The sequence below is a fragment of the Gavia stellata genome, chromosome 29, assembly GCF_030936135.1.
Source record: "Gavia stellata isolate bGavSte3 chromosome 29, bGavSte3.hap2, whole genome shotgun sequence".
In the NCBI taxonomy this organism is placed as follows: Eukaryota; Metazoa; Chordata; class Aves; order Gaviiformes; family Gaviidae; genus Gavia; species Gavia stellata.
The window spans coordinates 4,714,169-4,851,801 of NC_082622.1; the positions used below are offsets into that span (position 1 = coordinate 4,714,169).

The 137,633-nt window shown below is 55.6% G+C and overlaps 7 protein-coding genes across 8 annotated transcripts; 4 read left to right on the forward strand and 3 right to left on the reverse strand.

The window, feature by feature from the left end:
* Positions 1-5,263: 5,263 nt before the first annotated feature.
* On the forward strand, positions 5,264-32,921 carry WDTC1 (WD and tetratricopeptide repeats 1). The gene is made up of 16 exons (XM_059830639.1): positions 5,264-5,341; positions 12,833-12,980; positions 15,143-15,226; positions 16,165-16,211; positions 17,412-17,523; positions 17,948-18,135; positions 18,807-18,989; positions 19,309-19,403; positions 20,472-20,587; positions 21,718-21,793; positions 23,538-23,634; positions 24,829-25,002; positions 28,242-28,477; positions 28,853-29,021; positions 29,444-29,636; positions 29,790-32,921. Exons 2-16 carry the CDS (start codon positions 12,873-12,875, stop codon positions 29,985-29,987), a joined length of 2,076 nt encoding a protein of 691 aa, XP_059686622.1. The 5' UTR covers positions 5,264-5,341; positions 12,833-12,872; the 3' UTR covers positions 29,988-32,921.
* A 5,385-nt stretch (positions 32,922-38,306) lies between these two features.
* On the forward strand, positions 38,307-47,161 carry TMEM222 (transmembrane protein 222). 2 transcript variants are annotated; one of them, XM_059830806.1, is made up of 6 exons: positions 38,307-38,425; positions 40,909-40,993; positions 41,761-41,792; positions 42,446-42,542; positions 42,709-42,839; positions 43,842-47,161. In XM_059830806.1, the coding sequence occupies exons 1-6, from the start codon at positions 38,307-38,309 to the stop codon at positions 43,927-43,929; spliced, it is 552 nt and encodes a 183-aa protein (XP_059686789.1). In that variant the 3' UTR covers positions 43,930-47,161. The 2 variants fall into 2 exon arrangements, with proteins under 2 accessions (XP_059686789.1, XP_059686790.1); XM_059830807.1 differs by having other exon boundaries at positions 38,323-38,425; positions 42,709-42,767.
* On the forward strand, positions 46,518-58,488 carry SYTL1 (synaptotagmin like 1). The gene is given in 20 exon segments (XM_059830666.1): positions 46,518-46,582; positions 47,961-48,108; positions 51,020-51,112; positions 51,115-51,210; positions 53,017-53,082; positions 53,084-53,133; positions 54,342-54,608; positions 54,955-55,100; positions 55,180-55,288; positions 55,629-55,668; positions 56,041-56,140; positions 56,326-56,420; positions 56,814-56,936; positions 57,013-57,179; positions 57,255-57,357; positions 57,466-57,627; positions 57,698-57,776; positions 57,854-57,953; positions 58,041-58,246; positions 58,349-58,488. Coding segments are annotated over 20 exon segments (2,355 nt in total).
* Positions 58,489-58,821: 333 nt separating this feature from the next.
* Positions 58,822-67,930, reverse strand: MAP3K6 (mitogen-activated protein kinase kinase kinase 6). The gene is made up of 28 exons (XM_059830667.1): positions 67,651-67,930; positions 67,023-67,162; positions 66,333-66,356; positions 65,721-65,908; positions 65,435-65,603; positions 65,134-65,240; positions 64,862-65,032; positions 64,447-64,559; positions 64,136-64,295; positions 63,842-63,992; positions 63,521-63,628; positions 63,404-63,453; positions 63,179-63,274; positions 62,775-62,859; positions 62,560-62,693; positions 62,354-62,481; positions 62,116-62,252; positions 61,830-61,935; positions 61,513-61,670; positions 61,225-61,429; positions 60,980-61,142; positions 60,544-60,709; positions 60,261-60,446; positions 60,065-60,174; positions 59,574-59,657; positions 59,218-59,461; positions 59,020-59,096; positions 58,822-58,897 (listed from the first exon to the last, which is right to left on the reverse strand). The coding sequence occupies exons 1-28, from the start codon at positions 67,928-67,930 to the stop codon at positions 58,822-58,824; spliced, it is 3,816 nt and encodes a 1,271-aa protein (XP_059686650.1).
* Positions 67,931-72,657: 4,727 nt separating this feature from the next.
* Positions 72,658-76,515, reverse strand: CD164L2 (CD164 molecule like 2). Its single transcript, XM_059830668.1, has 5 exons — positions 76,416-76,515; positions 74,505-74,606; positions 73,809-73,886; positions 73,529-73,594; positions 72,658-72,827 (listed from the first exon to the last, which is right to left on the reverse strand). Exons 1-5 carry the CDS (start codon positions 76,513-76,515, stop codon positions 72,658-72,660), a joined length of 516 nt encoding a protein of 171 aa, XP_059686651.1.
* A 2,931-nt stretch (positions 76,516-79,446) lies between these two features.
* GPR3 (G protein-coupled receptor 3) lies at positions 79,447-80,433 on the forward strand. Its single transcript, XM_059830891.1, has one exon. It carries the CDS (start codon positions 79,447-79,449, stop codon positions 80,431-80,433), a length of 987 nt encoding a protein of 328 aa, XP_059686874.1.
* Positions 80,434-90,564: 10,131 nt separating this feature from the next.
* On the reverse strand, positions 90,565-105,129 carry WASF2 (WASP family member 2). Its single transcript, XM_059830824.1, has 9 exons — positions 105,042-105,129; positions 103,309-103,462; positions 99,267-99,401; positions 98,588-98,741; positions 97,358-97,475; positions 96,077-96,207; positions 94,373-94,528; positions 92,097-92,617; positions 90,565-91,608 (listed from the first exon to the last, which is right to left on the reverse strand). The coding sequence occupies exons 2-9, from the start codon at positions 103,436-103,438 to the stop codon at positions 91,451-91,453; spliced, it is 1,503 nt and encodes a 500-aa protein (XP_059686807.1). The 5' UTR covers positions 103,439-103,462; positions 105,042-105,129; the 3' UTR covers positions 90,565-91,450.
* Between the last annotated feature and the right edge of the window lie 32,504 nt (positions 105,130-137,633).

Below are 137,633 nucleotides of genomic sequence, written 5' to 3' on the forward strand. Positions count from 1 at the left end.
AGCAATGGACGAGGGTGCAAGCCCCAGAGGGAGATGCAATGCAAGGCGGGGTGCCAGGAGACAAGGGGGTGCAATGCGAAGAGGACATGCATGGAGGCAGAGGGTGCTAATGCAAGGTTGGATGCAAAGAGGTATGGGGGCGAAAATGCAAGGAGGGGTGCACAGAGATGAAGGGGGTGCAAGGAGTCAAAGGGGCCCTAATGCAGGGGCCGGGGGGTGCAAAAGAAAGGACGGAAACGGGATCTGCGGGCCGGCCTGGCGGGTGCCCGCTGTGGAGGGGTGCAGTGGGGTGACGCAGCACTACACCATGCCCAGCAGCGTGGGGTGGCAGGGAGACCGAGGGTGCACGGCCCAGGCACCCTGCAGCGGGGCAGCCAGGGCTTGCGGGGCTGGCAGAGCACCCTGGGCCCATCGGGGAGAGCAGAGCAGCCACCTGCCTCCTCCATGTTTGCTGCTTGGAGAGGGACAGCCATGGTCTGCTTAGCCTCAGCATGGAGGCACTGCTCTGGGGCGGTGGGATTTGCAGAGCGATGACTTCCAGGGGGACAGGTCTGGTGGGTATTGGCTGCTATTCTGGACCAACATGGTGCTGTAAGCCCATCTGTGCTTGTTGGTACCGTCGTCGTGCCCTTTGCCCCGGTCACCAGCGTAGTCTGAGTCACGAGGAAATCTGATAACGCTCTAATAAAACCACGGGAGTAGCGTGGGGGGGTTGCTCGGCACCGTGCAACTGGGCTCAGCCGCCCTGATTTCTTGGCTCTGCTACCGACTTCCTGAGTGTCACGTGCGTGTGACCGGAGCTACCAAAACCGGCGGGAGTTTTGAACCGATTTATTAGCTAAACTTTAGGGGCAAATGAGCCTTTTGGTAAAGATGCAGCCCCTAATCTTCGGTGCTGCTCAGTGTGAGGAAGGCATGGGCCCTTGGCATGACACATGGCAGCTAGAGCTTGAGCTTTGAAGGTTACACTTGCTGTTTTGTGTCGGTTATGTTCTTGTTTTGAGATGGCATCAGCTCCCAAGCGCTGGCGGTCGGACGCACTGGGGAAGGCTGCAAGGAACGCTGCCCTTCGTCCTCCTGGCAGAGAGGAGGGCAGCACAGCAGTGTTGCTGCAGCTACTTGGTGGAAATAATCAACAACAAATGTGACCCATCAATTAAAGTGAATCATCAGCCTGAGCAGGAACCAGCTAGGTGTGTCAATTCCTCTCTTCCGCTTGGTTATGTTCTGGATAGTCAAATTAATCTGTTTTAGCAATTAAGCAAGGAATCCTGAGCGTTTCTCGTTTTGAAAGGGCTTAGTCATATCTGGGTGAGAAGCCTGATCCTAGACGACAGCAGTTGGTACGCGTTTCGGTTGAAGGACGACCGTGCGCTGGCAGCATGCAGACAACTAGAGACTTGTTCAGGAGAAAACACTGGTGCTGGTTTTCTTTCAGAAACTGTTTTTGAGAAGCTAAAATAGGTACAATGTTCCCGTGAAATAACTGGGTCAGATTTTTCCACCTCCTCATGCCTGGATCAATCGGCAGCCGTGGTGGGTAGGTCTGAACTGTCTGGTACCTGGCTATTGTACATTTGCTGGTGGGGGATGCAGCATCAAATTAACTTCTTGCTACTTTGGTAGCGTACGTTCCCAAGCGGCTTGGCTGAACGATACCAGCTGGACAAGGGCCTTTCAACCTATTGAAATCCGCGAAGGATTTTGGTTGGTGCAAATTCTTGACAAAGTGGAAAGATATTCCTGCCTCCTCTGGATTGGGACATGAAGACCTGGAGACATCCAATTAAAACTGCATTCCCGAGTTAATCCATCAGCACTGCAGCGCTCTGACAGTGGCAAATATCCCCATCAGGGCCTTGGGGGCTGCCTCAGGGCTTTTTTCAGTTATTTGTGTCTCCTGTGTTAGGAAAGCAGTCCAGTCTTCTCCAGCCTTGCCTGCCGTGATTCTTGGAACTTGCACCACCCTCGCACCGGGAGGGAGCGTAATTAGGATTAAGCTTCTTAGCCTGCAAAGGGAGAGCAATACAACCTCATGAACGGGCAGATGGAGCTTTAAAAATATCCCATCAAGCAAATTACTGCAGTTATAATATACCAGAGCTTATCCTGTTGTATCTTGGAGAGCAAAATCAGACACTGTGTGTATACCTAAGTTCATAATTGTCTTCCTTGGCCCCTGGAAATAACTTCACACCTCCTGCTTGTGAGCAGCCGTGCAGCTGGGCACCTTCTCTGACCCAGACACCGGCATTCCCCCGGCTCCTCCAGGCCACGCAAGCGCACGGAGCTTCATAATCCGGCACACGCTAATACAGCACCCAGCAAATGCCCAGAGTTGTGTTCACTTGTAAATCATGCAGAATCCTCCGCGAAGCTTTGCTATTCCGTAGTAGCTTTGATCAGAGGGTCTAAATATTTTCCAGCAGATGTTAATCATCAAAAGGTAAACATCATTTACATTGCACAGGGGGGTAAACCCAGGTAGACACCAAAAGGGAAGTGTTTTCTGAAATCATGCAAGGAATTGGCAGCAGATTTGCTCAAAGAAACCAGCAGTGCAGACCTTGCTGTACAGAGTAGCCGCAGCCCATGCTGGCTAGAAGAATGTTTCCATACATTTATAGTCCATTTCTATAGTAGATCCAGCTCTTTCTTTCTCATCCTCTGTGCATTTGTTTGATAAAGATGAACTTGGCACCGCTACCTCTCTCTCTGTTTACACTTTGCCCCTGTTCCCCCATCCCCGCTTGCAACTCAGAATTGCCTGAGCAACGCGGGTGCAGGTCAGGCTTTCTCTCTCAGTCAAATGATTTTCCTTTTCTCTGGTCTGCCCCAATAAACAGCACGGCGAAGTGGAAAGTAAAACATGCATGACTCTAAGTTTTATTTCAGCTGCTCTAGCCTAACCATTTCCACCTGCAAACAAATCCTAGTCCAGCTCCAGAGCTCGCTGGCCAGGTGTCTGCAGGACAAACCACGTTGCCTCTCTCTCACAGAATAAGATCTATGTCTATGAACCTGTGTACGTGTGCACGGTGACTTCCTGACTATGGCACGGGGTGTAAAATCTAACAACTTTTGTGTGCACGTTGTGTTTTTTTCACACTGAATTGGCTTTTTTTTCGTGCGTAGCATAGGTTGAGGACAGAATAGGAGACAGTATTTACTGAAAGCATTAAAAAATGCCTTCTGTCTGAGTTAAATTGTTTTCTCTCAAATGTTGTAAGAAGGGCAAGTCCAACTCTCAGGCAGTTTTATTCCTTGCTCCCTGTACTTTTCTTTGGACTGAAAACCCCACAGCCTTGTTTCACGAGGATACTCTCCAAGGTGGTGTTTATCCTGCAGAGGACGGGCGCTGGCAGGAGAATGCCTTGTTTACATTCCCCAATGCCTCCAGTTCCCTTTGAGACTGCAGCGGGAAACTTCAGCTCTGACAGTCAGAACCACCAAGGACCCCCAGTCCTCCTTGGCTTCAGCCACTGCTGGGTCTGTCTGTCACCAGCGTGGAAAAAAATCAAGCTCCCGTGCCCCAATTTTCTCTCCGTCAGCAAGTAAAACTTACGTGTCAAGGGCATCTGAAGCCTGCCCGATTTCTGTGTAGAGCTTTAGATCCCCATGAGGACGGCATCTGAGAAAAGACGATAAAACCCTGTTGTAAGGATGATAGTGATGGATCCTGATTATTATTTGTTTAATTAAAAGAGTCTGGACAGATACAGAGGCAACAATTAACAATTATCTTCTGTAAAGAACTTTGACAACAGCTGAATAAGTTAATGGGTTATGAGATGAAGACAAATCATTACAGCTAATGGTTGGTCTGTTGTTTATAAGTCTGAACGTGTATGGGAGAGTCTTCACGCTTCCGTGTAATGTCTGATTTAAGGGGCTTTTTGCTCCTTCTGTTAACACAGAATAGGCAAGTAGCAATTTTCTTCTGTTGTGCAGCTGGGATTATCTAGGAGCCATGGAATTAAGTTCTAAATGAAAATTTAAACTATTCATTACACTTTATTAATAGACTTCAGAATGTTTAATTGTGGAAATAAATTATAGCGAGATGAATTCGTAACTTTTGATTTATTTTACACACACACACACCCCCCTTTGTCAGGGGGGTGCGTTAAGATAATTAGGACTAGGAGAGATCCCAGCTTTGCCTTCGCCCCAGGGTCTGGTGGCAGTGTCCCCAGGGCCAGCAGCCCGGTGTGCGGGCAGCTGGAAGGACAAGGCGAATGGAAGGTTTGTGCAAACACTGCCACCCCCTGGCTCTTTCCACAGAGTTTGGTTTTTTTTTCCCCCCCAAAAATCCCTAACTTTGTGCTGCCTGGGGGAGCTGTGCATTTCACTTCTACGCATACCTGGTGGAAAGACCAAACGTTGGCGGGCAAGGATTAGTTTTTCTGCTGTGGGCAGTTCCCGCCATGAGCTGCCTGCAGAGGCACCGGCCTGGCGGCTTCCCCTGCAGCGGGGTGATCCGTGTGGGATGGCTCCTGGCTGCAGCGATGGGAGGACCCTCGAGGTCATGGGCTGTGAAGCCCAAGCCCCCCACCGAGGCCGTGTTTGAGGCCCGGTGCGACGCAGCCCGGGCACCCTCTGGGGCGAGTGCGTGAGGCAGCTGGGGCCCAGGCCCCGCTGCGGCCTGCGAGCTGAGGGGATCCAGGCCCAGCGAGGGCTGGCTTTAAGCAGCCCCTGGGTTTGGTGAAGGGGGAAGGAGGAAAGGGAGCCGCGGAAAGGCCCGGCGGGAGGGGCAGAGGGATGTGGCCTGGCCCTGAGGCTCCAGCGCCGCGGGCGGAGGCCCCCAGAAAGGCGGCCATCCCTCCCTCCGCCGACTACAACTCCCAGCAGCCCCCTCGCGGCACCACACTTCCCGCCCCCCTCCGAGCCGATTGGCCGAGCCCGCACGCAGCGCTCTGCCCTTCCCGTTGGCTCGGGGAGTTGTCAATCACTGGGTGGCGGCGGCCGGGAGGGCAGGACGGGGAAGTATTCTCGAAAGCGACTTACGCCGTTTGCGCGGAGTCGGGGTTGCTGCGGGTGCGAGGGGGGTGGTGGCGCAGTTGGCGTGGCGCATGCGCAGAGCTGCGCGGGGTGAGCGGCGGCGGGGGGTGCTGCTGAGCCCCGGACAGCTGGAGGGGGTAAACAGGGGAGGGGGCGGGGGGGCACGGCCGGGGCCTAGGCCGGGCCGCGCCTGAGGGCCCTCCCCGCGCCCCGGGGACGGCGCCCGGCGCCTGCGGGGCCCTTCTGGCTCTCGCCTCCGCTCAGTCCCGCTCTCCCCCCGCATGGATGGAGCCTCGCAACTTCCAGTGCCCGCTGCGCCCGCACCCGGGAGGCCTGACAGGTAACGGTCCCACAGGCCGGCCGGGCCCCGCCCGCCCCCGCTGCCCCTCCTCCCTGTCAGCTATCCCCCCCCGTACCCTCTTCCCTCTCAGCTTTCCCCGCCCCTCACCTCCCTTTCTTGTCAGTTTTTCTCCCCGCACCCCCTGCTAGCCCCCTCTTCCCTGTCAGTTACCCCCACCTCAGGCCCTGTCAGGTGCCCCCCCCTTATCTCCCTGCCAGGCTTCGCCCCCCCAATATGCCAGGAGCCTGACCCCATCCCTCTTACCAAGCTCTCCTTTATCCAGCCTTCCCCCCGGCCCCAGCCCCTGATTCCCATTTTCCCCATCTCTTTTGCCTGCCCTCCCCCTCCAACCAAGCACCTCTTTCCCCCCGGCCCTGTCAATACCTGCATCCTCTGGCTGGTACCTACCCCCCTGCCAGCTTCAGCCCCTGCCTTTTGGCTTCTCTTTTCCCCCTCCCACAGCTGTCCTCACTTTCTTCTACCCTTTCCTAAGGGCTGACTGTGCCCTGCTCCCTCCCCTGCTCCCCTTTCCCTTGCTAAAGCCTTCATGTGAAACTTTCCCCTGCCCCGGTGGGTGTCCTGTAGCCCCCTTCCTTGGAGAGGAGATCAGCCTTTCCTCCTCTGCCAGCGTCTGCTGGCTGAACTCCTTCCTGGAGCTACTGGGCCATGTGGGTCTTGGCATCGGGCTGTTGCTTGTGCTGGGCTGAGATGTTGTCTTGCATCTTCCCTTTCTTCTCGTGGATGGTGGTGTCAGCTGGAGGATGAAGTGTAGAGGTAGGATGCCAGCTTAGAGGGCTGCTGCCTGGGCTACGACCATTGTGTGGGCCAGCGTCTCTGGGCGTATCGAAGTTTCCCTGACACTACTGTCTTCTTGTGCTGGGTCTCAGATCCTGCCTCTTCTCCTGTCCACCTCTTGTGAGCAAGTCCTTCCTCTGTTGTTGGCTGGCTCCGTGTTCTGAGCCATCTGTCCTGGGGAGCGACTGCTGCTCCTGGCAACACCTTCAGCTGTAGCAAAACCTTCTCTTTACGAGGTGTCTGCTGCTAACCGGGTCGTTTCCTCTTGTTTCTCTAGGTTTGTTTAAAAAAAATCTGTCTATCTACATGTATATATTTTAATTTGATCCATGACCTCTTGGAAAGTCAAGGTAAAGAGGATAGGGAAAATAAGTTGTGAGGCTAAAGAAGCCTGCTGAGTTGGGTCCTTGCTGGTATTTGGATGGGTGCAGTAATTTATAGATGCTTAAGGGAAGGGTCATAGGAATCTTCCTGCGGGGTGAGTCGCGTATCCGCAAGGCTTGTAGTGTGCAGAGTGCTGCTTTTTTCAATGACCTTGAGTTTGGAGACTGAGAAACTTGGGCGCATCCAAACAGTTAGGAATTGGATTGCTTATTTAAGATTGCTAATATAAGAATGAGTCCTGCTGCTTTGTGGAGTTCCTTAGTGTTGATGGAGCTTTTCTGAAGGGCAGCGGTGCCCAGGTTTGAACTTTGAAGCCCACGTCTGCAGGGCACTTCTCTGTGTTAGTGCGTTGCGGTGTGAAGTGTGTGTGGGGGTGTAGGTGGTTCTACGAGGGGAAAATACATTAAAGCAAAGGAGTAACCCCCCAAATCCTAGCTGCGTTGGGACCATTCAATATTAAAACGACTGAATTGTTTGCATTATCAATGTTGAGGCTTTGTTTCCAGACTTGGAGCAAGTGTTTCAGGAAAATTAGAAGAATCAGCTGGGGAAAGCCAGAGAATCTTGTCACTCCCCTTCCTCCCCATACCCCGAAGCACCCTTTCAAAATATACTTTTCCAGGAGCTTAAGGGGCTCTTAAGTTACTGTCAGTGTAAATACAGCCTAGCAGATTTTGAGCCCACAGCCTGCAGAAATCTGTGGCTTGTTAATTTTTGACTGCAGATTTAAAGGCCAAGTGTTGCGACAGTTCTTTTTCTGCCTCTGGAGCCTTGCATTACAGGAGCAGAAGAGCCCATGAGTGAACTGCTGCCAACTGCAGGTGGGATGGTCCTCTTTACTCTTCGGGGTGTAGCTTGAGAAGAGGCTGCTACGGTGGATGAGGTGACAGCCGTAAGTAGATCCCAGGTTTTTAGTCCTGTCTGGGGTGTTATAGGCACGTTTGGAACAGTGAGGGATGAGGGAAGATTATCCTTGCTTGGAATTGAGCGCAGAGATGTTCTTGAAGGTTGATGGAGAAACGTGCTCCAGTGTCATCTAATAAATGACCAAAAAAGGTCATGATAGTCTCTTACGTGTAGCCAAAGTGAAGCTGCTTGTGGGGTCGTCACTGGTAGCCATAGTGCAGATTTATCCTAAATTGGTCCTGTTGCTGGGACTTCCTCCTCTCGTTTCATCATGAGTTGGTTGTGCAGGTTTAGTTAAAAGTCAGAGAACTGCATGAATGGTTTAGAAAACAGTGTATCTAAAAGTGAACAGAATTTGCACAGCGGTTTTGCGGAAACAAAACGCGGAGGTTTTGCTGAAAGAGGAACATCCTACACCAATTTACATGCCTTTAGTGGTGACAAATGAACAGGCTGTTTGAAGGGGCTTCATGATTGGAAGCCTTTATGTGTCTAAGAAAGCAGAGGTGCAGTTTATTCTTCTCTGATTATTTCTATATTTTTCTTCCAGGAGACCTACAGAACTTAGGCGATTTCATGCTTTATGCGGGGTCAGTTTCTAATGTAGTTAGAGATTGTTGATCTATATGTACAATGGTGTGGTCAATATAGTCTTTAGCGTTAAGAGCACTTAATGCTTCTTTCATAGTAGGAGCTCTACATGTATTAACTGCTAACTTGTGAGCTAGGTAAGTGTCATACTCCTGGTGTATGTGAGTCCAGGATTGTGACCAGTTGTGGCTAATGGACGAAGTTTGACCTGGAATGAGAATTTGGGACTTCTTAATTCTTTGTCTGTGATTCCACGGTAATTGAAGGTTGCCAAAGCCTTGCAGCTGTGGTTTCTTACTGCTGAATACCTGTTCAGCGACAAAAAATAGCATCGTGAAAGCAAGGAAGGCTCTTGGAGTCATCTTGGCCAAGCATATACGTATATTTCGGGAGGTCTTTAAGCATTTTATAACATTCAGTTGCCAAACCAAGCCCTGTCTAGGCTCGTGCATTCCTGCTTGACTCTTTTTGTTTTCCAGGCCTCTCCTTTTTTTTTTTTTTAATGGTCAAATGCTAAAAAGCATGCATCAGCATCTCAGGTATACTAGACACGGAACGATTTGCTAGCATAGCCTTGGATACTGGTATTTGTATGTTTAAAGTCAGTTTTGCATCAAATGTTTTGTTTTAAACTCTGGCTTAGTCTGCTTTGTCAACCAAAGGGCTGATTTCATGGCTGATTTTTTTGACCTGTATCTTTTAAGAAATAACGTTAAGATGTGTTGATCTCTTGTTGAGAGCTGCTGAATGATGATCTGTTGAGGACACATCTGAGTTACTGCAGCTGACAATGACCTGTCCACAGAGCTGAGAAGCTCCACAACACATTTGTAATCTTAAAAACACTCACAGAGATAGCAAGCTCCTGCGCTCCCCGGCCAGTGTGTGTTTCAGAGTTCTGGAAGGTGTAAAATGCTGTGGCAGAGGAGACTTTGTTGGAGAGCGAGAGAATTTGAGTCTCTCTTAAGGAGTGGTGGGTTTTGGGGGAGTTTGGATGTTCGTTCCCTCTCAGCATCCTGTTCATACAAAGAGTGGATTTATAGCGTATTAGTGGTTTTGCAGTAACTTATTTAGCAGTAAACGGACTTCTTAGTATGGGTTATTTCTGTCTGTAGAGTATGGGAGATCTATCTTCCCATGAACATGCATTTCTCCATGTGTGTCCTTCAGATTATTTGGTGCCCTTTCTTGCTAGATAGGAGTTGAATACAAAGGAGTTGTTTAGAAATTAGCCATGACTAGAGGTAGGAAATCAAAGACAAAAATCCTTCCAGGGGTCTTAAGAGAGCAATGGGGCATTTGTTGGTCAGGAGGTGACTACCTGCTTGGCTCTGGCATGGTATTAGGCCTCTTTGGGGTCCTAAGATCAAAAGAAAACTAAATTGCTCTTAAGGAGGAAGACAAGCAATCCTTGCCTAGCAGGGAAGAGGAAGGGTTAGCCGGATGCCCGCTTGGAAAGGGGGGACTGGGGAACATTGTAGGGAAGCACTGAGAGGAGTGGAAGGCTGCAGATGAGACTGAGGCGCTGAGATCTGCTGGAATATTGCCCCTCGTGTCTCTTGACGATATAGCGTGGGTTAATGGATCACTCACTTCCCTGGAAAAAGTTGTTTAACTGTCATCAGTCACTGGTCACAGGTTCCTGCAGAAAAGTATTGTGTGAGGTTGGGTGGCTGGTGTGTTTAATAGGGCTGTGCGGAGGAGGAGGGGAGCCTTGGGATATAATCTTGGAGGTAAGAAGATGTTGGGTTTTATACAGTGAGTACCAGAGTCCCTTGCCTGAGGGGTGAGCTGCTGAGGCGTCGCAGAACGATGGAGGGTCTCTCTGCCCTGTTGCAGCTATGGGTGGAGAAAACACTTGCATATCCTGGAGGGTTTGTTTCAGGAGGCCAGTCCGTGGAGATCCAGCCTAGGAGAAGGGCAGGTGGAGGCTTGTTAGCTGGAAAGGGTGTCTGGAGAAACTGGAGGAGAGAGATCACAGATACCATTCATCCCTGCATGTTTAGTCTATCCAAACTTGAAGGTGCTTTTTGAGTTAGCGGTCCTCTTCTCTCTCGCAGAACTTAGCAGAAAAGTGTGTCTGGAAACTACATCCTCATGGATGTCTCCAGCAATGTAGCTTATTTAGCCCAGCTGGCACGTTTCTTTAGAGCTGGCCTTGGGCACAAGTAGCCATGGGTCTGTTGTGGTTTCCCCTGTTTACCTCTTGAGTTGCAGAGTCAGCAGGATCCACCTGCCCTTGTGCCAAGGTGCTTTGCTGCAGGTGCCTGCTTCCTCTCCTTCCCGTGCTTGTGAGCTGTTCTTAAGGGCAGTTGTTGTTGTCCCCTTATAGATGCTGTCTCCATAAACAGGCAAAACAATGCTTACGCTAAGCTCACGTGGAAAGCCAGAGGATAGGTATCAAAATCTGATAGCTTAATCATCCTACCACAACAATTAGTGTGAAATATTGATGATCAAACGCAGTCACAGTGCTGCCTCTTGCTATTAAGCCTGGGAGTGAAACAACTGTTACTTAACATGAGAGTGAGTGAGGTTAAAGAGGCTTAAAACGTGAGGTGTCTTCCTGGGCGTGCATGCTAGCTTTCCTGGTGCTACTTTGGGAGTAAAAGGAACATGGATTAAATACATACATGATGGACAAATACATACACACTGGCTCGGTTTCAGGCTGGGCAGTGGATTCTAGAGGAGCCCAAATTTATGCACTGAAACAGATGATGGAGTCCAAAAAAGTCTCAACTGATTGCTCCAACATCTAGGGGTGCGAATTGAGCTGCTTCTGCCATGGTGAACTCGAGATGTGTGGCAGAGGCTGTTGGCTTACTGGACATGTCTGCTGCAGGAACTAGACTTGGATGGTGGTGAGTTTGGGCTGCTGTGTTTCAGTCTGGGGTTTCACAGAATCACTAAGGTTGGAAAAGACCTGTAAGATCATCAAGTCCAACCACCAACCCAACCCCCCCATGCCCACTAAACCATGTCCCCCAGTGCCACGTCCACACATTCCTTGAACACCTCCAGTGATGGTGACTCCACCATCACTGAATGGGTTTGAATGAGTCCTGGTGGAAGTACGGCCCCGTTAGCCCTCGCTGGGCCTGGACTGGGAGCAGGCTTGCCGTGCAAAGTCCTCCCATCCTCCTGACTCGCCTTCCGTTCAAGGTCTGTGCTCTCGATGTGGAAATGTTATCAATTTTGTTCTCGTCATACATACAAATTAGGACTGGAATACAACCCTGAGGGCTGCTTGTCTTCTGCTGTCTGCGGTAGGGACATTCATCCTCAGAGACCCACTGTGCCTTTTCTCTGTGTGTTACATTGGAGAGATCCTATGGCTACCCTAAAAATCCTGCTTAGGAGCCCACTGCAAGAAAATCCAATCTTCAATTTGTTTGTATGGCTTTTCTGGCTCTCTGTAGGTCTAATGACGTTTCTGTGCTCGCTGCAGAGCTGCATAGAGGAATCCAGCTGTGTTAGGAGAGCGATCAGAACTTCCACTTTGGACAAACTCTGCTTTCCGTGAGGAAACGGGAATTCTTAGTACTTCCTACCCATGGGGAAATGCTTGCATATGCATGCTAACAGTTTTTTGGAAGCAAATTCAAGCTGAAGCCCAGGGCTTTGGGGATCCTGGGGTGCAGGAGCCGCATGGTTTTGCTGTGTGGTATGGCTGTGTGGCCCTGAAGTTGCTAACAGTGGAAGCCCCTCGCTTTGCAGCGACCTGACAGATGAACCGGTAGAGAATCAGGCAGGGTTTGTCAAAACTTCTGCCTGACCTCAGCGGAGTTATTTGTTGCTGTGTTTCTGTGAAATGTTCTTTTTTTCAATGAATCAGCATTTCCTCATTCAAAAGAGGAGTCATTCGAAAATTTTGGCTTATTCTGCTTGTGAATGCTTTTAAAGAGAATTTAAAACGAATGGGTTACATGGGACAAAATGGGTGTTTAAAATGTTGGGTTTTTTTTAAAGAGAAACGTACAAATATCAAAAACAAGACAGCATAGGGCCTGTGGTATGTAAATGAGGTGAATTACATCATTTCTCATAGACTAAACGGTCTTTTGCTATGCAGCCTGTCTGGAGCAGGGGTGTGACAATCACTCTGCAATTTGAATGTTTTCTAGCAAGTGTAGTTAATTTTATGGGGTTTAAATTATTTAGGTCAGTGCATTAAATATGGAACTCTATTAAGAGTGTGGAAAACTCTAATTTCTCCGGGAAATACAACTTTAAATGATCGTCCCTTTTCTGTTGCTAATATAATTGGGTGTTCAGATGATAGTGTCACCTGATGGTTGGCTGTTGTGATTTGTAAGGAACACTTATGCTCTTTTGGTTATTTTTTTTTTGGCTGATAATCAAATGTAGTAAATTAGAGAGAAGAGCTGGCCAAAAATATCGATGCCTTGTTTATTCACAATAGAGTAAGTCTTGTTGGTTGTAGAGTTTGCGAAAAGTGAAGTTGGACATGAGTGGACATGTAACGGTGGGAGGCAGGCTGTGAAGCAGGATGCTACCCTGGACTTGCAGGGTCTTTGCTGGCACAGAAACATGGCTTTTCTACGCTGATTTAGTGCAGGAGTTCTGCGTGTTATGAATTTCTTCGCAAACTGGGGATGGTCTCTTAAGTCAGGTGTTCTTCGGTCTTACGTTGTTCCTTCCCATCCTTGAGTTTCTTCAAGGAGCCTTTATACAAAACTTTTCAGTTCTTAGCCATCACTATTTTTTGAAAATCAAGTACTTGGCATTATATATGAATGGCCTAATATGTTTGTATGCCCGCCTTTGTTCCCTCCCTGTTCTGTCCTGCAGGTAATTAAATGCCCTTAGTGTGGATCTTTGCTCTGTTGGCATGCTTGGATGCACAGCAGCTCTTCCGATAGCTTCTTTTCGTCTGCCCCATTGCAAGAAGATGGCAAAAGCAAACATTACGAGAGACATCATCCACAGACAGATCAAGGTATGTGTTAGCCAAGTGTTGGCTTATGTTGGGTGGGGAGCAGATGGAGAATCAGTGTTCATGCTGGATTGGGAAATACTCATGTATTGAAAAGCTGTATAAGAAGCTTAAGAGAACAAACCCATAGGACCTATCATTGTCCTTAATGAAGAGCCGGGATGAAGTATGGCATAACAGGAATACAGTTCTCCCTAGCAGGAGCGCACCGTGCTCGTTTGACATCAGCAGGTCTGTTCCTTTTGAGTACAATGCTGAAGAGAGAAATCTGGCTACTTGTGTTTGGGCACCATAAAGGACCCTTAGCTAGCTTCCCTCGTGAGTTTTCTGTCTGCTTCTTTATGTGTTCTCTTTGTGTGATCTTGCTGTCAAAGGTATTTTCTGACTGTAGTAAAGCTAATGATCTCTGTCTCAGTCTCTTTCTGTCTCTTTTTCTTTAAAGAGTGGTGTGTTGCTTCCTTTGTGTAGGGAAAAACTTCTGCGGTGGTTGGATCAGTCATCTGACGGCTGCATTTGTGAAATATCTCTTAACGTGAAAGGACTAGCTACAGCAGACATAATAGGCAATTATTACTTGGACTCAGAGGCCTTAAATCATTTGCAGCTTTGCTGGTAATCAGCATTCACGAAATTGGTCTGTTGGTGTCCAGAATAAGGAACTAGGAGCTTGAATGCTCACTTCACTTTGCAGTTTGGTACCAAACTTTGTATTATAAGCTTGTCATTTAATCCATGTGCAAAGATTGATTTTGCTGCTCTAGCAAGGAAGGGATGGTTCTGTGGTTAGAGCGTTAGCCTGGGACTTTTTCACATTGTCTGCTCTGTTAGACTTTCATGTGTGACCTTGGGAAGGTTGCTAAGTCTGACAGTTCCTTGTAGGAAAAGCAATATCCTACTGCACAGACCTCACAAAGCCACTGAGGTTGCAATAGCAAGGCAATTATAACTGCAGCACCTTGCACTGGGCCCAGCAGTGTTTTGGGAATGCGATCGCTAAAAATATGTCAAGGGGTTTGAAGTTGGTAATGAAAGTTACTACAAAAAGCCTGTTTTGTTTGGTTTTTCCTCCAATCCCCTTCTATCTGTCTCCATTTTGTTTTCAAATAGCTTTTGTTGTGTGGAGTTCATTCCTTAACATTGGTCTGCAGAGCCTTAACGTAGTACACTAGTTCTTTGTGTCTGCTCCGTGGCTACTAACATGTTCCTAGTACCATAAGTATAATTTTTGACATTAGTGTTCTCATCTAGAAATGGTGATAACGAAGGCTTAAGTTGTCTTGCCTGACTATAGCGTGGCATGGGGCGGGACCGAGGCTGGATCAGGTCCTAGGAAGGAATCTCCTCGGACATTAGATGTTCCATCCAAAATAGGACTTGCATTCCCTTTTCTTTTTGCCTGCCTCTGCAGTTGGCCTTCTTTCATCGAAGCCATCTGCTAACGCATCTGTGAACCCTGTGAGATCACAGGGGAAACAACTGTCCTGCTTTTCTTCACCTTCATTTGTACTGACGCAGTTGTGTGGCAGCTGTTCTCTTCCCTGTAGAACAGGCTGTGCTGTGGTACTGCAGCTACATGCTCCTACTCCATTTCTGATGAAATAAGCCATCTCTAAAGGATGCTGTCCAGTTGCGTTCCCAAACGCTTTGCCCCGTGGTGGTGGTGCTGCAGGGCAGATTCATAGAATCATTTAGGTTGGAAAAAACCTCTAAGATCATCGAGTCCAACTGATTCTGTGTAATGGCAGACTTCTGAGCAGCTGTGGTCTAGTACTGCAGTCCTCAGGAGTGAGTTGCTTCTGAAATCCTTGCCAAGGGATAGCAACAGGCATTCCCAAGCACTTTTGTATCTTCCATTTCTGGCCCAAAGTAGGCAACTTATTCTGTCCTAGTGTGGGCCTCTCAAACCTTGTCTTGGCTACCCAGCTGGAGCCTGGCAATTAAGACACATAATGTTAAACCAGTTCAGGGGTAAGGATTGCAAACTGCCTACCTGGAGATGATGCAAATGATGTCTCCCTACTACAGGACAGGTACCTGATGCTATAGATGCCCCAATACCTGGCAGAGTCCCTGCTTGATTTTTTAAGTTCTTGAATCTTCTCTTAAAGGGAAAAAGGAGTGTTTTGTTTGCTGTAGTCAGTGTGGCGCTTGTTTGCTTCGTGCAGGAGAGGGGTGCGCTGGGCTTCGAACGACACTATCACGTCACCGATCCATTCATTCGACGCCTGGGCCTAGAAGCAGAATTGCAGGTAAGTGGACAGTGTTTAAAGAGCAAACCGATCAGTTTGTTGCGCAACTTCCTGCAGAAAGGACAGCATCTGAGAGCATATGGAATTCTCTCTCGTATGGAATAGTATGGAATAGAGACTGATTACTTAGTCCCCTAAGCTCCATTAGAGCCAGGCATAGCTCAGTGAGATCTTGTGTGAGCTTTCTGCATTACCTAATGCACCTACAAGAGAGCCTTTAACGGGTGTGTATCAGCTCATCCTAACAGTGGTGTCTGAAGAAGGCAACTGTCAACTGTTCAAGATACTCAGCTCTAATGCTGAAGAGTGTAATGTGTTGCCTAAAGAATAGGTTGTTGTATTGCAGTCTGATACAGCTTAAAAAAGATCTTAAGATTGTCTTGGTTTGGGGGAGGAAAGGATTCTTTTGTCCCCCTTTTCAATCGCATCTCCCTTATCAAACGCTACTCAATGCTCTCTGTCTTTCCTGGTACAGTTGTTAGTTAATTTGGGTGAAGATGTATGATACAGTCACCCAGCAGCAAGGTGCTTCTAAAAGAGTTACCGAAAGTGCATTTTCCCTGCGTTCCCAGAGAACCTGTACATGTAATTTGTCAGCCTAGCCAAGGGCTTTTGAAGCAAAGTCACCTTCCACATGTACAGCAGGATTTCATCTGTAGCCTCTGAGACCAAACTGCCATTTTATTCAACACTACATTTTGTTTTTATTTGTTTCATTTTGCCTTTTCTACCGCAGCTACTATAGCATGTCTGTCTTTTCTGGAGGTGCTTATCTGCCATGTGGGTGTTTTTTTTCAGGGTTGGAATAAAAAAAAAAAACCTGCTTGTATTGGAACAAGTTGTTATGTGTGGGGAGCTCGCTATGTCCTTGTCTCAGAACAGCTCTGTTTGATAAGTCTGAAGTTTGTGTAATACCGTCTTCCCTTTTTTTTCCTCAGGGTCACTCTGGGTGTGTCAACTGTCTAGAGTGGAATGAAAAAGGAGAGTAAGTATGTGGCTTGATTCAGGGGATCAACAAACTGATAACCCCAGGTTCTCCCATGAGTAGAATGTAGGTCATCTTATCATAAGCAGGTGCTTCCCATTCCTAGTAAAGTGGAGCTCAAGCTCCAAGTTTTGAACTGTAGTAGAGCTCACCCTTCAAAAGAAGCTTTATTTTGCTAAATATATCGGGATATTATTAGAAATGCCCCTTTAGTGAGTTCAGAAGGGAAATGGTCAGACTAAGAAGTGGAGATTGAAGGCTGCTTCTCTTCTCTTAAGTGGTATTATGGATTATACTGGATCTTCAGGATTTGCCCAGCTGGTAGTGACATTCCCCCACCCCCTTCACCATGCTGTTAAAAGCTTCTGCTGGGGGACAAATATATAAGGGAGGGAGGTAGAATGTTTACCTCTCTGCAATTTTAGAGGGAAACTAAATGTAAAAGCATTTCTGTTAACCAAGTGGAATAAAGAGCATCTGCATGAGAAATTACTGGATGGAAGGAAGAGCATATATTTCTTGACATGCCTATTAAAAGATCCAAAGTCTGCTGTCTGAAACTCTTCAAAATTGTTTACCAGTGAAAATTTCATGTATTTGAAAGAGATCTGGCTACAAGGAAATAAGTTTAAAACAGCTGATGGTTGCAGATGTCAAAATCTTTTGCTTCAAATGAAGATAGATGTACGAGGCAAACAGCGCTTTGCAACACCGCTGCCACACCCTGCACTTAAAAAGCAGTCTGTGAATCACTAAATGAGGCCTGGCTTGGGACTGCTTGGGCACATCCAAAGTCCAGGAATGAATGCCTTGGCTTGGGTTCGGGGATGATGTGGAGCAGTTAATGCAGCCAGGCTAATAAGGAAAATGGAGGCCCTGCATTTTGTTGTTGACCAAATGCTTCTATTGTTTTCCCCTGTGCCATCTGAAGCTGTGGTGAGCTGGTTCAATGAGCTAAAGCAACGAAAAACACTTGCGTTATTTTCTATGGAGTTGATGTTTGGTTTAGCTCCCTGAACTGGCTGAATGGATTGGCGGGTGGGGAGCAGCAAGAACACATAGCTGAGAAAGGAGAGAGGAAGTGGGCTTCTTAGAGCTGAATTAACTTAATGGCTGTCTGTGGTCAAACCACTCTAAGAAATTGGTCACAGCTTAGAACGGAAGAATACATGATGCATGCTTCTCTTCTGTTTCTTTTAGCTTGTTGGCCTCTGGCTCTGATGACCAGCATACCATTGTCTGGGATCCTCTGCACCACAAGAAACTCCTTTCTATGCACACAGGACATACTGCAAACATCTTTTCTGTCAAGGTATATGATTGGAAGGAATAAATGGCTAACAAAATCAGCAACCAAAGCAGCAAGAGAATAGATCCTTGCTGGGAAACATTTTCCTGCAAACAATTCCCCTCCCCAAATAACTTAAGATTTCTAATGTTGAGAAAAAACTGCATTAAATCTAATACTTGCTCCCAGGCTTATCTCATTCTCTCTGTAAAGTCAAAGGAAATGGTTGTAGCAAATCGGGATGTGTGATGAAGAGACTGTTTTGTGTGCTACTGTAGTTTGTGACTCTTGAGTGTGCACACTGGCATATGTGTAATGTAGGTAGTAATGCGGGTCATCCTGTGTTCCTAAAGCAAGCTGCTCTGTGACCTGCCAGGACAGCTCAGCGATGTCTATGTGAACAGCCTCAGCACTTTTCAAGTTTGAATGTCAAATCTGTCTCCCACAGTTCTTGCCGCATTCAGGGGATCGGATCCTCATCACGGGAGCTGCAGATTCCAAGGTGCATGTCCATGACTTGACAGTCAAGGAGACCATCCACATGTTTGGAGATCACACCAACAGAGTTAAGCGGATTGCCACGGCTCCGATGTGGCCTAACACCTTCTGGAGTGCAGCAGAAGACGGGCTAATCAGGTACAGAACTCCAGTCGTTCTGCCCCAAAATTAATTGGATTAGGATCCGTTGCAGTATGTACTATGCACAGATCTGAAGAGAGACTGTCTCTATACTGAAGAGCTTAAGCTAAGTACTCCTGAAACCGGAAGGATTCATCTTGAAATGTAGACTCCTCTGATAAATACTCTCCTCAGCTCCTTTGTTTTCCTCCACCGAGAAGGGAGGACAAGAAAGGAACACCCATGTCAAATGGAAGGGAGATACAACACTGAGCAATGTTTCCCTCCAGAGTCATTGAGACTCTTAAATGAGTAACGTTACTATGAGAGACTGTTGTACTTCTCATGTGAGCTACTGTTTATGAGGTCATGACTTGGAGTTTAATTTGGAACTTGAATAAATCTGTGCACATTACAGAGCTGGTTTTAATGGTTATCCTGATACTGAGGCCTAGAGTATATTAAACTGAGATGCTTCCAGTAACCTGTGGCACAAATGACTGTTAATGTCGTTAGTGTCGTCTCTTCATGCACAAGCCAGATGATTAAGCATAGGTCACTACTGAGCAGTATAAATGTGCTGGTTTGAGTGGTCCTCAGTTTGGTCACCATGGAAAGCTAACCTCTCTCTTACTGCTGCTTCCGTTATCTAGTGACACGGAATGCCTGACTCTCTCTTCCCTTTGCAGACAGTACGATCTGCGAGAGAACAGCAAACGTTCAGAAGTCCTGATAGACCTGACAGAGTACTGCGGGCAGCTGGTGGAGGCCAAATGCCTGACGGTCAACCCCCAAGATAACAACTACTTAGCAGTAGGGGCAAGTGGACCCTTTGTGCGGCTCTACGACATACGCATGATCCACAACCACAGGTAACAGCAACTGGCTTTTCTGGGCCTTCTGGGCAGAGATGAGTGGTATGGAAATGTATTCAAGGCTCTGGTGGGAAGAGGAGTTGCAATGGTCTGGCACTCGCTGGTCTCGCTGTGAAGTTTTACCCAGTCTTTTCTATCACCCACAGTCTTTTTGATCTGTGCAAGTACACTGGGGTGCTGTGAGGCAGGCTTGTGGCTGCACAGCTGTATAGGCATGAGGCCTTGCCCTCGTGTGTGTGAACAAGAAGTGGCAGCGTAGATCAGGCTTCCAGCAGTTGAATGCTGTGATTATAAGACTATCCTTCTTTCTGGCTAGAAAAAGCATGAAGCAGAGTCCTTCAGCTGGAGTACACACGTTCTGCGACCGACAGAAACCCCTCCCGGACGGTGCGGCACAGTACTACGTGGCAGGTATTGGGACCTGTGCTGGGGGTGACTGACGGGACTTTAAGTTAATGCCTGAAGAAGCGGAGTTCTACCCATCACACAAGAAACCACTGCTTGCAAGAGCATTTCTCTGATACAGGGATGTTCCATGGAATTGCAGATTATTTCACTTCTATGCTGTGAATTCTTGCTTATGTTACCTGCCCGCTTTCCCTGATTTGGCAGTGGTGTGTGTTGGTGAGCTGGCATTACTTCTTCTTGTCTAGCACAAATGTCTTTTTGTCACTTTCATTGGAAAGTCGAGGATTGGATAACCTGGGTGCTATAGGCTTTCTCCTGGAACTGGTCCCAGCAAGGCTGCTGTTCAAAATCTTTTTGGCACAGAAGTGGCTTGTCCTCATCCTGCAGATGAAGAATCAGCGATGCAGTATCTGGACAATCTAGATGACATTCTTCTCCAGTGGTCATTATTTACTATTTTTTTCCCCCCAAGTGTTTGGTTTTTTAAAAGTATCTTAGACCAGTATGTTCAGCAGACCAGTTTTGACAGTCTTGCTTCTGATGAGTCCCGCTAGAGGATTTCTTAGGTCCCCTGAATTGGTCATGCAACACATCTGCTGTCTGAAGCAAAAGAACCCGTGTGTGAGCTGAATATTTAGGAGCCTTGCTTTGGTTGTGCTAAGGGCTTTATTAAGGAAACCTGATTAGAGGGTTGAAGATGGAGGTATTTGTTTGCAGATGGCCACAAATCACAGAAGCCAAATCCGTAGTGAATTCCTAAAACTGAGATTTGCTGGGTTCCGCAGACTTCATTGTTAGCAAGCTAGTTATAATCCAGTCTTCTCTTCATACGGAGATGGCCTGGCAGAACTGATACCTAGAACTTGTGAAAAGGCAGCTATGCACATCTGCGTGTTTTGGTGGCTGATGGAAGGATTCAATAAACAACAGTAGGAAAGGGAAAATCACTTAGGTGCATGAGCTTCGTGACATTGCTCTCCTAACAACCTCTTGTAAAAGGAAGCAGCTGGGGTAGGACAAAGACAATGGTTACTAGTTATGCTAGTATGTGTGGACCTCTTCTCTCCCCAGGGCACCTTCCAGTGAAGCTTCCAGACTACAACAACCGGCTGAGAGTTCTGGTGGCCACATACGTCACCTTCAGTCCTGATGGCACTGAGCTCTTAGTCAACATGGGAGGGGAGCAGGTAAGAAGGCAGCTAAACTTTGGCAGAAAGCTTCACGTTCAGTTGTGTTCCTTGGGCCACCGTACATTGTTGTGGATTCATCAAAACGGGTATAGCAGCTTCTCTGTGGGTAATGTGATTGATTTTAAACTGCTTTCTGATTCATTCAGACTAAATGCTTGGTATTAGGGATTTATTTGTTATGCTACCACTTGAATGACATTCTGTTCTGGTTTTCCAATTCACATTTCACTCTCTGGAAGAGGAAGAAAAACAAGAGTTCTGGAACTGACCTTTGTTGACCTGGAAAAGATTTCATAACTCATTCTTGAAACATCAAACTGCTTCTGTAATAGAATGTAGTGAATAAGGAACTTACAGAAGCAAAGGCCTTCACCTGGAATATTGATTGCTTTAATTTTAAGCGCTAGGGGATATTCATAGATCTTTTGTAAAGCCTATCAGTGAAATGAAAATCCTCCTGACAGCATTAATCAGCATGGATTAAGCAGGAACTTTGCTTGTGGGCAGGTTACTCTGTGGTTGTCCCCTACAGATCTCTTTCTCATATGTGCACTCATTCCCTTTAAGAGAAGGTGCTGAGTTAGATGAATTGTAGGTCTGATCTGGGCTGTCAATTCCTATCCCAGTATAGTTTTAAATTAGGGCTTTGCAGGGCTGCTTTCGAAGTTTCTCAGGAAATCCTGGTTTCATCTTAGAGAGACTTTTGCCATGGTTTAGTGTACCACCTCTTTTCTATCAATAAATGTTCGATTTCTTCATGAGTACTGTGTTAATTAAATAGTTAAAATATCTTATCGGAGTTGAAGCTTTTTGAGGAGGTGGGTTTGTAGTCAGGTCATCTTTTAAGTTCTGTAGGTGTGGAGAGGGCTTTCTTACCTCTTGAGTAAGACAAGGCTCCTGTTTCTCAGCATTATTCTTTCTGAGCCCAGTGCTGGAATGGAACACGCTGCTGGTACTGCTGTCATCCTGTGTGTACCCATCTAGAAACAAGACTCCCAGTTAGAAAATTGGAAATAGCAAAACAGAACCGTGGAACCATATACCCCTCTAGCTCTGGTTTATTTCTGTGACTTGAGCATCTATGTTTCACTGGCTTTTTTGTCTCATTTTCTTTCTTCATTCCTCAGGTCTATTTGTTTGATCTAACGTACAAACAACGACCATACACTTTTCTCCTCCCAAAGAAGTGCCATACTTCAGGGGGTAAGTATGATGCTGTCATGAAAGTGAGAGGAAGGCAGAGTGACATCACATACTACACAACTCTTTTTCAGGGTGCAGCCCAATCTGGGCAGGAACTAGGAAAATGAAGTAGGGCATGGCTATTACTGGGCTGTTTCCACAGTACGGTTCATACCCCGAGTTCTAAAATTCTTCTACAGAGTGACAAAACGTGTGTCTTGAGGGGAGAAGTGAGCTGTTGAGAGGTGTGTGCCTGTGTGAGCTAAGGAGAATGTTTAAAGCTGTGCACAAACGTGGTTGAGGTCTTGGTATCCTGCCTTCAACTAAGGGAGAAAACTTTGTGAACAGGCATGGAAATGGTACATTGTTTTTACTTTTTTAAACTTCTTAGTAAAATGTAGAATACATCTGTTATCCCCTTATACACCCATTAGGAAGGGGACAGAACAATCTCTTCCTTAGTCCAAGAATCTGTCCTGGCACTAATATCCCTCCTGGTGGTGAGATAGTTGAATCAAAAAGTCATTTATTTGATGAGTAAGTAAATCCAAAAGCCCTTTCATTCCTGGCCTTGTTTCTTACAGGGCCTGTTCGTACACAGATATCGCAGGCAGTACGCAGTGAATGGCTATAACGCTGTTCCCCAGGCAGAGGCTGACTCTTATCAGGGAGTGTTCCCTGCTCAGCCCCTTGCCTGTTCTCAGAGCACTCTGGCAGAGTTTGATCTGTGTACTCAGCTCACCTTAGGCCTTAATCGAACACTCACATCCTGGTAGCAAATACATGCCCTGCCTGCCTTTCTCTTCTGTGTTGGATGCGTGTGGGTGATCCATACTGTGGTATCTGGTGAGGTCATGCTTTAAATGGCAGGACAGCGTTTCAGCGGGCTCACAGTGGTGCGGTTGCAGCAAATGCTTCACCCTGTTGGGCACAGAAAGTTCAGGCGAAGGCTGTGAAAAGGCAGTATCCGTACAAAGGCTGAACTTCATGTGCACTCATGTCTCTGCACATTGAAATCTCTGAGCAGTTTGATAGGCTGGTTGGACAATGTTCCCAGTTTCCCAACCTGTGAACTGGCCGCAGGAGCACTCCCAGCTGCAACGTAAATGCAGTTTGTAAAAGTTTAAGCCGAATATTTTCTGTAGAAGTGGCAGATGATGTGGCTGCATGACCTTCAGAGGATTTCTTCAGCTTGTAACTGCTCCTTGAGCAGTAGGGTAAGGAAAGAAAGAAAGGAAAAAAGCTTCTGGAGTTCCTTTACTGGATTCCTCCAGTGGTTCCCCTCATCCTCCTTGTTCTATTAAATGTTTAACAACTTAGCTCTGTGATTCTTTATCTGAGTGAATCTAAAATACAAAGTTACTGATGTTACTAAACTCTTCTGCAGTTTTAAATGTCAGGCTTCTGGTGACCAGTCAGGTACTCTGATTATGGCCTAGACTCAGTCTGAAGGCAGTTCAATTCCAGCTGCCCTCTCTTTGTGTGTGTATGCTTAGTTCTATGTGTATCTAGTTTTCTGTTATAGAGTTGTATTGCGAAGGATACTGCAGAGATTTTGTAGTAAATGTAAGAAGGCAAATGAAATCCGGGGGGTGGGGGCATGTGGAATCACAGAAGGTTTTATTTCTGCTCTGAACAGGGCTGTGGTGTTGGCTTGGCTCTGCTGTCAAATAAACCCCTGAAGCTTCAGGTGTTAGTTTGTATAATCTACATTGATACTTAGCATGGCTCTATATTTATTTCCCCACACCCCCCCAACCTTCAGAAGTGCAGAATGGAAAAACCTCTACCAATGGAGTGTCAAATGGCATCCATCTCCACAGCAATGGCTTCCGCTTGTCAGAAGGAAGAGCACATGTGAGGTAAGGGGACGGATCTACCTACATGAAAGCCCTATGGCTTTGTTCTTGTCCTCTTCCTCTTGCCAGGGTTTGGTGCTGCTAAACAAGTCGTGAAGTGCAAATCCACTTGGCGCGTTGACTTTATTGCCAAGTAGCCTCTGTCCTAGGAGCTGTATTTGCTCCTGGTATGTGGGCTATGAACAAAAGTCAGATCAGGCAAGAGTGTCCTGGGAGAAAGGTTGTCTGCGAGGATTTTTCCCCTCTTACAATGAATTACTGCAGACAAAACTAAAAAATTACTTTTCAGGCCTGGAAGCAAGGTGTTCTTGGTTGTCTTGAGCGGTTGTTACTTCCTGGCCTGCAGGAACTGTGTCTTGGTAGATGGGAGAGGCTGTCAGGTCGAAAGAGCCTTGCTTCCCTGTGTCATTTTTCTGAGCACCTGCCTGCTGCAAACTGAACTGAAGCAGCCAAAATTGCTTTATGCCAATGACACTGGAGTCATCACTCCTGCAGTCTGCATGTGAGCTGGGAACAGATGGAGAGCCCTCTTCCATTGTTCCTTCTGCTTTTTTTCTTTAAGAGCAAAATGCAGTTGGGGCGAAGCAGAAGCAGACTTGAAACACATCTTGCTGACTGTTTTTCCTCCAGCTGATGAGACATGGTTAAAAGTCAAGGCAGTGTTGCTTAATACCATATATGGGTAGTCTGGGTTCCACCAAAGTCACTTTGTTGAATGTTTTCAGCTTGTTTCCTCTAGATGGCCCCTCCACCACAGCAGCAGAGATGTGGCTGGAATTTTGGGTTGCTGAGCACGGGCCTTGTGCAGCCCTGTGAACTCCGATGCTTGGTTTCCTTCTGAATTTGCATTCTGTTGCACATTGCTAAAAGAGGATTGGAAATGTTGCTTATGCCGTCAATGCAAAGATGTATTAGTGAAGTCTGAGGCATTAGATAGTTAAAATACACACTGCTCAATTTTGAGTGGGTGTCTGTATATAAGGAAAAATGGAAACAGTCAAATGATGGTCAAAAAGAAACCTTCCTCCTAAATTCAGATTATTCAGATAGAGGGTCTCTTCTGCCTTTTTCTGAAACTTTTGGTATTAGCTAATGCTTGCTGGGACTTGCTAAGCTAGAACAAACCACTGCAGACATTTAACTGGAGTTAACAGAACATGTGAGACTTATCTGTGCTCTTTTCTTCTTTCCCTTCAGTCCCCAAGTAGAGTTACCTCCATATCTGGAGAGAATCAAGCAGCAAGCCAACGAGGCCTTTGCTTGCCAGCTGTGGACTCAAGCCATCCAGCTATACAGCAAAGCAGTCCAGAAAGCCCCCAACAATGCCATGCTGTATGGAAACAGAGCTGCTGCCTACATGAAGCGCAAATGGTAAGGAAGCAGGAAATATCAGAGAGTTCAGTGTTATAGGCAGTGTTGGTGCCTGTCTTCTGAGTACCACAGATACCTTGCTGCCCACTGCGAAACAGTGGGTTCCCTACGTGTGGAGCAGGGTTGGGGTTATTGGATCAAGCCGTAAGTGGGTCACCTCTGGCACAGAACAAGGGGATTGCACAGCAGCATGTGCTGGAGAAATTACAGCCACAGATACTGCACAGGCAAGCACAGCTGGTAGTATCTCATCATTTTGCCTACTGGCGTGCTGAGTAATGTTCTGTTCCTTTCCTGTTTAAAAAGGGACCAAAAATCCACTTCTGAGTAACAGCATTATGAGTGTCTCCAAGGGTATTTGTGTTTCTTTGGGTAGTTCTGATCTGCATTAGAGTATGGCTCTAAATCTGCTGTCAACAGATGAGGTAATGGTTACTGTGCTTTGTAACTTCCTATCTCATGATACAAGATTGTTGTAGGACTGCCGGGAGTTGCTTTGGTTGCTGCCTTCTCCAAGTGACTAGTACTGCAGACAGACGTGACCTGCTGGCTCTCGTGCTACCCCAGCTAACCCACAATCCCCTTGACTGGAAACAAACCTCTCTGAGGGACCTGGGGAGGTGGCAACTGGTGCCTCAGAGTCTGGGGAAGGTTCTGGCTTCATAGTTGCAAAATATGCTGTTAGACTCTGCCGTAGGTAATGTCTTCTCTGACCAATAGCCAGAGCTGCATCTGCAGGATACAGCTGAGTTATTTTAGTGTCTGTCCCCTTGAGCAGAGTAAGACTGAGTAGCCTGACTTGCCACTAACATATTTAAAATAGCTGTGGTCCTTCATCTACATTTGCTTTGTGAGGATATCCTTCTCCTCTCCCTGCTGAAATCCCCAGTATGAATTCTCCCATCTTCTTGCCAAGATAAAGAGCAGCCAGCAGTTGTTGTGACTGTTGGTAACTGGCCTACTGGCTGTTTTGCAATAGGAGAGATTTGGGAGCTGCCTCAAAAAAACCTCAGTGTTCAGAGGGAGAAGAACAATAGGTTGGGATTAAGGAATGGAAGACAGAAGCTGAGTGCTGATCTCATGAATGACATTTTCCTTATAGGAGTCATTTTTCCCGAAGGATGTTGGCAGATCTGAACCTTTTCTGTGTGTCAGCTAGCGCTTTGCTACAGTTTTCGGTAGCAGGAAGATGTGAAAATACATGCACAATGGGTTTCTGTGGCATGCAATGATTAGAATTTAAATAGTACTGAGCTGATATCTTCTCAGGTGCAGAAAAGATGGGGCACTTTTCTGCTAGAAACAGCTACTGGTATATGGCAGAAGGTGGCTGGGATGTCACTGAGAAGGAGGGTGAAGCGGTTGGACGGTGACCCACGCAGAACCGCCGTGCGTCTCTAAGGTGTCCTGCATGTTCTGAGCAGGATCAGCTGTAGGCCACCCTGCAGAACACTGCAGGTCTTGTTTTGGCCTCGGCTCTCTGAATAACAGAGAGATCTAGAAAAAGGGAAGGTCTATAATTTCCTAACCTCTCCCTGCTCATCTCCCTTAAGGTGCTACTCATACTCTGCAGTGCTTCTAAGGCTGTCCTTTTAAAATTTTCTTGTAAGAGCCAACTGCATCACTCTCCAGATTGCTTTTAGCAGTCTATGTTGACAGTACTTAGCTGATTTCTAGTCAGAGCATTTTTGCACAAGCTGACTGAAACCTGTAACAATGGGAGAAGTCAGTGCCTGCTTTGCATCTCAACGTGTACATTTTCACACCAGTCTGTTGGGCTGTCTGACACTGGTAGTTGAGGTTGAAGGATATTTGAGGGTGGAAAAGCGGCTAATAGCCCAATCAGCTCTGAAAATGCGAGACACCCGCCTGTCATCATAACAGGCAGCTTGCATTCCCTCTTTCTTTGAGTAAAAGTGGCCTGAATGCTGTGCATCGAGCCTCCTGGATTAACACAGACACAGTGCTGCAAAGACAGCCCTCAAGAACCATGCTTCTGCTCTGCTGCAGATCTCATGGACAAGGCACTCCACCTTCTGTACTGTGCTAGCAAGCTGTAATATGTGGCCAATATCCACCTAGATGGGAGGGAGCAATAGGATGATTGGTTTGCAAAACATGCTTGTGGTGCTGCGTAAGTGCTGCTTAGCATGTAACCCAAAGATTTGGAGCTTTAATGAGTAAAGACACAGGAGCACCTCTTCCCTGACAAAGGCACCACGTGATCTAAAATTGTCGCCCTGTGGGAGGTACAGGACAATTCACCCCCTTCCCCTTGGGACTGTTTCAGACTTCAGTAGGTGCAGCGCACACAGGTTACAGGTGTGAAAGATCATTATCATTAGTATTATTAGCCATCATATGGAGACTTGGCACTCTCTTAAGACAGATTGTGGTGCCTCTGGACAGTTGGGGCTCGATGCTAGTACACCAGGCGTGTCAGCCCTGGCTGACTTCTCAGCCTCTGTCAGTCTGAACTGAATATCAGCATGCAAAGCTCATCAAGTCTCGCCTGCTTCCAGAGCACAAGCAGAGGCATTCTTATTCCCGCAGCCATGGAGCTTAGGGAAATCAAGTGTAGTCTCCAGTAATTGTAAATAGGATATAAATATCCATTATGATACCAGTCTTCTATAACGCTTATTTCTAAAACTTTAAGGTTTTTCCTATAGAGGTGGGAAAAGACTGCTGCTTTTAGACATGTGTCCATCAGGGCTATGGAGTGTGGTGGTTCTGTAGCTCCTTCTTGAGGGCTACAAGTGGCTGTGACTGTGGGCAGGGAAACATGCTGCCACACTGTGCGTCCACAAAGGGGCACGCGTGAGCTGCCGTGCTCTGACGAGGCCCTGCTCGCCTTGCAGGAGAGGCCTTGTGTCTGCTTGGCCAGAGGGCTTGTGCATCCTCCATCTTCAAAGGACTTCCCTAAATGTGTTCTATCAGTGAGCTCTGCTCTGTCGGATTTAAAATGGCAGGTCAAGACTTGCTGGGCTTCCCTGTGTGTTCACATTACCAGGGCTGCCTGTATACGTGTGGAGGTGCATTCAAGAAGCTGGGCTTGGTCAGATGGTGCCCCTGGGAAACAGCAAATGCTATTAGTACGTGAGCTTGTGGGGTGTCTGCTTGCATGAAGAGAGCTGGAAACAGCAAGCTTTGGAGTGAAACGAAGGCTGGGAAATGGCAGTGGAAAATGTACGCTGTTTCTGTTTGGGCCGTCTAATCCAACCCTCCCTTTTCTTCAGGGATGGGGACCATTATGATGCTTTAAGAGACTGCTTGAAGGCCATATCCTTGAATCCATGCCACCTGAAAGCCCATTTCCGTCTTGCCCGCTGTCTCTTTGAACTCAAGTACGTGGCAGAAGCACTGGAGTGTCTGGATGACTTTAAAGGGAAGTTCCCAGAACAAGCACATAGCAGTGCCTGCGATGCACTAGACAGAGACATCAATGCAGCCCTCTTCTCCAAGAGTGATAATGGTGAGTGCCAGTGTTCAGCATGGTTCTTCAGGGTTATACTAAAATCTAATGAACGGACAAGGAATTCTCTCCTTAAACTGCCCCTCCGAAGTAAAGCTCCAACTTCTGAGAGAGATTGATTGTTACTGTGCACAAAAATTGACCTGAACCTGCTCTTCCCTTGTGCCTGGTCCTGGTTTGCTCTTGAGCGAGAGTATTATAAAAGGGGCCTGATGTACCTAGGAGATAATCTGGAAGGAAGCTTGTGGTCTAAGCCCTGCTCCCTGCTGGAATTGTCCTTAACTCTTCTCTAAAGCTGTTAGGGTCTACTAGAGTGCTGTTTGCTTAGAACATGTTCCTCTCCAAATTGTGACGAGGGAAATCTTGTCTTTCCAGCTGAAGACAAGAAAGGGGGTGGCCCCATCCGGCTGCGAGCCACAGGCCGCAAGGATTCCATCTCAGAGGATGAGATGGTGCTGAGGGAGCGCAGCTACGACTACAAATTCCGATATTGTGGCCACTGTAACACTACTACAGACATCAAAGAGGCCAATTTCTTTGGCAGGTATGTTGGCAGAGCGTAATAGGGATGCAGGACAGGAGTGTGAGCAGCAGCAGAATGCTCTCTTCCGTCGGATAAAGCCTCATGCGTAGCCCTGTGTGACTGTTCGTAAAATGACGCTGACACTGGTTTGCAGGGTTGAAAAAGATGACAGAAACCCTCCTCCTTGTGTGGCTGCATGAATAGCTGGTTCAGTAGCAGATCCACAGAGGACCCGGTTGGGCTAGCGTTTCAGAAAAGCCATTTAGGATTGAAAACATGAATCCTGGGGATGGAGGGAAGCAACACAGAAAGCTTTATCTGGATCTGTAAGCGTGAGGGGTGGCAGCCTGGTTATTACAGAAGCCAGCTGAGATTCTCATGCCTGCTAGAGACTAGCTTTGGCTCTGAGCTGTGATCTCCAGTCTCTGCTCCTCTCACCCTAGCAATGCACAGTACATAGTCAGTGGGTCAGATGACGGCTCCTTCTTCATCTGGGAGAAAGAAACCACCAACCTTGTTAGAGTGCTGCAGGGAGACGAGTCGATTGTGAATTGTCTCCAGCCTCATCCCAGTTACTGCTTCCTGGCCACCAGCGGCATTGACCCAGTTGTACGACTGTGGAACCCTAGGCCAGAGGTAAGAGCCGCGGTAAAAGACTGTCTTGTTGTCGTGAGATGTAACACGCACTACTTTTTCCTACTGGGATCTCTTGAGAGTTGCAGCAGCAGTAACAGCTCCTCTTTGGTCCTAGTGCTGCCTTGCTGAGTTCTCTCCCTTCTTGTCTTGCAGAGTGAAACCCTTAATGGCCGTGTGGTAGTAGACATGGAAGGTGCTTCCCAAGCTAACCAGAGACGAATGAATGCAGACCCGCTGGAGGTGATGTTGCTGAACATGGGGTACCGGATTACAGGACTGACCAGTGGTGGGGCTGGAGGCTCAGATGATGAAGACAGCTCAGAGGGGCAAGTCCAGTGCCGCCCCAGCTAAAGCAGAACTGCGTCTCCTTCCTCTAATTGTTTGGTTGAAAGGGAACCTAGTTTCCTTGGTCCTGAACTTTCTCTGATGAATGACTGCACTGTTTCGCACTATGCACAGAGTAGGACAAGCTGGCAGGGGCAGGAGTGGACGTCTCTTTAAACCATCGCCACCACCTCCTCCTTCTCCCGTCACGCTACTGAGCAGCATGGCAGTGCAGTCCGGGGTTTGCCTTTAGTGGAATTTAGTCCCAACAGGGGTCTTTGAGTTGTCTGTAAGCAGTGTAAGCTGGTGATTTTTTTTCCAGAGCTGCTGTATGATCTGGTACAGGGGGATGTTGCCTGCATTCATGCATTTGCAGATGGGATGTTAAATTCCTGAATAAAATACAAACCTAGGGCAGGGGTTATGGAATGAATTTACTGCAGTGATCTTGGTCTTGAAAGCTTGACTCTGCTTTTGTGCTACCAGCCTGTCTAGAGGCCCCTGGTTTAGGGTTGTAGACCATGAAACACCTATTTTGTCCCATAACGTCTTTCTTCTGGCTTCCATCTCCAACCCATTGTCACCAGATGTAGCTGTGTTGTATTAAGGACTTGATATTGCCTGTCTCGTCCCTGGGCATCTGCCTTAGTTGATGAATCGGTGAAGGCACTGAGTATGTGTAGCTCAACAGGGCAGGATGTGCTTGCCCAGCTCTGATACTTTCTTCTGTGGTTTATGAACCCGTGGAGAAAGGTGACAACAATGGGAGCAGGTTTGATCAGAGGCCAGTTGCTAAAGCTGCTGAGGAAAGGGGCTGGTAACAGCACTCTTCCAGAGCTTCTCTCTCCATTGCCCAGAATATGTGTAGCTGTATTCACCTTCTCCTCTCCATGCCACCTGTGCTGGAGCTGAGAAAGTTGACACCGTGTATATGTTGCAAGTAAAGTTTCGAGCTTTTAGCCAGCAGCATTTTTGTGCAGTCAGCTGCTCTGTCTCGGTCAAGGTGGGCCTTCTCTGCTTCATAGTTGGTGTAACATCTGATGGATTAGTGGTCCTCTCAGGAACCCTCCTTCCTCTTCCCGCTCTCCACTCACTGACTCTGGCTGCAAAGCCAAGAGGACACCTAGAAATGCAGCACTGTACTTCCATTCCTCCCCCTCTCATGTAACATGCAGCCCCGTTTTTCCCTCTTGCAGCTGCCAAACACTAAATATCAAATAGATCTTACACAGCTGTGCTACAACCGAATCCGAAGAGGTTGTTTTTTCTAGGACTATCAACTAAGACCAAAGAGCCCCTGGAGATCTTAACTGCTCTGCGCTGTCTCGTATCTCTTACTGCTGAAGGTCTGAACATGCTAGCCTTGGTCCCAGGGGTGTGAGATGTGTGTCTGAGAGTGTGTGCGCATGTGTGTATGCTGCATTAGGGCTGTTCTTCCATGCGGTGCAATCCCTGGTCTTCCTGTTCCTGCTGTGGAAAGATGAGAGGCCTCCCTTCCCTTCTCTGGCTGCTTCTGGCTGCCAGGCATTGATGAGAGAGACTGTGCAGTGCTGGCTGATCAAGGTAACTGGCTTCCTCTCCCTTCCAGAACAGTCTTTACAAGATGAGTGAGCCTTGTGCAGGCGGGAGAGAGGTCACAGAGGCTCAGAGCTGGCAGCGTCTCTCCAAGGACACTGTTCCCTGCATAGAGAGGCCCCCGCGCCCCCCTTGTAATCGCAGTGGAGCTATCTGGGAGCTGATCTCTGCCCCTCAGGCAAAGATGTCCATCTGCTCTTTCACATGTGGGTGAAACGGAGCCTTAGTGAACCCCGGTCTTGCGGGAGCATGCCCCTCACCGCCCAGCAACGACTGGCTGCCCTTGTGCTCTGCTGAGCTGCCATGGCAGACTCGCCCTCCATCTTCTCCTGCTGAAGCAGAGCTCTCCTGGGACAGATTGTCACTTGGCTGCTGAGGGCACGTTTGCTTGTTTTCACGCACTACCAGCGCGGCAGACGTGACTGCTTGCTCAGTTTACCTGTTTGGTTGTGTACAAGCTCCCCCGCCCCAAGTGTACCCCAGCACTCAATGCTCTTCAAAACCCAGAGGCAACAGAAAATTCTTCTCGCTTGGGTGGCTTTTTGACATGGTCTGGCCTTTTCTTCTTTTGCTTAAGGCTTTCCTACTAGACGCATCCTCTTTTTTTCCCCCCCTTCTCCTCCCACTCAAACTTTTTTTTCAGCTTTCAGTAGACAATGTCTGCAGACTTTGATTTTTAAACTGAGAGACTGAGATGGAAAGCTCTGAAAAGAACAGACCTCTCCCTCCCCATTCACCTTTTGCTGTGGCAGCTATTTTTTGTTGTTTTTACCCTTGTGAGACAGTGCAGCTCTTTTACCTGCCAGTTGCAGTGTGAAAGCTACAAGATTCCCTGCCTCTGCAGTGGATTGCTTTTTTCAGTGGCTGCTTTGGTTAAAAAAGATAAATAATAATGGGAGAGAAGGGGAGAGGAAGAGCTAATCTTTCTGCCTCTAGCCCCTTTTCCCCTTGTCGTGGGCAGATTACCTGCTTTGTCGCTTGTTAATGAGGAATTTATATTTATTGGTGAAGGAAAAAACATGCTGGGGAAGTAGGGAGATGTTGCTTTATTGACCTCTGCTGTTTACTTCAACCCCCTCTTTGGGAAAGCTTCTTCCTGCTCTTTCTGGTTAACTCTTTGTAGCCTGGGATATGCAGGGATGCCTCCTTTATTTTTGTATTCTGGCAATGGGCTCTCTGTTAGGAGACTTTAGGATTCTCTTAGTGTTGCAATGACCATTGCTTCTCACTTTTTCAAGTACTAAAGATGATCATCTCGTAAACTTTGCCCCTGCAATTGTAGAGGTAACACACAAGCCTTACTGCCCTCATTAGAAGGAGCAGAAAACTTGTTTCTCTGGTCCCTGGAAGAGAAAGGGTTACACAATTAAACAATTCTTTGTTCTTTCTTGGTGTCATTTTGTTTGGGGGATTGTTCTGGCTTTGTTCAACCTTTCTCCTCTATGGAGGTGGACAAGGGTGGGTGGAGGGTGGCCTGGTTGGGCTGGGTGTTGTCTATTCAACAGTGTTGCTTCACGGAGAAGGGTGGCCCCAGTAAACTTGAGTGGGAAGGGGGCCGGGGAGCCCAAAACATGGCTTGTAAGCTGTGATAGCTGCTGAGTTAGTGCCGATGTTAGTTTATCCAGGTGTGGGAGCTCAGATCTGTCAGTGGAGCAAGGCCCAGGGCTGTGTTCGGGAGCAGAGTCCACCTCCAGCGTGGTTTAGAGCTAAAGCTGTAATTGTTGGGGTGAGGATGAGAACGGCTGCCTGGGGCTTGCTGGGGAAGAGAGAAGCGATGCACACATCTTTCTGTAAGATGAATGGTGCTGTGGTGGAGTTAGTTTCTCTGAATCATGTTTCATCAGGATGGGGGGTAAAATTGATAAAATCCTCTTTGAGCCCCTGCTGAATTCAAGAGTTCAAGGTCAGCGGGGGGCAAAAAGCTGAGTAGGGAAAATGCGCCCATTTTGCCTTTTAGCTCTTCTCACGTAGCCTTTTGCCCTGAGAAGCAGAGCCCCGGTGGCTTAGGCTGTGGGGCAGACCCAAGCTCACCTGCCTGAGTCACCGTGTTGCTGACTGATCTGAGATGTTTCTGCTGTCAGAAACAAAGCACTTATTGCCTTAAAGTGTCTTGCACTCAGCGTGGTGTGTAGGACATCAACGTATAGACCCAGAGATGATCCCTTGCTAAAGGATATCACAAACTCGCTTTCTCCTCTGGGCTCCTGCTGCAAAACCTTCCAAATATTTTCCTGCCCTCCAAGCTGCAGAATGCCAGGCCTTAAGGAAGAGTTAGAAACCCAGTCTGCTATTTTCAGAATCCATTTGAACTCTTCTCAAAAATTCCCGTTGGACACCTTTCAGTTGAAGGCCTTTTGAGGCCTCTTCGTTTCAAATCCCATTTGATTATTGCTTTAAAAGACAGTTCTGCTCTAACAAAGCAGTGTGCATCCACAGCTGGAATTGGCAATCAACTAATTAGGTCAGATCTTGGACTGAATGGTTGGACAAAGGAAGCATGGAAGGGGAAGCCGAGTGGTTGAATCGTGGGTGGAAATGGCTAGAAGGACCCAGAAAACGAGTTTTATGTGTAATTTGGGTAAGGAAATTGGGTTGAGGAGGGAGAGGAGCGATATGCTCTGGGATGTGGGGAGAGGAATGATCGCAGCCCTACTGATGAGTTCACTTTTCTCCGATGTAACTGTTCGCAGTGCCAGGAACAAGTCTGCAAAGGGCTCAAGATGGCTCCTGTCTCTGAGCGAAATGGGAGCAGGATGTCAGAAAACTGCCTGCTGTTGTTGCAGTGAGGAATTCGGTCCTCTGCCTGTTACGTTCCTCGTAGCTTGTTCAGGCCTTGCTGCTGCAGGAGGTGAGACTGATCGGGAGCCCCGCCGGGGCTGGCAAGGAGAGAAGGTGGGCCTTTTTGTGGATTTCATAGCTGAGAAATCATCCTGACCTGCACTTGTCTCTCTGAGCGCTTCCACCTTGTCCCTGAGAAACTGGTGGCTTTCCCTTTAAACATAAAAGTTGCCCTGTGGATTGGCTGTGTCAATTGGAGAGGGAGAGAGAAAGAAATGCAGCTTTCAAGTGACGGGGAAGCAGAAAAGACCCGAAGGTTAAAGCTGAGGGGTGAGATGGCTTAGGGGCATTGCTTTTGGGGTGGGTGGCTGAGCCTGCGTATGTTCTTGCGCTTGTGAGTAGCACCATCATCAATACAGATGCGAGTGACGTTTCTGGTTCACGCTGAGCGATTAGAGCCTGTCAGATTGCAGCAGGCACAGACCACAGGAAAGGAACAACAAAAACGCAAAGCAACCCACCCCAGCATCACCTCAAGGGCCGGGGGAAGGACGCCTTGGTGTCCTCCATCAGCCTGTGCCTCGGTGACATTTTAAATAGACTCCTGCACGCGGTGTTGCCTGCTGTTGCCTCGGTTGTCAATGTCAGAAGGGGGAGGGGATCTCTTCCTTGAGTGGTTTGGTTCTGGCAGTCCCTGTAATGTTTGAGCTGTCACAACAGGGAAGGTTCCCAAGGAAGCCGCTTACTGAACAAGAGCTGGCTGGGTGCCTGCTTCTTTCAGGCTCAGAGATGAGCCGGGGTAGAAAGGGGAGGTAACCGAATCCCTTCCAGGCCAAGCTCCAGCTATAGCCATGGTGGCGTGCGCTTGGACAAACCCAAACCGGTTGCGCGGTCTGGGCTGTTCATTCCCGGAGCGGACAGGCCCTCCCCTCGGAAGGGCTCCATGTCTCCAGGGTGCGAGTGATGCGCTGGCACCTGCAGCGAGTAGGTAAACATCCTCCTTGGCCTGAGGATGTTTTGGGCAAGGACGGGAGGTAGAGCAGCTTCCTTGCTGAGGACGAGAGAGAGGAGCCATCGGTGGCAAGGCGCTGGCAGAAGTGGGAGTGAAACCTTTTGTTTCTCATCAAATGAGAGATTGCAAAAACAATGACGGCAGTATTCCTGCTCTGTACATTGATCCAGTATTGTAGTCAGGCAAGATAGCTGCAATAAAAAGCCCGGCCTTTAATTTTATGCATGGAGAACTTCTTACCTGCTCTCCCCGCCCCGGTTCCCCCCCCCTGCAGTTTCTTTTCCAACTGCAGCTATTTTTCCCTGCTGACTTCAGGTGTTTTGTATTCTGCTTAGATCAATAGCAGTAGAACAGCAGCAGCTTTCCAGTTGTCACTAGGAAGACCCTGCTGTCAGCTACAGCTCACCCGTTTTCTGCCAGTGCGGTACTGGGGATGGAGAGCCCTTCTGCTTGCCTGACAAACACAAAAGAAAGCTGTGCAGTACAGGAGTGCTGTATTGATTTATTTTATTTTTTTTTTTAATCCAGCCTGGGGAAAACGGTGTTCTTCCCGTGCTCCAGCAGCTGGGTTTGCCTTCCTGTGCTTGATTGAAGAGGGAATAAACTGGGCTGTCTGAAATGCCCCCTGCCCACGCGGGAGGGGGGGGGTGAGGTGGCACTGCAGGGAATTGCGTCCTGCTGAGGCTGTCGGCGTCGTCCTTGCTGCGTGGCTTTGCCAAGGGAGCTGGTCCCTGGTGATATGCTGCTTAGCAGCCTCCGAGAGACAAGCAGGAAGAGCAAATCCGTTGCCTAATCCGACAAACGCGCCAGGACCACATTAGCTGATGTGAACATTGGCCCCTATTCATAGATTTTAACAATCTCTGAAATTTGTGTTAGCCTGGAGCAAATCAATGCAAGTATTTTTCTTCATCGAACAAAAAGTGTTCACTGAAACACATACAACCTTTGTGTGCATCTTCCATCCGAAGTGCCAAAATAGGAAGCATCTGTTGGAAACCAAAGCACCAGGCATGGCTTTGCTCTCAAGGGTGTCTGTATTTCCTCGGCTTTCTTTTGGAACTGGACTATTTTGTGAATTCCCTCACCATCAGATCCCGAGGAGCACAGTCTCAGGCTCTTGATCAACTCTTGATGCAGTGACAGGTCATGCTGAGGTGATGCCCACGCTACAGCTGGACGTGAGCGCCTCAGTGGGTGGCTCTGCTTCCATCCAGATGCCTCTGAAGCAGCCCTCCCTCTCGGAGGGGCTGTCCTAAAACATGAGCTAGACTAGGAAATAAGCTGGGATGTTAGATGATCTCTTGAGGGCTCGGTAGAGGCGAGGAAATGTAGTCTGCAGTGCATTACTAAGCTAGTTGTGTTGAAGCCTGAGTACTCATTTGACAAGTTAGCGTGTATCGAGGGCGGGTAGGCCACCTCTACACTAGACTGTTAGCCAATGTTTTCCACTGCCATACCGGCAACTCCGAATTGGTGTCCCCACTGGCGTGCCTCTGCTGTGGGTAGAGGTTACCGATCTCCTGGGCTTTCAAGCTGGAAGCTTCACTAGTCTAAAATTTAGTGAGTGTGTATGTGCTGTTCTGTCCCCCAGAAGAGAGAGTACGTTGATAAATGTGGAAGGTTGGACTTGACTTAATTGTTGAGCAAAGTCAGGTAATGGAAAGCAGAACACATGAAGTAGAGATAAGAAAAGTCTTTGATGGGGGAGAGAAATTTCAGTAAAAAGTGGCGCCGTTATGTGGAAGCTCTAAGTTTGTGACGACCGTTGGGAACATGGCTCTGGCAATTAACAGGGTTTGTTAACAACAAAAGCCAGCACCTTCTGTGAGCAGAGTGCTTGCTCTGCATTGCCTCTGCTCCGCGTGCTGGAGCTATGAGGGAGGAGGAACCCAACCACGTGCAGGAAGGGGCCGAGACTGTTCTATGAGCAAAACCCCTTGGCATCCTGCTGTGTGACACCACAAACTGTGCTGGAGAGCTCTGGTGACCACGGGCCTTGAAGGGAAATGCAACTCAAGGTCTCTGCGTGAGGAGGAAATGAGCGGCTTCCAAGGAAGGCACGGAAGGATGCGAAGAGGAGAGTAGGGGCCGGGCGCTGGGCAGCTCTCCTGCACCCGCTGGGCAGAACATCCCCGTCCTGGGGCTGCTGGGCTGGGGCAAGCGCCGTCCTCCCTGTTCTTCCCACTAGTTCAGTGAGTTGTCACTCTGTATTTTGCCGAGTGTGTTGTGGTGGGTGGAAATCTGGAATAAACATCTTTCTTCTTCAGCTTTCTCGTGTAGTTTGAATTAAACTTCCTAATAAAGCACTTGTTATTTTTCTAATCCGATTCTCCATTTGTAAATGCTGTTCCACCCCTTGCAGTACCTTGACCACCTCCTCTCTCTCACGGGAGGCTTGCTGTGAGGCTTATTTCTGCTTTTGCGCTTTCCTGAGGGGGGTCTTCTGCCTGGCGGCCCCTGGGGCGGACCCTTCCAGCTCCTGATCTTTGGAAGGGCAACAGGGAGAAGCTCGCCGCTGAGGTTGGCGTGGCGGATCTGCGCAAGGTAGGCGCGAGGGGTGAAGGTACCTGCCTGGAGGAGCTTCCCCAGAGCAGAAGGCCCCGCTGCAAAACAAACTCAGGCCCTTCTGCCCCACGCGAAGCCGCTGAAGTCCTGGGGGGAAGTGCGAAGCGAAGCTCTCCGTGGCCGTGGAGAGCAGTGAGCCAACGCTTGACCAAGAAGCAGCCGCGGGGCTCTTGCCCCTCCGCCCGGGCTGGCCTGCCAGGTGGGTGAGCCCCGGGGCCCGGACCCCCCACCCCAAAACGGGGAGGGCCCGGAGGAGGGGGCGCTGGGCCCGGCGGGCCCGGGGCGGTGCTGCCCCCCCACCCCGCCCGGGGCCCGCCGGCCCTCCCGCTTCCTAGTTACCGGCCGTGCCCGGAAGCGGCCGCGGTCTCCAGGAAGTGACGCAATCGCGCCGGGCGAAGGGGCGGGCCCCGGTGATGGCGGAAGCGGAGGCCAAGATGAAGCAGTTCAATGGCGGCGGTGGTGGGACCGGGCTGGACGCCGAGCGCGGCCGTTTCCCTTACTGCGTGGTGTGGACCCCTATCCCCGTCCTGACGTGAGTGCGGGCCCTGCGCTCCCCACCGGCCCCGGGGGCGGGCGGCCCGGCTGAGGCCTGTGCCCGCGCTTCGCTACCGGGGAAGGTCCCGGGCCGGGGCCCTCCTCGCCTCTCCCGGGGCCGGCTGCCCGGCCTGCTTCGGGGTGCCTGGGCGCTCAGCCTGCTCCGGAGCGGGCAGGGAGCCCGGCCTGCTTGGGGGTAACCGGGTGCTGGCCCGCTTTGGGGCAGGCAGAGCGGGGTACGTGACTGCCTGGCCTGCTCCGGGGCGGGCAGGGCGCCCGGCCCGCTTTGGGGTGCCCGGCCCGCTTTGGGGTGCCCGGCCCGCTTTGGGGTGCCGGGGTGCCAGGCCGCTGCAGGACCGGTGTAGGATTCTCTCCTTGGGTTAGGGCTCTCCTCTCCCCGCAGCAAGGGCGTGTGTGGGGAAAGCTTTGCGGTGAGCGGGCTTGTCTCTACAGGAGCGGGAGTGGAGGGGATCCAGTGAAACGTGGGAAGCCTTTCATGTTTTTGTAGCAAGGGTTTGGCTACGGGGATCTTGGACCACCTCCTGCCTTGAGGAGAGCCTCTGCGCTTCACTTTTAATGAGTTAGAAGGCGATTTGCCTTCCCAATCTTGCCAGCCAAGCATAAGCAGGCTCCAAGGAGAACTTCTGAGTTTTTCCTCTGGTCGTGGGAAAATGAAAAGCCGTAAAATGTGGCTTTGGGGGTAGTCTGGGAACACAAAGGCTTATTTTTATGCCTTCCTCTTCCCCTCCGGTGCAAATCAGGTGATAATGTTTACTGAGCCAGGGCAGAAAGTCAGGTAGAAGACGTGGTGTGGTCCGTGCCAGGATTGGGAACGGCACCGTAACTCTCCTCGGTGAGGAGAAGCTGCAGCTCTCCTGTTGCTGTCTTGCATACAGCTACAAACCAGCATTGTTTTTTACCTCCTTTCTTTTTTGATTGCTTAAAATTTCCACCTTAGTCTTTTTCTGGAGGATTTTCCAAAGCTTTTAACCATCTTATCTCCTGCTGGGACTGTCGAAGAGAGCTGTCCTGCTGCCAAAGTCACTGGGCACCCATATTTGTTTGTGGGTTCGTTCCCTGATGAACCGTGGCATCTTCCTGTTGATTTTGTTTTGCAGCAGAAATTTCAGTGTTATTATTTGGCAAAATCTCTCGTTAGATTGCATAATAGCTCCATTTTCTCCCTCTGACGTTTCCTGTCATCCCTGGATTTGGAGGCTTGAAAGCTAGTCAGTGCTGAGAGGAGAATTAAAAAAAAGGAGGAAGCGTCTAGACCTTTGAAGGTGGCAACGCTGTGACAGCGTTATATTCAGCCGTACCTTCTGGCTGATAAAACATTGCACAGATAGCCAAACTGTCTGGCTGCTCTGCCTCGCACCAGATAGGAACGTGCAGAGGGTACGTGATGCAAGCGCAGAACGTCAAACTTTGCAGAGTCCTTTCTCTGCGTCGTAGGGTTATGTTATCAACAGGAGCTACATGCTATTTATAACCTCAGCTGCGCTTATCGGCGTGTATGGCTTGTCTTTCCTCCTAACATCCAACCGCCTCAGTCCCTTTTTATTTTGATAGTTTTAGGATCTCTCTAATTGAGCCGTGGCTTGTGAGTCTGTTTCTGTTTAACGTTGCTGTCATCTCTTCTGAAATATTAGTCGCTGTGCGCAGTCCCTCAGGGAAAGAGGAGTGAGAACTCGGAGAGAGGTCAGAAAACCTGAGATTGCCGGAGGATGTGGGAGAGAGCTGTAACTTGGCCTGAAGTATTTACTTCTAAGTGATGATGATGGAAGGGGCTTGGGATATAGATCTGCTGCTCCCTGGGGCTGTCAGTATCCAGTGGGGAGGAGAAGGTCTTTGAAACAATGGGATCATTTAGGGGAGGGAATGCTCTTCCTGGAGCCAGGAGCCCCATTGTCTGTCTGGGGTGCTTAAATCTAATTTGCTGTGAAAAGCTGCAGTGTGGATGGGTGGATGGGCAGGGTGACCTTATTTTCAGTTGTTGAAGTGGAAAGTCTGGTTTTATCTCAAGGCAGTTTCTCCTGGGTCTAACCTTTTTACTTGGGTACACAAATGGCTTTATTCTGGGAGACTGCAGCTTGCCCTTCCCTGCCAGGGATGTGTCTAGTGCAGGCCTTCGGCATCTTGCGCTCTCCCTGACTGCAGCCGCTCACGGTAAAACCCTGGAGCCTGGCTGCCCCACAGACAAGCTGACTCTAGACCTACTTGTCAGCACAGCTTTGGGTATTCCCTGCGTGTTTTTCTTTTGCTTGTACCTCTTCTGCGTCTTTACCGGTCTTTGCCTGGCTTTGGCTCACCTGCTTTCGTCTCTTGGCTGCGTATAACACGTTAACTGTGCCTGTCTATCCCATGCTATGCAGCTGGTTGTATGGCCGCTCCAGCAGTCTTCTGGCAGCATGTTGCACGCACTTGGTGTGATCGGGGGGCAAATATCTCAGCCTGACGGTTCGCTTGTTGCCTCGGTAGATGGCTCTTCCCGATCATTGGCCACATGGGTATCTGCACGTCAACTGGAGTCATTCGGGACTTCGCGGGACCGTACTTTGTCTCGGTAAGTAGACGATGGATCCGGGTGCTTAAGCAGAATCTGTGCTTGGTCTGCTTCTTACCTTCGTTGGTGACTTTTGAGCCATCCCCTGTCTTTTGCAGCTCAAAGTTCTGCAAAGTAATGGCTTTAGATGCTTCTGAAGATCACGGATCTTTGCTATTACTCTGGGCTGCTGTCCAGTGGAGGTCGTTTGGGGGATATGATAGATAGTGGTTAGTTTGGTTTGGTGAGCAGAAGGGAAAAAATCTTGTAGTCCAGGCTCTTAATTGGGAATTTTGGACCTAAATTCTCTTAATTCTGAGTAACAGAAGCTGCCTTCCAACTTCCTCAGCATGCCTGTTGCTATCACGCTGCTTAGCATCGGGTATGTGCCAGTCTTCTAAACTGCTTTATAGTCTGGTGGATTTTGAAAGTAAGGGAGTTTTAAGTTGGGGTAGTTAATATTCTTAATAGACTGGGACACTTACAACTTTGAGGTAACAAAATATTAACCGTTAAAAAAAAAAGGCGTGGGGAACAAGGTACTTATACCACATAGCTAGATGATGTCACCGTGTATAGAGTATAAATATACTCGTGCCCGGAACAGGAGTACGAAAACAATTGAAATCTAAATCCAGACACACAAATAAGATCGGTGTCTTGAGACTGCTGAGGCGGTGTGACAGTTTTATCACCAAGCGATCGTGGGCTGTGAGGCCTTCCAGCAAGAGGCATGTCATGAATATTGCGGGGGGTTATCCTCTTGAGACGTTTTTCCTTTTTTGTAGGAAGACAACATGGCATTTGGGAAGCCAGTGAAGTAAGTGCTCTTGTTAGTTTTTATTAAACTAACCAACTGACCTGCAGATGTCCTTTAATTCACGGAGGCAGACATGCTATAATATTGCTTTTCTTGTTGTTCAGATGCCCTAATTCAAGTGGATGGCTACTGTGTCTCTGCTTCTCAAGAAACCACATTAAATTAAATCTTTTTAGAAGCGTGACAGCAATGTAATGGTATTAATAACTAGAGCTGTATGGAGCCTTTCTTAAAAAAAAAAAAGAAAGAAAAAGAAAAGGCTAAAACATTTTAAGATAATGTTAACAACAAGCACTGCAAGTAAATACTGCCTGTGCCGTGCTAATGAACTGTCATCACTCACATGCCGTTAATGATTTTCTGGGGGGAGGAGGAGAGGTGCCTGGGTTTTGTGTCTCTGTCAGATAAGGTTTACGTTTTGAATGCTGGAAGATTTCACATTACGGGATGCGAAAGCAGTTCAGAGTTTTGTCTGTGCCCCTGAGGTCTGCAGTTTCTCTTTCGGGGGTGCTGTTGGGCTGAGGGTGCTGAGCATTAGTTTCTGCTGCACTCCGCAGCATACACTTGTCTTAAAGAGCATCTTCCTGCTGGGAAGAGCAAGAAGTTGTAAAGGTGCAGCAGTAATGCGAAGGGATCTGTTCTCATCCTTCTAGGTACTGGAAACTGGATCCCAGCAAAGTATACTCCACCGGTCCCAATGCTTGGGACACGGCCGTACACGATGCCTCGGAGGAGTACAAGCACCGAATGGTATGGCTCCGACGCTGATGTCCTGTCTGTGTGTGGAGGAATATCTCCCCAGTGTTTGGGTACTTGCTGCAGGAGCGGGGCCTGTGGGTCCGCACCAGCACAGGGCGCAGAACTGGGGAGCTTCAAGGACAGGATTTCTAATCCCGTGCCCCTTTTTCTGTTCCAGCACAACCTTTGCTGTGATAACTGCCATTCTCATGTGGCTCTGGCCTTAAACTTGATGAGGTACGATAACAGCACCTCCTGGAACATGGTGAAACTCTGCTTCTTCTCACTCCTGTATGGGAAGTACGTAAGGTGAGCTGAGGAGCAGTCTAGATTCAGCAGGCAAAGGGGGTGTGTTTCTTCCATTCTTCCTAGCCCTCCAAAGCTTCACTGTCCTGTGGAGAAGGGAGAAACATCTCTCCCCCACAAAATCTGGGTGCATGTTGCTGGTAGGTGGTACTGTCGCTGCCTGCTGCCTCTTCTTAGGAAAAAGAACCAAGAGTGTTTGGTGGGTTGCACTGGATGCTCCTACTGAAATACTGTATCTGGCAGCTAATTTAGGGTGCCTGGAATTTGGGAAATGCTAGCTAAAGCAAATCTCACTCTGTGTTGTCTTTTGGCTGGGTTAGGTCAGAACATAAGGTCAGAGAATGGCTTGTCTCCAAGGATTACTGGTGTCTCTTCCCTCCCTTGAATCTTGTTTACATAAAAAACTAGTCAGATTTCCAACTGGCAGGGAGCCTCCAACTTGGGTGGAGAGGGAAAGCCCGAGCTTTCCTTACTAGGAAGGGCACTTAATCTCCGTTTCAGCTCCTTGTGCCTGAAGAGGAGATTCTGCGACGACTGCCTTGCGTAAAGCTTTTGAGTGGCTCCACTTCTGTTGGGTCTTCCCTGTTCTGGAAGAGCTCCTCTACCAGCTTTTAGGCAAATGTAGTCCCTGCTGCCGTGGTTAAATACACCAGCAGTATGAATAACGAGGCTTGTGGTAATGGGGTTTCATTTTTTGTGGTCTGCCACCACTCCTGTCTGTGCAGATATGAAGCGTGCTAGTCTTTGACCTGAATCCAAGCTGGAAGGAGAGTCCAGCCGTATTGTTTATGATACAGTTATTTGTAGACCAGATTTAGCCTCCCTTTTTAATACAGTCTTAATCTCCAGGACGTGTTGTATGGCAGTGCCACCAATGGATAAGGAAGTCAGAAGGGTGTCTGTCTCCCTCTGATTTCACCAGTTATTCTCACATCCTTCTCTCCCTCTCATCTTTCTCTGCTGATTTCTTATGTTTAAACCCTCCCCCTTTTTTCCGTCTTGCAGCATAGGGGGATTTGTGAAGACCTGGCTTCCCTTTGTCCTCTTCTTGGGGGTGATCGTGACCATTGTTATGACACTTCATTTGCGGTGATGGCAGCTGTGAACTCCCCATTCCGTGGGCACAGGAAGGAAGAAACTGTGACTGATCCAGTGAGATGGAGGCGTGGGACTCTGGGAGGAGTTTTCCGGGGAAGGTGGCAGCTCCACTCCGTTGTAACAGCTCATCTTTGTTTCCTGGAACTGGCTTCTTTTCCTTCAGTTTTTGTTCTGTCGATGGTGTCTCCCAGTGTCGGGGGTCCTGAAGCCTCCTGCTCTCTCCCTGAATATGCTCCCTTTCTGCAATTTGGTAGGTAGAACCGCAATCAGGAAAGGAGAAGCGTGGGCACCTTTGCTTTCAGTGCCAAGTAAAAAGCCGCAAGGCAAACCCTACCTCCTGGTTCAGGAGCACAAGCAGATACACCTTGTAAGGTTCTCTCTGATCACCTGGTTTCTTCCTCCTGGCAGACTTCATCAAATGCTTCCTCAGATTTCCCGAGTCTCCAGGAAGGAGTTGTTGTTTTCCTGTTGCACGACTCTCCTGTAGCACGTGTTTCGAAGTGGAGGTATGGGGTTCCTCCTGGGGATGTGGAGTGCCACAGCACTCACTGACGGTCTCCCCAGTAGTGACAAAAAGGTGTTGATGGCGGGACGCTCCTCTGAGGAGACATGCAGAGGAACGCTCTGTGGCAGGGCAAATTCATCCGGTCCTGCTGGTGAGCCCAGAAAGGCAGGAAGGTCGATCGACTGGCTTGGATATGGCTCGTGGCAGTCTGCACACTTTCAATAGTCTGTTGCAGAGTTAAGAGTCTACTGCTAAGTCCCTTTTAGCTTGTGCCAGAGAAAATACAGCTTCCCTGCTTCTCCTTGTGCTCTGAATATCTAAAATTGTCGTTACGCTTCTCACGAGCTACTTGTTTTCCTTTGATCCCTAGTACTTTGTGTGTCGCAGCATATCTGAGCCTGCGGCGGTGGCAGCAGCAGCAGGTACATGTTTCTGGGGCAGAAGACTTAGCATAGGGTTTTGAAAGCATCCATGAGAGCAGCACCTGAGACCTGAGCTTAGGGGAGCCATCAGAGATTAAAAGAAGAGGTGAAGGGACTGGAAGATACCCATGTTCTGGTTGGGTTTTGCGGCAGCAAACTGGGGCAGTGGCTTTCTTGCGGCTGGTTCCAGGATGGAGAACGGGAAGGTCTCTTTACTTCCCTGGTGTGCTTCGAAGAGCGCACGGGGGGTAAAAGCACTTTGCAGGTCTGGCTTTGATGTGAGAAGTGCTGGTCTGGCAGCGTTGCGGGGGCTGATGGCCCTTTTGAGCCCTGTGTTGGGCAGGACGGGTAGCAGGGGGATAGGTTGTTCTTGAGTGCTAGGCAGGAGGTGAATTTGGACGTGACCCAGAGCCTCTTCCAGGGCGAGAGGTCCAGGTCGCTCTGGCCTGCAGATGCTGCTTTCTGTGGGGCTCTGAGCCAGGTGGCTTTTTACAAAAAAGTGTGGCTGAAGGGTTACGTGCAGTTGAGCAGATCCCCTCCGACTGCAGAGGAAGGAGGACAGCTTTTTCACTCATGCCGTGAAAGTCCAGCTCTTTACTCCACTACCTAATGGATTTCAACCTCAAGGAGTGCTCGTGGCCAGCAAGAAAGCTCTTCTCGATTGCCTGCCACCTCTGTGGCTTCCTCTTGACTGGGAAGCCCATTCACTGTCACTCTGCTGGCCCTCAGACCTGTCCCCGCGTGCCTCATCATCTGCTTCCATCTCTCCCACTCCTCTAGCCGTATTGGGAGGGTTTGGGACTCGGGCTTCTCGGTTTCTGCATTTCCTCATTTTCCCACAGTCAGATTTAAATAGTCCCTTAAACTTCTCCCTCGCATCCAGTTGTCTCTCTGTCATCTGGTGCTGGCCTTTCTGGGGTGGGTGGAGGTGTGCAGACCTCGGTGCCCTTCCCTGTCTACCTGGAACTGAAATAGTCGTCGGTGTCTGCTCCATACAGTCATTTCAAGCCTGCGTGGAGAGCGGGCTGGAGGGTGCTGGGCCTGGGGCTGATCAGAAAGCCAAGATCTTGATCAAAGAGAACCTTACGATGAAAGGATGGTGTCTTACCGAGCTACCCTGTGTCGCTGCGGTCTCCACCCAGCGAGCCTGCTGGCTAATGTGCCCTGGGACAAGCCAGTTGAACAGGAGAGATTAGTCCTTTGCCTCTGTTTTTAATTTAAGTATGATTTCTCAGAGTGACCTGCCAAGGATGCGCTCGGAGTCCCTGGCCCCAGGGCTGAAGCCAACCTGTCTTACGCAGCAGCAATAACCTAGAGACTCTTAGGCCTGTCTCACACGTTGATTCAGTGTTTTATCGATAAGCTATACAAGCGTTGCCAAAGCTGAGACTTTGAGTTGTCGGGAGAGGCCGGGAGCGGGGCTGCTGGCCACAGTCCCCACTCCTGGGACTTCTGAAAACATGTTGAGTGCCATTCCCCACCGTGGAAATCCTTGTCGTTTGCTCCTAACGCTTTTTACCAGATCTGGGTTTCAAATGGAGACATGGTGAGCAGCGAACGGGCCTCGTGGTCGGTTGGAGAGCTGGCTGCCGGGGAAGGAACGCAGCACTTCGCCTGAGTCCTGGCTGAACGGCCGAGCCGCTTCCACCAACGGAGATGGAGGATGGCTCCAGGCTTCCGAAGGAAACACGGCTAACGGGAGAACAAGGCCCAAAGCTGAGGTACCGCAGAGCCAGCCCGCACGCCCGTGCTGGACAGGCAAAGCTGTCTGTACTCACACAATGAAGGATGGTGCCCGTGGAGGTCGGATGCTGGGAGAGGCGGGTGTGGTGGTCGGATTGACGGTGTCCTACGCTGCGGCGGTGTCAGCCCAGCGCTGTGGGAGCGCGGAGGAACCCCGGCGGTGCTCGGCATGGTTTCCCACCAGCGCTGCAGCCAGCGGCTGTGCGGGGAGCGGGCTGCTTCCTCTTGTCGTGGGAGATGGCAGAAGGGGGGGTGGTAAGGAGTGTCCTCGCAGCTTCCTTCATCTCAGTACTGGCTTCTTGGGGGTGCCCCCTTTGACCAGCCACGTTAAAGGTTCACCCTGTCCTTCACCTTCCAGATGCCAGGTTTATGCTCCTCTCCTTTCCCCTTTGCACGTGCTTGTGCTGCAGAGCTCCGTGGCGTTGCCGTTGCTCTCCGGCGAGGGTGAGCCCTCCGTACCCTCATCCTTTGTTCTCTTGATCTCTGTGGGGCGCTGGATTACTTTGTAAATATTTAAACTCTGCTTCTGTGGTTTCATAATTCTGACAGTAGGGGAAATAAACTTATTTCTGTGGATGTCTCTAAGTGCCGCATCTCTTCTTGTCCAGGCTCTTTCCTCCTTCCAGCCGGGAGCGGGGTTGGTAAGGTTGGTGTTCCCCCCTGCCCCACTGAGCTCCAGCCCCTCTCCTGCCCCAAGGCAGCGTGTCTGGCTGCACGCAGGAGCTGCACCCCAAAGCTCCTCCGCCTTTTACTTTAGGAACTTGCCCTTTGCTCTGCTCCGGGGCGAAACTCGCAGCCCTGTTTTCAGACCTGCTCTTGCGAAGGGGAATTTTGGGGGCAGGAGGAACGCAATTGCTGCAGCAAGGGAAGCATTTGCAGGCTTTAATGCCGGGTCTCGCAGCCGGGGACCTGCCCAGGGTCTTTGTTACGTTTGGGAGGAGAAGGGACTCATGTTCTTGCCCTGGGCTGATCCCTGAGATCCCCTGAGGGTCAGCAGAGCCCTGTGTGGCCATGGGGAGGAGGATGCTTTTTTAGACGGTAAGATCCTTCTTGAGGGTTGATCCCCTTGAGCTGTTCCCTTTCCATAGCCTGAAGTCTCTGGCATCTCCATTTTTGTGGAGTCTGGGGTCCTTTCCCCTGCTAGGGCAGAGCCCCCCATCTTCCCTTTCCCTGCAAGCTGTTGGGGAGGGGATGTGGGGGGGGGGGCCTGGGGCTGCCGGGAGCTCCGGGGGAGCGGAGAGCAGAGTGGGATGCGGAGAGCCGGCCTCATTTTCCCCTCTCCCAGCAGGATACCACTGCCTGAACTGGGAGTGAGGGAAGCTGGGCCTCCGAGTGCTGTAACGATTGCTAATGCAGCAGCCGATTTTTCCGTTACATCTGCTATCCAGAGGCCAAAGCTGCGCTGGGGGGGGGGAAGTAGATCAGCCTTAAAATTAGGTTGTGTACAAGGCTCGGGGATTTAATGGTGCAGCCATCTTCCAAAACACCACCTGGATCCTCTCCCGCTCAGCCCCTCCATCCAAACCACGCTGCTCCTGCGGCTGCGTTAACTCCAGCCCCTGCTTTGGCTGTGGGGCTGCGAAACAGCAGCGGGGGGGATGGCAGGCAGCCTCCGAGGGGTTTATCTGTCGCTGGAGCAGGAGGTGAGGATGCAAAACCCCCCAGGAACGCGCTCTGCCCAGCGTGCGCCGCTCTGTACTGCTGTAACCATCCCTGCTCGCCTCCCAAGCGGGGCAGGATTTTTCTAACGCACTTCTGCTGCCCTGGGAGCTGCAGGGAATCTGGCTGGAGGTGCGTGGGAGCTGAGCCGCACGCTTTGGGTCATGGTATTGGGGGATTATATGGATGCAGCCAGTCTGAATGTGCCGAGATAGTCACACTCGGGTGCCCGGGGTGCTCACAGCTCTCCGGCCGCGGCAGGAGGCTGGACCGTGGAAGCCCCGCTCCTCTCAATTTTCTCTCCTGCCTCTCCAGCCCAGCCCTGGGAGGGCTGGAGGCTGAAAAGCGGAGTGGCAGGATCGGTCCCAACCTGCCAAATGGCCGGAACCAAATCATCAGAGGGACTTCGCTGCCTCCCACCCCTCTGCCCTCACCCGGCATGGCCGAGCGTGACCCATCCACCCCAGCAGCCGTGGTGCGGGGGCTTCTTCAGGGCGGGGAGCGGGACTGGGGGTTCCCGACCTCCCCGTGGGGACGGGGGAGCAGACGCCCCATCGCCATCTGTGCCACCGCCTTTGAAGCGGGGTCACTTTGCCGCAGCTGGCTGGAGGGGGCCCCCGTTTCTTATCCCCTTAGCGAGGGGGGGGGATACATCAAAGGGCTCCCTGGGAGCAATATCAAATTGCACTTAAGCATTTGCACGGTGGAAGCTTTTAAAGATGCCAGAGCGGTGGCTGGGCTGCCTGCGGCCATGGTGCCTCCAGGCTGGGGTGCCTCCGACGCTGCAGCTCCCTCCTCATCCTCGGCCACCCCATCATCCGCGTTGTTTCCCAGGCAGGGGAGGGGAAGGGGGTGCAAGACCCAACGCTGGGGCTCTTGTTGCTCGCATCTTCCCGGACAGGCCTTGCACATCATCCCCAGCCAGAGCCGGAGGTGGAATCGCTGCGAGGTCCCTGCTCTGTTGCGGGGATTAAAAATTAAAAACGAAGAGCGGGGGCTGCAAGCAAGCAGCCCCCCAGCCTGTGGGAGCTGGGTCTGTCCCCACAGGAGCTGGATCCGTCCCCACAGGAGCTGGGGTCTGTCCCCATGTCCCCGGGGAGCGCTCGGGCTCATCAAAGGCACCGGGAGGGCAGAGGGCACGGGGAGCCGGGGAGCGGAGTCCCGGGGAGGGGGACGGGGCCAGATGGCCCCATCACTGGAGGAGGGGGGGACGTGGTGGTGTAAAAGCGATGGCAGAAAGGGAAAGGGGGGTTTGGGGCTGGGGGAGGCTGCTGGGGGGGGGTGGTGGTGTCTGTGGGGCAGCTTTGGGGTTTGAAAGCCCCCCCCAGTTTGCAGAGATATTTGTGTCCTGCCGCTGGTGCCTGGGGGGGGGGGATGGAATTTAGCATCTCCTGCATCCATGGGCTCCGAGCGTCAGGACAAAGCCCTGACCTGCCCTCCAGGGTCCCTACAGAGGGACCCCCATCCCTCCCGGCCTTCTCCCCACCACCATGTTCCCCTCAGCACCTCCTGGCCGGGGGGACGTGGGCTGGGGCAGCTCCGGGGCTCCCATCCCTCCCGAGGTGCTCTTGGCAGCCGGTGGCCGTGGAGCTCAGCTCCCGCAGGAGCCGTCAAAGCCTCCGTTTCCCTCGATGCCCCCCCGGCCATGCAGCCCACCCTGGGTACTCTCTGCCAGTGGTCCCACGGGTGTTGCCCACCCAGCCAGGGTGCTGATGCTGTGGGTGCTGCCCCACTCCCCCTGCCTGCAAACCCACCGGCAGGCGAGACGCTGCCGATGCTTGGGCTCAAGCTCCCTGCCTCAGTTTCCCCCCGGGAGAGCCAGGCTTGCCTGCGCCTCCGGAAAAACGAGTCCTTGGCGGTGGGAGCAGGGCTGGGGAGCGGGACAGGACTTGCTCCTCGCCCCCACTCCCTCCCCGCTGCCCGAACACCCAGCGCAGAAATGAGGCAGAACCTGTTCTGCGCACCCACGGGGATGCTGCCAGCACCCAGCACCTGGCACCCAGCACCCAGGGGACAGAAGAGGGGTTTGCTCCCTCGGATGCTGCTTTGGGAGGTGGCGGGAGCCGGGCTGCAGGCCATCGTGGCTGCCTGGCTCGCTCCGGGGTCTCTGCAAGGAAAAACCGTCCCCGAGGGCTGGCCCAGCACCTTGCTCGCCTTGTGCTGGTGGCCAGGGTGTTCCCAGGTGTCACCGGGCTGACGCAGCCACTGCCGGTGGCTGGAGGTACCGAGGGAGGCTCTGCTTCACGGGCACTGCGGTGTGGCTGTGGCTGAGACCCAGCAAACTCACTACCCCTCTGGGTCACCGGGGGGTGGGGACACACCGCAGGATGTGCCCCACTGCTCCTCCACGCCTCCGGCCGTGGGGTTTGGCTCTGTCTGTGCTGTGCCATGTCAAGGCTGCCCCGAGCCGCCTGCCCGTGGCCCCGAGGAGGGGCACTGCCCCACTGAGCAAGCCCACCACCGAGGTGTCAGGTACCATCCGTCTGTCCATCCATCCAACCCATCTCCAGAGATCCAGGAGCAGGGGACGGATCCTGCCACGTCCTTTCCTGTCCCAGTCTCAGCCGATAAACATTTCTCACTCTGGATGTTGCTGGTATGAAGGGTCCAGGGCCGGAATGCACGGACAAGGCTCGGTGCCCACCCTGGGTGACCCGGAGCTGAGCCACCAGCCCACGAGCAGCCCCCATGGGGATGTGACAGTCCCCGAGCCATCGCTCCCCGCAGAGACCTGGCCGCGCTCGCTGCATTTCCAGAGCACCCATAGCAGGGACTTCATCCACCTGGGGCCTCTCCCCATCGGAACTGAGCAGCGAGCACCCTGCGAGGGGAGGAAGGGGAGGGTGGCCGACAGACAGACAGACAGACAGAGCCGTTGCTCAAGTCTCATTTCCTTAGAAACGGCGCTAAAAATAATCCCCTTTTCTTGCGGTCCTGTGCTCGGCGTGTGCTGCCAGGCTGCTGCCGCTGCACCCTGCCGCAGTGCCTCCCCCAGCAGCGCTGCCACCTCCCCGTAAAGCCGCTGGTGCCGAGAGCGAGGGCTGGGTGATGGCTGGAGCCTGGTGGGGAGCCTGCCCCCCCACCCCCAAGCCAGTGACCCTCCCCGTGCCATCGAGGGAAACTGAGGCACGGGCTGGGGAAGGATGCTCCTGTCCTGGGTGCTGGGGTTTGCCACTGCCAGGCATTGCTGGTCTGATCCTGTGTGGGGCTGAGCACCTGCGTTTGTCCTGGGTGGTTGGGTGCCCTGGCCCTTTGGAGCAAGATGGGATTGTGCCGGGCAGGATGGGAGCTGTGGGGCTGGCCGTACCCATGGGATGGGGCTGTGGGGCTGGCCGTACCCATGGGATGGGGATGGGGGTACCCATGGGATGGGGCTGTGGGGCTGGGGCTGTCCCATGGGATGGGAGCCATGGGGCTGGGGTTACCCTGTGGGCTGGGGGCCCTGCAAAGGCCCAGGGACCCCACGCTGCCCCACACTGGGCTTTGGGGGGGGGGTGGGGGGGGGGGGGGTGCTCCCTCCTCCATGCCCAGCAGAGACCAGTCTGCCCAGTCCCCCCCAGTTCAGCCCAGGAGCACTCCCAGAGCTGCTCCAGATAAGGCACCCCGGGGTCTCACCCTGCCCCATGTGCCCCCCCAAACCCCTGGGTGAGGATGAGGTGGGGTGGGGGGGGTCCCCACCCCGATCCCCGTACCCACACCCTTGTCTTTGAGCCTCCACCAGCCTTGGGGTCCCCCTACCCCGGGGTACTTTTCTTCCACACCACCCCTTCCCGGGCTGCCTGACACCTCCCAGTTCAACCCAGTTCAGCCCAGTTCAGTCCCGTCCGGCGGGTGCTGCTGGCTCCAGTCCCTGCTTTCGAGCCGCCGAGGCGAGGAGGCGCTTGCTCGCCTGCGGTTGACTCAGCTCTAGGCCACCAGCACCCTGCCAAGGGTGGGGACCAGGGGCCACCCGCCACCACCGGGGTCCCCGTAGGGTGCTGGGCGGGGGGACGAGCCACCGTGACCCCACGCGCAGCCCTGGGCAGGTAAGGGCAGCTGTGGGGCTCACCCCACTGCTTGCCCCATGGTGGGGCTGCACCAGCACCCTGGGGTGGGGAGCTTTGGTGGTGGTGGGGGGGGTCTGGCTCCTCTCGCCCTGCTTGGGGGGGGCTGCAGCCCTGTCCTCGCTCTGCTCCCCCCCCCAGGAGGGTTGGGGTGGGGGCTCCAGGACCCAGATTTCTGCAGTGCCTTTTATCCTCCCCAGGCTGTGCCACAAGCCTGGTCCAGCCGGTGGGGCTGGACAGGGTCTGAGGCCACGGTGATGGGCTGCAGGTGCTGGGGGGAGAGTGGGGGGGTGCTGGGGGGGGGGGGGGTGCAGCCCTGGGCTGTGGTGGGGGCTGTGGCCTGCCAGTGGCCAGAGGGCTGGGGGAGGTGGGGTGGGGGGGAGTCCCAAGGTGGGGGGCTGAGCCTGGGTGCGTTTTGGGGGAGAAGGGAGTCCTGTGTCGCCCATCGCCCCCCTCCATGGCGGCGGGTGGCTTGCAGAGGAAAAAGGGGGATGTGCAACCCCCAGTTGTGGTGTACTGGGGAGGTTTAACTGGTTTGACTGGTCTCCTGTGCAGGGTTGGGGGGTGGGGTGGGGTGTGGGTGCCCAGCACCCCTCTGCGCACCGGAACGTGGGTGCTTGTTTATGCCCTGTCTGCACCCACCCACCGGGGTCCCCACGGGGGCCGGGGAACCGCAGCAGCGCCTGGGCCAGACCTGGGTGACTTTTTAGGGTGCCGGGTCTGTTCCGGGGTGGGGGGGACACCCCCGTGCGGCACCAGTAAACAGGATACGAGCGGGCTGCGGCGGGGAGGCAGCGGCAGCATCGTCCCAACCCTGGTGACAGCCGGTACGTGTCCCCCCCCTCCACGAGACCCCCACCCAGCCCTGGTGCAGCCTGGCTGGGTGCAGGGTGCTGGTGGGTGTCGCAGGCTCCCCCCTGCCTAGCGTGGGGAGGGGGGTGCTGGGGGGGTGGGGGGGGGATCAAGGTGGTGGTGGGTCCCCGGTGCGTGATGTGGGGGGGTCCCCCCGGTGCTGGCTTGGGGGGGGTCCGTGGTGGGGTTGGCACCCATCCTGCCCACCGGCACCGGTGTGCTCAGAGCCTGCGCTGGGACCTGGGCTGGGGTCCCCAATGCTGGGGGATGTCTGAGACCCCCCCCGGGGCTGGGATGGGGCACCTATGGGGCTGGGGACAGGGCTGAGACAGGGCCACTTATGGGGCAGGGACAGGGTGACCCACAGGGCTGCGATGAGGGCACCCATGGGGCTGGGACAGGACCCTCTGTGGGACTGGGGACTGGCTCACCCGTGGGGCAGGGACAGAGTCACCTTCGGGGCTGGGGACAGGGTCACTGATGTCTGAGCCCCACGGTGGAGGCGGGAGCCCCACAGTCGTGCCGGGGTTAGGCCGTGCTGGTGCCCACGTCCCGGCAGGGTGCCCGGGGTGGTGGGGGACCGGGGGGGCCCCAGGACTGATCCTGCCCCATCGCTGCTGCAATTTCCTGCCCTCGGCATCCCGTGCCGGGCAGCGCTTTCCCAACGCCGGAGCCAGGAAGGGCAGCAGTGAGGCAACGCTGGGCAGTGGGGCAAGAGCCCCTGCTGCACTCACCACCCTGGGAGCTGTGATGAGCTGAGTACGGTCTCAGCCTGGTTTAGTGGGGGCTCATTGTGGGGACTTTTGTCACCCCTCTCGGTGCCGTGTCACCCAATGTAACCCGTGGGAAAGCAGGCAGGGGCAGAGCCAGCCCTGAGCAAACACCCTTTGCAAACACGGGCTGCGGGCAGGATCCCGGCAGCGGGCAGGGCTGGCCCTGGCACAGGGCCGGCAGCGGGGCCTGGCAGCTGGAGGAGCAGCAGGGCTTCCCTGAGCCTGCCTGCAGCCGGCCCGCGGGATTGCCCATGCTCCTTCCCTTGGCACCTCGGCACCACCCCACCCCTCGGTGTGTCCCCGTGGGGGGTCCCGGGAGTGTTTTGGGGTGCAATGGGCGGTGTGTGTGCATGCTGAGCTTCCACTCCATCTCTTTGCAGAGGGTCAGGATGATTCCCACCCCAACGCAGCCCTGCAGTCCCTCTCCAGATGCTGGCATCGCTGGTGCATGCCCGGCACGCTGAGCCGCCGCCGTCACAGCCCCCCGCTTCTTGGCACCCGCCTAAGCCAGCACCCCGGGGTGCCCCCGCCGTGTCCCCCCGCCCCACCATGGCGCTGGAGCTGGGGGCCGAGGCGCTGCTGGACCTGAGCTTCCTGACTGAGGAGGAGCGGCGTGCCATCACCGAGGTGCTGCGCCGCGACTGGCAGCTCCGCCGGTGCGAGGAGGGGCGCATCAGGTGAGATGGGGGGTCCCATCTTCAGCGTCACCCTTGGGGACAGTGGGAACCCCCCCAGGAGCAGCCAGCCTGGGTTCTGTCACCCTTGGGGGGCAGAGCAGCCAGGCTGGGGGGTCCCCTTTCCCCTGGGGATGGGGGCACCCACTGAGCCTGGCCGGGGTGAAGCCCTGTGGTGGGTGACACCGGCACTGGGGGTCCCAAACCCCCTGGGAGATGGTTGCTGGTGTCCCCAGGGCCAGTGGTGGTGGCTCCATCAGCCACTTGGGCAGGGTGATGGGGACGGTGGCGCAGGGGTCGATGGCAGCATTGGGGTGGGGGGGAGCCAACGCCGCCCTCCCACCGCCAGCAAGCTCCGCAAGTCGGTGTCGGACCCGGTGCGGCTGAGGATCCTCACCGGAGACTGGTTCAGTGACGCCCGTGCCCAGCGCCACCGGCACCACCTGGGCTCCGACCTCGTCCGTGCCTCCATCCGCCGCAGGAGGCGGCCCTGGGGTAGGCGAGGGACGGGGACACGGTGGAGGGGGACACTGGGGGCTGGGGCTCAGCCCACTGAGGTCCCCGATGTCCCCAGGAGGAGGGGACCCGGAGTGTGGTCCCAGCCTGGGTGAGCTGGAGGCCATCAGCGAGCCACTGGCAGAGGAGAAGGAGGATGAGGATGGTGTGGTGGAGTCAGAGGAGAGGTGAGGGCGGTGGAGGGGGGCCTCCTGCCCTATGGGTACCCCACGGCTGGTGGCATCTCTTATCGGTACCCCGCTGGCACGGCCCCGGGCTGCCCGGGGGAAGCTGGAGGTGGGGAACTGGGAGCAGAGCCCCTGGTGAAGGGGATGACATGGCCAGAGCTGCGCCGTCCTGGTGTCTGTCCACCGTCCCATTGTCCGTCTGTCCTCCACCCAGGGGGTTTTCTGTGGCCCTGCGGGACCCTGGCTCCATAAATAGCTGCAGGGATTGGGGAGGGGGGTAGAAAATGCTCGTTAGCCTGATGCCTGGTCGAGAGAAACTAATTATCGGCTTTTCTCGCAGCCCCGCTACGGAGGAGGCGCAGGCGGCCGCAGAGCCCCAGGTTGGTGCCTGGTGGGGGGATTGAGCCGGCACGGCAGAGCTTGCAAATGGTACCTGACACCCTGGTGATGGGCTCAAGTCAGTGGGGGAGCACCCCGCAGCCTGGATTCCCCCCAAGTTGCTGTGGCCCCAGAGTGGGGGAGCTGCGGTGTCACCCCAGGAGGGTGCTGCGTCTGGGCCAGCCTTGTGCATGGTCTTGCAAAGTATGACCCTGAATCCTGTGGCGTGAGGAGCGATGGGGGCATGTCCCAGGGGACGTCCCCCACCCTGTCCCCAGGCACCCAGAGGGGCTGGACCAAGGGGAGCAGGCGGGAGGAGAGGTGGGTGCCCAGGGTGCCCGTTTTCACCCTTTCCCCTATGTGCCACCTCGCAGCGCAGCCCCATGGCCCCTGCTCTGGAGGGGACCCCGGTGTCACAGCCTCCGCGGCAGGGTGACAGCCCACCGAGGGAGCAGGACGTCCTGCCCCAGCCAGGTAACCGAGATTTGGGGGGGCTTGGAGCCCCCAATGCTGCTTACCGGCCTCTCACCTCCTCCCAGCCCCCTCATCCTGGCCCCCATCCTTCGCTTGCCTGCCCGCTCCTCTTGCCAAATAAAGGGGACCCCCACCCGATCCACCCCTGCTACATCGGGACCCCCACGCACACTGCACCCTCCCAGGTAACACGGGAGGTGGGAACCCCTTCGGCACATCCAGCGCGGAGGAAGACGAGGAGGAGCCCGACTCTGCACACAGCGGCCCCAAGGCTGGGCAGGTGGGATGGTGGGACTGGGGGGGCTATATGGGGCTGTAAGGTCTTGGGGGGACTGTATGGGGCTGGGGAGGGCTGTATAGGGCTGTATGGGGCTGGGGGAGGCTGTATGGGGCTGCGGGGGGCTGTATGGGGCTGGGGGAGGCTGTATGGGGCTGGGGGAGGCTGCATGGGGCTGGGAAGGGCTGTATGGGGCTGGGGGGGGCTGTATGGGGCTGGGAAGGGCTGTATGGGGCTGTATGGGGCTGGGGGGGCTGTCTGGGGCATGCAAAGCCAGCATGGCACGGGCTGTGCCCAAGCACCGGGTACTTGCTGGGAGCTGGGTGCCCTCGGAAGCCCGCACTGGGGATAGGGGTTCAGGGGGTGCTGACCCCCACCTTTGCTTTGCATTTCCAGGGGCCGGGGACCCTCCAGACGGATCGGGAGTCCCCCAGCCGGGTGTCCCCACAGAACGGCCACGCGCCCCTGGGCAGCCTGCTGACAGCCAGCTCCTCCGTGTCCAGCCTCAGCTCCTCCACGGTACGGGGCCGGGGGCTGTTGGGGCGGAGGGGGTCACCCCTCCAGCCCCCCCTGACCCCGTCCCGCCACCCCGCAGCTGAGCGGCAGCCTGATGAGCCTGTACAGCGAGGGCGAGCTGGGCAGCGTGGCCGTGCGGGGCTGCGTCCAGTTCTCCCTCCGCTACGACCCGGCCAAGAAGGAGCTGCAGGTCCACGTGCTGCGGTGCCGCGAGCTGGCCGAGGCCAAGAAGCAGCGGTCGGACCCGTGAGTGCCCCAGCCCCGAGCGGCGATGGTGCCCACGGTGGTACCCATTGCACCCACCTCATTTTTTGGCTCCAGGTACATCAAGACATACCTGCTGCCGGATAAGTCCAACCGCAGCAAGCGCAAGACCACGGTGCGGAAGAAGAGCTTGGATCCCATCTTCAATGAGACCCTCAAGGTTTCTAACCCTGCTTTGGGGTGGTTTTGGGGGGGTCCCCCTGGTTCAAGGGCGCATGGATGGGTGGGGGCGGATAACCTCACCCCATCTGTGTCCCCTCCCCGCCAGTACAAGCTGGAGAAGAGGGACCTGCAGGGCCGGACCCTGAACCTCTCGGTGTGGCACCACGACAGCCTGGGCAGGAACCTCTTCCTGGGGGAGGTGGAAATCGCACTGGGCGCCTGGGACTGGGCCAACACGCGCCCCGAGTGGTTCAGCCTCCAGCCCCGGGTGAGTCCGCAGCCCCTCCAGCCCCCCCAGCCCCATCCACAACCCCCCATAACCCCCCCAACCTCCCCAGATGCCCATCTCCTCGGACGGCCTCGCCAGTCGAGGCAACCTCAACTTGGCATTGAAGTTCATCCCCGCTGGCTCGGAAGGTGAGAGGTGACCACGGGCACCGGGGAGAGTGGGGGGTCCGGCGTGGCAGGGTGCCCCTGACACCTCTTGCCCGCAGGCGGGGGGCTGCCACCCACGGGCGAGCTGCATATCTGGGTGAAGGATGCTCAGAGCCTCATCCCCCTGCAGAGCGGCACCGTGGACGCCTTCGTGCAGTGGTAAGTGGTGGGGTGGCACCCTGGGAGGCACCCAGAGGGGCTGGGGGGTGTGTGTGTGTGTGTCCCTCACCCCGCTGTCACCCCCAGCTACGTGCTGCCGGATGACAGCAAAGCGAGCCGGCAGAAGACGCGGGTGGTGAAGCGGAGCCTCAACCCCCTCTTCAACCACACCATGGTGTACGACGGCTTCCAGGCCAAGGACCTGGCCGAGGCGTGCGCCGAGTTCACCCTCTGGCACCACGAAGCCTTTTCCAAGCGCCAGCTGGGTGGGATCCGGCTCAGCCTGGGCACAGGTGAGGGTGGGGGGGAACCTTGGGCACCCCAGGGTGCCCCCCACGGCTTGCAGGGGGGGCGGTGGCATGGCTGGGGGGGTGACGGCGGTGGTCTCTCCGCAGGGAGCAGCTACGGGCTGCCGGTGGGCTGGATGGACTCGACGGCGGAGGAGCGGGGGGTGTGGGGACGCCTGCTCCAGCAGCCCGGGCAGTGGGTGGAAGCGCTGCTGCCCCTGCGGACCAACCTCGTCCCCCGGGCATAGCCCCCGGCCCCCCATGGAGCACCGGGTGCCAGTGGGACTGCGGGACGCAGGGAGGGGACAAAGCTGCACCCAGAGCATCACTGTGTGGGTCTGGGGTCTGCGCCCCCCACACACTTCCAGCAGCAATGAAGTGGCACTGGAGGGCACATTTGGCGGCTGTTTATTGCTGTGGGCACCGTACCCCGACTTCTCCCTCCAGTGCGGGGCTGGAGCTGCTGCGCCTGACTGCTCCTGGCGTGGGGCTGTCCCCTCCATCACTGTCCTGCCAGCCCTCGTGGTGGCAGCCCCGGGGGTCCGGTGGCTGGGGACGTGTCACGGCGCTGGGGCCGGGGCTCATTCCCCTTCCCGCTGGGCGAGGGTCCGCCGGTGCTCCAGGATGGTTGCCCAGAGGCGGTACGCAGGCCCCCGTCTGCTGGGACAGGGGGGCTTTGTTGGAGAGAGGGGACCAAGCCGTGTCCCCCCCCTCCAGCACTGCCCCCCTGCTCTCCCCACCCCGGCCACGCCAGGAGGGGCAACGCAGGCTCGGGGTACCTGATGCCCATGTAGAAGAGGTCGTCGCGGGTGGCACAGCCCAGCAGGTCCCGCAGGGTGAAGCCGTGGGAGAGGAGCTGCGGGAGGTGGTGGAGGGTGTTGGGGGGCAATGCCAGGGGGTCCTGCCCCACTCATGCCAGCGGGGCCCGACCCCCAGCCTCCACGTAGCTCCGTGTGCCGCATGGCCATGGGCCTCACCGTGGCCGTGGTAGCCGGGTCCGTGCCGTGCTGCTGCAGCCACTCGAGGAGGAGGGGGTCAGCCTGTCCCTGGAGGGGCCGGGGCCTCGGGGACGAGTGATCCTGCCCCGGGACAAAGCACCCTGGGGGGGCCTCCCCATGCTCGGGCTGGCTGGAGACCATGGTGTCATCGTCCCCGGAGCGAAGCATCCGCTGCATCAGCCGCTGCCACTCCTGCTCCTTCTCGGCCAGCTCCTGGAGCAGCCTGGGGGACAGCGGAGCAAGGACTGGCACCCAGGGGGGGCACGGACTGGCACCCAGGGGGACACGGACTGGCACCCAGGGAGATGGAGTCACAAGGACCAGCAAAGTCCTACCTGCCCGTCTCCGTGCGGAGGTGGCAGAGCTGTGCCACCAGCACCGAGGATGCCTGCAGGGAGGGCAGGGGATCCGCCTGGGTGCTGGGGCCGGTGCCGAGCCCCGAATTGGTGCCGAGCCCCGAATTGGTGCTGTCCTGCTGGGGTCGGCTCCTGAGGATGGACAGCCTCGGTGGCATGGGGTCGTCCTTGTCACTCGCGTCCTTGGTGCCACCCCCTCCCAGGCAGCTGGCTTTTGATCCCAGGTCTGCGGGGGCAGAGGTGGTTGTGGGCACAGAGAGGTGCCCGATGGCCTCGGACCCCAGAGCACAGGGGACAAAATGGGGACCTGGGCCCAGCCAAGGCTGCCCCAGTGATGGCTCCCCCCTCACATCCCTTTCCCAGCACCCCAAACTCCCCCAGCCCACCCCAGCCCACCCGCCCTCTTCCTCCACCCCCTGGCCGCGGTGGTGGGACCCAGACCCACATCCTGGCCGTGCCCCCAGTGCCACCCACCTTTCACCAGCACGGCAAAAGCTGCCTGCACCGCCTGGCTCACGGCGTCATCCAGCGCAAACATCCAGTGGGGTTTGATGTGATGCCGGCGCAGCACCCGTCTCACCTGGAAGGGGCAGAGCCGTGCCAGGGCATCGCCTGCACCAGGGCATCACCCACTCGGCACCCTACCACGCCAGCCCCGGCACTCACCGCTGCCTGGAAGCCGAAGAGAGGAGCCTGGAGGTGGGGGAGGCTCAGCCCCTCCGCCCGCAGCCGGGTGTGCAGTGCCAGGAGGTCCTGGCGCAGCTGGTGCTGGCTGGGGCACTGGATGTAGCTCCGCAGGCAGCTCAGCAGCTGAGCGAGATGCTCCGAGCCCAACCTCGCGCCCGCCGTGCTCTGGGTGGGCAAGGGAGATGCTCAGGGGCTGCCACCATGCCCACCCTCTGCCCAGCAGCTGTGCAGACCCCCCCACCCCGGGGCACCCAGCACCCACCTGGCTCTCCTCCAAGGTGGCGATGATGCTCGGCGCCTCGGCGGTGAGGACGTGGTGCAGCGTGGCTCGGCGCTTGCTGTCCTTCCGCAGGAGGAACCCGTCCCCACTCTCCTCGGGGGAGGACGAGCGCAGGCTGCGGTCGGAGTCGGCCGAGCCCTGGGCAGTACTGGAGGGAGATGGGGAGGGTTGGCATTGCCCCCCCGCAGCCTCGGGCATTTAGGAGTGTGGCCCCAGGGTGGGCACGGCCATTGGGCTTGGCAGAGGGCATGGGGGACCTCCTGCAAGCCCCCCAAGCTGCAGTGGGGAGGGTTGTGGTGCCCTGGCACAACGAGGGGGCATCGCAGGGCGCAGTGCTGGGACATGGCAGGGGGATTGGGTGTCATGGGAGGGGTCCCCGCCGGGGTCCCTCCATCCCCCCAGACCCGGGATGCCCTACCCCAAGTAGCTGTGGCTTGAGGCTGCCTCGCCAGGGTGGCACGGGAGCAGGGGGCTGCCTGCTGTGCCCCTCACTGGGGTGTCCTGCCTGGCTGAGGAACACCCCCTGCTCCCATCGCTGCTCTCCACATCCCCATCCTGCTGCCCAAAGTCGGGGGAATCACCTGCCAGGGAGATGATGGAGATGGAGACGGTTATTTAGCAGCTGATGCCAGACCCCCCCCTATCCTGCCCCCCCAGACTCACCCTTCACCGGGGGCATGGCCCGGCTCCGGGCCCTCCTGGCATCGGCGAGGAAGGGGTCCTGCAGCAGCGCGGCGGCCGTCGCCCGCTCGGCCGGGTCGGCCTGGAAGCAGCGCAGGATGAACGTCTTGGCTTTGTCCGACATGGACTCGGGCACCTCTGGGTGCATCTTGAACATGCCCACCTGGAGGGGAGGCACTCGTGGGGGCTGCAAAGGGACCGGCCACCCCAAGGAGGGGGCAATTTCAGGGCTGGGGAACCCCCTCAGCCCCTGCCCAACCCCATGGGCACCTTGAACATCGCAGCCTGGGGGCTGCCCAGCTCGTCGAAGGGGGGCTTGCCCGTGGCCATCTCGATGACGGTGCAGCCCAAGGACCAGATATCCGCTGGCTTCCCATAACCCCATGGCCCCTGGTTGATGATTTCTGGTGCCATGTACTGCAGGGTGCCTGGGGAGAGGATGAGGAGGGGTGAGAGGAGCCTGTATCCATCACCCAAACTCCCCCCGGGGTGGGTGCTCCTCTTCCCCATGCCAGGTACAAGGACGCAGACCCCATCATCGCCTGGTCCTCAGCATCCCGCCGCCCCCAGCCCTGGGCTGCCCTTACCCGTGAAGGTCTCGGCGCTGGGGCTGATGCCCGCCAGCCGCTTGGAAGTACCGAAGTCGGAGATCTTCAGCACCCCGCTGTACGTGTTGATGAGGACGTTGTCTCCCTGGTGTAAGAAGGGCACCCCAAAATAAAACCAAGCCACAAAAAGCTCCTGGAGCTCGAGCAGGGCAACACCCCAGGGGTTTTGGGCATGGAGGGGCAGCTCCTGGCTCCCCGGTGCCCCTCGAGATGAGGGGGTCAGGCTTCGTGCCCCCAGGATGGGTGATGCCCCCCAACCCCTCACCTTGATGTCGCGGTGCACAATGTGGTTATCATGGAGGTAGCTGAGCCCGTCGAGGATCTGGCGGGTGTAGAAGACGATGGTGGGTTCGTTGTCCTTCAGGGGTCCCCACTTGGAGCGCAGCAGGGACGAGAGGCTCCCTGGAGAGGGGGCATGGAGAAGGGCAGCGCCCCCGTTTAGGCCATACATACGCTCACGTGTCCCCCTTTGACCCCCAAATCCCATCCCCAGCACTGCCCACCTCCCGGCACCTCCTCCATGAAGATCTTGATGAAGCCATCCTGGCTGATGGAGCCCAGGTACTGCACGATGTTCCTGTGCCGCAGGTGCTTGTGCAAGGCGATCTCCTCGTGCAAGGGCTGCGAGTACCTGCGCGGTGGGACACCGGGGTGAGGGGCTGCCCAGGATCCCCCGACACCCTCCGGGACCCCCTGGCATGGCACCTACCGGCTGTCCCGCTCCGGGATCTCCTTGATAGCGATGCGCACTTGGTTGCTGAGGCAGCGCCCAGCGTAGACGACCCCGTACGTCCCCCTGCCCAGGACCACCCGCTCGCCCGCCTCCGAGTACTCGTAGCTATACTGTGGGCAGAGATGCAGGGTGGCAGCCTGTGCCACCCAGCACCCTGTGTCACCCCATGTCACCCCGTGTCCCCATCTCACCTCCAGGATGGGCTGCGTGGGGCTGGGCACCTCCTCGCCGCCTCCCGCCTGCTCGGCCAGGAGGGACTGGATCTGGTCGCAGAACCTGCCGGCGGGAGGACGATGGTCCTGAGCCCCGGTGAGGATGCTGGGGATCCCAGCCACCGACCCCCCAGCACAGAGGGGCTCCTGCTCCCCCTCCCAGTCTGTCCCCCACCAGTGGCACAAGGGGGGCCTGTGCCACCCTGCTTTGTGGGACCCAGTTGCAGGGGTTGGATCCCTAGGACACCCCTTTCCCCCCAAATTAAGGTAGGGAAGAAAGGGCATGCTCCCATCCCTCCCCGCTCACTAGGGCAGTGACTGGGGGCCCCCCATGCCCCCACCAGCAATGTGGGGGTCCCTGTGCCCCCCACCCCCCCGCTCACCACCGGCAGTGCTGCTGGGAGGGGAAATAGAGTTGGAAATCCTCCTCCGCGTGCATCACGTAGAGGAAGCAGCCCCGTTCATCGTACTTGCAGATGCTGGAGGAAGAGGACCCCCCACCCCATCAGCGGTGGGGCAGAGGGGTTGCCCATGGGGCGGGCAGAGGGGCTGCGGTCACAGGGGGGGCATCCTTGGTCCTGACGCGAGGGGACCAGGGACACACTCACCTGACGCCCCGGATGGCTGTGGCCACGAAGGTCCAGCTCGATGCCGCTTTCTGCAGAAGAGGCAGGTGAGGAGGAGGTTGGTGGGGACCCCCCCAGCTCCCCCGGCCCTATCCCTACCTCCTCCATGGGGCGGACGAGGGCGAGTGTCAGGGTGGGCTCCTCCGTGCCATCCTGCAGTGCCAACCAAGCCGGCCGCAGGACCTTGCTGAGCTCCAGGACCAGGACCTGTGGCAGCGGGGGGCTGTGGGATGAGCCCCCCAACCCTCCGGGTCCCCAGCCCACAACCCTGCATCCCCCCCCTCCCACCCACCCACTGGGGTTGGCACCGGTGGGCTGCTCAGTGCCTTCCCAAATCCCCAGTGAGTCCGGATGACCGGGTGGTCCCCAGGGATGTCCGGGGGTCTGGGCGGGAGGGGTCGGCTCCATGGAGCCCCTCACCGGGCAGCGCGGTGCGGCGACGAAGGGCTGGCACGCCTGGAGGAGGAAGCCCAGCCAGAAATCAGCCAGCTCCTGCCGAGCGGAGGGGACCTGCGGGCTCCTCTGGAAGTGTTTGTAGAGCAGGAAGGTGTCCATGACCGAGACCAGGTACCTGTGGGGATGTGGGGGGGCGAGAGAGGAGACAGAGATGTCCCCAGTACCCCCAAAAGCCCCTAAACCCCCTCCTGGGGCACAGCCACCATGGACTGGAGACCCGGTCTCGCCCAGGCGGGCACATGCCGTGCTGTGCCATACCAGCCCGGTGCGTTGAGCTTGTAGAGCTTCTCAGAGGCTTGGATGACTTTGCTGAGGTCATTGGCCAAGATGCCGGCTCCGAGGCAAAATCCCACATCCCAGTAGTAGCGCAGCTCCCCAGGGCTGCCCTTGCGACCCTGCAGGCAGCTCAGCTTCACCCCTGGATGTGGGAGCCAAAGCCCATCACCCCTCCGCCGGCAACCCCGCACCCGGGCACGGCCGCTCCAGGGGTGCCTTGATGCCAACGGACCCCACTGCTTGGTCCCCATCCCTGGTGGGTCCTTGTCCCCGACCTGCGGGTGGGCACCCACCGATTTGCCGCAGCTGCACGGAGGTTTCGAACCGGTGGCCGGCGGCCACGAGGAGGACGGCGGCGTTGATGCCCGCATGGAGGCTCGGCTCCACCTCGAAGGCTTTGCTGTACCTGGGCAGAGATGCCGGGTGGAGGGTACGGGCGCTGCCACCCGCCTGCCAGCCAAAACACGGCTGCCTCAGGGTGCTGGGGCTGCCCCCCTGTGATGGGGGAGCACTCCCAAAGCAGAAAAACCAAAAAAAGAAGCAAAAGAATAAAAGCCCAGCAGGAATTAGCATCACCTGCCTCTGCGGTGCTGCTGTGGGGGTTTGAACGTGGGGCTGCGCTGCCCGGAAAGCCCCCTGAGCCCCTGCAAACCCCCCGGAGGGGGGCATGGGCGGGCGGGCAGCTCCCAGCCCTGTCCCCAGCCTCACCAGTAGAAAGCCCGGTCCCTCGTCTCGGTGTCGGTGAGACCGGAGCCGATGAACATGTCCTTGTAGATGCGGCCGCACAAGCAGAGGAGGTCGGGTGCAGCCCTCTCCCCGCGCTCCACCACGGGCAGCAGCACCGACAGGGCCTTCTCCCGGTCCCCGGCACGGTTACGCCTGCGCACATGCGATCGGCGCTTGGCCAACAGCACCGCCAGCGCAGCCCCTCGGTCCCCCAACGCTGTGCCAGCGGGATGCCCGGGGTACGTGTCACTCACCGGCTGAGGGCGAAGGCGTAGTGGAAGCGGACGTTGTGCTGCTCGGCCACGGCACAGGTCGGCAGCGCCTGGAGGGTCTCCACCAGCGAGATGATGGCATCGTAATCCTGCAGGGATGGCAGCGGGGCTGAGCCAGTGGTGCCCAGGCTGCCCGTCCCCGGCTCCGCGGGACGATGCTCTCCCCGTACCAGTTAAGCGCTGAGGGTTGCAAGCTCCTCCGAGCAAGGGCAGGCTGTGGAGCATCCCCCCGGGATGCCGCCACGGTCCCCAGCACCTCCCCGGGATGTTTAAATCCCCTCACCTGCACGTCGCGGTAGGAGAGGAGGAGGTTCACCACGATGTCCAGGCTGAGCAGCTCCATGCTGTCCAGGCGCTGCTGGATGCGGGCCAGTTCCCGGCTCAGCTGCTCCCCTCGGTACATCTCCCGTGCCCTTCGGATATCCCGCCGGATCATCTCCCGAAAATACCCGCTGGGGATGGAGGGCAGAGACATGGGGCTTTTGGGGTGGTGGCAATTCTCCGCCAAGCCTTGCCAGCCCACGTGGGCATGGGGGTTTGCCGGCAGCCGGAGGGGTGGGCAGCAGTACCAGGAGTCGGTGGGGATGCCCTCCAGCAGTTGGATGAGCCGGGCTGTCAGCGGGGTGAAGAAGGTCTCTGTCTCAAAGCTGGGCTGGAAAAACTCCGTCAGGCACTTCACGGCCCCAGCGTCGCAGCAGATGACCTTGTTCTGGGGGGTCACCGCATAGGGGATGAAGGTGTAGCTGCCGCAGAGGTCCTGATGGAGGGGAGAAGGGGTGAGCGGCTGTGCCAGCCGAGCTGAGAACTCCCCTACTTGTGTCATGGACCAGCCCCCTCTCCCCAAGCCTGCCCACACTGCTTGGACCATACAGGCCATACTAACACAACCACCTTCCGTAAGTCTTTAGCAGGGAAAGACAAACCAGCTTTATATCTGACTACCATCATTAGGCTTCAGAGTGAACACCTGGTTCTTTTCAAAACCAGGTACCCCTCTCCATTCTGCTGTCCCTGGCTCTTGCCCTGAGCAAGTGACACCCGCTCCATCTCAGATCTGTGGAGAGGTCTCGCTCCTTGTCTGCAGCGTTCACGCTCCGAGGCTGGGGAGAGGCAGCTCAGGGGGAGAGAGGGGCTCAAACCCTCCGGCACCGCGGCAGCGAGCACGGGGACAAGAGACGCACCGAGTTCTTCTGGCAGATGTCCTCCTGGGGAGAGAGGGAAGGAGGAGGGGTTTAATGAGCAAAAGAAATCAGCTGATTTCAGGCTCAGGGATCGGAGTTACCTGGAAAACAGCCAGGGACAGCGAGGGATGCCGGGGCTGAGCCGCGAGGGTGGCCGGTCGTCCCCACACCGCGAGCGTTGCGTGTGGACCCCCCCACACCCCGGGCAGGACTGCAAACGCAACCGGCTTCTCCTCCAAACCCGGCACAGGGACAGGGTCTCCGAACGGGTGATCCCCCAAGACAAGGTGACGTTTGGGGACGATTTGGACGTGCTCCCATCCACATTTTTTTCCCCGAGAGGCGACAACCCCTCCAGCCGGCCCCTTCTGTGCGGAGGGTTTTGCTTCCAAGGAATTGGCTTTTCCCAGGGAAAAGCGCCTATTCCCAAATTCCCGGCTGGTTGGGGCCGGGGGAGCACCCAGCACCCCGCACCCGGCTCCGGAGCTCACCGGGGTCCCCAGCCACCCCCTCCTCATCCCATCCGGACACAGGGAAATCTCTGCCAGAGCAGGATGCGACCGTGGGAACTCGGCTTGGCTCCGGGGAGGGATGGAGCCAACACGGATGCTCCAGGCGCTCGGGGCTATTCCCACCCTGGAGAAGCAGCACCCAGGGGACCGGGGTGTCCCTGTCCCCGTCCCTGCTGACCTGCAGGGCCTGGAGGGGGGGCAGGTCGGCCTGGCAGCACAGCAGGACGTTGTGGGACATGTTGAAGCTCTCGCGGACACCCAGGTGGTAGAAGAGGGAGGGCTGGCAGACGGAGTCGCTCAGCTCCACCACGGCCACGTCTGCGGGCGGGATGGCAGGGATGCTCACGGGACCGACACCAGACCCCAAATTCACGGGGCAGGGGAACCAGCCACCCCTGGGTGCGCGTCCCCTAAGAGAAGGGATGGCCCCCGCCATCACAGCACCCGAAGCCACAGCGAGGGGCACCCGCTTGTCCCCCGGGCACAGGGTTGAACCCTGAGCAAACCCTCCACAAAAAACCCACCCTTTCCGAAATCCCACCCGCGTATTTAACTCCAGGGAGGAAGACGTCCAGGCAAATATCCAACCACCCTGGAAAGCAAACAGGAGGAAGGCAGAAAAGCAAACAGCGGAGCACCCAAGCGCACAGCCGGCAAAGCTCCGCTGGGAGCTGCGCGGGGAATAGGGAAAGTCTCGGCCCAGATATTCCTGGACAGCTGGGATAACCAGGCAGAACAGCAGGAAAAGGAGGGTGATAGAAACCCCAGGCCGGGGATGCCGCCGGCAGAGCGGGTCGCATCCTCACCTGCGTTGTAGAAGCGGTCGAGGGTGGCGGTGTCGCCCAGCGCCAGGGTGCCGAAGGGCAGGGTGTGCAGGCGTGCCCGCAGGTGACGGCAGGCGTCGCGCAGGCTGCGCAGCGCGGGGCAGGCGGATGGCTCCCGGCCCAGCACGCAGACGACGCTCAGCGCCCGCCGCCCACCCGACCATCCACGTGTCCGGCACACCGGCCGGCCCGTCGTGCCCGCCACTGCCAGCGGGTCCTGCCAGCAGCTCCCGGTGACAGGGGGGGGCTCCGGCATCTCCATGGCCAGAGCAGCCAGACCCACCGGGGCGGCTCACGCCAAGCACTGGGAGAGCCCGTACCCTGCACCGGGCTGCCCCGTTCCCCACCAGGAAAGCCCGTACCCTACACCGGACTGCCCTGCTCCTTACCGGGAGAGCCCGTACCCTGCACCGGTCCTTACCGGGAGAGCCCGTACCCTGCACCGGTCCTTACCGGGGGAGCCTGTACCCTGCACCGGTCCTTACCGGGAGAGCCCGTGCCCTGCACCGAGCCGCCCTGGTTCTTACCGGGGGAGCCTGTACCCTGCACCGGTCCTTACCGGGGGAGCCTGTACCCTGCACCGGTCCTTACCGGGAGAGCCCGTACCCTGCACCGGTCCTTACCGGGAGAGCCCATACCCTGCACCGGTCCTTACCGGGAGAGCCCGTGCCCTGCACCGGTCCTTACCGGGGGAGCCTGTACCCTGCACCGAGCCGCCCTGGTCCTTACCGGGAGAGCCCGTGCCCTGCACCGGTCCTTACCGGGAGAGCCCGTACCCTGCACCGATCCTTACCGGGGGAGCCCGTACCCTGCACCGGTCCTTACCGGGAGAGCCCGTGCCCTGCACCGGACTGCCCCGTTCCCCACCGGGAGAGCTCCCTACCGAGCCGGCTCACACCGGGAGGGTCCGCCCCACTCACCGGGCTCCTTCCCGAGCTGCCCCACACCGGGGCTGCCCCACACCGGGCTCCGCTCCGCCCCGCTCCGCCCCGGGCACCGGGCGCCGCTTCCGCCTGTCCCGGCCCTGAGTCACCGGCGGCCGCGCCCGTCACCACCCCCCGGGACCGGACGGGACGGACACCCCCGGCCGGATCCTGCCCCTCGACGGGCACGGGTTGCAAAGGGCCGGTTGCGAAACGGGAGCGGGGGGAAGAGGAAATGGGGGGGGGGGGGGCCCGGGGGGGGGACCCGGGGCGGGGGGGGGGCCCGGGGCGGGGGGGGGGGGCCCGGGGCCGGTTCCCCCTCCCGGCACATGTCGCAGGCGAAATAACGGCCCCGAAGTCGCCTGGGTGGTGGGAGCGGCGGTGAAGCGAAGCCGGGGTTCTCTGGGGGGGTGCAGGGCCCGGCAGCACCCACCCCCCCGGAGACCCCCATCGCATCCCCCCGGCCGGGGCGAGGGGCCGGGGAAGGTGACGGGATGGAGACGGGATGGAGACGGGATGGAAATGGCGGGTGGGCCCGGCTGGGGGGTGGGAGCCGTGCGGGCAGAGCTGCGGGCGGAGAGGGGACGGGGCGGCACAGCACCCGGGAAGACAAGCCACTGTACAGACAGACAACCACTGTACAGACAGACAACCACCATACAGGCAGACAAGCCACTGTACAGACAGACAAGCCACTGTACAGACAGACAGGCAACCGTACAGACAGACAAGCCACTGTACAGGCAGAGAAGCCACCGCGCAGGCAGACAAGCCACTGTACAGACAGACAACGACTGTACAGACAGACAGGTCACTGTACAGGCAGAGAAGCCACCGTGCAGGCAGAGAAGCCACCGTACAGGCAGACAACCACCGCGCAGGCAGACAACCATTGTACAGGCAGAGAAGCCACTGTACAGACAGACAACCACTGTACAGGCAGAGAAGCCACTGTACAGACAGACAACCACTGTACAGGCAGAGAAGCCACTGTACAGACAGACAACCACCATACAGGCAGACAAGCCACTGTACAGACAGACAAGCCACTGTACAGGCAGAGAAGCCACCGTGCAGGCAGACAACCACCGTACAGACAGACAAGCCACTGTACAGACAGACAGGCCACCGTACAGACAGACAACCACCGTACAGACAGACAACCACTGTACAGACAGACAACCACCGCGCAGGCAGACAAGCCATCCCAGCCTTGGTCCCACGGCAGAGCCGGGCCAGCCCGGGGCAGGAGGGAGGAGCGGGGACGGCGGGGGCCGGGGGGCCACGGAGCCCTGCCTGCCCAGGCCTGCGGCTCAGCCCCACCGCCGTTTCGGGGAAGGCAGCGCCAGGGGTGGGTGGCTGCGGCGCACACCCTGCCCGGCCTCCTCCCCTGCCGCTGCGGGGAGGAACGCGTCCCTCCGCCCCATCGCCATCCCTGGGGTGCCCAGCGTTGGCGGGGCTGGATGTCTCCCCCCTCCCTGAGCCCTGGCCCACGCTCGTCCGGAGCCGGGGACCCCAGCCCAGCTATTCCCCCCATTCCTCCAGCCTCGGCCCCCGGCCACCCCTGCCCGCTGCAGCCCCCGGGGCCAGGCGAGGGGACATGCCCCACGGAGGGGGACACCACGGGCTGAGATCCCTGGGACAGGAAGGGACGATGTCCTGTTGCTCCATCCTGAAGCATGACATGACCCCTCCCCATACTGGTTCCCCTCCCCTGGTCACTGGGAGGACTGGAGTCACTCGGGACCCCCCACCAACACCAACCTGTGGGCAGGACGAAGCCGCATCCCCAACTGCAGGTATGGGGTTTGCAACCAAAATCTCCCAGGGCAGCACCCGCCGCTGGGGCTCTGGGGGTGACGGGTGACAACAACACGGACACCAGGAACAGGAGGAAAATCCTTTATTGGGTCTCCGTCCCCCCCGGCGCCGGCTCAGGCTCTGCCCGGTGTGGGGCTGGGGGCTTGGCCAGCAAAGGACCACGCTGCTGCCAGCCACGGCCACGTGTCCTCCGATCTCCTGGGGTGCCCTGGGCAAGCGCAGGGTGGCGGGGGGGGAGCCCAAGGCTGGGATTCGGGGTTGGATGGGACCCCTGTGCCCATCTGCCCCCCTCCACCCTGCTCTGCCCCCCCGCAGCGAGCGGCCGGAGGGTGCGACTGTGGCCACGCTGGGTGCAAACCCCCCCCAGGAGCATCCCCGGCTGTGCTGGGGACAGGGGTCGAGCCTGGGTGACATGTCCCACCCTGGTCCCGCCGGGGCAGAGCGGGCAGCCCTGGAGCAGAGCAGGCTTTGCATAGTTGTGGTTCGGGCAGGGGCCCTGCAGCTGGGGGGGGGACAGTCCGGTAGCGGGCAGGGACACCGGCAGCGGGCAGGGACACGGGCAGCGCTGGCCTCTTCTCTGCCTGCCCTGGGGAGGACGAGGGCAGCATCTCCCCAGCCCGGGGCATGCGGTGGCCTCAGATCCTGGTGCAGCGGACAGAGAAGAGCGTGTAGCAGAAAGGGCCCGGGCAGCTTTGCCCTGGGGGGGGTGTGTGTGTGTGTGTGTCCAGCCCCCCCACAGCCCCCAGGGAGTGGGGTGCAGGGAGGGGTGCCCCAGTGCCCACCCTGCTGCACCCATATGGGTGGCAATGCCATGGGGAAGGGTTGGCCCCGCAGCGAGGAACTGGGGTGCATGGATGGGAGTTACCGCAGGGGAGGGATGGGGGGCACAGGCTTTCTGCAGCTGTGTCCCCCCCCCCCTGCACCCCCCCCACGCTACACGAACCCCCCGGGACACGAGACAGACACCACCTCGCAGAGTTTAATTGGGGCAGCCCGAGCTACAAGTCTCACCCCACGGCACACAGCACGCACCCCCCTCCCCAAAACAACACACAGAAGCGGGGGGGGGGGCTGGGGACCCCCCCCCACCCCCCCTTCCCAGCAACACAGAGGCACAGCAAAAGCACACAGCAAGTCCCTGGCTCTGCTCCTCCGGCGGGCACGGAGGGGCTGGGGGGGGCAGCGGCTGGGGGGGTCGGAGCAGGGGGCTGGGTGCTCCAGCCAAAATGCTGAAGGGAAAAGCACCTGAGAGCCCGTGGGGGAAAGAGGGGACCCCAAGCTGCCCCCCCCGGTGAGCCCCAAGGCTGTGGGGAGGCAATGGGGCAGAGGGTGCAGCGGGGGGATCAGGGATGGCCCAGGGTGGGGAGGGGGGCTGCTGGGTGCTCTCTAACTGGGGTCAGACTGGGCCCTGCAGCTCCCGTCCTGCTGAGGGTGCTTGAGGGGGGGGCCCTGCTGCTGCAGGGCCGGGGGGGGCCGGGGACACCTCACCCAGGTGGCAGAAGGGGCATGGATGTGCCAAAGGGCCGTGCATCGGCTGCATCCCGCCAGGGGCTCCGTGCATGGAAGGGGGGCGAGGGGGGGACACCCCCTTCCCTTCCACCGCTAACAACTCCCAGGAAAACAGCAAACCAGCCGGAACCCCCCCTTCATGCAAACCAGGAGAGAGGGACCACGCCATCCCCCCGCCGGGGAGGGGCGAGGGAAGGGTGAAGCTCTGGGGGTGCGGGGGGGAGCCCCCTCCCCATCGCCACCGGCACCCAGCACCTACTGATTGTCCTCTCTGGCAGCGTGCAAGGAAAGAGAGATGGGGCACGGCCCCCCACGTTAGACACGGCGAGCCCTATGGCACCAGGCGAGGGGGGAGAAGAGCAACAAGCCCCCACTTGGTTCAGCTCAGGGGGGACAGATGTGGGGACCCCGCGCTCCCCACAGGTCTCGGAGCCAGGATCTGGCCAGGCAGCAACAGACAGAGGAGGCGGCAGGACAGCCGGACACCGGCGAGGGGACAGGCAGGGGAGGATGAGTCCCTCCATCTCCCAAATCCTCCCCTCCCACCGGGCGAGGACGGACCGGCACAAACAGCCACGGGAGACAACACTCAGCTGCGAGACAGGACACGGCCAGACGGGCCACGGAGCCCCACGCGCCGGGGCTGACCCCCATTTTTGGCTTCAAGGGCGGGCTTGGCCCAGGCACGAGCCGGCACGGGTGCCCCCCCTCCATCCCGGCCGGGGGCGCGGGAGCCTTACAGCGTTTGGTAGGTGCTGTCCTTTGACTTGATGAACTTGATGATGAAGAAGACCACGGCTTGGACGCTCAGCACCAGCACGATGCCGCCGATGAAGCTGGCCGTGTCAAAGCCGGGCGGGTGAAATTCAGGGCTGCCCGTCAATGGGGCGCTGGTGGTGGTGGTCCCTAATGGCAGGGGAAAACAGGGTGTGGGGGGGTTATGGGTGCTGTTGGCATCACTGGGGTACTGATGCCCCAGCCAAAAAGATGGGATTTGGGGTCCGCACAGACCCCAGCATCTGCACAGGGCTGGGACGTCCCCATCAACACATGGATGCAGGGATGGGCTCGGCCCCTTCCCGTGCCGGAGCAGCCGGCACCGTGCGGGAGAGGAGCCAGCAGTGAAAGGATCCCAGTGGGATCAATAATTCAGAGGGCTCCGGGCTCCGGTTACCCGCCATAATTAGCCCAGTGCTCTCCAGTTCCCGCTTCCTGGAAGAGGCTCCTCCACAACCAGCCCCAGCTCCAACCCAGCCGGAGACGGCCCTTCCCGGCAAGGATGGCAGCAGGGCTGGTTCTCAGTGGGGCTGCAGGGTGCTATGACCCCCCCAGCCCCATCCTGGCATCGCTGCAGCCCACGGCAGCATTGCCCGGGGCAGAGAGGGGGACGGAGCTGTGACTCTGGGGACAGCGCTGGCACCTCCTGGGGCACAGCCAAGGTTGAAGCTCCACGGATGCAACCCCAAGGGCGGCTCTGCTCATCCCTCCCAAGGGGATGCGAAACACAGAGGGAAGCGGCTTGTCCCATCCCACTGGCCACTGTCCCCTGGGGCACCCGGACCCCCCACCCCATCCCACTACCTCCCGCCCCCCCCAGACCCACTCACTTGGGGAGTGCGTCGCCGGCTCCTCGCTATGGGACCACGGAGGCTCTTCGGTGGGGGACTTCAGTGCTGCCGGAGGCAGTGACAGAGGGAAGGGGGGGAAAAGGGTTGTCAAGGGACACCGCCGTGCATCCCCTGCCCCATGGCCGTGTCCTGGGGGTGGGATTTCATCCCCACGGCCCTGGCACCGGTGGCAGCACCTCCATCCCGAAGGCTGCTGGGTCCGGGGTGGGGGGGTGCTGGGACCTGGGGGGACCCGCTCTCGTGGGGGGAGTGGGGTTACCTCGACACAGGGTGCTGGTGTTGTAGAGCACACAGGTCTCCCGCGCTGCCACCCCTCTCTGCGTGCAGCTCCCCGTCTCTGTGGGAAAAGGGAGCAGGGTTTTCCCAAGGGACCAGCCCATGGGTGCACCCAGTGCAGCCAACGGTGTTGGGACCCAGGGCTGCCCTGGGCACCCGAGCGTTTGGGATGGCGAGGACTCGTACCCAGGGATGGGCATCCATCCGAGGGGCTGCGAGCTGGGGATCACATCCGCTCCCCCACAGGGAAGAGCCCCAAACAAGGGCTTTATAAACAGCCGGCTTTCTCCCACCTCCATCACTTGGGGCTCCTCCACCCGCATGGGGAGGTGGAGGGCTCCCCGCGTTACCCCAAGCCCAGCATGGCTGGAAGCAGCACACGCTGAAATCCCGCACCCCTGCCCACTGGCACGGATCCCATGCCTCCCCCCGGATGGGTCGGGTGAGACGGACCTTGATCATGGAAAGCAGCTGGGACCAGGCACCCAAGGGTGCTGAGCTGCCAGCACTGTCCTGGCACAGCCGCAGCCCAGCGGCAGGGACTGGGGAAGCCCAGTGGCAGGTCAGAGGCCCGGGATAACCCCTGGCTGTGAGCACCGGCGGCTGTGGGAGCCCTTCACTCTCCCCCCACACAGCTGAGCCCCCTCCGGGTTTGACCCTGCCCTGCCGACCCCCTCACCTGGCTCCTCGGGGGTCCCGCAGCCCACCCAGACGCAGCCGCTGGCGTTGTGCGAGGCCGTGCCGGCCGTGCATGTCTCACAGGACCTCAGCTCGCCGCACTCTCCTGCCAAAATGGGCGGAAAGGGATGAGGTCCAGGCCAGCATCCGTCCCCCCGTCAGCCGGGGTCGGGGCTGGACCCTCTGCTCCACAGAGGAGGATTTCTCACGATGCAGCGGGAGGGATGAAGGTACCTCTCGCAGCACCAAACCCACTAACAGACCCGGCCCGGGGCGGCTGCAGGTGTGTTTGTAGCATCACCAGCTCTCTGGAAAGGGGACATCCCGCACCCCACAGCCCCTCCCAGCACCCACGGCCACCCGAGCCACGCAGGGCTCACCCCATCACCCGCAGCCATGGTGGGCCCCAGCGCAGGGCAAGCCCACCCCAGCCCCGGAGCTTTTGGTGGAAGTTTAAAAGAGATGCGGCAGCAGCACCGGCCCAGCTGCTCCCGGCAGCCTGGTCGGGGTTATTTAAGCAGCATCGCCCCTCTGCCCCCCCCGACCGTCCCGCATGACCCCCCCGCTCCCCATGGCCCCAGCAATGGCAGTGAGTCACTTGGGTGTTTGCGGAGCTGCTCTGCCACAGGCTCTTCCCCCCCCACGCTCATCATTAATTTACAGCGATGACTGTCAGCGAGGGAGGCCGCAACGGGGAGCCGCGGCCGAGCCCTGCCTGCACCTCGCTGAGTCCCACGCCCACGTTTGCACCATCCCCACAAGGAACTGGGAGCCATTCCCCATCCTGGACATGTTTCCAGGCTCTCAGGGGACAAACAACCCCCCCCAGAGCTCGCAGGAGGAGGCTGGGAACCCCCCTGGGCCGGCTCCCCAAGGGTCTCGGCCACGCAGCGACCCACCCGGCCTCGCGCTTGGCTTTGCCGTGCCGGCTGCACCCCATCCCCATCGGCAGCACTTTGCAGAGGGCTTCCCACCACACCACCGCCCTTTGGGGTGGGCAGCTCCAGCCTGCCCCCCCCCCAACTTTTAGGGTCCTCCTGGCCACCCAGGCCATGCCTGGCTCATAGAAGAGGCACTTTCCTTCTCCCTGTACCCCCCCCCAGCAAAAGCAAAGGGGGCAACTGGTGGCATAAGGCACGAAGCGGGATGCTGCGGACCCATTGCCATGGCTACGGCGTGGTGAGCACGCCACCGGGCCCCCCCGCCAGCATTTAGAGACCTGCCGGGAACCAATGGGAAAGTAGGACTTTGTTCGCAAGGGTTTCAGGCAGGTTTATAATTTAAGTTATTTTTATCGCGGCAGGCACGGGAACAGACGTTTGAGCCCAGCGTTGTCAACTCCCGCTCCTGGCGTCAGGTGTGGGGAGGGAGAGGGAAATAAAGGGGGGCAGCGGGGCCGGCTGAGGGCAGCCCCATCCCAGTGGGTGCTCTGGGAAGACGCGTGGGTGCCGGTGGGACAAGTCAGGGTGGAAATGTCTCCCGTGAGCAGCGGGGGGACAGGAAGCAGAAGCAAACCTGGGGTTTGCGGAATTGACGTCTGGAGTTGCAGGCACCCCGGGCTGGAGGCTGACGGCTCCGCTCCCCCATGGAAACCGCCACGAACCACGAGATCCCCCCACTTTTTAGAGAGGAGGCCGGACCCTGCACCCCGCTTGTCCCGCAGCGGCCCAAGTCACCCCTCGTGGCCCTGGGGTCCCAGCCCCCCCGGCTGGGAGCAGGAGCAGGGACCCCTCTCCCCCCAAACCGGGGCCAGCCGAGGGAACGGGGCTCTCCCACCCCCATCACGGGGGGTCCCGCGGGGGCCGGGGGCGAGGGGAGCCCCCGAAGAAAAAAGACCCCCCCCCAAAAAAAAGTTCAGCTGCCCCAAAGCTGCAAACTCCCCTCTCCCCCCCTCCCGCGCACCCCCCTCCGCGCTCCCCGGCTGTACCTGCGCGGGTGGGAGCGGGTCCCTGCGCGCACAGCAGCGCGCAGAGCAGCGCGCAGCGCAGCGCCCCGGCGCACGGCGGGGCCATGGCCCGGCCCGGTTACGTTGGGCTTAGCCAGGCTCGGCTCGGCTCGGCTCGGCTCGGCCCGGTCCCAGCGGGAGGTGGCGGCTGCGGCGCCGCGGAGCTCCCGGGAGAGCGGAGCGGAACCGCGGGCACATGCGCGCCCGCGGGAGGCGGCCCCGGCGGCGGCGGGGGGCGGGGGGGGGGGGGGCGGCCCCGCCTCGTCCCGCCTCGTCCCGCCCCGGGGGGCCCGGCCCGTGGGGGGGCCCCGCTCCGGAGGTGCATCCCCCCGCCCCGCCGCCTGCGGGGATGCCCCGGGCTCGGGGGGGCTCCGGGGCGCCGGGGGCTGCACCTCCAGCACGCACTGCACCCCCTGCACTGCACACACTGCATGTGTGCTGCACACCCTGTACGCTGCACACACTGCACACACTGCAATCACTGCGTGTGCACTGCACACCCCATACGCACTGCACACACCGTGTGCGCGCTGCACACCCTGTACACTGCATGCGCTGCACACACCGCACTGCACACGCTGCACACACTGCAATCACTGCGTGTGCACTGCACACCCTGTACGCTGAACACACTGTACACCCTGCACTGCACACACTGTACACCCTGTACCCACTGCAATCACTGCGTGTGCACTGCACACCCTGTACGCTGAACACACTGCACATCCTACACTGCACACACTGTACACCCTGTACCCACTGCAATCACTGCGTGTGCACTGCACACCCTGTAGGCTGCAATCACTGCACACTCTGCACTACACACACTGCATGTGCGCTGCACACACTGCACACACTGCAATTACTGCATGTGCACTGCACACCCTGTACGCTGCACACCCTGCACACCCTGTACACACTGCACACACCCTGTGTGCACTGCACACTGCACACACTGCACACACTGCACACACTGCACACACTGCACACCCTGTACACACTGCGCACACCCTGTGTGCACTGCACACACAGCACACACTGCACACCCTGCACTGCACACACTGCACACCCTGTACACACTGCACACACCCTGTGTGCACTGCACACACTGCACACACTGCACACACAACGCACCGCCTGAGCACCGCCCGCCCTGCGCACTGCACACGCACGGCACAGCCGCACCCCCCCAGCCCCCGCACCCCCCCGCCCCGTGCCCGGGGCTCCGCCACCCTCCCCGGGGCTGCGGCGGGTCCCTCCGCCGGTCCCGGCCCCCCCCACACCCCCGGCCCCCGGGACTGCGCGACGGCGTTCAGCACCGCGAACAGCTCCCGCCGGGCCGGGCCGAACTGAGCCGAACTGAGCCGAACTGAGCCGAACTGAGCCGAGCGGAGCCGAGCGGAGCCGAGCGGAGCCGAGCCGGGCCCCCCCTGGCCCCTGGGCGGGCTCCGAGGGGGCGGCTGCAGCACCGGGCTTCGAGGAACCGGCGCGGGGGAGTCCCGGGGGTGTCTTCTCCCTCCTCCTCCTCCTCCTCCTCCTCCCCCGGGAGGAGGGCTCCCTGCCAGCCGCCCTTCCCGCAGCGCCCCCCCGCCCCGCCCGGGCCAGGCCTTCCCGCTTCTCCCGGCCATGAATTATTCAGCCCCGCGTGGGAAAGCGGGGCCGCGGGGACCCGCCGGGGAAGCGGAGGGGGCTGCGCCCCCCGGGCTGGGCGGGGGACACCCCAGTTTCGCTCCCCCCCGGGGGCCGCCCCCTCCACGCCCCGCGCCCAACGTGCACCCCAAACCTCTGCAATGGGGGGGGGGGGGCAAGGGGCTCCCCCGCCCCCCCCCCAGCACGGCCCTGCCGAGGGCTCTGCAAGGAGGTGGCGGGGGGACCCGCGCTGGGGGGGTCCCGGGGGCGGCGTGGGGCGGGGGGGGGGGGGGGGCTGTTTTTATGAATGGGCTGCTCCATCCCCGGCGCGATTACTATGCGGCGCGCGCGCGCCCGCGCTGCCTCGCGGGGCGCTGATTGGCTCCGGCGCGCTATTGACGTCACAGCGGGGTGAACGGGGCTGGCGGGCGGGGGGGGGGGGCGCGGCGGTGAGTCACACACCCCCCCCCCCCCCCAACCACCCCCCCCCGCCCCCCCGGCGGGGCTCGGTCACTATAACTCGGCGGCGCCCATGGCAGCGGGCCCCCAGCCGGGGAGCCCAGCGCAGCCCGGGCCGAGCAGCCCGGCAGGTGAGTGCCTGGCACCGGGGGGGGGGGGGCACCCACTGACACCGGGGGGGCACCCACTGACACCGGGTGGGGGGCACCCACTGACTGGTGGGGGGCACCGGGAGGTGGGGTGAGCCCGCTTGGGCAAAGCGCAGCGCTATGGGAAGGGGGGTGAGGGGCAGCTGTGCCCCCCCACACACACACACACACCCCCACACACTGCCCGGGTGCCCCGGGAGGGGCAGACACCCCCCCCCCCAAGGCGAAGGGGGGATCCCCCCCCCGGTTGGGGGGCGCATGGCGGGGCTGGGAGGGTGCCTCTCCCCGCTGGGGCAGGGCTCCCCCCTTCACCTGCTGCTTGGGATCCCCTCGGGTTGGCCCCAAAATCCTTGGGGGGGGGGGGGCCGATCCGGGGCCGGTCGCGCTCCCCTGTATTTATCCCCCCAAATCACGCAGTGCACAACCCCCCCCAGCAGCGAAGGCGGGCAGGAGCCGGCTGAGCGGGGGTTCCCCCCCCCCGCTGCCCCCCACCTTTATTCACATATTTCATTTTCTTTGCTCCCAAAAGAATTCAAACCGAACCACCTCGTCCGGAACAAAACCCCCCCGGAGCAAACAGCGAGCACCCCCTCGACGCACGCCGCTCTGCCCCCCCCTCCCGGAGACAACTTTCGGGGGGAGGCAGGACTGTCCCTGGCTGGGTGGCACAGGGACGGCTGGGGTGGGTCCCCGCCGCGGGCAGCGGGTGCTGAGGGGGCTGCTCTTGCTTTTTCGGCTGCGGCGGGTCGGCCTCCGCCAGCATGATGGAGGAAGGGCCCCCCAATTCCAGCGAAGGCCAGCAAGGCTGGGGCGCGGCCAGGAACGGCAGCGGCAGCTCCTTGGACCTGGAGTCTGTGGTGCAACCCCTCGCCTTGAACCCGTGGGACGTCGTCCTCTGCATCTCCGGGACCGTCATCTCCTGCGAGAACGCCGTCGTGGTGGTGGTCATCTTCTACACCCCGGCTTTCCGGGCTCCGATGTTCCTCCTCATCGGCAGCCTGGCCACGGCCGACCTCCTGGCCGGTTTGGGGTTGATCCTGCATTTTGCCTTTGTCTACTTCATCCCATCGGAGGCGGTCAGCCTGCTGACGGTGGGGCTCCTGGTCACCTCCTTCACGGCCAGCGTCAGCAGCTTGCTGACCATCACCATCGACCGCTACCTGTCCCTCTACAACGCCCTGACCTACTACTCGGAGAGGACGGTCACCAGGACGTACATCATGTTGATCCTCACCTGGGGAGCCTCCATCTGCTACGGGCTCCTGCCCATCATGGGCTGGAACTGCCTGAAGGAGCCCTCCGCCTGCAGCATCGTCAAGCCCCTGACGAAGAACCACCTCGTCATCCTCTCCGTCTCCTTCTTCATGGTCTTTGCGGTGATGCTCCAGCTCTACGTGCAGATCTGTAAGATCGTCTGCCGGCACGCCCACCAGATCGCCGTCCAGAGACATTTCCTGGCCAGTTCCCACTACGTCACCACCCGAAAAGGCATCGCCACCTTGGCCGTCATCCTGGGCACCTTCGCTTCGTGCTGGCTGCCCTTCGCCATTTACTGTCTCCTGGGGGATTACAGCTACCCGACCCTCTACACCTACGTCACCCTCCTCCCCGCCACCTACAACTCCATGATCAACCCCGTCATTTACGCCTTCAGGAACCAGGAGATCCAGAAAGTGCTCTGGACCGTGTGCTGCGGCTGCTTCTCCTCCACCATGCCTTTCCGCTCCCGCTCCCCCAGCGACGTCTGACACGTCCCGTCTGCCCCCCAGCCCCTTTCACTTACCGACTGCGGTTGGGGGGATTTTCTTTTTTTCCCCTTTTCTTTTCGCTCCCAGAGACACAGCGCGGGAGCTCTGGGAATCAAGCAGCTCTTCCCAGCCCCGTCCTTTTGGGCACAACCCCTTCTCTTCCTCTATTTTTCCACTTTTTGAATTTACAGGAGAGAAAAACATATTTTTTATCCATAATATAATCTATATTTATGCGTGCGCGCGAGAGAGGGGGGAGATCCTCATATTTTCTTTAAAACTATTTACGATGCTTTATTTTTTTAAGGGGGGGCGATACCGGGAACGTTCACTCCCCTCTTGCTTTTTTTACAGCCTCGTTATTTACCTCAGATAATTAAAATATATTTTGTACGTTTGGGGAAGGAGGGGGAGACGCGCTTGCTGGCGGAGGAGGGACTCAACCCCCCCCCCCTTCTCCCAGCCATCCATCCATTTATTTATTATTTTTTAATTATTATTTAATATGATTTTAATGCCGGCCCAGCGCTGGGACTTGCTGCCCTCTAGTGCTCGCTGCCTTCGGGCAGAGGGTGCTGCCGGAGGCTCTGCACCCCCAAACCCAGCAGCTTTGGGGTCCCCTGGGTGCTGCCCCCCAGCACCCAGGGCTGCCCCCCCCCACCAAAGCCTTTCTTTGCACTGGGACTGGATTTGCACATTTTGGGGGGGGTGTGGATGTGAAGAGGCCCCTTGGGAAGGGGACCCCTCGGTGGGGTGCTGCAGAGCGGGTGTTAGGGTGGGGGGGGGCTGCTTCTTGTTTACAACCATGGGGGGGGGGAATAAAAGTAATTTGTGATACGAGGTGCGGCTGTTTGGTGCTGGGGAGGGGACGGGACGGCATCTCCCGTGTTGGGGAGGGGGGAGAACAGGTTGCGGTCCCCGCGCCGTCACCTCAAGTCCAGGCAGGGTCTTCTCCCTGCGCCCGGTTAGGAAATCCCAAGCGACAGCGCTGCCCCCACCCATCAGATCCTGTTAGCAGGATCCGGCCCCGGGGGAAGCAGCACCCAAGGCCCCAGCCATCCTCATCCTCCCAGCGGTCCAGCGCCTGGCAGGCAGAGGGGCTGCATCCAGCCTTGCGCCGCTATCGCCACCCCCATGGGAGCAATTTGATGGGCAGCTGCCTGCACCCCGGCCCCTCTCCCGGCCAGGGGGGCACAGGGGGGCACAGGACCCCTGCCCCGAGGTGGCCGCGCTGCGAGAGCCACCGCTCAAATAGGATTTGGGACACCCACGCTGTTTGCACGCAGCGCTCGTCGCAGGGAAGGCAGAATTAACGATGGCAAAGCTAATTAGGGCAGCTCGTCCCCTCCGGTAGCAGGGCTCTGCGCCCCGAGAGCCCCCCGCGCCCCTGCCCACCCCGCTCAAGGAGCAGCAGGTTTCTTACAGGCATTTGTGCATCCGCAGACGCGCCGGGATGTGGCAGAGCCCAGGGCTGAAGAGCAGCCGGAGCCCGGCTGGGTGCTGGGGCGCGGGCGGTGCAGGATGCGTGCCGGCCCCCGAGGCTTGGCTTCACCTTGGGCTCGGGGACCCGGTGGCAGCCCGGAGGGTTGGTGCTGTTTATCACAAAGGAAATAAAGATTTCCTTCCGCTTCTCGGCCGAGGGAAAGAGGTTATGGCAGCAAGCGTCGAGGGGAGATGGAGCTGGGGAGAGGCTGAAGGACCCGCGGACCAGCGTCTCCTGCTCTCCAGGGGCTGGGCTCAGCGCTGAGGATGGGGTTGGGGAATTTGGGGCTCCCTTTGTCCCCACTGAGGTTAAGCCAGGGGGAAAGGAGCAAAGCTCAGAGGTCGGAGGCGCCCGTCGTGCCCCGGGGCTGAGCTGAGGACCCTCTGTCATCCCTCAGCCAAGGGATAATTCCCGAGCCCACCTCCTCCAGCAGTGAAAAATCCTGTAATTCCCAGCCCTGCTTTATTCACAGGCAGTTTCTACCTGGTTGTTCTTATGTCAACGTTGTACGGCAGCTTAAATAGCTTTTCTCGCCCTCGTGCTTCCCCTGCTGATGTCTTCGGAAGGAGCAGCCACAGCCCCTTTGCCTCTCCAGGGTGGGCAAGCCCGGCCGGTCCCTCCTGCTCCCTGGGGTCCCTGTCACCTCCCTTGGGGACAGGGTGACACGCTGGGGTTTGCTGCAGGGTGTGCAAGCACGTGGCATAAAGGCGGCACCGTGCAGGTCTGCTGGGACCCCCCTCAGGCTCCCACCCACCACGGCCGGCGGTGGGGTGGGCGCAGGGCTGCAGCCCCCAGCTCCTGGCAGGGCTGTGCCGGAGTTGATGGGCTTCCCAAATTTATCTGGGAGGGGATTCACAGGGCTCAGGAGCTGGGGGGGTGAGCCTGCGGCAATAGCCCGGCATCAAAAGCCACCGTGACCCAGCTGCATCGCACCACGTCAGCCCAAGGGGCTGCCTGTGCCCGGCTCCCCCCACGGCCGGCAATTCGGGGAGCCCTTGTACCCACCACCATGGGTGCCCCGAGAACGTCACCCCCCGCAGCCCCATCCCCAGACACCACGATGGCCATCGCTCAGCGCGTGGCTGCCCTGTGTGCCGCTTCCCGGCTGGGAAACGCACCCTTCGGCTCCTACCTGTGTCCAATTCCCTCCTGCCGGGATGGATAAGGAAAGCCGTGTTCGGGGCTGGAGGAAGTCGGGACCTCGACCTTGCCGTGGTGTTGCTCTCCCGGCACACCAGCCGGTGAGTCCGGAGAGGTTCCCGGCTGCTCTGGGCCTTTGGGGGACGGAGCAGGCGGCACCGAGCGGGAAAGCGAACGGCCCACGGCAGGGCCCAGCCTGCTCCCTTTTTCGGTGGAGAAAGATGCAGAAAACGGAGGTATAAAAAATAGTCAAATCCATCCGAGAAGGCGGCCGAGCGCCGAGCAGCCACCCCCACGCCGCCGATGTGCAGGAGAGTCTCGGGGGGGGCACGGACAGCCCAGCTTTGGGGTGAAAATACGAGCTAAGAGGCTGTGAGCGGGATAAAGGCGTGGGCGCACCGTCACCCCAGCTGTGCACGCACATCTGGCGGGCCAGCCCTCCCCAGGCCCCCCCTGCCCAGCCCCACGGCTCCCAGCAGATGCTGTACGCCACAGGCAGCCTCTCGCCTCCAAACCCTGCCCGTGCCGCAGCGAGGGCACGGGGCTGCCGGCAGGTTTTGCTCCCCTTCTGTGCCGCCGGCAGTCCCTGCCCCATTGGCAGCAGCGGAGCTCGGCTCTGGCTCCAAGCGCCTGCCCTTTGCCGCCTTGCTGGGAGCAGGGACACCGGGAAAGAGCGCCGTCAGTAACCGCGGCAAAGTCAGGGCCGGTTCCTGCCAGGTGAGGCTGGTGCCGAAAACGGGGGGAATTTGCCAGCTTGGAGGATGGAGGGAGGTCAACACTACTCCAAAAAACCTCCTGCCAGCACCCTGAACCCCAACCGACCCGCCTGGGGCAGAGCCGGGAGCTGCCCATCGCCCACACCGCATCCCGGGGATGGGTCACACCACATCCCGGGGATGGGTCATGCCATGTCCCGGGGATGGGTCACGCCGCGTCCCGGGGACGGGTCTCTGCTCCCAGCGATGTACTGGGGTGCCCGTGATGGGTGCGTCCCGGCAGGAGCACGAGCCCCAGCATCCCCCCCTGCACCACGGCGGGCGGTGGGCTGGGAACGCCGGGCCACGGGGAGGGCTGAGCAGCTCTGGGTATTGGCCTGGGTTACACTTAAATGAGAAACCTCAGCCCTGGCTTGGGGGATTTTGTTTCCTTGGAAGCGGGAGCAGGCAGGAAATGAAGAAAATGCAGCTCTGTTCGTAAGCGTTTTACCAAATGCTGAAGGCAGCGGGAGGCATTTCCCGGCGCGGCTCAGGCTGCGGGGCATCGTACGCGGCCACCACCGGAGCCGTGGCTGCGGGAGGCATTGGCCGGTGCTTCCAAGGGAGGCGACCCCGGCGGAAAGCGCTGTTCAGGGTGGGAGACAGCAAAGGGCAGGGTGGAAAGCGGGTTTCTCTCCCATTTTATTCCTGCAGCAACATCCAACGCGGAAGGTGGCTTCATGCCGTGAGCCCGTGGCTGCCTGGCCGGGGTGCAGGGACCCAGGGGTGGGTGGCAGCACCCTCTGCTCGCCCTCGGCAGCTCGCAAAGGACCAGGCTCCACGCTGGCTCGGGGCTGGGGCTTTATCTAACTCGCCCTGGCCTGGAGATGGCCATGGGGAGCGTAATTTGGCCCTAGCCGCAGCCCCAGCTCCGCGCCGGCTGCCTTAAGCCCTCCGCATGCAGGCGCTGGCCTTTGCGGGAGCGGATGAGCCCAGCGCAGAGCTGCTGCCCTGCCAGACTGCAGAAACTTGAGCTCCAAATACATAATTCCTCTGGCACCCCGTGGTTATTTGTGAGCTGCTGTGAGCAGATGGAAGAGTTACAGATAAAGCCATCCGCAGCACGGGAGCCGATTGCCTTCCCCACACAACCGCGTAGGCAACAGCAAAGGGAAGGGAGGAGGGAAAAAAAAAAAAAAAGGCAGAAAGAGAGCGAGAGAGAAGGAGTCAGCCATTTCTAGAGGGGCTGAGCTGCCATCTCAGCACACCTACGTGCAAGAAACGGGGACTCTCTGCTGGCAGCGGGCCCTTCCCGGGGAGTTGGAAGAGGGTAGTGCTCTCCCACCACCCATGGATGCTTGGCGAAGGAAGGCAGCGCGAGTCGGGGGTGACATTGGCAAGGCAGAGCGCTGCCACACACTGGGAGAGCAGGCTGTTAACGCTGATCAGAGCTGGCAGCGCCTGCACTCGCTTTGGTCCCAGAGGGGGAATTAAGGGAGAGAAGCTGACGTCAGTGGTGGAAAGGACACGCAGCCCACTCGTCCAAGGCAGCCGGCAGCATCTTCTGGGTGTTGCTAACACCACCTTGAAGGAGAAAATTAAATAGGTCTTTGGAGACAGGGGCTCCTGCGAAGCCGGAGCCCGGCCGGCTGTGATCCGGTGCCGAGCCCGGTGGAAGACAGACAGGCGAACACATCAAAGGCTGGGGCCAAGGCCCGAGTGCCAAGGCACAGCAGAGCCCCAGAGACTCTCCCCCAGCTGCAGCAGCTCCTCGGGAAAGGGCTCGGGCTCCGAGAGCACCGGCAGACGATTCATCTCGCTGCTGGGCTTCTCCTCCCTGCACCGAGCTAAGCCCCGGGCGGGAGCAGCAGCGGACAGGAGGCTCCTTCGTCTGCCGGAGCTCTCTCCGGCTCCGTGGGTCGCTTGGGGAGGGCGAAGCGCGGGGCCCCGTCATCTCCTGGTGGGCTCCCCGGGAAGGCGGATCTGGCATGGAGATCTCCCTGTCTTTTAGGGGGGTAAACCAGCATAACACTCACTGATACATACACCCCCCCCCTCCAGTTCCCAAAGATGACTTTCAAGGGGTGGTACCCCAAAAGCACAGGGCTGTGTGCTAGCGTGTACCCCAAAAAACGCAGAAGCACCAAGCCAGCCCTGGCCACAGCTGCACCCATCCAGACAAGTGAGCCAGGGGTGCTGACTGCTCCTCCCGGATTCGATGGAGCCAAGAGCCGGGACACGTAGCACCAGGGAGCGTGGAAGCCCCAGAGATCCCTCCTTCCCCTGCCCTCCGCGCCCCAGCACGACTAAAGGGCTTGCTTGTTCAGAAGCTGGCAAGGCCAATTAATCTAATGAGGTTTTGCAGCCAGGGACTATTGTCAGCCAAGAAAGGCACAGCGCTGCAGAGCGAGCGCACGGGTGTCTCCTAGAAGCCAAGGGAATTTGGCAGAGCAAAGCTCGCGGTAAAAGCAGGGACGAGGAGCAGCAGGGATGGATCCTTTTGTTGCTCTCCACCGACCGGCAAGAAAATACACCTGCACAACAACAGGCTTACGCACCAAGCCCAGACATGGCACCTGAAACCAGGGCCAGGAGCCATGGCTGCTGCGGCTGGGGCCAGGCAGATTGACTGCAGAAGGGACCTTGAGCAGCTGAAATGGAGGCAAAAAAAAAAAAAAAGAAAAGAAAAAAGCAGAAGCAGCCCCCTCCCACCCCAGCTGCAGCGGCTCCGCTCTTGCAAGATGGAGCACGGGCTCATTTTGTATGGCAGGGAGCACACACGGAGGCTGGTAGCTCCTCCTGGAGAGCGCTTCCTTGGCGCCGTTACCCACCGCAGGCAGCACTACCACCATCGATAACCCTCTAACCCACCTTGGCACGGCTGCGGCGCGGTACTGGAGGAGGCGTCCACGTGGACGGTGTTCGCAAGACAGCTTGGGATGCGCTGGCTCCCTTCGTCCCCCTGCCCAGGCACCTGCGGACAGGACACGGCCCGGGCGCCCTCGATGAAACGCCGAAGGGGGCCAGGCTCCCCAAATCACACCCCGGCAGCCCGGCGAGATGCACTACAGGACACGCAAGGTGTGCGGCCACCAACCGCTCACGTGGCCCAGCACATCCCCGGACCGGAGAAGTCACACACGGACGAGTCGTGGCCGCCCCTCTGCTCAGGTCCAGCCACTTTCCACGTGCGAAGGACCACACCGCAGCTCCCCAACACATGCCCGGAGTAACACACGCAGGCACCAATTGGATAGAAAGGTTTTTATCAAGTTTACAGTTTTAAAAAAGGATCAAAAATTATTATTATTTTTTTTTTTACATGTACATTACAAAAAAATTTGCAATTGGGATCTTCATCCAGGGGTTACTGAGCCGATTATAAAAAAAAGCAGCAGGAAAGCCTGGCTTACACAGCAACCGACAGGGAAACGCATGGACAGACATTACACGGGAAAACAGAAGGCAGCGAGTCTGCGCTGGGATGCACGGGCAGGGACACGGGCCGGGCTCCGCTCCCCCAGCAACAGCAGCTTTACGCCCGCTGCATCCGTGCAGACGAGGCGGCAGAGTCCGGCCATCAGTGTTTATTTTACAGGGGTAAGAAAACCAAACAAGTCTACAGTATTTTGCCCATGAGGTTGGGTTTTTTTTTTTATTTTCTATTTTTTTTAAGCAGAGTTTCACTGCTGAAACTCCTTTGGTCTGAAGTGAGTAACCCCCTGCACCCTGAGAGTATCTGTCAAACATCGCCCTTCCGACCCCCGGCCTGGCCAGGTCCTTGAGGGCACTTCCCATCTCTCCTCCCACCATAACTTCTGCTCAGCAATAAGCCCCTAAGATATAAGTGGAATAATTACTCTTATAAATATATTTATATCATGTAGGAAAATAAGGCACTTCAGGAGGGTTACAGCTCGTCTAATTCTATGACATTCTAATCAGAAAGAAAAATGGGTTAGTTTCTGAAATTAATTAAAATGAATGTTAATACAGTAATAAAAAACATCGCATCCACTTCCCACTTCAAGGCTTTGTTTAAAAAGGAAGAGAAGAAAGCACCTCCCGAAATCCAACAGCAATGAAACCTGACCCGGGGCAGCTGCATCTGCCCCACGCCAGGTCCGGCCAGCCAAGCTCCCGGCCGGAGCCTGTCAAGGGCAGGTACTTTCAGAAGAGGCACGTTAAATAAGTTCACGGACTGGAAAAAAAAAAAAAACAAACCTATCCTTTCCCTGAAACGACACTCCGCACAATTTCTCGGCCATCTGGGACCTCCAGGAGCCCCTTCCCTCGGTCTGGTCTGGTGCTTTGGGTCTGATAAGGAGAGGAGAAAGCAGTGAAGGTCACCGACTGCGGATGAGGCTCCAGGCTGAGCCCGGGGAGCCGGGACGAGGCTTTCCCTGCGAGCGCGGGAAGGGGGGCGGCGGGGGAAAGGCTGCCGGGAGCAGCAGCCAAGCACTGCGGGCGAGGACACCGGGAGAATGTTTAACCAGGAGCGCGGCGCCGGGAAGGGGAAGGCAGCGGCGGCTTGCCCAAACTTGCACGCCCCGAGCAAACGGCTCCCAGGACGGGCGAAATGGCTGCTCCGGCTCTGCGTCTCCGTATGGACACGGGTCGGGCTGAAATGGAAAGACGGGGAGGACCCCAGCTGCCAGCTCTCGCTTTCGGCTTTGTGAAATGCTTGAGGTTCGCCCGCCGTGCCGTTCAACCCAGCCTTATGCGGAAAAAGGGGAGGAAGGAGTACGTTAACGCGAAATGACAAAGATGGCAGGGGAGTCCAGCACAGGCCCCCGGTCTACATGGGGCCGCAGCCCTGCAGTTACAGCACAGCTGCTCTGTCTTGCAAAGGTTGTTTTTGGCACCTCTCCTCTTCCCCTACTGGTTTAAGAAATATTAAGCTTACTTGGTGGCCCAGAGCTCTGCGATTTTGCAACGATACTCAAAAGACGGTCACTTTACACCAGTTGTTTCTCAGGGATCTCCACGCTAGGCTCATACCACTTCTTGCAATCAAAGGAGATTTAAAAAAAAAAAAAAAACAACCAAAACCAACCAACCTTCCCTACCTGTCCACAACCCTTCTTGTTTAGGATCCAGCAGTTTTGATTCTCACCTCGGGATGCGAGTTTGAAAGCAGAGGGTGGTTACAGCAGGCTTGCACGGACAAAGCAGCGTCCCTCCTGCTGCCAGGAGGGCCTTGCAAGCAGGCGAGGCAGTCGGAGGAGCCGACTCCACCCGCGGCCATGCCGGATCGCCCACACAGCATCCTTGTGCAACAGGCAGCGCGGGAGAGGGGGGGCCAACCGTGTCCCCAACGCCCCGAGGCACGGCCCTGCCTGACAGACCATCCATCTGGGTCACAGGGAATATGGCACTTTTTTGTATTTCACGCGACAGGAATACTCGCTCCCCTTTCCCACCAGGGGCCAAGTCTAGTTAAGGCAATTTAAAATTAACCCAGGTTTGGCATTTGCGAGCTCCTCGCTTCCCTGTGTGATAATGCTGTCAGCCCGGGTTAGCTTAAAGGTCCGTTTTCCCCAGGAACCCGTCTCCGAGAGAAGCCAGAGGAGGATGCTTACAGAAAGAGCAGAAAAACAAGAGGCAGTGATTCTCCTCTAGCTCCCCTTACCCAGCTTGCAGCAACAATCAGTTTGCATTTCCAAGTCCCTCCACTGCACGAAGGCTCGCTGGCACTCGAGGGGTTTGTTCCCTCTTCCAGAACCTGGAACTAGCGCTGCTCAGATGTTCCCAGCCCGTCAGTATGCCCTTTGCATCCTGCCTAGCAGCTGATTTGCAGACAAAAATCTGATGGTGTAGCGGTCCAGTAAATCTCTCCCGATTGTGCTCAGGGTCGCGCTGGATCTCAGCTTGATCCGCGCCCCAGAAAAGCCCATCCTCCAGGCCCTTATCTGCTCTGTCAAAGATTAAAAATGCACGCGCACACACACAAGAAATCCATAAGAACTCAATGGCACAAACTGAAGCCATCAATCAAACCCCAAGAAGGATTTTCAGCAACCTGGCTGCCTCAGGCTGGGCCTGGCGTTCCAGGTATCAGCAACATCATTAAACGAGGCAAGCCAGAGAAGAAAGAACAGGCACAGGCTGGCAAAATACAACAGGAAAGGCAAAGAGGGTGGAGAGCTGTTCTTAACGGGACATGCAGCTGGTCCCACCCCACAACAGCCGGAACCGTGATCTCCAAACAGCTTTGGAATTGCTTTCTTGCATGACCCTGACTGAGAGAGTCACGTCCAAATTAAAATACACATCTGTAGCATCGGGGGTATTTGTTTCTAGATTTCCAAGATATGCTTATATTCTACGTAAGGTAATATAAAACAGCAATAAACCCTAGGTCAGCTAGTCCAAGATCGCCATTTTCTCCGCCTGCCAGTACTGTATCTGTAGTGGGAAATCACAGGGTTAGTGAGGAGAAGAAACGTTTTCTTAAAATTAACTAATGAATTATAACAACAAAATCATGGGAAAAGACATAGGTTAGGTCTGATGTAACTGATGGGCAACTCGTTTCACACACACAAGATGTTTTTAGGCAAACTCCCCTCCTGAAGTGGAAGGGAGGAGGAAGCAAAGGTAATACCAGCATTTTCTGCTACTCAAGTCCCTGTGTAAAAAGTATGGTCACGCGCTAGAAAAAGCACCTCTTCAAACTGACCACAGCATTGCCCTGCACAGGCCAAAGACCACCAAAGTGCCTGGCCTTCAGAGAACCCCTCCCCACGCCATCTCCCTGCTCCAGGCACTTCTCCCACCCCACCCCCCCACCCCCCCTTTTTTAAACACACTCTCAGCATGAATTGGAGAAATCAGCGGAGCAGAGTTTCGCCACCGCTCAGTGCTGACCACACAGATGTGTCTCGGTGGGGCAGTGGCTCCGCTCTCCCAGAAGCGGGAAGCCGAGCAACCGTTCTGCCCCGGCTTTGCATCCCTTTGTGCAAGTCTCCTTTGGCAGACTTGGCGAAGCAGTCCCGGAGATTTGAGGAAGGTAAAGGCAGCTTTTAAATTAAAAAAAATGGCCCTCCTCACATTGCACCCAATGCACTCCACAGCCCTAGAGCCAGGAAGCGCACCCCACGCAGGGTAGTCTGGAAATAATACTAGGGGGTCAGAGGGGAAAGAATTGTGCACTATTGCCAAAACCTGATTATTTGACAGTGGGATGCAGCAGAGAACTGACATTTAAAGCCCATTTTCTTGCAGCACTACCAGTATTCACTGGAAAGGAAGAGCCATCAGATCAACTGTCTGCTGTTGCAATGAGAAAACTAGCTGAAAATGTCCTTCATCTGAAAGGCCACGCGGCCGCAACAGGATCATCCATCTTTACTTTAAAAATCCCTCAGGATGGAGGGTTTATATGTGCTCTGCCTGGTGGCATCGAGAATCTGGAGGTTTAGCTCTCTCTTAAATAAGCAACCGTTACACCCCCTCCAGCTAAATCCCAACACCGCATCCTCAGTGTCCGTGAGGAGACCTTTTGGAAAGGCAGAGCACAAAGTCCTGCCAAAGCCGTAGAGGGAGGGAGAGGGGAGATATGCTGCTGGTTGTCTGAAAACCCTTGGCACATCTTTGGTTACGGGATGAAAAAGGAAGTGGTGGAAGGTTTGGCCACCTGATTCTTTAAGAAGATGTTAACCCAGGAGAGAAGGGGAAGAAGGGGGTGGGACTCTGGTTAATCCGACCATTCGTCCTCATCGAACTCCGAAGAGTCATCCTCAGAGTCGCTGTACTCCACAGCGATGCGGCGCGACAGGATCGTTGCCACGTCATTACCCACAACGTCCCGCTTCTCCTGTTCCCGCTGCTCCTCCACCTTGCGGAGCTGGAAGCCTGTTGGGAAGAAGGCAACGGAGGGGATCATGCAAAGGCTTTGGTCACACTGAAATCTCCAAAACAGCCACCCCTTTGACGCAATCCTCTGAGCAGGGCAGCCTGTCCTCTGCCAGCAAGTACTGGACATGCTGTGGGATAACACTGATGGTGAATGACAGCCAAGACAGGCTGGGTGGGCAGGAGGAACGGGAAGCAAATGGTTTTTGTGCTCCTCTGAGGGGTTACGCCACTGCCATTCAGTCCACTCGCAAGCTTGGACCACACCAATTCTAGCACTGCTGGCTCCAAAGGTGCAGGCAGAGGCATAAAACTTTGTGAGGTTGTCATCAGGGTGGGCAGACAAGGAGGGACCACAAAGGACAGATCTCAAGCAGCGAGGCAGGCACACGACTGCTCACGAGACGGCTCCCAAGTGCTCGCACTTGGATACCGTGGGGTTTTTTCCAGAGGCAGAGGAGAAAGTTGGTATTGAAACAAAACCTTACCTTGACGAATAGCTGAAAGCAGATCACTCCTGGCATCGCTAACCGCAGGCAAGGATGACTTGGGCTTGGAGGCGGAGGTGTCTGAGGGTGGAGGAGGGGGTGGGGGACCATCCAGGCCACTGGAAGACAGAGGCGGCGGGCCAGGAGGCGGCGGAGGCGGAGGGGGAGGCGGCGCGCTCCCGCTGCCCGGCTGCGGCAGCGGAGGTGGGAGCACGCTGGCATATTCGACTGCTGGAGGGGGCGGTGGTGGTGGTGGGGCAGCAAACTCGGGGTGAGGAGGGAAAGAAGGGGGTGAGGGTGGTGGTGGGGTTCCCGGGGACGGGAAGCCCATGGGAGGTGGTGGAGGCGGGGTGCTTCCCATCAGCGGTGGTGGTGGCGGCGGCGCCGGAGGGGGAGCAAAGCCCGGCCTGGCTGCCGAGGGGGATCCGATCGGAGGAGCTGGCGGCGGGTGACTCGGGCTAACCAGGCTGGATCGTTTGGTCCCTCCAGAACCAGAACCTCTTTGGTTGTCTACAGGATAGCTGTTGCAACAGAAGGAGAGAGAGAGAGAGAAATAAGGCTATTAGCTGTGAGGCCAGATTAGACTGTACAATCTCGATGTTAATGCAAATCATGTGTGTTTATTCCAGTCCAGACAAAAATTTAAGTTCCAGCTTTAACTGGTGCTTCCATGAGACCTCACTCCTTGGTTTTAGTTCCCTCGCAGTGTTTCTTTTGGCCTACAGCACCAGAACAAAGGAAAGCTTCTGGGGACTGGCAGAAATGCTATCATCCGTCCCATCTCCCGGGCTGACAAGAACATGAGCCATCTCACCTCCCCGCCAGAGGCCAGGCGTCACGTCTGAGCTCAGAGCAGCCTCCTGGCTTAAGAGCTCCTGCAGCAATGCGAGCCACTACCCCTCCACGCTGAGGTCAGACTTATGACACGCCAAGCAGGGATGTCTACCGTGATAAATCGCACAAGGACTGGTGGGCGTGCCAGGAAAGCATATGCTCTGAGCACCTGCTAGGAACAGATCTCTTCACTGGATTCCACAGTGCAGCAGCCATGTCTCATAGCTCGCCGTGGGGAGCGAAGAGGAAGACATGGAAACCCAACATGCTTTTAAGGAAAACACTGATTCTCAAGTGACCAAATCTCCCATTTATGGAAGCTGTGTTATACCAGCAAACACTACTGCCCGTGAGATACTGCAATATCCTACGTACGTGTAAAGGAAGCCCTAAATTGACATCTCCTTCCACGGTAACACAGGAAAATAAGGTACACTTGCCACAAAACCGTCACAGTTTTAACAGTGCGCAGTGCTGATCCAAGACAGACTACTGGAGATCAAACCTAGCACCCAGGGTTCCTTTAAAAACAACCACCAAAACAAAACCAGAGAGGGGAGATATCTGTGGCTAGGCAAAGATCTAAGCAACTGCATAAGGCAGCGTAAGCTTCATCTGAAAGCTCGTTTCTGCTCTGCCCTAGAGGAACATGCTGCAGAGTGGAGTGCTTGGTCTCTTTAACACGTCAGAAAAGCCTTTTCTGCAGCATTGCTGCCTTTGGATAAGATGAAGACAAGCTAACGCAGTCCTGTCTATCAGACATACTTCCTTCTGTTACTCTTGACTCTGTTTTACTGCCTTTTAAAAAAAGCTACTCTCTTGTTTCACCCTTTGTGTCTTGAGCCACTGCTGGACCATAATTCTCATCTCCAGAGGTGACCGGAAGTCACCATTTCATCTGATGCAAAGCAGCTGTCCTGAACTTGCACTGAAGTCTCTGGGAAGAAGTCAGCTGGTGTGCTCAAGTCCTTTAAATTTAACTACATCTACACCTTCAGCGCCCACGTCGTGCATTTGTCAAAGATCACAGGACACACGGTAACAAGAAACAGGCGAAAGAAGCCGTTCTTTGCTCAGCCCTATCAGGAACCTAAGGCTACATGCTCTGGAACAACTGCATTGAACAACTCACGCAACGGAGCCAGACCATTAATTGGGATCCCACTCTTTTAGGAAGTGAAATAAGTCTGCTCTAGTTCTCGCCCAAGCCCATTCTCCCTTTCTGTATGGGAACAATGATGGTGGTTGGGATTTACGGAGAGCTGTGCTGCTGCCTGCGCCTCTGTCCCTGCCTGCAGTTGCACTTCCCCTCCAGACAGGAGCATTCTGGTTCCCGTACAACACCCGTTAGGAAGTTATGCTGAACTATCTCAGCCTGTCTCATGTCATCCTTTTACACCACCTACTACTCCTTGGTGACAGAAGGGATCCCGTAGGCTTACCTAAATTCCACCGGGGGTGGAGGCAGGCTGTCATCTGGGAACGAAGGAGGTGGTGGCACAATAGAGTCAGTCTGCGGCGGTGGCGGGTAGCAGTTCACGTCCATGCTTTCGTTTGAACCGATGCTGCCGTTCTGATACACCATGTTAGAGGGGTACCTGAGTGAAAGCAAGACAAGCTATTTATTTCAAGAGTTCAAGGCAATGTCTAAAGCTCATTTTTCCCCTCGTTCGCAAGAGCTTTGTCTCCTGGAAGGGTTACAACAAACAACTGTGCAGCAGTTCAACCACCGAACAGCAGTTATATTAACCAAATGGATGGATCAACCTGCAAGATTTAGAAATGAGGTTTTCTAGCAGGAATGGCTTTTCCCAGCACAGTGGGACCTGCCTTTAGGTGGGACTTTATCAACCACCACAACAGGACACACAAAACAAAACCTTAAAGCAACATTTAAAAAAAAAAGTCTCTATTTCTCAAAGCATCGTATATAAAGAACCACATACAGCTGTATTAGTTTGCTCTGCATAATTCCTTGGCTAGAATTTGCCCAGATGCTCTCGTGTTTGTTTATTGCTACCACACACCAGAACAGCATGAGTATATGTTTTAGTGAACAAGAAAACACCAAAATAAAAAAATATTTTTCTTAACATTTGATTGTAGAAAAAACACTTATAAGAGTGTTGTGACCAACTTGGACTTGAAGGACTCCTGGTTACATTGGGTATCATCTGTGGCAAAAAAAGAAGAGGTACTCAAAGATGCCAAAAAATAAGCTTGAGAATAGAATATCAAAAACAACCCTAGAAACAGCGATGCCATTAAAAGCAAGTACCCAAAGCTGAAATAATACTGAAGGAAGAGAGCACTCTCACACTCAACTTCCAATCAGCTCGTTTCACTGTGGGGTGGTGGAACCACCCCATTTTTGGGGGGCTCTGGACCTCAAGTAAATTCAAATGCATGAACACGCTTACTCGAGAAAAGAGAGGAGCAAGAAAATAGTGCTGTTGTGCTGCTCGATTCCTCTGCTAGAAACCAAACCTGTTCTCCTATTAAACTAAAAGCAAGTTTTATTTTTAGCTGGAGAGTGTGATTTAAAGAGAGATTTTTCTTATATGAAAGGAAGCTGCAAGGAGCGAGCAGGCAAGAAGTGCATTGTGGGGAATTCGGTCTGCTTCCAGCCTTGCTGGTGTCAAAAGTTAAATGAATTCCCAAGCCAGAAGCGCTAAAGAGAGATCTGTAGCTTGAAATACTTGGATGGGGACAGCCCCCGCTTCAACTTTAGGGTGTGAAGAGCCATTTGTGAAATGTAACAAAGCAATCACACAATACCACCGAGATGTCACCCCGCTCCTCAGCGTAAGGCCCAGAGGCTAGGTGTGATGGGGAGGGCATCGCGATGGGGTAGGGAGCCAGAGCTCTCAGCACTTCCGTGGCCACAAGACAGGCAGCCGAGAGCAGACTTGCTACCGACACTGTTCCTGCCACCTTGTTCAAACCGTGTAGCTCCCTGATTTATTTAGCAAATTTTGAATCAGCAGACAGATTTACTTTGGAGAATCTGATTAGTGGCAGTATCGATCCGCACTGTGCAGCGGATCTGGAGAAGCTGCAGAGCAGGGTGAACTGCATTACAATCAACAACGCCCGCCCGCTCCCCCTCGCTGAGGAGCTGCACAGAGAGCCCCAGACTTGCTTACCCGGCAGGACCGTGTTTGTCCTTTGACTCAACAAATTCTTGTCCCATTTTCAGCTTCTCCCACTCTTCTTTCCGGGTTTTGATTTTCCGCGGATTCACATTTCCTCGGTTCGGATTCTCCTTTTTCTCTTTCTAAGGGAGGAGGAATGAAACAGAAGCCTTATTTTGCTTTAAACTCACTGGGAATAAGGAGGGATAGGACAGACCCGTAGCAGTTTCAAGAAGATACAGTCTCAAAGAGGACCAGGATTTTTAATTTACTTTCCTGATCGCTGCAAGCTCCAAAAGATCTCCCATACAAAGAAGCTGGAGCACAGATACCATAAAAAAAAGACAGACAGCATCAGATTTCCCCAGTGCAGCCCAGACATGATGGCATCGTTACTCCCTGGCACGACCACCTTGAGGGCAGAGTGAAAGCTCAGTTTCCCACATCGATTCAGTTTTTGGCCTCTGTGTCAAGACTGCCAAATCTCACCATCACCTTGCTGGCGTTAAGTGCTTTGGGGTGCAATATGGACACTTGCCCACCAAGAACCGGGCTCTAGCTAGCCTCACTCTCTGTACTCTAACATGCCCTAAATCTCTCCTTTGTTATTTTGATTGAAAACATCATCATCTGTTTTGATATTTAATACTCCAGTTGCTCAAAAGCTAAATAAAGTATGCTCAAACGGGATCTTTTATGGTGTAAGTTTCAGTGTCGGTAAACACGGGTCCAAATCCCAAAGCAACCAAACCAGGAACTCTACCTGTCGTTTTCAGCTTAAATGGTTTTGTTAAGCCTCCCGCTTGCCCCTAAGTTAACATTAGGGCTTGGTTTTGCACTCCTGAAGGGACATTTTCTCCTTCCTTTATTCTTCCACAGCAGAATTTATTACATCACTCAACACACTGTGGTGCTGGGGCAGTGGGATTTGCACTGCTTCAACACTGAATAGACCCCTATGCAGCATCAGAAGTGCAGAAAAGACTCCAGCACAACTTTCTCCCCCGTTGACTGCACCAGCACTATGTTTGAGGACTACAAATTAAGCCATTATACCCACACAAAGACAGTGGCATTTGGAAAAACAGATTAAAGGTATCTTTGCTTTCTTTTTTTAATTAACAAGGATGAGAGTAAACCAGATAAACTCTTTAGGGATCAATTCAGTGAAGTTTTTAAGAGAGCAAACCTCAATTTTGGATAGCAACTTTGGAGTCCAAGATTCATTAGCACTTCCCACCTCCTATTCTTCCCTGACATGCCTCTGTTGGCAGAGAGCTCCCGTTTCCTCACCCTATGTTTCCGCTTCTCTTTCATAATATCCTTGGTGTCCTGAAGCATTTTCTCTTTCCAAAGGTCAAAGAAATATGAAGGATCTGTGTAGAATTTAAGCGCCTCTTTGCCATCATCCCTAGAACAGGGAGGGGAAAAAAACAAAAACACACACAAACAAGGACCAAGTCACACATTTGTTTGAAGCCCAAAGAAAACACAAGGCACAACCCCAGATGACAGTTTAAAAGTCTGCAGTGAGAAGGTCAAACACGCTGCTCTCGCCTCCATCCTCCATTTCAGAACAGGCAGCAGACCCACAGCCTCACTTGTCCCGGTACTCCCGCTTGCCATCGCTTTTGCCCTCACACAAACTCTCCATTACTCAGCACCTGAAGAGCTCAACTGCTCTGAACAATCACCAAGAGAGCAGCAGGTCTCTCACTTCAACTCCCACTTGTTTGTGTTGTATTTTCAGTATGAAAAAAGCCTTCTCCAGCCCAGGAACCCTAAATCAGACCAGCAGCGTCCTTGAAACTCATGAGCGAGCACACACACACACACTCTCCTCCTACTTTGCAGTGCAGCCGCGTCTGGCAGAAGACAGCTGCCTCCAGCTATCTGTAATTACTTTTTTACCTGTTCAAAAGATATTTATGGATGTGGGCTAAGTCTCTATTCTGACCCCCTTTACTTCTACTACCTATACAAGATGAAATCAGAGCAGGACTGCTCAGGAGAACTGGTTACACAGCCAGCATAGGTCACATTAGATGTCTCAGACCAGGCACAGAAGGCCACAGAAAGCATCTCCAGATCTACAGGAGTCTGCTGCACCCACCTGGGTGAGAGCCATTTACAGATGTACACTCTGCAGTTTGCACTGCGGCTTTCTGGAAAGGAGCCACAGGGCTACAGAGAAGCACAAGAAAAATGCATCATCTGCACAACACCTAGCATGTTTACGCAGTGCCAGCCAAGCCTTGCCCCAAGGCAGTCACAAAAGTGACAGCAGGTAACCAAATATATAATTTTTCTCGATACGCTCATTTGTATAGCCCCAAAAGCAAAGTTTCACGTAATCCAGAGGATGGAGATCTCCCGACGGATCTCAGTTTAGCAACTCGATTTCCCATTGGAAACGGCTACTTCAGTACAGCACGGGATGGGAAATGACCTCCTCAGCAGGTTTGGAGGAAGAGGTACTCCTCTGCAAGGGAACAAGGGGCCAAGAAGGTGTTGCAGCCATACCTGTAAAGTGAGAGAATGTTGAGAGGTGGAGGAGTATTGCAGGTCCTATAGGTTTCAAGGACAGGCACGGGGAGAGAATCTCTGTCAAAGAGCTTCTGGTCCTGAGTAGTGGAGCTTTTGAAGGCCTTCCTGGTATTAATGCCTTGCAGGGAAACTGTAAGAAAGAGGAGAGAGCAAGTGAAGAACAGCTTGACCCAGGCCAATGACACTGAAGATCAAGTAGCAAACATCTGATTTCAGTTGGAGTTCTTGGCATGCTTAGCACTTCTTAAGGTCAGGTTCCTTTTCCCACAGATCTCTTGGGAAAGCCAGCAAGTCTCAGATCATGCCGTGCCAAGATCCACTGCTGTATAGACACGGCTCTCTCGAGAGCTGCTGATGCGGTTTCAAACCCCTGAGACCAAGACTCAAGAAGCGCACCTCTATCAAACTGCTGAAAAGCGAGTTTCCACATGGAGACTTGCTAACGAGCAAATCTAGACTCAGCCAGAAAGGCTATCCGCATGAGCGGCACAGTGCTTTTTCAGGAGGGGAGGAAACGGTCCCTCTTAGTCCAAGAGAAGACGTTCCAACACCCATCACAGCATCATGCTCGTTTTATGGCCGCGAACCAACCACGCTGACTCAATAAGAATCTTTACCACGCTCGGTCTGCAAGGACTGTGCTCCACTCCATTACCTTCTTCCTCTTTGGGATCCAGCTGAGTGACTTTGACTTGCAAGCGGTCAACTCTCTCGACTAGAACGCTCAGCCGAGAGGCAAAGGTGTTGGCTTGAGTAAACAACTCTCCAAATATGTCTTCCGCAAATTTACCTGGAATATTAAAGTGTCCACATTACCCTCGTGAGCCACATCAGACCATATTCAGTCTGCCAGCTTGTTTTCTTCAAGAAAGAAGAAAGAAAGAACGCACGAACCATGCTTCTTTTCAAGTTTGTCAGGGTTGAGTTTAACATCCAGAAAGAACATGCTCTGTTCCACCAAAGGGATCTTCAAGCAATAAAGAAACAATCGAGACATGCTTTCAAGTCATTATTAAAGTAACGAAATAAAGAGGGCTGACAACACTATACTGGTCTGAATCCGGACGGGTCTGTACGTCCTTTAAGATTCTCTGCTGTTCTGTTTATTAGACAAGCAAATACAGTTAGATTTTTATTGCTCTGGAGAATCTCAAAGGCTCCCAGTCTCCAGCAGGCCTGCCTCCAGGGTAACTGGCACATATTTACAAGCTCAAAGAACTCTGGAACTAGACAGCAGACCCAGTCCTTGATCCTAAAGCCTGAACTACAACCACAGACGAAAGCACTGACCCTTTTGTTCCTTCAGGTGGCAGTGTCTGAAAAATTGATGCATTCACGTTTATTCTAAATCAAAACCAAAGGGGAACTTCTCAAACAGGGATATTCTCTCTGTAACAGCTTGGATTGCCCAGTGGGCTGCTATGACAAACATCATCCATCGTTTGGACTGCGAGAGTGCCTAGGGGCTCGGATCAGGAGCTCGCTGCACCACTTACAAGCGTAACAAAAAGATGTCCCCTGTCCTTAAGAGTTTAAAAACTACGCACGCAACAAGAGATGACCACAGGTAGACAGAGATGGGAGAACTGGAAGAAACCCAAGAACTTACAGTAAGTACTGTCTTTTTGTTCTGCTCTCAGGCATAACCCAAGACAGGGAGCCCTAACCACGCCGAGGACAGCACTGATCAGAACAGACTTGGCACCGACAGCAGACATAGACCCGTGGAGTTCCCACTGATGGGAAACATTTCCAGCCACGGCTGTTGAGTACAAGGCTGCTCCCAATAAGCAGTCTGGTTTTGAAGTGCATCATCATATGGTCAACAGTTTGTTCTGGAATCTGTTACTCCCAAAGATCTTCTCCGACATTCAGGAAAGGATAACCAGTTGGAAGCCTAACTTTAACAGCAATTCTGGAAAATCTGGTTGTCTGCAATGAGTCACATCAGAAAGACAAGCGCCCCTTCCACAAGGCAACGCGAGGGCATCCCCCAAAGCCCAGCTGCACAAATACTTTCAGCTATCTAAACTGACGTGTTTGTACTCCCAGGCAGTTCTCCTTACACTACCAAGCACGGGGAACCAGCCAGGTTAAAAATCAACCTCCTCCACCCCTTTTGGTGGCAATGCCAGCTTGAAGTGTTTGTAGAAAGGAAATGCTGGACGTTAACTTCAGCTGACCTCCTCCTTCCACTCTCCTAGACAACACAGTCTCCACATACGCTCCATTAACAAGCCCAACCAGCTTTCCTCAAACTCACGAGAAGGATTTTATTTCTGCAGACCTAAGGGCCAGGTAGCTCTTGCTATAGCCAGGTTTTATGAAGCACTCACCGTGTTCAACATCAGCACAAGACCAGCTCTCCTATTTGACCAAAGAGAGCGAACGTTTATCTATGGGATAACTTGGCACCTCCCAGCAACAGCTGAAAAGTTGTAATTCAATTTCTACTTTAATGAGAACTGAAAATCGTTTCTGAGTTTCACAAGGAACTGCAACAAGGGGAAAAAAAATAAAGTCTTTGGTTCGCAATGCTGAGTAGCTTGTTTCAAGCATAAAATAATGTATAAACAGCATTGCCTATACCAGCCTTGACGCTGGAGGGAGAAAAGGGATGGTTCATGTTCCTTTGCCTGTGCAAGTTCACCTGTACAGAGTTATCACCCAGCATCTCACATACCGTTTGTGTTTCACGTACACTTCTAGATGGGGTAAGGCAGAGATTAATTTTTTGGTTTAGTTACTTTGACTGCAAAAGTGCAGCTTACAATCAGAATTATCTTTGTCATGCACTGGCAGGAAGACAGACGGCATGATTTAATAGGTCTTTCCATCTTTAGCTTGTGGATTCTATAAAATCACACAGAAACGCACAGTCGACTTATACGAAGGGCTACCAGCTGTGATAGTAACGAAGGGTAAACTCACTGGAATATGAAAGTTTGACAAGATTTATGTTTGCATCTTTGTAAAAAGACTGTGGTGCACTAGGCATGGCTGATTATTCACTTGACAGGGCTGTCACAGCCTACTGAACCTGCTTTACGTTCCTGTAATATTCAACGTACGAGGAAGGAGCGGATTTATTTTTCAGAAGTAAGAGAGAGAAAGGAGGGGGAGCCGGAGTTTGGTCATTTGGGTGCGAGCATTCTGTAGCAGTTAGTCTAAATATTGCTTCATTTAAAATACTGCTGACCCTAGGGAAGCGGATAAGAGACGGTGCTCAGCATTTTCTCCCCACCTGCCTCGCTCTCCTCTTGCAGGCAAGCACGCAAGTGTCAGCAAGAGCCACCTCTCCCGAGTTTCCCCTCCAGTGCTCTCCTCGAGGTATCTGCGATTGGTCCACCAGCACGCACCTCCCTCCCCACATCGCCGAGCGAGGCTCCCAGGGTACCTTCCCGATAAAGAAACCGGGCTGCAATTTGGCTTCCAGCGCTTCACCCTCTCTGACGAGGTAGAAGCAGAGATGCTTTGAATATCTGAGCTGCGCAAAGAAGGTCTAAACCTGAAGGATCTCACAACGGCTCTGTCACACTAACTCACTGCACGCCTTTGGACTGGGATTAGCTTTCTCTGCAGCCGAGATTTGCACAGCTTTACCGCCTTCTTCCTCATCATTTCACATGCACGAGATGGATTTTACTCACACTCCACAACCATCTTGGCTACAAGACCTAACAAATGAACAACAAGGGCCAGTTGAATGCGAGCAGAGAGACTGGTCTTGCCTGTGCAGTGACATTTCTACAACCCAACAGAATGTGAAACCAACTGGCAGCAAACAGAGGCCCAGATTTTAGCAACAGCCATGGTTTTCACTGCTGTGAAGAGACTGCACCCAAACTTTCCCTGCCACATTCACGTTATGGCAGAAGACAAGGGGCTTGCTTTGCAGAGCAAGCAGAAGTGCTTGCAGACACCACGGAGGAGCTAAACAATATATTAATTTGATTATCAAAGTCTTCCTTCAAGGGCAGAGGTGGCTATTCAGAATCCAGAGCATTTCAACAGAGTAAGGAGTCATCCCGGAGAGACCACAATTAACTCTTCGTTTCTCCTACGGCACGGAAGCCCACGTTTTCCCTCCAGCCTTGACAAGGCTATTGGTCAGCCCACTGGAGAGCTGAGCTAGGCATCGCTGCAGCTCGTGCCGCCATTTGAGCGAGCAGCCCCAAACCCCCAACGCTCCAGAGGCAACGCTGGGCTCAGACTGGGGACTCGGGGTCTTGCAACGCAACAAACAGCAGGGGCAAACAGGCGGCTTCTGCGTGTGCGCTTTAATTATCTTTCATTAAAAATAAGACTACTGACACACTGTAGATTCAACACAGTCAAGCTCCATTTAGTAGCGCGTGCAATTACAGGCACATTCTCTGACACAAGATCCTGGCTGCTCGGAGAGCCTCCCATTTTACAAGCCTGAGTTGTGCTCCATCCTTCCATCTGCAGTTTCGCTGCAGCCTCTCACACACGCACACACACACACCACACCCCCCTCTCCCCATTTTCTCTTAGATGGGAAGGCAGTGGGACCAGGGATATGAAATTAGCATCAGATTTCTTTAGGAAAACATTTTAGCATTACCCAGGGAAGGCAGATGGGGGAGAAATAGGAACACGAGAGTAGAAAGGGAGCTAAATAAAGAGCACTAGTGACTCCTGAGGGCAACGCGCAGGCTCGCCATGGTACTCACTCAGGCTGCCCAGCTGTCGAATGACATTTGCCAGGGTGATGTTGGTCATGCATTCCAGCTCGCTTCGAACGCTAGGCAACGTCTGACGGCACAGGTGCCTTGGCTCAATGTTCCTCGTTACTAACGGCATGGTGGACCTGCTTCAGGCACTGTTCTGAAAGATGAAAAACAACCCAAAAAAGAAACAGGAAAGGATTACTCAACCGCAAATTCCAGGCACACCAGAGCCATGGTGTTCGTTTTTCCTGCTCTCAAATGGCTTTATTTATAAGCCTTCTTTCCCCCCTCCCCACCCTTATAAAACTGGTTCATCAGAAATAAAGATCCTGCTGTTCTATGACTTGCAGTGACAGCAAAGCCCCACCAGCTCAGGTACAGAGGCAGAGATGGAAAACTACACATCTTCGCCCACACGCAAGGTGCTGCTGGCATTACCGCAGCCGTTGTTCCCTTCCTACCCATCCGCCGCCTCTGAGCAGTCTCCTTCCTCCTGCGCTCACGCACAGCGTCTTCGGTGAGTTTTACAAGCTCTTCTTCAGAAATATTTTAAACTCGCAATCAATAGGTTTGCTTAAATCGAGAGGATGAAGATGGGAGACGTTAAAAAAAACAAAACAAAACCAACAGCAGCTTCTTCCAGCACACCAAAGCATGCGTGGTGCCTCCCTCCTGGAGCAGCACAGACAGGGCTCTCCTGAAACAACAGGAAGCGCTTGCAGCTGACCAGGAAACTTTCTGGTGACTGTTCCTTATCCTGCAGGCTGCACCCCTCTTCCCTTGGGAAATCCCCCGGGGCGGAGGTTTACACTGGACCATTGTTTTCCTGCTACAGCAGTTTAATGTTGAGGGAGCTCTAATCAGGATGCAGGACTAGAACGGGCTCAGAAAGAAGTCAAGATTTGATTGTACAACAGTCAGGACCAACTTCCAGTTCTTTTTTTAAAAAAAAAAATAAAAAAAGATGAAAACATAAGTGTCCGGAAGTTATGCTTTAGGCAGAAAACGCTTTTATGTGCAGGTCAGTGTCTTGAACTAACAAAAATCTCCTTTGCTAACAGGCCGAAACGTTGAAGCAACAAACAGCTCCCTCTCAGATCGTCCGCCTTCAAGAGAGAGGAGGAAACTTGGGTAAACAGCTCAGAACAAGGAGCGAGCGCGATCCATGCCTGAAATCTTTAAGACTAAGTGAAAGCAAATACATCCCAACTTCTTGATTAATTTAGAAGGGGAAAGAATCACTTTTCTAGGTCAGCTGAGGAACAACCCAAGAGAAGCAGCCAGCTCCCATGTGATAGGCATGCTGATCTGCTCCGGCTGGGTGTAAAAATAAAACAGGAAGCCAACAGCTTGGGGAACATGGCTTCCTGTCACCAACAGCAAAAACCCAAGAACCATAAAAAATCAGCTGTTTGCTCTTGACTTTCAGCCACCCTTTGATAGTCTCTGTGGCAGCTGGCAGCTTATCTTTGAGGTCCAGGAGTCCTTCCTGGATGCTTTTCTATCAGGGTGTTAACAGGAAGAAGTGGGCATTATCCCTCCTAATTACCTCACAAGCCAGATTTTGAATTGCTAAATTTGACCCATTAAGGCAGAGGAGTTCAAGAGCCACAGTGTACTGGGCACACTGATATCTCCCAGACAAGCAGATGTACGTTGCCATTTTCCAACGCCTCTACGCGAGGGATTTCACGTGCGTGTCCCTGTGCAAGGAAAGAGTCCCCCAAACCGAATACCTTATAGAAGAGGGGAGCGAGATCTGCATCCAAATAAATAAAAGCAGAGACTCTCTGAGGACTGAAGCCCGTGTTGTTCTTCACCGTGTCCAAGCACTGCAGCAGCCATCAGTAACTGCTGGGATATTTAAAGAACAGGGTGAACTAAGGAAGGACTCTGACCTTCGCTTCTAAATACCCCGTGTTTTATCGATTACAGCCCAAGCCCTACAATCTTTTGTCAGCTTTAGCGCTTTATGCCAGACAAACTTTCCCAGCTCCCCCCAGACTGCAGTCTGCACCAACAAGCAGCTCTCATAAACAAGGCAGCATTTGCAGGCTGCCTGCATCGAGCTTCTCCCCCGTGTTTCCCCAGGGCTCAGCCAGGGAGCACATGCGGTGGGATCTGCAGAGCCAGAGTGGACAGCCCATCCACCAAAGCCGGCTGGAAACCTTCCAAGGGGCAGGACAGACAGAAGGAAAACAGTAAGAGGAAAAATCAGCCTGTAAGGGGGAAGAGATGTGAGTATGCATGTATAAAAAGAGACAAAAACCCCCCAAGATGATAGGTATGCCAGGTCAAATAGATGCAGGTAGCACTAATCTCTGTAAGTATGGGGAGAACAGGGCAGAAAGTGGAGCAGTGCCCCAAATACCCAGGAACAAACAAAGACTCAGAATACATTGCCTATACACAGTCCCCCCAAAAGTGTTTGCCTTCAAAGCACGTGTTGAAACTAAAAGCAAAGAGTAGTGGTGAAAGTCGCTTTTTTTTTTTAAGTAACAATGGTACAGCACACGTACATTATGAATTTGCACTGGTGCAAGACAGCAGAGATAAGGGCTAAGAAAAACACTCCCTTTACAGCCTGGCTCATCCTGCCAGCCACCCCCACCCTCCCGGCACAGCCTGCCACACTCCACTGCAGAATGAAGAGTTTCGCCCTCGTGATCGCTACGACAGCCCTCCTTGCAAAGAGTACGCTTCTTCCCACGGCGACGGCTCTGCTGCCCTGCTGCTGCTCCTAACATCAGTCGGGATCCAGCAAGCAGCAGTTAAATGAAGAGATTAACCCAGTGGAGCACCGGAGATGAGCAAGGCAGGGAGGACAGGATGGGCTGTGGACAACCATCCTTCTGCTCTCGCAGCAGCCAGCGGCCTCTGGGATAAGAGGCATTTTAAAGCAAAATTTCCTCTCCCCTGAGCGGAAGAACAAGGAGCTTCAAGGTTTCAGATGTTTTTGTAGGGTGGAGGCAGGCAGATAGGAAATCTGGGACCTACAACCAGAGCCTGGTGCCAACATCAGTGAAAAGAGCAGTCAATGTTCCCACAGGAAGGCAATTCACTGTTAGACCTCGGGTTTCCCCATGAGTCTTTGGAGGGTAGGTACAGAGATAACAGCTAATGGGCTCCTGTAAAACCTTCATGCCTCATGAGTAGGTGGGACAAAGATTAATAGTCTGGATTGGAAAATAAGTGGTGTATTTCGAAAGCAGCAGTCAGGAGGAGCAGAAAATCAAGTGTGGAGAAGGGACAAGGTGTAAGAGCAGAAGGAGAAGGAGGAAGCAAAACACTGGAGACGGCACAAGGCATACAGCTGGGGGGCAGGGAAGAGACACAGCAAATGAAACAAGGAAGGGACAGACCTAAAAAAGCTTTCCAGCAGGCTCTTCCTTTTATTCTTTAAGAGAGTCATTAAGACACCGATTGACAGCATGCTACCAGCCAGGGCCATCCAGAACCGCTTTACTTTCAGTGGTCAGGGCATGACAGCACAGCAGTTTTCCACCCCAGCTAGCCAGACTGGTCATCAGGCATTAGTCACTGTCACGTAACTACCGCAAACCATATATTATTACTAAATCCTACCATTCAGAAGCAAGTTAAATGAATTGCGAGGCCAAAAATCCTTATCTTTCGGGCAAAGATAAGCGTTTCCACTTGCTTTTTAATGTTGAAGATGAGATTTGTTTCAGTAGCAGAGTTTGGGGTGCATACACTGTTTTTCAGAAGCTGCAAGAATGGCACGCCACGGGCACAGAGGACCTGCCCCGATCCCACTGTAACGGGAGAGGAGGTCAGGTATGTCAAAAGGAAAGTGCCTTCAAGAAACAGAAAACTGTCTGCAACAGATTTCTAATGAATATGGAAAAAAAAGAACAGCATCAAATTGAAACACAGCGCTAGGTATGTGAGGAGAGAAGTGATCTTTGCTGGTTGTAGAGCACCGCTGGTTGGGAGAGCCGTAAGGAAACAGGCCGACACTGAAGCTGCTCGTGTGCCAAATCCACAAACACTGCTGCATCAATCGACGTTCAAAATACTCATCCTCCCAACCGCCATGCTTCACACCTTCTTAAAAACAAGAAATAAGGGCTCTTCTTACAGTAACAAGCCATTTTTCTCTCCCACTTGAATCAGAACCTTCCTACCTGCTCACGGCAAGCATTTCCTCTGAAGTCTCCAAGTCACGGCTTGAATCAAAGAAGGCTCCAAGCCTTGTTGTGACGGCAGTGACTAAAAGCCAAACCATCCAAAAAGCCCAGCTTCGCCCCGTAGCTCTTTTCCCCTCGCCTCGCTGCAGCTGTACTCTGCCCCACCTCCAGCCAGGCATTGCCAGAATTCCTCATAATTTCCCCTCTCCCAAAATGCTTACGCACGCATTGCCGAGCCCTGGCCCGCTCCACAGCTCCGCGCTGGCCCAGAAAAAGTTTGCTGAGCACGACAAAAGCCCTGGAAGCTGAGCTCACCGCTCCTACATTCCTACTGATCTTCCAGCCACAACTGGCACCTCGTTTCCAGGATTCACCAGGCTTTTGCTCCCCATCACCCTTCCTATCAACTCCTGTCCTTGCTCACCGCACGCACGGTGGTCTCGGAGACATACGAGGCGTCCAAGAAAGCAGGATCCATGTGTAGTGCTTCTTCACACGGCTGCTGATCTGACACCCCGATCCCTCCACCATAAGCTCTCACCAGTTTTTAAGTGGATTCTGACTTCAGCAATTATTCCTGTAAATACTCTTGGGACACTGGGGAACAAGAGTGGCGCAACACAGGCCCGTAAAGGGGGAAGAAACAGAAAAAAATGCGACTTGCAATTTTTGCCTTTCCGAAACCAGCACTTTGAGCAAAGCACGAGGTAAATTCAAGATGAGCGTGCCGCTCTAAGATTTCTTATCAGCAAGGCATTGACTGCTCTCCCCATGAGCTCTGCTGTAGCGGATCACTCAGGAATCCCAGTTCTGGATTAAAGTACGATTGGTTTGTTTCAAACAAGAACTGCCAGTCTATAAACCCCTCACATAAAGCTGCGTCTTATTGACTATTTTTAATAAATAAGGCTGGCACAGTAAAATTGGACAATTGTTACAAACAATAAAGGAGACAGACTTTGATTACAAGTATTGAGAAGCAATACAGGGACATTTTAGGATTTAGTATTTGCTTTCCAATGTGAGTTCTGTCAACCGAAAACAGCAACTCGGAGCAAATACTCCTTAACAAGCAGTTTGGAGCAGAGCAGAAACAGCACTGCAAAGCAAGAGAGGAACCAGCCTTTTTTTTTTTGTACAGCAGGCAGATAGCACAGTCAACACCACAGCGCCCAGGAGAAGGCAGGCAGGACTACAAGGTGAGATGTGTGTATGCAATGCACACAAAGAGCTGTAAATAACAGCCGAGTTGGAGGGAGAGATCTGGCAAAGTTTGTCTCACTGGTATTTGACCAGCTAGCATAGCATTACTGGGAGTCACCTGGGTAATTCCCCACTCAATGTGACACACAACCTCTTAGATCAGGGACCATCTGCAAATAAATCTGGACCCCAGCAGTGATATCATCTGTCATAGTGTCTGGTGTAGCACAAAGCACCTAAGGAGGACAGAGCTCATTTTTGGGGAAGGGGAGGGAAATTAGGCTTGATTTTCAAGTACGTCAGGGTGACCAATCACCCTGCCCTCAGCAGGGCTTACAAAATCCTCTGCCTGGACACAAACAAGCGGCATAGTCAAGGAGACCAAGCCTTCAGCTAAGCGCCTTGGAGAGCAGCCTTTAGGAGTACCCATCGGGGGATCAGACACACCAGCAGGTTTGGGAATGAGGGAGGAAGGAGATAATCAGATCTGAAATTCCCATCAGTATGAAATGAGACTTAACTCAGTAGCTTGCCAACGCAGACTGACTGTTCTTTCTAATGTCTGTGACAACTCTGCTTCGAATTTCAAGCTTCTCTCAGCAGTAACTACTCCCCCATGTAGCTGTAATGGCCAGAAAGAGACTGGCTTTTATGTAACCCCGAAAGACTAGCAGAAAGGGAAGCAGCAGCCACACACACACACGGAATTGGAAAAAAAAAAAACCCAGCAGAAGGCTCCGCTGAGTGCTCAGGGCTATATCCAAGCTCACAATGCAGCCACAGAGAAGTGGGATGCAGCAATCAGAAATGCTACAGCTCCATGCTCGGAGAGAGACCTAGCAATCAGTGCTGCATCCGAGCAATAGGGAGTGAAATTATAGAGCAAACTGCCATGTGATGCCACAAACTACTCCATCCCGCCAGCTGTAACAAGTATTCATTCCCAAAAACGCGTCACAGGCTCATCTGTCATTAACAGCCCAGCCTGCCAGCAGCTGAGCAGGAGTCAGCAGCGAAGGGCAGCTGCAGGGCTGCTTCCTTTCACAGGGGTCTATTCTCCCCAAAAGCCACGGGGGAGATGCACGGGTAAAACCCCCCCGGGCACCGGGGAAAACATTGCCCACCACCTCTTACCAGCCGCTAAGACGGAAAGCGCAGGCTGCGTTTTCACCCACCATCGCACAAAAGCTTTCCTAAAGCAGGATCTACCGAAAACACAGGGCCTTCAGGAGAACGCGGTTAGCTGATCGCAAAAAAACACGTACATAACCTGTCTGTATATTAATAATCCACTTCAATCACCAACTCGAAAACTTCGCAGATAGGATCTGCCGGCATTACGAAAGAGGTGTTTCGGCAATAGTGTGGGGCAAGAGCAGCGCTGCGCATTTCCACAGCGATGTTCTGACACCAGGAAACGTCAGCCCTGATCTCGCAGAATAACGAAGCATTGTACAGCACACTGTGGAGTCCTTGAGACAACAAACATCCAGCCCGCTCAGTTCCTGGAGTAAAAATACTCAATACTCTTTTTTTTTTTCCCCCTCCCCTGGTCTTCCCCCCCCCCCTCCAGTCTGCTGGCTCTGAAAAATGCAAAAGAGGCTCAGAAAGCCATTTTCTGCGTTTTTTGTCTGGCTCATGCATTATCGTCATCATTTACTGCCCTCAAGGGGATTGCACAGGTGTGACTGAAAATTTGGCTCTTCCTTTTAAACTTTTGTTATCAGCTTTACTGAAGATGATCTTGCTGGAATAAACGCCAGCTTCCTCTCCTGGAGAGGGACTCGCTCGAAGCCGCTGCTGGCAGAACTCAAGCTGGGGGTGGAAGGACGGGGGTGTCCCTAACGGGGAACATACAGATCCTCCTGGCTTCTGTGGGAGTGCAAATAGAGCCAGCAGTTTGACCTAGACTTTTTATTTTATTCCTAAAAACCTCGCGCCATCGCCCTAATTAATGTTTCCATTCATTTAACTGAAAAACAAGTTAAACAAAGAGGGTCACCTGGTGTTCCTATCAATGCCTGACTAGGATACAGGCAGAACAAATGCATTTAAATAAAACTCTAGAAGAGATGTGACAAGAGAAAGGCAGTTTAGCTCAATTAAAGAGAGCTGTCACAGGGATTTGATTCTCAGAATACAGAACTATTGATTAAACAGGAATTAAAGCTCTGAAACAGAAAGGTTTCAAGGTCTTTGCCATGAGGATATACATCAGGAGGGAGGCAGGCCTCCTTCAGCGCCAGAAGAGCTCTGGCTTTGTTGCTTCCTAGGAAACAGGAGCAGCAAAGGGAGCAGAACGCTTTCTGTTAAACCTATGAATAATTTTGGCAAGGATACAAGGTCGGTGACAATACAGAGTAGTATCACAAGCTTCAGTCAACAGGTAGCTTTGGCGCACTCAGGTACAGAAAATCCGCTATAGGTTCTCAAATATTTTAGGAGGATGTGGGGAGAGGCCTGGGCAGTGGGCAGGTTTCAGTCCAGCGGCAGGAGGTCCCCAACGACACCCACCCTGAGCCCGAACCACTGCCCGAAGTCCGTGAGACTCCTCAAGGAACCAGGCTCAGCCTGCCCCAGGAGATGAGTCCCCCGAGCAGCAACAACCCGGCCGGGGTTAGCAGTCACAGCAACCCGAGAGAGAGATGTCTACTGAAAGGGGATTGCCACTCTGCCCCAAAAGCCAGTCCTTGAAGGTCAAGGTTGAGGAGCTTTCATTGACAAAGTCATCCGTTGGTTTCTCTCTCAAATCCAGGCAAAATGAGCTCTGGATAAAAATCACAAGATTTCATTTTCCAAGCCTCAAGGTCTGTAACAGCACTGAATTCACTTCAAAAGGTCTTGACTAGAAGAGGTGCAATTTAGGTGGCAACACAAGCAGCATCATTCTCAACAGCTTCATTTGGAGGTGCTGCAGGTACCCGAGACCCACGCCGGCACTGCGGGGATGCCCGCGCAGAACCACAGGCCAACTTCTGCAAATGCTGTGCGGCTGGTAAAGCAAACGCCGCTGAATCGCTCATTCCCAGGCTGAATCGCTGCTAATGAGGATAGCGTGTTTTCTTCCTCTCCTTCACACCAGCCTCCTCCAGCAAGAGGAAAGGCTTGTGCCTGTTAGCACTAACAAAGCGCTCGGTGCAAAGCGCAACTCTCACAATAGATCAGCACATTTTCATTCTAGGGCAGCGCTCGGTAATTAATACGGGAAGAGAGGGTGTGGTTTTTTTTCTAAATGACTTATTCCTGAAGTCAGAACATATTTTAACCTTCCTTTTCAGCAGATAAACTCTGTCTCATTTGCAGCTAAGCTCAGCCTCCCCTCCTTTAACACACACTAAACTATTTTGATTAGTGAAAGAGTAGGAACAAACCAGTTCCAAGTGTTTTCTATACAGCTCAACTGCTCTTTCAGTTTCAACTCACGCCTAGATAATTATATCACAGCTCTGAGTGCCCCCACCCTTCTGCTGCACTTGGGGAATACTGGAAAGATAAGTCTTTTCTTAATTATTAAATGTAAATAGCTCATTAAATATAATCCAATTACTTTAATTGTAAGAAAAAGGAAGTAATTACAATATGTACATGTATTCTTGCCTGAACAGTTTTAATATCTTAAATGAATCTTTGCAGCATTAATATTTTAAGTTAACCTTTGACAGGAGGAAAAAAAAAAAAAAGACGACACTGACTCCCTGATATTTTCCAGAAGTGTTATATCTGCTGGGATTTCTGTCACAAAAAAACAGGAGAACAGCCTTGAGCATCTAAATTAAAATGGTTTATGAACAGCATCTTAATAAAGTCAAAATAACACATGGGTTTTCTATTGTGGAGGGGGGGAAAAAAAATAGAGATACACGTGATGCCACATTAAGACCCTGAACACGCTTTTTGGATCTCAGGAGCCAAGGAAGATGGGTACTACTATGAACTCAGGAGAACAGGCCGGCCCCCACCGCACCAGTACCAAAAACCACCACGTATCTGGGGTTTTCCAGGCAGCTCTCCTTCCCCACGCCTACGGTTTTCCTGTCCAAGGGTAGGAAGAGGAACCAGGGCTGGGGGAGAAGGGGCCTGCCCCACGTCTGGGATTACCCAGTTCTTCCACAGAGGTGCCCAGCGAGGCCACCCCAGAGAAACACCCGATCTGGTTTTTGCGCCCGCACAAGCCATCTGTGCAACGTACGGGCACGGCGCATGACCCCGGGCTGCCATTTGGGATTTGCAGGCAGAGCTGCAGGAAGCTGCGAGTAGCAGTCTTCTGGTTTTGCTCAACAGCGTGACAATCCTTGGACTCACTTTCTCCATCCGTGCAGCCAGCGGGACCCAACAACCTTCCAAGCAGACTTCAGCAAGGCCTCACTGTTTCAATCAGCCCCCCTGGTCTGACAGAGCAGGGTCAGATTTCAGCTTGGACGTGGTGACAGATGCCTGTGTAATCTCCTTGGGACAGTCAGAAAAATAGTCTTTTTAAGCTGTAGTTGTTTCCATTTTGCATGTTCTGAGCCCAGCAGTGATCTCACCTTATGTAATCTACAGTGCGAACTCCAGGCCCTGGACCATCCAAAACTGTTTCAGAGTGTTTGAAACCATCACTTTATTGAACCGATCTTTTTGGGCGAAGAGAGATTAGACCGTATTAGGGATGCTAAAGATGCAAGTCTTTCTATCAAAGCTCACCGCAAGCTCTATAATAAGCTGCTTTATGGAAACCTCTCATGTGAAGCCAGACCCTAGATGTAACCTCCTTGATACAATATTGAATTCTCAATAGCAAGCAAAAGGCTATTTTGTATAAGTTAATTACACGCGTTTTTAATTTAGCCTCCAAAAGGGAAACGGCCAGTTATTTCATGCTGGCCTAGACAGAAGGTAAAGGTTTTACACAAGCTGTGTTTATAGCTATATGCCTTCCTCCAGCAAAGGATCGGCTCAGCAGCTGTTGGTATTGAAAGAACAGGATCTGGGTGTGTGCACGGTTCTCTCTTGCCTTTTTTTTTTTTTTGCAGCTGCAAGGCCACAACCATAAGAGGGTGTGCTTTTTCTTACGGTGCACAAAAGCAGGGTGCCTGAAAGGGAACTCGCTTCCGCTCTGGCAAGCGCTCAACAAACTATTTGCTGGGCTAAGGGGTGGTCGGGGAACTTTCACCCATCCATTCAGCCAGGGCCGCTATTCCCCCTCCCTCCCAATTAAATCCCATTTTTTGCACTCCATGCATGAACCAGAGCTACACCAATACATCAGATATTGTGGCTGATAGACTTCTCTGAATGCCACTTAAAGCCCTCCGGTGCGGAGCTGCCTGAAAGCAAAGCATCATTCATTCTTTGAGCAACAGAAAAAGACTTTTGCTGTACAGAGACTTGAAGTAAGACTCTAAGAAGTAGGAAAAGGACATCCAGTGAAAGAGGAAATGAGAAATTAAAACCACATTCAGTCTTATTAGCGGTAATACAATAGGTCAACAAAGCACTTCACAAAACTCCACAGCATGTGAACAATTTATGCAGAACTGGCTCCTATGCGATCAGTGACACCAACCCGTTCGGCTATTACGGAAAAAAGCAAAGACTGTCAGCGGCTATTTTAAATAGCCCAGCTGGGAGGGGAGATGGCCGGAGATAATACCTCCATGCCTTGCAGGAGAGTACACTTACAGGATGGGAACTGGAGGAACAGTCCCCCCTCCTCCTTTTCCATCTGAAACATTTTCTCTCTCTAGGGATTTCCAGCATCTCATAAGCAAAGCCTCTCTGAAGTACCGCAAAGTAGCATTGCTCATCATTTCAGTAATGATAGTAAATAAGCTCCAGTATTTTGTTGATCCTTTTCCTTTTGCTTTACAAACAAAAGGTCAGAGTCATTAGCCCAGTTTTATGAGCGTGGAGAAATGGAGGCTCGGAAGAGGCAAGTTGCTCTGTAACATCATCGGAAACGTCAGCGAACAAACAAGACAAGAAACCCTAAGCCACAGGACTCAAGAATAGCCATGCTAGGTCATCCAGCCTCCAGATAAACCAGCGTCCTCTGTCCATCGGTGGCCAGGTATCAGATGCATAAAGAAAAGAGCATGAGAACAAGGCAAGCACAGAGCAACAGTTCTCCCTGCTGTCCTTTTCCACGTTGCAGCATCCCACCGCACCTTAAGACCACGCGGAAACAAACACTATCGTTTAATTGTCCTTTATGGATTTCACTTCCATAAACTGGTCTCATCAGTTTCTGAACTCATCTAAACAGGCGGCATCCATGAAATCCCAGGACAGCAAGTCCCACATTTATCATACGCTAGGTGAAAAGATGCTTCCTTTTATGCCCTTCACTTTACAGTTAGGAGATTTTAATCTCAAATCTATGTGTGTCTTTGCTTCATAAAGGAGTTGTTCAAATAAATGCATCACCATTCATATTAAACAAGCACCTTCTGAGAAGAAGGTTATCTGGCTGCATCAGACAACACAAGAGAAGCTCTCAATTCTTATTGAGCACTTTCAGCAGAAACCAAAATAAACTCCTGGTTTAGGTTTGATTTACAGCAGTAAGAACAAATTATTTTTAGCCGACAGCTCTTTGCGTGTTGTCCGTCCCATTCTCAACTGTGCACCACTTCCAACAGTAACGCAGGAGAATCAAAACCTCCAAGACAACAGGTCACTAGTGATCTCAGAGCAGCTCCTCTAAAGCAGTGGCCCAGCAACAGCCTCCCATGCAGAAATTTAAGCCCTCAAGAACAAATGCTAACTGCTGCTGCTTCATAGGCATCTCCCTTCTTTCTCTTGTGGCATCACATCATCCTTTAAACCACCACTTCTCCCCAAAACAGGTCTGGGATACTGCTCTGTAAGAGGAGATGACACAGAAGGCATCAAAGGAACAGAGCAGGTCACCACTGACCCCAGTTGTGGGAGACCAATTGAGATTCCTGGTCCTTTAAATTTTCTTCATCAAAGCCCCTGGCAGACGCATACTTGAGGTATGTCTGTGCTCCGCCACTTCTCCAGTAGCAACATAATACCAGAAAGCTTTACTGCGATTTCAGGAATTAGGGTAGGATCTAGAGGAACTATTTCCCAGGCCCATTACTGCAGCGAAGGCGAGCTCGGGATGGAGAATGCGATTAACGCTTCGCACTGCCGCTGCGCTGCTTGCTCAAAAAAATAAGGTGGAAATTCACGTTTCAGTTCTTCTGGGAGGGCACCTTCCCCCTGCTGCCTCCCAGGCAGGAAAAAAAAAAATCCTTCAGATGGAAAACCGAATCTTATATAAATCAGAATCAGGACTGAATCCGATAATCTTCTGTAGAAGCTCCTGTTAGCAAGCACGCCCTTTGCAGTGAAGGCTGATGGGCAGCACTGGTAGCCTCCCCTCCTCAAAAAGAAAACACAGTCTTTTTATTACACAGAGTTGCGAAAATACAAAGGAAGTAAATGTCACCAGGGTGGTTCTGTTCTGAGCAGTCATTTGCTTATTACCCAGAAGCCATTTCCACAGGCCTTTTTTTATATCCAGTGTTTATAAATACCTAAAATATTTAAATAAATGTTAATCTGCGGTAACTAAGGGCCCGATCTCACAAATATTTATCCTTGCACAGTGAGAATAAATACTCAAATACACCATTTCTTACTACAGATCCCATTAGAAGCAAGAGTGCTGCTGAATGCAGTAACACACCATAAGACAAGCTGGGAAAATAGTTGCATTTTGTTTTCCGAGATTTCCGCACAGTAAAAGTGTCACTCTGGGTTTGCCTCCCATGCATTTTGCGCAGCATTACTTCAGAAATGATATAAAGGAGCAAGCCTAGCACTGAGCCACCAGACAGCGGTCTGTTCTGGCTATTTCAACCCTCAGAAGCAGCTTTAGGCGGTGCGTGTTTTTGCTGGGTGCTGGCATCCCACTCCGTACGGGGACAGCGGGAACTTTATACATGACACATGCAAACACAATTGCTATTCAATCCTTTTCCTGGGTTGTGGCTGACTCGTGCAGCACATGCAGCAACGTATTTTGCTCAGCTGAATGACCAAGGGCTAAGAATTATCATCAAACCTAGCAGAGACAAAACAGAAAGCTCACATTTAAAGTTATTAAACATTTGAGTCCAGAAAGCCCACAGAGAGAAACGATCTAGAAGGATTAAAGCCAAGTCTTACACTAGTTGAAATCTTCCTTATTCAGTCTGTCAAAGAAAACTAACCTGATTTTGTGGAAACATTAATCCTAACAACCTTCTTTGTTCTTCTATCACCACAAAAATAATAAAAAAAAAAACCAGAGGCGGATTTGCAGCTGTAACTATATGCATATGAGGCAATCACTGAAGTTTTAACCCCTCCACCCACACTACGCGATTATCTAAGCTTTGTGAATGAAATCAACTTTTCCTAGACCAGCCCTGAAGAATGAGATATATTCAAAGCATGCTGAGAAACTGGGTTGGTAGTTATCATAAAGGTTGTATTCTTTTTAATGAATCACTGCTCACAAATACCTTCTGAGCTGTAACTTAAAAATACATCATTTCTGTTCGGTGTGTCACATTATTCATAGGGAAACCAGTTTTATACTCTGCTTAAAAGAACTTTGCTATTAACTCATTACTTCAAACCCCAGCAGTGAAATCTCTAAAGACACGAGGGCTGCAGTTCCCGCCTCTACCCTTCTTCAGTAAGCCACTCACTTCACAACACATTTCAAATAGGACTTGTACAAAATAACGTAGCCAGAAACACACCGTATTTCCTTCTTTCTTTCCTGCAGCCTTAGCCTGCATCCTCCTACCCACCCCCCAGCATAGTTCTGTAAAACCAGAGCTTAAAATATTTGTTAGGAATGTAGACCGGACAGAAGTGAGGGGGGTGAGCCTGCAGCCTGAGATCAGGCAGTGGCATCGCACTGCTGCACCGCTGTTTTTTTGCAGGGCTGGAGACAGGGGTGTGGGAACGGTGAAATGAAGCAGGGGTCTTGCTAACGTCACCGTGCAGCGGCTTGGAAAAACCTGATCAGCAGCAGCCAGCTTGGAAAGGCTTTATCTTCACAGCTGTGAAGAGGAAGGAGTCTGACGGGCATCAGCCATCAGAAGGTTGCTTTTTTTTTAAAAATAAAAAAGTGGAATTTAGGGCATTTATTTTTTGAACTTGTTACCAGAAAGATAAAAAACATCACGTTTCTTTTTAAAAGCAGTGAAAATGTGCAGTCTAGGGAAAAAGTTTACATTCAGTTCACCCCTGGAAGTTTATTCTCTTACAACCCATACTTAATCAGTACACCAAGGCTTCACCCTGCTTCAACTGGGCTACACCGGGAGCTGGTAAACCTGCTCCTCGCCCCCAACAGAACAAGGCTTTTAGCCAAGCAGAAATCGATGCTTTGGAAGGTAGAAGTCCTGGGTTTGATCCCCACCATCACCAACCCGCCCAGGGACAATATTAACAACCGTAGCTTGACCAAAGATCAGAATCAGGCGGACCTCTAAAGCTTGGGTCAAGCTCTCTCACTCAAACTTTATGTTTTCAAGCACAATCCTTAAAAAAAAAAAAAGAGAAATAAAGCACAGAACTGGAGCGCCTGGCCTGCTGCATCCCACCTCCTGGATAAAGCTTGTCCTTGGCTGTGAATGCAAGTGGATTTTCAAAGTCACGCTATCAACATGCTGTCTATGTTTTCAGCGGGTAGATGTTAGCTTTGGTTTGTTTTTAACTAAGTTTTGGATTAAACTCTGTACTGGTTTCTATGACAAAAACCCACTCAAGGTCAACAAGGGGCAAATGGGAATGAAAAGTGTCGCAACGCAGCACTTTAAATTCCTGCAGCATTTAGTAGCAACCGATTCTACAAATGTTTAAAATGGGTGGAAAATGTAACTATTCCCCTTCCTCATGTGACCAAGCATACAGACTTTAGTACTTCCCCTAAAATTAACATTTTGCACCGGCTTTGTCACAGGGAAGCAGAGGCACACACGTCCTGCTGGCTTCTCACATCGTTTACTTGCAACTTTTCCATCTCACCAGTCTTTGGGAAGGACATGCAAGTGTGAGGGTTACAGAGGGCTCCATCAATTATGACCCTGTCCGCAGCAGGTGTACTTAATAAAAAGTTTTTTACTGTTATTAATAAAACTTCATGTCCACCAATACCTGCAGTGCTGAAAGACTTAGAGTTTCAGTGTTTTCTAGCATCTTATTGAACAGGCCTACTCCTGGCATTAACACATCATGCAGTCCCACCAGTGGTCTGATCTACGTAGAGGTGCCCAATTCTGCTGTTGCTACTAATGAAAGTAAAAGAGTAATGCCAAATGTGAAACTTTTGGCAGGAAAAAAAAAAATCCTACCATGGGAAGGTCCTTGAGGTCAAATAATAGCTAACAGGGAGGAACTACAATCTGTTACCTTTCCCCAAAGGACATATGCTATTTGTATCCCAAAGGAGTAACCCCAAAACAAACCTAAATGCTGGTGAGGTACAACCCCAAGGACATCCCGTAACAACTGATTTCTTCTCTGGAAGAAATATGGTCTGAGGTCACCAGCAGGTCAGCGCATTTGACTAAACTACTTGACCATATCCCGTTACACCCTTCAACGCTTCTTTTCGGAGAGCACCTAGGGATTTAATATTGGGGGAAACATTTTCCAAAGCATGCTACAGCACCCACACAGTCTTACTCCGTGCAGTTTTATATTTTGTGTGCCCCTACGGCTAGTTAATAGTCAAGGGGCTTACACACATCCTTAAAGCGTAGCCAGGCATACCGAAGGGTGCGCTCAGTTGTGGGGCAGGAAAACAGCCAGGAGGGAGAAGTCGCTTTCACAGCAACACTCCACGAGCGCAGTCACCAGAACTTGCACCCACGAGGGCGGCCAGCTCACACCCAGACAGACTTTGTACACGGACACGCGCGCATTTACACAAGCACTGATGTCAAACCCAGACAGCAAAGGCCGCAATCAGCCTGGAAAGGGAGGGACCCCCCTCCCCAAGCACAGCACCACTGCCTCTCCCTTAGAGGGGACCCTGCAGCACCCCCCTTTCTCCCCAGCTCCCCCAAGCCACTCCCTGCTAAGTCAGACCTCTGTAACGGCCCCAGGACAGCAGACACCGGCAAGGCCTCGGGAGAGCCCCGCAGACCGGCGTTTCCTCAACCCAACCCAGGGCCCCGTCCCCTCCCCGGGCAGGCCAGCCCTCCCCCTACACCCCGGCCCCCCCGGCCCCCCCGGCCCCGGCCCAGGGCACACACCCTGCGCTGAGCCATGGCCCCTGGGAGGGGCTGGGCAAGTGTCAGCCCAGGGATGAAGCCATTTCCCTCTCCCCGTCCCCAGGCCGGGGCCAGGCCCGCCCCAACCCCCCCAGCGCGGGGGCACCGCGGCCCACACCAGCCGGGGACTCACTTTGTGGCAGGAAGCAGTGCCCGGCTCAGCTCCATAGCTCACTATTTGGCAAGGGCCTAGCGGCCCACCCCAGCGCCTCCGCCTCTCTCCCCCAGGGAAGAAGCGGCCCGGAAGGCCCGGGGAGTCGCCGCTCGCCCCTCACGTACTCACCCCTCTCCGCGGCTGTCCCCTCCGGCCCCCTCGGCTCGCTACCACCAGGGCGGGCCAGCCCGGCCGTCCGCCATTCCACAGCTCCCCCTCCCTGCCCTGACTGAGCCTCGCCTCGCCCCGCCTCCTCCCGGCCGCCGGTCCGCTGTGCCATTGGCTCGCCGGCCAACAATACTGCCACGCTATTGGCTACGCTTGGATGTCTCTCAAAGCCGCCCTACGCCACTTGCGTACGAAACTGGAGCAGCAGAAGAACCCCACCCAAGCCGGCCGCGCAAAGAGAGTAAACAGGGGGGAATGGACCATTGAGGCGGCTAGACGGGGGGATCCCCGCGAGGCTTTGGGGAGATATCCGGGGCACAGAGGAGAACCGCGACACCACGCATAGCCATGACATTCCCAAAACGTGATCTGGGTCCGTGAGTGCCTGAGCTCCATATTCTTCCAGGTGGCTTTGGAGGAAAGGAGTCTCTGTCTCTTCCGGCCCCCCCTCAGAGGGCTTCTCTTTTGGTGTTGCCTTTCGCCTCTATGGTCTCACGCCCTGGGAGGAAAGTTCCACCTGGGGGAGCGGGGGTGTCACTCCGGGGCGGGGCGCAGCGGGCAGAGCGGGGGGGGCAAGGCCAGGGGTCAGGGCTGGGAGCTGTGGGGCAGCGTGTGGGGCAGCGTGTGGGGCCCAGGAGTGTGGGGTGGGGGTTAGAGGCCAGGGCTGGGGCGGACAAGGGTAGGGGACAGGACTGGGCGGGGGGGGGGGGGGGGGCGCCAGGCAGAGGAAGAGATGGGGGGGCTTTGGGGAGAGGTGTGGGGGGGGTGGCAGTGGGGCAGAGGGGTGCAGGGGACAGGGACAGGGACAGTGCTGGGCTGGAGAGCGCGACCGGAGCCTGGCAGCTGCCTGTCCTCCTGCTGCAAACCCAGAGGGCCCCCATCCGCCTCCAGCCCCCAAACAAGGGCGGGGGGTCCCCAGCCCCCCATCCGCCTCCAGCCCCCCATCCGCCTCCAGCCCCCAAACAAGGGTGGGGAGTCCCCAGCCCCCCATCTGCCTCCAGCCCCCCATCCGCCTCCAGCCCCCAAACAAGGGCGGGGGGTCCCCAGCCCCCCATCCGCCTCCAGCCCTGAATGAGGGCGGGGGGTCCCCAGCCCCCAAACCAGGGCGGGGGGTCCCCAGCACAGAGGTACGCGGAGCTGGGGGGCACAGGGACAGCCAGCCGCCCTCCTTGCTGGCCGTGCAGGGGCAATGGCCGCTGGAAGCAGCTTGGTGATGCTGATTTCGGCTCCCGCCTGGATTTCTCCCCACGGCCTGACGCGGCGGGGAGCAGAGTCAGGGTCTTAACGAGCCTGGTTTAACGAGCGGGGCTGGCAGCGTGCGTATGGGGGGGGACACCAGGACTGAGCGGACCCCGCCGTGCGTCCCGGTCCCACAAGGACATCGTGCCATGGTTGCGGCAGGTGGGGGTCATGCCGGGACGGGCAACGCGGCGGAGCACGCCGGGCGTCGGAAAAACCCCACTCCCTGCCCGGCCTCCAGCCTGGGTGACCTCGGCAGCATCCTGCGGCCCAGCCGGGTCCCTGGCAGAGCCGGGGCGATGCTAACGGCCCCCTCGGAAACGACGGGAGCAAAGACTTGATCAAAAATTACCAGCACGCGGCATGCCGCATTTCTGCCTGCGCACCTGGATATTAAATCTTTCCTCCCTGCCTGACGATCAACGTTAAGCGCCGGGTTCCTTTACGCCTACAGGAGGGGGAAGAGGGAGCGGGCGCGAGCGGGACGAAGGGCACCGGGCGCAGCCATCTATCTCTTCGGTGCTCAGAGCGCTCCTGCTTTAAACCGAACCGCAGGGAATAAATCACGGCGCTCCTGACGGGAAGCAAACAAATCCATGTCAGCGCTGGCAGGAGCCATGGTGGCACCTCGGCCACCGGCATCACCGACGGACACAGCCGGCGGCCCCGACTGGAGCAGCCCGGGGGTCACTCCGGCGCTGTGCCTGCCTGTTTTGCCGGCGGCTCCTGCCCACCCTGCCCCGTGGCGCAGCCTTTGCCTGCTCCTGGGGTCTCTCCGCCACCGCCGCCATCTCCTTTGCCGCTCCTGGGCGAGACGGGCGCGTGCACGTGTTGCAAACAGCCGTTTCTTGCCCGTTTTGCATCGCTCCCCTCCCATGCGCAGCCACCCTGGGTGCGATGCTCAGCACCTCCCGGTGCCCCCAGCACCCACCAGCCCCCTGCACCCTCCCTGTGGGTGCAAGGTGGGGGCCGAAGTGCTGCTGGAGACCGCTCGGCTCCAGGTTTTCCAGGCTGCCAGCGAGCCGTTCCCTTGAAGAAGATCTGCTTCTAGCTCAAGGTGTCACAGCCTCAAGGGAACCACCTAATCTGTATCTGCACTGCAACCTTTATCTCTCCCGGCTGTGTGAGAGGCTCTGTTTATAGCTGCCAAATAATACCTGCTAAATTGCAGGATCCAACCCCCCACCCCCCCGCCGTACCCCTGACACTTGTTTCTCTGCAAAAGGGATGTTCTCGCCTGCCAGGTGCCTGCCTGCGGTTTGCTGGAGGTAAATGATGCTCTGGGGAACTGGGAAGGGCAACTGGGCTGCTCCTGCCTCCCGGGGGAGATCCAGCCGTCTCCAAGCCCCTGATAACCCCAGACAGAGCCTGGCACATATTGCTGTCCCCTCCGGCTTCATCCCAACCCCGCTTCCCTCAGCCTGGCTTTGCTTCTGCCGAAAATGAGGTGGGATGCAGCAGGTCCAGCCTCATCCTTCCTCTGCCTGATCTGGGGATGGGGAGAAGGGGCATCCTCCACGGGAGGGAGGAGATGGCAGCTTATTGGAGCCCATGTGCCGCCCCAGCCTCGCACAAGGCCACGGCCATGTCCTCACCTGGGACAGTGGCCAAGTGGCTATCTGGAGTCACCCACCCTCCATGGGGGAGCCTTGGGTGCCCTTTCCCTGGCTGTCCGCCCCTGTCCTGGCCCTGCCATCCCGCTCTCCCGGCATCTCACGGAATGGCCGAGGAGCACCCGCAGGGTGCAGCAGCGTGGCACGAGGGCCAGCCTGAGGGCAGAGTGGCTCTGGCTGCATCCCTGCTCCCTGTGGGAAAAGAGCCGGGGCTGTCAGCACCGGGGCTGCAAGGATGCTCCGGAAACGTGCACCCGATGGCGTGCTCTGGGCTCCTCCTGCATCCCTGATTCCCATGGACCACGACACCCTGGCATCAATCGGGGCCGCAGCCACGAGCTGGGGTGCCTGGGTGCATGGGGCAGGTGGGATGCCCAGGGTGCATGGGGCACCTGGATGTGCCCAGGGCACGTGGGATGTGTGGGGTGCATGGGGTACCCAGCGTGCATGGGATGCATGGTGCACACAGGATGCAATGGGGCACGTGGGATGGACAGGGTGCCCGGGATGCACGGGACACATGGGGTGCCCAGGGTGTGTGGGATGCGTGGGGCATGTGGGATGCTCAGGGTGCACAGGGTACCTGGGGTACCCAGGGTGCGTGGGGCACATGGGATGCAATGGAGCACGCGGGATGAATGGGGTGCACAGGGTGCCTGGGATGCGCAGGACACATGGGGTGCCCGGGGCACATGGGATGCATGGGGTACCCAGGGTGCACAGGACACATGCGGTGCCCAGGGCGCATGGGATGCACCGGATACCCGGGATGCAGTGGGGCACACGGGATGGATGGGATGCACACGGGATGGATGGGATGCACAGGGTGCCTGGGATGCACACTGCACATGGGGTGCCCAGGGTGTGTGGGATACCCAGGGTGCATGGGATGCACAGAATACCCGGGATGCAGTGGGGCACACGGGATGGATGGGATGCACACGGGATGGATGGGATGCACAGGGTGCCTGGGATGCACACTGCACATGGGGTACCCAGGGTGCATGGGATGCGCGGGATACCCGGGATGCAGTGGGGCACACGGGATGGATGGGATGCACACGGGATGGATGGAATGCACACAGGATGGATGGGATATGCAGGGTGCCTGGGATGCACACTGCACATGGGGTGCCCAGGGTGCGTGGGGTACCCAGGGTGCATGGGATGCACGGGATACCCGGGATGCAGTGGGGCACACGGGATGGATGGGATGCACACCGGATGGATGGGATGCACAGGGTGCCTGGGATGCACACTGCACATGGGGTGCCCAGGGTGTGTGGGATACCCAGGGTGCATGGGATGCACAGAATACCCGGGATGCAGTGGGGCACACGGGATGGATGGGATGCACACAGGATGGATGGGATGCACAGGGTGCCTGGGATGCACACTGCACATGGGGTACCCAGGGTGCATGGGATGCGCGGGATACCCGGGATGCAGTGGGGCACACGGGATGGATGGGATGCACATGGGATGGATGGAATGCACACAGGATGGATGGGATACGCAGGGTGCCTGGGATGCACACTGCACATGGGGTGCCCAGGGTGCGTGGGGTACCCAGGGTGCATGGGATGCACGGGATACCCGGGATGCAGTGGGGCACACAGGATGGATGGGATGCACACGGGATGGATGGGATGCACAGGGTGTCTGGGGATGCACACTGCTCATGAGGTGCTCGGGGTGTGTGGGGTGCCCGGAGCACCCGCTGCCCAGCGGGTCCCCGAGCCAGCGTGGTGGCGGGCAGTTGCTGTGCCGCTGACATTTACTAATCAGCTCTAACCTCAGCTGCACACCCGCTCCGTCTCGCTTGCTGTCTTGTCTCCATGGAGACTCCGCAACCTTTGCTCACTCGTTAATGGTATCTCAGCAAACGAAACTCCAACGCCACCCAGCCTTCCCCTCCCGGCCCCGGGAGAAATCCTCGCCTCTCACCTCCATCCCCGTCCCCTCCCGCCGATGGGGATAAAAGGGACGAGTCCTTGTTAACGAAGGACCCAGCCACACTGGGCCGAGCCGGGGGCAAGTTCTGACGGCGGCGCGGGGAGGAGGGAGAGCCGCCATCCTCCTCGCCGCCAAAAAAACAAGGCCGGGGGATTTTATTGCTGCGGCAGCAAGGACGGGCTCCAGCCATGTGGGATGCCGGCGAGCAGCCCCTTCCCAGCTGATTTATTGAGCCATGAGGCTCGGCACAAGCCGTTGTGCCCGGGGTTGTGCGTGCCCCCATCCCAAACCCACCCCTGCCCGGCAGGCAGCACCCACCAAAGCCACCAGCACCCAAAAATCATCCAAAGGCAGCGGCGGCTGCCGGGAGCATGCTCCATCCCTGGTGTCCTGCTCTTGCCGATTCTGTTTTCAAATTAACATGGGAAAGATGCCCATTACCTGCTTCCAGATAATGACTATGATTAGGCAGAGCTCTGCTGCCAGCCGAGATCTGAAGGATTTCTGTGCACTCCAGCAGCGCTTGCCGGTGCAAAAACAAGAGCAATAAAGTGTAAATAAAAGACTAAAGAAAATCGCGCGGTCCGTCAGCGGAAAGGGTGCGCGGAAGCAGCTCTTGTGATGGGCGGTGGTGGTGGCTTCAGCCTCGCTACAGGCAAGGCAAAATTGGAGAGGGGCTGCCCTGTGCCTGCACCCCACGTTTGAACTGGGAATGTTTTGCTGGAAAACGGGGGTTTTGAAAGAAAAATTCAAGATGTGCATTTGTGAGCGGCAGTGTAATGAGTGAGGCTGTCCTTGGGGGACTCCCGGCCCAGCAGACAGAGCCAGGAGCTTAAGGAAGGGGGAAAAAAAATAGCCTGATCTCATGAGATGGTTGCACCGGCTCCCGGTGCTGTGGTCCCACACCTTCTCTGCTCGGTGATGTGACTACCCTGCCTTGGCATCCGCAGAGCCGGTGGGCAGCAGGGCAGAGCTGGCCCCTCCGTGCCAGGTGCCCCAGGGCACCTCTGTCCCCAGGCCACCGGAGCCCACTGGGCAGGCAGGGGATGCCCACAGCCCCGCGGGGCTTGGGATGGGCATGGAGCAGCGCAGGACCTGCGGTGCCCATGGGTACCGGCCGGCTTCTCCGTGCAGCACAGCCCTGATGGGCACACAAGGGGATAGGATGGGGCACAGGACCCCGCTGTGAGGTGGGAACCCCAAAACTTCGCTGTTCGTGGGTACCTGGCTCAGACGGACCCTCCTCACCCTCCTGCCTCGCTGGGGGCAGGCGCAGGGCTGGCAGAGCCCACGCTGACTTGCAGGGTCTCCCGTGCATCCTCGCATGCCAGCATGCCGCGAAGCATCCTGGCTCAGCCCAGCCTCCATCCCCTGCACCCCTGGGAATACCCCACGGCATGCCACCCCATGCCATGTCACCTCATGGCACGTCACCCCACGGCACGCCACCTGACGGCACGTCACCCCACGGCACGTCACCCCATGGCGCGTCACCCCACCGAGCCACCCATCTTCCCCAGCAGCCCTGGCCGAGGCGGCGTCCCCCGAGTCGGAGCCAGACAGGGCTGAGCCGGCAGTGGCATCACTCACAGCAGCGGCATCACTCACCGCCCGACATGCAGCGGCTGCAGGAGGAGGGTGAAGGCGGCAGACCAGGGGGAGGAAGGGCGGCCGACATGTCCCAGCGCCGTGATGGGGAGCCACTGGCCCGGTGGGAAGTCCGGGTCTGCCTGGGCACCGGTCTTGGATCCTCCCAGGGCTCCATTTCTCACCCTGCGGCTGGGAGCCGGTTACGTATGGGGGTGCAAGAGGGGGGGACCACAGCCAAGTTTGTCCCCATACTCCGGCGATTCTGGGGTGTCGCTGGGGGCACTTGCCCTCATCCCCATGCCAGGGAAGGCACAACCCCTGCCTGTGCTGGCAAGCTGAGCTCCTGCTCCCCCCGAACCTGCCAAGATCCCCTCGCCGTGCCCAGGGGAGACGGAAAACCACGGCCACGGCTATGAGCTCGCCCTCACCGTCACCCTTCGAGGTGGCTCTCGGGGCAGAGCATCACTCCCAGCTCACCCTGCCCCGAGCCACGGGGCTGCTCCCCCCAGGGCTGGGGTGCCACCGCGCCCGGCCGAGGGTGACGGTCCCCACGATCCCGGGGGAGGCTGGAAGAAGAGCCGCCATTTCCTCTGCCAACCGCTGCGGGCAGTCACCGTCGCCTCCAAAATCTGGTCCCACATGTGGCTGGCAGGCGAGGTGGCTCCCTGGGGTCCCGGCAGCCTCGTGTCACCCCGCTGGGCTCCTGCTGACGGTGGGACGGGCGCAGGGCAGCCCCCCCGGACCCCCATCCCTGGCAAGGGCGGCCACAGCCCCAGTGCCCGCAGGAGCCGTCCCAGCCCGGCCGGGCAGAGGCAGGGAGCTAATCTCTGCTCCGATTAGGCAGAGTTCCCAGCAATGGAGGTTTCTTCTTTTTTCTCCCCCCTCAGTGATAACAAATAATAATATAATCCCCTTAATCCCTCCCCGAGGAGCCGGCGCGCACACCCGGCCGGGAAGTACCGCGCTTCTGCCGCTGCTGATAACTCGCACCGCCGGAGCCCCTGGAAAAACAAACGCTTCGGCTCGTGCTTTGCTCCCCAAAACCCCATGTGCTGGTCCATCCCCCCCCCCAGCACCCCCAGACCCTCCACCCAGCCCCACTGCCAGCCTGGGGGGCACCAGCTTCGATCCCGGCTCCTTCCTGCGGGGCAAAGCCACCACAGCCCCATAGAGCCCCCAGCCCCAGCCGGGGGGGTCCCATCCAGGACCCCCACGGGGACTTTGCTCTCCCGGACTCCCGCTCCCTTTGCAGCAGGGATGTGGTGAAGCCCCTGCGTGCTGAGCCCCCCTGGGACGCCCTCCCCGCCCACCCTCCTGGTCCCCAAGGGGTTAGGGGGGATGCCCTGGGTGCCCCCACCCCAGGGGGGTCCAGGGTCCCCCTGACACACTCCAGCTGCACCCCACGCTTTGGTTTAGGAGTGTCGGTGCGGAGAGCATCGCCTCTCGCCCCAGCCGGGGCCCCGCCGGCGGCTGCGCTGGACCCGGGAGTGCTGGCATGGCTCCTGCACCCCCCCATCACTGGGTGCCAGGAAGGAACACGGGTGTCCGGCTGCCAAATCCCCCTCCCTTCACGGGGACCCCAACCTGCCCTTTCCCCACCGGGTGGGCACGCAGCCCACCCCCCCGATGCCGCCTCCCCCCCCGCCATCATCAGCCAGCAAATATTAATAACAGCCCCTGCAATAGCCTTCGCTTTTATTCCCTCGCTTTCCTGGCCCCCGCTCTGCTGATCTCAGCTCCTCCAGCTCCAAAACGCCTTTTAAAATTACTGGAGAGTGGAGACCTCTGCAAACACTCTGCCCCCGGTCACCCCTGCCTCCCCCTCCGCGCCGGCACCCAGCACCGGGGACGGCAGCACCCATGTGCCGTGCGGGGAGCGGGGTGCCATCCGCCCCGGTTATTTAAAAGGCGCCAGGCTGGGCTTGATTAAAACCAAGTAAAAGCCAGAGCCAGGGCAGAGAGGGGGATTAGATTGCTCGGGGGGAATGTTAATGGACTCCAGAGCTTTCTGCCCGGCCAGCGGCTGGGCCGAATCCAGCCCGGGGTGGCTGGGGACGGGCAGGCGCAGCCCTGCGGTGGGTGTAACAAGTGCGCCAGGGCTCAGCTGGACCCCGGAGCGGGGAGCGCATGGAGAGCCCGAGCTGCTGCTGACAGAGCGGAAGGAGGATGGGGGGGGGTGGAAATATCTTCCAAGGGCCTGGCCCTTCCTCTGGGAAAAGCAGGGGTGGTCTGGTCCTCCAGCTGGGCTCCGTGCCGCCCCCGCTGCCGGCACAAGAGGCCGTTCCCGTGGCGGGGATGTGGCACGGCACGGGCTGCCTATGGCGGGACGGCCCTGGGGAGCATCGCCATCGCCCCACGCCCCCTTCCCGGCTGTCCTGGGGGGCCAGCAGCCATTGGGGACATGGTGGGGGGGCTTCAAAAGAGCTAAAGGGGCTGTTCGCCGGGGCACTGCTGGCGGGAAGGGCCCGTGTGGCAGCAGGGGTGCCAGCGTTGGGGCAGGGGTGCTGGTGTTGGGGCAGGGGTGCTGGTGTTGGGGCAGGGGTGCCAGCATTGGGGCAGGGGTGTTGGTGTTGGGGCAGGGGTGCTGGTGTTGGGCAGGGGTGCCGGCGTTGGGGCAGGGGTGCCGGTGTTGGGCAGGGGTGCCGGTGTTGGGCAGGGGTGTTGGTGTTGGGCAGGGGTGCCGGCGTTGGGGCAGGGGTGCTGGTGTTGGGCAGGGGTGCCAGTGTTGAGCAGGGGTGCCGGCGTTGGGGCAGGGGTGCCGGTGTTGGGGCAGGGGTGCCGGCATTGGGGCAGGGGTGCTGGCGTTGGGGCAGGGGTGCCGGTGTTGGGCAGGGATGCCGGTGTTGGTGCAGGGGTGCTGGTGTTGGGGCAGGGGTGCCGGTGTTGGGCAGGGGTGCCGGCGTTGGGGCAGGGGTGCCGGTGTTGGGCAGGGATGCCGGTGTTGGGGCAGGGGTGCCGGCAGCCCCCCGACAGGAGATGCTCCCCACCCCAGCTGCCAGATGCACTGGATTGCAGGTCTGACGTGGGAAATCGCCTCCCTTCCTCGTTAGCTTGTGATTAGCATGTCAAGTGGTTGAAGTTGGTGGGTATAAAGGATGCGAGCGAAGAATAATGGCTTCAATTTTCTTCACGGCACAGCCATTAATTTGAAGGAGAAGGGGGTGTCCAAACCTCCTGCGCAGCTCCGGGCGGCTCCGCTGGCCCCGGCCCTGTGGGGCGAAGGCAGGGTCCCACCGCGGCCCCTCGGGGCCAGACCCCAGGGCTGGGTGGGCAACGTGGCCTTCATCCTGCTCCGGGTGCCGGCGGGCGGCGGCTGAGCCGGGTGCCGGTACTGGGGTGAGCTCGGCACGGCCGTGGGCATCCCGTGCGCTTCCCTGTGCCGGGGTGATGGTGCAGCCAGGACTGAATGTGCAACACGTGTGTATCCGTGCGCACCATCCTCTGCCTCCTCGGCACATCGCCCCTCGCCTCCCGGGGAATGGGGCGTTTCCCCAGCCTTGCCCCCCGGATCCGTCCCCACGCGATGGGCAGGAGCGGAGACTGGGGGGGAGAAGGGCAAATTCCTGCCTTGTTTCCAAGGGGATGGAAAAAGTCGAAATGGCGGCAAAGCTGCTTTCCCCCCGGCGCATGCCGGATCCCGGCAGCAGCGCCATGAGCCTTGTTACAGCCGTGCTCCCCATGGCACATGCGGGCAAAGCTCCGGCTCACCACGGCGCAGCGGCTCCGGGGGCAGCCCTGGACCCCTCAGCCGGCACCCGGGATGTGGAGCATCCCTCATCCCACCGTCCTGCAGCATCCCCAGCCCCGAGCACCATCGCCTGCATCGGCATCGTTAGCATGACGAGAGGCCAGAAACCTCCTCCCAGCAGAGCTGCTTAATTAAAATAATCATTTCCATCCCGAGGAGGCGGCGTGGCCGGGCAGGTACAGCCAGGCGCCCGGGGACCAGCCTTTCCTCTCCCCGCTCATCCCACCTCACCCTGGGCACCGCGTGGCACCGCGGCCATGCCAGGCTCGCCCCGAGCATCCCCACAAAGCAGCTCCCAGAAACCTTCGATAAACAGACGCCGGGCAAATAAAGTAGCAGCAAAACAACCGTTTCCCCACCAAATTTTGAAGTCTTTTCTCCTTTTCCACCCCCCCTCAAGCAGCATCTGCCGGCAAAACCCAGGCGAGAGCCGGGCGCGGCGGCGGCGGCGGCGATGCTGGGTTGCACTGATAAACCCCCAGCAATCAGCCCAATCACGAGGCTTTTCAGCCTCAGAAACGGCGCACGCTGCTTGATAGATTTAATTGAGTCTTAAAAAAAAATAAATAAAAAATAAAATCAAGCTGTGCTCCAAGCAGCCGGCCGTGCCCGGTGAGGCTGCGGCCGTGCCAGGCGATGCATCCCGGTGGGATTTACCTCCCCGGGGGGATTTCTTTCCCGGCTCACCCAGGTACCGCCGGTTGGTTTCGCGTTCGTTTGCGTCCGCCTTACCCGGGCGTTAATCAGGCCGCAAGGGATTGCGTCCTCCTTCGCCGCTGCTTTTTGCGACCTGAAATGAAAGAGAGGAAAAATGGGGGAAAAGAGCAAATTTGAAGCTTGCGGGAAGCGTCACGTCGGAGCCAAGGTGGGAATGGTCACGCACCCCCAAAAGACCCCCCCCAGGAGTGGCTGCAGGGGTCCAGCATCTGAGGGATGGGTGCAGGATGCGGGCGCAGCCGTGGCGTGGGCGCAGCGGCAGGGAAGGCGGTACTCCCCTACCCTGCTCACGTGCCTCAGTTTCCCCACTGAGCAACGTCGCGGTCGGGGATTTTGGTGCCCACCAGGGTGAGAGCACAGCATCGGGGTGGCCCCCCCGAGGGGTCCCCTTTCACCCCAGCCGCAGCACCCTGCCTGCTCCGTGTGTGAGGCCCGTGGGAAGGGGTGCTCCGACCTCCACCCCCTCCCCACCGGCAGCCTCCCAGTGCTGCAGCCACCCTGGGGTGGGGGGGACCCACCAGCTGTGCCGGGCGTGAGCAGCACCCCCAAACTCAGCACCAGCTGAGGGGTTCCTGCAATGGCCCAGCCTGGATGTGGCCCCCGGCGTGCCCAGCAGGGACCACCCCACGGGGAGCAGATGGAGCTCGCTGGGTGAAGCTCCAGTGTGGGGCATTAGGGGTGCAAGTGCCCCCCCCCCAAAACCACCCAGCACCAGGGTGCTCGCAGCAAGCGTGGCTGGTCCCTGGGCACCCATGGGACCCCCAGGCAGCATCCTCTGCAGGGTCCCCCGCCCTGGCAGACCCCCCCAGCCCTTACCATCGCCTCCACCCGCAGCATCTCCCCCAGCTTACCCCATGGCCCGCCCGATGTGGGGGGCACCCGAGGGGGGGCCCACAGAGGAGCAATCCCCCCCCCCCCCCAGGTTTGGCCCCTGCAGAGGGACCCATCTTGTCCCCAGCAGGGACACCCCCCGCACACACACCCCCCAATTTCAGGAGGGTCCGTGACCCACCAGCACCCAGACCCCCCCCCCAAGCCCCCACCCTGCAGCGCTCAGGGGCACCACCCTGGGGTGGGGTGGGATGGAAATGCACCCCCCCCCCCTCCAAACACCCAACCACCTTCACCTGGGGCACAGGGACTGGCAGCCCCCCCTTCTCCCTGCCAGCACCCCCGGGGTGCGGGGGGGGGGTCCCATGAGCCCAGCTCAGTGCCCAGCTGGGTGCTCAGGGGGGGTGCGGGGGGGTACATTGAACCGAGCTCCCTTGATGCCACCCAGCTGCATCTTCTAGCAGCGGAGGGGGGGGGGGCTTTGCTGGTCCCCCAGCCCAGCAAAGGGGGGGTCCCCCAGCATCCCCCCCCCTCCCCACCCAGCACTGACATCTTCCCAGGCTGCGGCGGCGCTGGCAGCCCCGCTCCCCCCGCTCCCCCCCCCCCGGGCCATCAGTATGCACCGTGTGTTCTTCTCCATAGCAACCTCCTGCCTCCCCCCCCCGGCCCCCCCCGCGCTGCACAAGCACTTCGCTGCAGCAGCCCTGACCCCGCCGGGATCGCTAACCTCTCCCACCCACAGGTAGCTGGTGTGTGTCCCCCCCCGGACCCCCCCTTCCTCGCCCGGAGGATGCTGCAGCCTTCATCTTCCCAGCCCTGGAAGTTGGTGGATTTTTGTAAATATTAATTTATTTATTGGGGGGGGGGGTATTTTTCTCCCTTTGGCTTCTTTATGGCGTTGGCGCTTTCCCCATCCATCACCCTGAAGCTGTCTGCAGCCCCGCATCCCTGTCCCCCCCCCCCCCCCCCACTGGGTACCAGGGTGCCCCATGGGTGCCAGGGAGGGGTGGCACCCTGCCCAGCGAAGGAAAGCCCCCCCTCCCCACCCCAGCAATAACTCGTGCACCCACAGCCCCGAGCACGAGGCCGTGGAGGAGGGCAGCGGGTCACCGGCGTGTTCCAGGTGCCACCGGCCACGTCCCCCCGGGACCCCCGTTGGCACCCCATCCCGGGGGGAGCAGCAGCGGGGGGACCCCCCCACCCTGTGCCATACCGCACCCCGATTTGCACCAAAATTCAGCTTTCTCGCTGCAATTCCCACCTTAGGCCAGATCCTGGCATGTCCCCCCACCCCAAAAAAAATCCGGGGTGGGGGGGGTCAGCCTCCCTCCAGCCCCCCCCAGGGTTTCCCTTTTTTTTTTTTGCATTTTACCTTTTTTTTCATTTCAGGGCAGTTTTTTCTTTTTTTTTTTTTTTTTTGTTGTGTGTGGGTTTTTTTGTTGTTTTGTTTTTTTGGGGGTTTTTTTTGTTTTTTTTTTTTTTACAATCCACAAAGCTGTACAGAAGTTGCCAAACCCTGGGGGGACAGACAGATGGACGGACACACGGACACACACGGACACACACACATGAACACACAGATGGGGACACACAGACAGACAGACAGACAGACACAGATACACACAGACAAACACAGACACACAGACACACAGAGACACACACAGACAGACACACACAGACACACAGACAGACACACAGAAACGCACACAGACATAGACACACAGACACAGAGACACACACACAGACACACAGACACAGAAACACACAGACACGCACAGACACACAGAGACACACACACACAGAGACACACAGAAACACGCACACACACACAGACACACACAGACACACACAGACACACACAGACACACAAACACAGACACACGGACACACAGACATGCACAAACACACACAGACACACACAGAAACACACAGACATGCACAGACACACAGATATGCACACAGACACACAGACACATACACAGACACACAGACACACAGAGACACACAAACACAGACACACAGACTCACAGACACACACACACAGAAACACACACAGACACACACAGACACACAGAGACACAGACACACACACACACACAGAGACACAGACACACACACACAGAGACACAGACACACACACACACACAGAGACACAGACACACACACACACAGAGACACAGACACACACACACACACACAGACACACACAGACACGCACAGACACACACAGACACACAGACACGCACAGACACACACACAGAGACACACAGAAACGCGCACACACACACAGACACACACAGACACACACAGAAACACACAGACACACACACAGACACACAGACACGCACAGACACACAGACACGCACAAACACACACAGACACACAGACACGCACAGACAGACACACAGACACGCACAAACACACACAGACACACAGAAACACACACACAGACACGCACAGACACACAGACCCGCACAAACACACACAGACACACACACACAGACACACAGACACACAGACACACAGACACGCACAAACACACACAGACACACAGAAACACACACACAGACACGCACAGACAGACACACAGACCCGCACAAACACACACAGACACACACACAGACACACAGACACGCACAGACAGACACACAGACACGCACAAACACACACAGACACACAGACACGCACAGACAGACACACAGACACGCACAAACACGCACAGACACACAGAAACACACACACAGACACGCACAGACAGACACACAGACCCGCACAAACACACACAGACACACACACAGACACACAGACACGCACAGACAGACACACAGACACGCACAAACACACACAGACACACAGAAACACACAGACACACAAACACGCACAGACAGACACACAGACACACACACACACAGAGGGGACACGGGCCGGGGAGGGGACACACACACGAAAAGAGCCCAAAGCCCCCCAGCACCCACATGTGCACCCACACCCTGAGCTTGACACCGGTGTCCCCCCGCTTCGCCCCAGCCCGCGCCCCGGCCCCCCCGACCCCCGCACCCCCCCAAGAGGGTGTGCGATTGATTTCGCCTCCTTTTTTTTTTTTTAATTTTTTTTTTTTTTAACTTTTTTTTTATACAAATTTGGATCTTTGGGTGTGTACTGCCAAAAAAAACCCGCCTCGTTCTTCTTAATAATAATAAAAATAAAACTCAAATCATCGTCATTAAAAAAAGGCAACGGAAACCCAAGGAACCCATGCGGAAGTTGCACACCACAAAACCACAGCAGATGTACAGAATGCAATATACAAGACACGATTTATAATAAAACATTATATACAATAAATAGGTTATTGTTACTTTTTTTCTTTTCTTTTTTTTTTTTTTTTTTTTTGTCGATCGATCTGTAAATAAATTTTTCTCAGTGCATACTGGTGGGTTTTTGCTCTTCTCTCCTGCATATTCGCCTCTCGGTCGCTTTAGGTCTCTGTTCTCGGTCGCTTTTTGATTCTCCCTCCGGTGCGTGGCTCTTTTATTTTTTTTTTGTGAATTTTCAGCTTTTTAAAATTTTTTTTTTCCTTAAACATTTTTTTTTTTTAACTTCTTTTCTTCAAAAGTATTTACAATTGCTGGTTTTGTGCAGAAAATGAAAATTAATAAAATAAAAAATAAAAATTAAAGAGTCCCTCTGCTTCTGGCCGGGAGGAGAGAGAACGCGGCGCCGGCGCCACGGCCGAGGCGGGGGCCGGTGGGCGAAGCGGGGTGCGACGGGGCCGGGGTACCCCGCCGGCGGCAGCCCCCTCCTCTCCGCTCCGGTGGCCAGGACGGGTGGGGGGCACGGGGCCGAGGGTGCTGTGGCTGGCGGGCAGGCTGGGGGGGAAAGGCGAGAGAGGGGTGAGTGTCCCACCGTCACGGCCCCTCGGCCAGGCTGGGGGTGCCGGGTGTGAGATTGGGGCTCAGCACCGCGCTGGGGCACCCACTTGGTGGGGCTTGTGGTAACTGGGTGGCGGGGAGCCCTCCCCACCCCGGCTCCCGGCAGCGGAGGGATGGAGCCACCATCCAGCATCCACATACCCAGGGCTCTGGCACCCACATAACCTGGGGTCTGGGGTCCTGCTCACCCCCCAGCTGGCACCCACATACCCAGGGGTCTGGGGTTCTGTGCACCCCCAGTCTGGCACCCACATACCCAGGGGTCTGGGGTCCTGCTCACCCCCCAGCTGGCACCCACATACCCAGGGCTCTGGCACCCACATACCCAGGGGTCTGGCACCCACATACCAAGGGCTCTGGGGTCCTGCTCACCCCCCAGCTGGCACCCACATACCCAGGGGTCTGGCACCCACACACCCAGGGGTCTGGGGTCCTGCTCACCCCCCAGCTGGCACCCACGTACCCAGGGCTCTGGCACCCACATACCCAGGGGTCTGGGGATCTGTGCACCCCCAGTCTGGCACCCACATACCCAGGGCTCTGGCACCCACATACCCAGGGGTCTGGGGATCTGTGCACCCCCAGTCTGGCACCCACATACCCAGGGCTCTGGCACCCACACACCCAGGGGTCTGGGGTCCTGCTCACCCCCCAGCTGGCACCCACATACCCAGGGGTCTGGGGTTCTGTGCACCCCCAGTCTGGCACCCACATACCCAGGGGTCTGGGGTCCTGCTCACCCCCCAGCTGGCACCCACATACCCAGGGGTCTGGCACCCACATACCCAGGGGTCTGGGGATCTGTGCACCCCCAGTCTGGCACCCACATACCCAGGGCTCTGGCACCCACATACCCAGGGGTCTGGGGTCCTGCTCACCACCCAGCTGGCACTCATGTACCCAGGGGTCTGGCACCCACATACCAAGGGCTCTGGCACCCACACACCCAGGGGTCTGGGGTCCTGCTCACCCCCCAGCTGGCACTCATGTACCCAGGGGTCTGGCACCCACATACCAAGGGCTCTGGCACCCACATACCCAGGGATCTGGGGTCCTGCTCACCCCCCAGCTGGCACCCACATACCCAGGGGTCTGGGGTTCTGTGCACCCCCAGTCTGGCACCCACATACCCAGGGGTCTGGGGTCCTGCTCACCCCCCAGCTGGCACCCACATACCCAGGGGTCTGGCACCCACATACCCAGGGGTCTGGGGATCTGTGCACCCCCAGTCTGGCACCCACATACCCAGGGGTCTGGGGTCCTGCTCACCCCCCAGCTGGCACCCACATACCCAGGGGTCTGGCACCCACATACCCAGGGGTCTGGGGTCCTGCTCACCCCCCAGCTGGCACTCATGTACCCAGGGGTCTGGCACCCACATACCAAGGGCTCTGGCACCCACACACCCAGGGGTCTGGGGTCCTGCTCACCCCCCAGCTGGCACCCATGTACCCAGGGGTCTGGCACCCACATACCAAGGGCTCTGGCACCCACACACCCAGGGGTCTGGGGTCCTGCTCACCCCCCAGTCTGGCACCCACATACCCAGGGGTCTGGCACCCACATACCCAGGGGTCTGGCACCCACATAACCAGGGCTCTGGCACCCATGTACCCAGGGGTCTGGGGTCCTGCTCACCCCCCAGCTGGCACCCATGTACCTAGAGGTCTGGGGTTCTGTGCACCCCCAGTCTGGCACCCACATACCCAGGGGTCTGGGGCACCCCACATCCCCTAGCTCTGGCACACCCAGGATCCAG

What these genes read in the sequence shown, in the direction of transcription:
- WDTC1 (XM_059830639.1), top strand. Translation starts at nt 12,873, where the DNA reads ATGCTTGGATGCACAGCAGCTCTTCCGATAGCTTCTTTTCGTCTGCCC. An exon ending in CAAACATCTTTTCTGTCAAG is followed by an intron (nt 17,524 to 17,947) that starts GTATATGATTGG and finishes TGTCTCCCACAG; the next exon opens with TTCTTGCCGCATTCAGGGGA. An exon ending in GAGGCCAATTTCTTTGGCAG is followed by an intron (nt 29,022 to 29,443) that starts GTATGTTGGCAG and finishes CTCTCACCCTAG; the next exon opens with CAATGCACAGTACATAGTCA.
- TMEM222 (XM_059830806.1), top strand. Translation starts at nt 38,307, where the DNA reads ATGGCGGAAGCGGAGGCCAAGATGAAGCAGTTCAATGGCGGCGGTGGT. An exon ending in GCATTTGGGAAGCCAGTGAA is followed by an intron (nt 41,793 to 42,445) that starts GTAAGTGCTCTT and finishes TCATCCTTCTAG; the next exon opens with GTACTGGAAACTGGATCCCA. An exon ending in AGGAGTACAAGCACCGAATG is followed by an intron (nt 42,543 to 42,708) that starts GTATGGCTCCGA and finishes TTTCTGTTCCAG; the next exon opens with CACAACCTTTGCTGTGATAA.
- MAP3K6 (XM_059830667.1), bottom strand. Translation starts at nt 67,930, where the DNA reads ATGGAGATGCCGGAGCCCCCCCCTGTCACCGGGAGCTGCTGGCAGGAC. An exon ending in AGGGACCGGGCTTTCTACTG is followed by an intron (nt 64,560 to 64,861) that starts GTGAGGCTGGGG and finishes ATCTCTGCCCAG; the next exon opens with GTACAGCAAAGCCTTCGAGG. An exon ending in CAGCGCCGAGACCTTCACGG is followed by an intron (nt 61,671 to 61,829) that starts GTAAGGGCAGCC and finishes TCCTCTCCCCAG; the next exon opens with GCACCCTGCAGTACATGGCA.
- CD164L2 (XM_059830668.1), bottom strand. Translation starts at nt 76,515, where the DNA reads ATGGCCCCGCCGTGCGCCGGGGCGCTGCGCTGCGCGCTGCTCTGCGCG. An exon ending in CGCAGGTACAGCCGGGGAGC is followed by an intron (nt 74,607 to 76,415) that starts GCGGAGGGGGGT and finishes TTTTGGCAGGAG; the next exon opens with AGTGCGGCGAGCTGAGGTCC. An exon ending in GCCGGCGACGCACTCCCCAA is followed by an intron (nt 72,828 to 73,528) that starts GTGAGTGGGTCT and finishes CCCTGCCATTAG; the next exon opens with GGACCACCACCACCAGCGCC.
- GPR3 (XM_059830891.1), top strand. Translation starts at nt 79,447, where the DNA reads ATGATGGAGGAAGGGCCCCCCAATTCCAGCGAAGGCCAGCAAGGCTGG.
- WASF2 (XM_059830824.1), bottom strand. Translation starts at nt 103,438, where the DNA reads ATGCCGTTAGTAACGAGGAACATTGAGCCAAGGCACCTGTGCCGTCAG. An exon ending in AACATTCTCTCACTTTACAG is followed by an intron (nt 97,476 to 98,587) that starts GTATGGCTGCAA and finishes TCCCTGTTCTAG; the next exon opens with GGATGATGGCAAAGAGGCGC. An exon ending in CCACCCCCGGTGGAATTTAG is followed by an intron (nt 92,618 to 94,372) that starts GTAAGCCTACGG and finishes CTGTTGCAACAG; the next exon opens with CTATCCTGTAGACAACCAAA.